This window comes from Nerophis lumbriciformis, linkage group LG35 (genome assembly GCF_033978685.3).
Source record: "Nerophis lumbriciformis linkage group LG35, RoL_Nlum_v2.1, whole genome shotgun sequence".
In the NCBI taxonomy this organism is placed as follows: Eukaryota; Metazoa; Chordata; class Actinopteri; order Syngnathiformes; family Syngnathidae; genus Nerophis; species Nerophis lumbriciformis.
Window position 1 is genome coordinate 24,544,081 of NC_084582.2, and position 126,651 is coordinate 24,670,731.

Here is a 126,651-nt window from a genome sequence, read left to right on the forward strand (position 1 = left end):
TTCACCACTAATTCTCATACTTGCCAAACCTCCCGGGAGACTCTCAAATTTCAGTGCCCCTCCCAAAAATTGTCACGTCTGCTTTTCACCCAGTCCCCGCCCCCCCCAACCCCGTCCACCTCAATCGACGCACGGAGGGGGGGGTTTGGTGGTAGCGGGGGTGGATATTGCAGCCCGGAAGAGTTAGGGCTGCATGGGATTCTGGGTATTTGTTTTGTTGTGTTTATGTTGTGTTACTGTGCGGATGTTCTCCCGAAATGTGTTTGTCATTCTTGTTTGGTGTGGGTTCACAGTGTGGCGCATATTTTTAGCACTGTTAAAGTTATTTATACGGGCTCCGTCAGTGTAATCTGTATCGCTGTTGGCCAAGTATGCATTGCATTTACATGTGTGTGCATGCTGAAGTTGAACATATTTAGTGATCGGGCCGGCACGTTGTTGGAATGGATGAAAAGCAGACGTGACGACAGCCCGTGGAGGACGTTAAACGTAGTGCCTTTAAAGCACGCCCCCAAGACTGTGGTCCGGGTGGACTACGAGGTATAATGACTGATGAACATCTTCGTTCGATAATGAAGGTTGCCTCAGCTCAAAGCCTGAGCCCCAACATTAATGAACTAGCATCCAAGAAAAGATGGTAGGTATCTGGCTTGGGCACATCAGATTAGATCAGTGTGTTGCAAACTGAGCAGTTTAAAGTCCTGAATGGTTGGTTTATTCATTGTTATTTTATTTTCAAATTTATTAGCCTGTGGAAAAAGTTAATGTTGATATTTACCTCAGAAGGCTGCAAATAGAAAAGAGGCATTCAATTTTTATTTAAATTGTATTTGATATGCCATTGATATTTTATTATTATTATTATTAATTTTTGAAACTCGATTTTGCATATCACTATAAAGTTATATAAGCCTTGCTTGTTCAATATTCAATGCAAAACTTGTTTGGGTCCCTATTAAAAGGTTAATTTGTTCAACCTTGGCCCGCGGCTTTGTTCAGTTTTAAATTTTGGCCCACTCTGTATTTGAGTTTGACACCCCTGATTTAGGAGGTCGCCTAGAACCGAGTTGTCCATACTCTGGCTTAACCCTTTTCCCGGTCATACAGCATTTTTTTAGGTTGGTGGTGTTTCCCCAATAAAACATATGCCTTGGCTCAACAAAGGTTAGAAAACGCTGCCCTATGGCAAGCTGACAAGCCAACTGGGAGCGGTGTGAAGCAACAATGTTGTATGAAAGGTCAAGCCTTGCTACTCGTGCTGCATGCAGATGTGTTTGGGCTGCAGTTGCTTTGACTGTACATCTCTGCATGGGAAATATTTGTTCACATAATATGTACCTTGCCTTCAAACATGATGAGGTTTACCTGGTCTTTCATAGAACCAAATAAAACAGGTTACAGACTATACAACCACTCACTGGGCACCAACAACAAATGCTTCATTTTGATTGACACTGTCAGAGATGTGTTTAACAGTATGCTTTTTATCTTGAGTGTAGATTACAATAGTGTAGAACTGCAATACATCATACTGACATGGGTATATGCAATATGATGTAGTGAAGGACTATATTACGTGTGTGTGTATGTGCATGCGTGTGTGTGTGTGTGCAGTGTTTCCATCAATCACACTAAACGTTACAGTACATGAACCTTCACTCAAGGGCTTCAGTGTTCACGTCTTCTGGCAGACATGACCTTACTCAGGTAGCCCAGACTTCTCAGCTACATCTGGTCTTCCAATCTTACATTTATTCAACTCAAATATTGTTTATGAAGAAAATAAAGTCAAAATTCAAACATAAAAACACACAAACACTTGTCTTGAGTGTTTGTTTGTTTTTGCACTTTTCACTTTCCTTTTGGCATATTGTGCGGAGAACACAATTTCTCTAACTGAATTAAAGGGATATGGAAGGTGTTCTGTATTACCAATCTTTTTTTAACTAAGCTTACAAATACATGATGTCATACACAAGCGATTTTGCTACCAAATATGTTAAAATGCCCACAAAAAAGAGCCACACTGAAATACATGACCGGCACTGTCAGGCTTGTCCCTGACAGTTTGGTTAAGTTTTAGTTTTTCCTCTGTGTTTATTTCCTGTCAGCACTCTTATTTTGGTTCAGTTTCCTGTTTGTCTCTCTGAGTGCTGTGTCCCCTCAGCTGTGGCTGATTGCATACCTGCCAACTACTCCGGTTTTCCCGTAATTAGTACGGTTTTCATCAACCTATTCCGGGTTACGGTTGCAGTGATAAAAAATACGGTTTTTCATTAATTAAAAAAACTTTTTTTTTTTTAAGTTTTATTCACGAAATCGCGTACTAACAATGACAATCGACACTGCTTCCCGTAACTTCCTATCGAGCCATTCCGAATGCCATGCGCGAGGCTATTTATAGCACCGCTGCCAAGCACGAGGCACCATGCAGTTGCCATTGTTTCCAAACGAGCGAACGATCATGGAATCAGCCGGAGAAAAATCGCAAACGAGTCTTAAACCGAAAAGAAAACTGCAGTCATTCCGTGAAGAATATTCAAAAGCCTATCCGGGAATAATTATCCGTTCCAAAAAGGGTGAAAACTACGCGAATTGCACCTTGTGTTCGATATTTCGATGACGACATTGGAAAAGTATTGTCAGTACTTCTGTCTTTGAGGGAATGCAATACGGCTTCCACAGGCGAAAACATTTACAAAATACTCGCGGAAGAAATAGACTCAAACGAAATTCCTTGGCAGAATTTGGTTTGCTTTGCTGCCGATAATGCTGCAGTGATGATGGGATCTAAAAAGGGTGTTGCAGCTTCCATTACGGAAATGTCTCCTTCGGTTTACATCGCCGGTAAGTACAGTTCATAGCATAAAAAACTCACAAAACATAAAATTTTAAGTAAATCTTTTATTACATAAACAATAAATCAAATCAAAAATAATTTCTATGTACAGTATATCTTTTTATTTGTGATAACGATAACATGTTCAAAACAAGTAACATATAACTATCATACTATTCTATTACTTCTTAATTCTATGATGCTATTGAATTACATTTTAATGAAGTAAACTTATCATAAAGTTACCATATCATTTTTGCAGTATGATCAATCTGATAGAATAAATTTGGATTTTAGCCACAAAAAGGTAATGACACCCATGTTATCTATTGGAATTGTTTAGTACTGTTATACTGTTAAAAGTGTTTATACTATTTATGCTTTCAAGTCCAAGTTGAAGAAATCTTGTTAAATGTTGACAGCATAACTACCAAAATACAGAAGTATGTCCTTAATATTTTTGCAGTGCTATTTCTGTTGAAAAGTTAAAATGATTACATTAGAGATGTGATGTGCCACTTATCAAGTGTCTGATGGCTTAAATTAATTGTCATTAATTTTTCATATTTTGAATTCTTTTGAAAGGCTTACAAAAAACTACATTTGAATTGTAATTCCATGCTATTGACAGGACTATTAATTTTAATGAAGTTAGCTTACCATGTTTACAGTATGATAATTGTGATAGAAATGTGAATTTTAGGCACAGAATATTTTTTACAATTGAACAAGGCAGTAGATTATACAAGCTTGGACAGAAAGGTAATAATGACACCAATTTTTTTTAAATGGAATTGTTTAGTGCTGTTTTACCATTTGTTTACTGTAAAAAGTGTTTATACTGTTTATACTTTCAATGAACAAATTGAAGTCTTGTGAAAGGTTGACAGGATAACTGGCATTAACTGTCAAAATAATTTCAAACTATTGAAGTTAGCTTACAGAATAAACATGTCAATCAACCCATATGATTTTTGCTGTAATATTTTTGTTTTGAAAAGTCACTGTGACTGATAGAAAAGTGATGGTTTTAGCAACATTTTAACCTGTCTGAATGCTAATAATCATTTTGCGTCGGACCCTGGCTACTAGGCTTTTCTGATTTCAAAAGTTGGCAGGTATGTGATTGGCACCTGGCCACACCTGGTGTCAATCAGCCAGCTGCTATTTAGACCTGCTTTGCACTCCAGTCAGTGCTGGAGTATTGTCGCTAAGACTTGTCGATGTCAGTGTAGCTGTATGCGATAGCGGTAAGCTGTATTCTGTAGCTGTTTATAGCTTGCTGTCTTTTTGTTCCTGGTCTTCTAGTTCCTGATTTATGTCTCCTGGTTCCTGGTTTGTGTTTTCTTTATTTCATGGACATTAAATCATGTTTTCCTGCACAAAGCCTGCCTTCTCTGCATCTTGGGGGTCATCACCAACAATTTGTGACAGGCACATTTATTATGTCAAAGAAAAACTCTGATTTTTCCATTCATGGTATGTGTCAGTTGATAGCTTTTATTTAACTTGATCCTCTCTTCATGTTGTTTTTACTCCTCAGGCTGTCAATTATACACACCAAACGTTTCATCATGCTATTGACAGAAAATATGTTTTCAAAATGTGTCCAGGTAGAGTATTTGCTGAAATATGTACTTCACACGTAATACAAAAAAAAAAACATGTAATGGTTATGTTGTAAACATTTTGAATTGATTGATTGAATTATACTGTTAAAGGAAAGGCTAAAGTTACCCTAATACCTGTGTGGAAATAACATTTGTAGATGCTTTCTTTCCCTTGCCTGAAATGTTGGTGTCATTTCAACAGATGACAGAATCATGTTCTCATGTGGAAGCATTTGCTATTTATTCTATTACTTGCAACATAGAGAAAAGCAAATGCTAAGGTAATTTTCCTATCTTTCCATCTCATAGTTTGGATTATAAAAAAGGTGGCTTTTGTCACTTTAAAGAAATCTTGTTTTAGTTTTAACTAAGGGTGTCTCGATCCGATAGAAACAATAATAGCCTTGCATCTAAAATCTCTGATATAATCTCCGATACAAGCAGTCCTGCAGCGTGTTTACTTGTGCAGACCTGGACAGCCAGTTAACATCTAAATGTTCTCCAATGAGCACACAAAGTTGGTCTTTTAGAATATAATAGAATAGAAAGTACTTTATTGATCCCTGGGGGAAATTCAGCACCACAGTTCGCTCACAATCGACAATGAATACTATACAGCATTATCCACACATTTTATTGTATTTTAGTCAAGTCATTTACAAAAGATAAACATTATGGGCCATAGGCTACTAGGAGCTAGCAGCTACACAACAGCTTAGCACATAAACTAGACATACGTAATTGAACAATATTGCAGTCTAAAACATTTGCCAATATAAACAAGTATCAGATAATTATAGTTGCATATTATTTACAGACTCAAAACCTTCAAGGCAGACGCTTTTTAGAAAGTATCCAGTATCAAACATGACTGCATCATTGGATTTACTGGGTCATGGTCTTAATTTAATGTATTTTTGTGACCACTAGGTGTCGTCAAAAAAAAAAATACCACTCCACTTCAATTTTTAAAAGCAGCATAAGGTTGGTGTTTTTCATACCTACCATTGTTCTCTGAGCAATTTTACTAGATCAATGCATTTTTACATTCCACGCCAAAAATAAACAAAAGTATGGTGCGGTATTATGATTTGTGCTGATATCGTATCGGGTTAGAATCAGAATCAGCTTTATTGTCATTACGCAGGGTAACAAGATTGAGGCCATTCCATACAGTGCGATGTGTGCATGCAAGAAAACAATGTGTAAATATATAAAAATATAAAAAATATAGAAGTACAAAGAAAGGTGTGGAAGAGAACAGTGTACACTCTATACTCTCTGTACAATGTACACTCTATACACTCTGCGCAAATGTGACCCTATACACTCCAAGTTCCACGTTCTACTTAATATTGGTATCTGCCAATATCCAATGGCTCCAATATCGGTATCGCATCTGAAGTGTTTTACCCAAATTCGTGTGGCTCCTATGTTCAAACTATATTTTTTTTTAATCGGTAAAGATGAAAAAGAGAAGGCTGGAAGACGCTATTTGTGGCATAACTTGGCTAGAATGAACGTCGAACAGAGTTGGCAGAGGTCGGCGTGCCATCTCCAGGTTGGGGAGTAGCGCCTGCCCCAAGTGGAGGAGTTCAAGTACTTCGGGGTTTTGTTCATGAGTGAGGGAAGAGTGGCTCGTGAGATGGACAGGCAAATTGGTGCGGCGTCTGCAGTGATGCAGGCTTTGCATCGGTCCGTCGTGGTGAAAAAGGAGCTGAGCCGGAAGGCTGAGCTCTCAATTTACCGGTCGATCTACGTCCCTATCTACACCTATAGTTAAGAGATTTGTGTTATGACCGAAAGGACAAGGTCATGGTACAAGCGGCTAAAATTTGTTTTCTCCATCAAGTGGCAGCGCTCTCCCTTAGAGATAGGGTGAGAAGCTCTGTTATTCGAGAGGAGCTCAGAGTAAAGCCGCAGCTCCTCACATCAAGAGGAGCCAGATGAGGTGGTTCGGGCATCTGGTCAGTGAGCCCCCCCAAACACCTCCCTGGGGCGCGTCCAACCAGTACGGGACCACGGGGAAGACCCAGGACATGGAGAGACTATGTCTCCCAGCTGGCCTGGGAATGCCTCGGGAAGAGCTGGACAAAGTAGCTCGGGAGAGGGAAGGCTTTTTTGCTTAGGCTGCTGCCCCCGGGACCCGACTTTGGAGAAGCGGAAGAAGATGGATGGATGGAGCATGGTATTTACAAAACAATATTGGATAGTATACATAATATGGTATATTTACTGAATACTTTAAAAACTTTTATTTAGTATTGCATTTTGTAAATACCACTAGCTAGCTTAATCTGTTCTTCAGAAACAACTTTTTTTTTAATTTATTTATCAATTTAAATGCAAAAGTTGGGTGTAAAAGTGTTGCAATATTAAGATACAATATGTTGTTGCAATGGATGTATTAATTACTTCAATAATACTATTTGGAGAGGTTTTCTTGATGGTAAACATCGCATGCAAAACACAAACCCTCGCCATGTTGGAGTTTCCTAAAAAAAACTGCTCATATGTAAGAAGAATTAAAAAAAGAAGATACATAAATAATCAGGCTTTAACAGTTTATTTAAAGTTCTCACAGACCTATGACAAAGTGGTCACTAGAAACTCGAGCATTTTTAGACACTGCTTCATTTGAAGACAGTGACAAGTTCAGCAGCAGCCTAACCAATCTGGCGCCCTAGGCAAGATTTTAGGTGGCGCCCCCCCACATCGGCAGTGAAGTGTATATACTCACAAGAAACCGAATAGCTTTGTCTTTGACCTTTTTTTTTACTTACAACTATACCTAATATATAAAGGGGTGGAAAAGTGACTATTACCTGCAGGGCAAACATTAGCTAACCAGAAGGCAATAACAATGTAAACAAAAAACACCTGCTTAAAAGATCTAATACAAATGTCCTTGAGGAATGTAAGGTGGGAGTACTGTAATTACCTAACGTTACATTATTATTTTCCATAACAATTTAGCCCCCTCCACAATATTAACCCGACTTTAAAACAGAACTAGCTATTTATTGATTAGCAATTGCCGAATCATGTAACATTAGCTTAATGCTAAAAAGCCAGCTACTATCACATTCTGTAACAGACAAATAATTTCATGTAGGCTAACGTTACCTACCTGCTACCTCTGTCTTTTCTCATTTCTCCTTCTCTTCTTTTCTCTTTTTTCTTCCCTGGGCACCTGACAGTTTTGGCCGTTTTGACATCTTGTGTTGATTTTTTGATGTGGTGACGTCCAAAAAGAGTCATGATACGGGAAGGGAGGGGGCGCACCGTGCGGGGGGAGGGGGGGGTGGGGGGGTGGAATGTTGTAACAAATAATATTTCTATTAAATAGGCTTTACTTTGCATTTTAATTAACGTGGGATTATTTTTTTGTATTTAGAAATAATAGTACCAACTTTTTTTCTTTTTCTTTTTTTTTTCTCCAACATTTGTGGCACTGGCGTGGCGCCCCTTGATGGACGGCGCCCTTAGCATTTGCCTATACGGCCTATGCCACGGGCCGGCCCTGTTCAGCAGCCACCCTTTTCTGTATTTTCTGTTTTTTTTTCCTTAACGATGGATTATGAAGGATTTGAACATTTTAATGCTAACTACACATATTGCTAGCATACACCTACACCGATTTAAATGAGTATATTGATCTTACCATCGTATTTCTGCATGCTTACTATGTAGTTACTATAGTAAATCATTAGGTATTACTGTAAATCAGGGGTGTCAAACTCAAATACAGAGTGGGCCAAAATTTAAAACTGAACAAAGCCGCGGGCCAAGGTTGAACAAATTAACCTTTTAATAGGGACCCAAACAAGTTTTGCATTAAATATTGAACAAGCAAGGCTTATATAACTTTATAGTGACATGCTAAATCGAGTTTCAAATACTAATAATAATAATTAAAAAATATCAATGGCATATCAAATACAATTTAAATAAAAATGTAATGCCTCTTTTCTATTTGCAGCCATCTGAGGTAAATATCAACATGAACTTTTTCCACAGGCTAATAAATTTGAAAACAAAATAACAATGAACAACCATTCAGGACTTTAAACTGCTCAGTTAGCAACACACTGATCTAATCTGATGTGCCCAAGCCAGATACCTGCCATCTTTTCTTGGATGCTAGTTCATTAATGTCGGGGCTCAGGCTTTGAGCTGAGGCAACCTTCATTATCGAACAAAGGTGTTCATCAGTCATTATATCTCGTCCACCCGGACCACAGTCTTGGGGGTGTGCCTTAAATGCACTGCCTTTAACGTACTCTACGAGCTATCGTCACGTCCGATTTTCATCCATTCTAACATCGTTCAGACCCAGTCACAAGATATGTGCGGCTTCTGTACGCACACACGAGTGAATGCAACGCATACTTCATCAACAGCGATACAGTTTACACTTAGGAAAAAAAGTTCTCTTCACTTCAATGATTTTAGGAACTTTTTGCAAATTCCCTATTGGAACGATTTCCACATGAGAGAACAGTGCATGTTTGTGGCATTTTCACTCTGTGCTCACTTGACTTCCAGCTACAAATGTGTTGGATTGGCCCCCGTTTGAATGAGACAGAAACCGGAAGTGGTGTCTTCTAATTTTGTTTATTGGTGGTTGGCAAAGCAGCTTCTGGTGTGCATTAATGCGACTTTTTGAACTGGAGTGTGGATCGAGATGCTAATATATATATATCTGTGTCGGCCCTGCGATGAGGTGGCGACTTGTCCAGGGTGTACCCCGCCTTCCGCCCGATTGTAGCTGAGATAGGCTCCAGCGCCCCCCGCGACCCCAAAAGGGAATAAGCGGTAGGAAATGGATGGATATATATATATATATATATATTAATATATTTCAGGGCAAGAAAAAACTCAACCCAATGGGATGACAATGAGAAACCTTGGAGGTGACCGCAGATGTGGGGACCCCCCGGGGCGACCGGTGCAATGGACGTCGATTGGATCTAGCATAATATTGTAAGAGTCCAGTCCATAGTGGATCTAGCACAATAGTGTGCGAGTCCAGTCCATAGTGGGGCCAGCAGGAGATCATCTTGAGTGGAGACAAGTCAGCAGCGCAGAGACGTCCCCAACTGATGCACAGATGAGTGGTCCACCCCGGGTCCCAACTTTGGACAGCTAGCGCCTCATCTGTGGTCACCGAATCTGTGCCTCCCCTCTCCACGAAGGAGAGGGGGGCAGAGCAGAAAAGAAATGGCAGATCAACTGGTCTAAAAGGGGGGTCTATTTAAAGGCTAGAGTATACAAATGAGTTTTAAGATGGGACTTAAAGGTTTCTACTGAGGTAGCATCTCTAACTGTTACCGGGAGGGCATTCCAGAGTACTGGAGCCCGAATTAAAAAACGCTCTGTAGCCCGCAGACTTTTTTTGGGCTCTGGGAATCACGAATAAGCCGTAGTTCTTTGAACGCAGATTTTTATATATATATATATATATATATATATATATATATATATATATATATATATATATATATACACAAAATATGTATGTATATATATATATATATATATATATATATATATATATATATATATGGATAATATATATTTAAGGAAGACAAGGTAGTTAACACTCAGTCACAACCATGCTAAGCGACCTACCTACACGTTGGCCATCTTGGTGGGGTCTAAATTCCCCAAAAAGGGAACTGATGCATGGATATTGATTGAAATTAGGTAATACCTTTCTCAAACGATGTTCATGCACTTTATTTCATCCCACAAATTGTTTTACAATTACAAAATACGACGGATCCTTGTTTTAACCGTACGGCGTAAAATTGCCCCCACTAGCTAAGGCTTGTCGTCGGCACGCAGCTTAAAGCTGCATGTACCATTAATGTATTCATATCTCGGCTCCAAACGCATCCCCCGCCCTTCTCTGTTGTCATTGTCGCTGTTTGATGACGTACGCCACACGGATTGTACCATGGCGACCGACTCTACAAATTGACAAACAAAATGGCATTTTTATAGCTGTAAAGACGTCTGCAAAATTTGGAAAATAACATTTTACCGAGAATGACCAACAGAACGTCTTATTTCTATGACCCGGACGTGGGCAACTTTCATTACGGTGAGTAGCGATGGTTGTCTTAGTTAGGCGGGCCTACAAAAGCAAACGGATGCTAAGCTTGTCTCGGAATATATTTTTAATTTCCTTTGGGATTTTCCTCTGTAACATTGATGTGTACATTTTATTTTATTTATTGCTTTTATTTTTTCTTTTGTCTGCCAAGCGGCTTATTTTACTTGCGTTTGCATTGTCAAGTTAGAGTTACGATAGACGCCTTTTTGCATTAATGTGGAATCATGTCACGAATTAAATTATGTTTTTATTTTACAAATGAAAATGTTATATCTTTTTCGCCATTATTGCTCTAAATAAAGGTGCTGGTCATCCTATGAAGCCTCACCGGTTATCCCTGACTCACAGTCTGGTGCTGCACTATGGACTCTACAAAAAAATGATGGTGAGCACAACACACAAATGCACTAAGTACGGTAGTCACAGCATTAGGTACACCTTATATTAAGAGCCATCCATCCAGGCTGGAGCCTATCCCAGCTGCACTCGGGCGAAAGGCAGGGTACACCCCGGACAAGTCGCCATCTCATCGCAGGGCCAACACAGTCACAATAACAACAACAATAACATACATGGACACGACTAGGATTGACAAATGGGAGAGTTAGACCAGGATTGTCCAAAGTGTACGTCATCTTTTTATTGGCCCGCGATATATACAGACAAATGTCCCGGATTGGACCATTGCGCAAAACAACTAAGACAAATTGGAACTGGCCCAAATCCTAGCAAAAAGTGGGCAGAAAAAACAAAATGGCCAACAACTTGTGCACCTTGGTCTTGATTATTTCAATGGGTCCTGTTATGATGAACATACTTTTCAAGTGTTTGAGTTAGCTAAAGCCCTCAAAAAGGTTTTAGTTGGTGGAATAATCATAATCTTAGTAAAGAATAATAACTAGAGCTGTCAAATGATTAAAATCATTAACAGCGATTAATCGCAGGTATACTTTTTCGGCTTTGATAAGTGAACCCTAGACAGACAATTTTCAAGTGTTTAATATCATGACTGGACAATTACCGTATTTTCCGCACCATAAGGCGCCCTGGGTTATAAGCCGCGCCTTCAATGAACGGCATATTTCAAAACTTTGTCCACCTATAAGACGCCCCGTGTTATAAGCCGCATCTAACTGCGCTAAAGGAATGTCAAAAAAACAGTCAGATAGGTCAGTCAAACTTTAATAATATATTAAAAACCAGCGTGATGTGGGCGCGCACGGAGTCGTATATCAACATGGACGGAGCTGCGTGAAAAAAGCCACCCGGCCTCTTCGCGTAAACTTACCTTAACCACTCGCTCATCTTTTCTTCATCCATCCCTTCGAGTTAGCTTTTATGATGACGCCGGCTGGAAAGGTCTCTTTTGGCAAGGTCTTCCTTTTGAATATCACCATGGGTGGAAGTTTCTGGCCATTAGCATGGCAAGCTAGAACCACAGTGAAGGATGACTTCTCATTCCCTGTGGTGCGAATATTCACCGTACGTGCTCCCGTTGTATCCACAGTGCGGTTCACAGGAATATCAAAAGTCAGTGGAACCTCGTCCATGTTGATAATGTTCTCTGGCCGGATCTTTTTTTCAGCTATCTTGTTTTTACAATATGCACGGAAAGTAGCCAGCTTTTCTTGAAAGTCTTTAGGCAGTTGCTGTAAAATAGTAATCCGTGTGCGGATGGAGAGATTGCGTCTTTTCATGAACCGGATCCCTGTCGCTTAGTAGGAGCCATTTTGTGGTCTTTACAGATGTAAACACACAAAGGAAATGAAACGTACGGTAATATCCGCGCGCTTCTTCTTCTTCTACGCGGGCGGGTGGTTGCTTACAGTAGAAGAAGAAGCGCTTCCTGTTCTATGGGGGCGGGTGCTTACCTTGGCGGTTGCTTGCGTAGAAGAAGAAGCACTTCCTCTTCTACGGGGAAAAAAGATGGCGGCTGTTTACCGTAGTTGCGAGACCGAAACTTTATGAAAATGAATCTTAATATTAATCCATATATAAAGCGCACCGGGTTATAAGGCGCACTGTCAGCTTTTGAGAAAATTTGTGGTTTTTAGGTGCGCCTTATAGTGCGGAAAATACGGTAGTTTGCGTTAATGAAAGGTTGTTTGAACATTGTTTTTTTTAAACAGCTCAACACAAAAAGGACGTAAACACGCTTTTAATGACAATTAAAAAAATACATGCAATGCTTTGGTGTCTTGCCAGATTTTTTATATTGTAGGAATACACAATTTGTACTTCTGCTGTAGGAGCACTTGCATTCAGAAGAGCAGCTACGCCATGTTTAGGTACCAGTTTCACACATTAATAACATACAATGTGGATTGTTAGGATCATGATGCGACTGTCAAAAAATATTATTGGTAATATAAAATGGGACATTTTATCTAAATAAATGCATGACAATGTTTTAACCTTTATTCATTATTAAAATGTAATAATTAGCCTGCTCAGTATTCTATGATTGCAGACTATCAATCATAACAGATTATAAAATAATATACACTTTATTTCAATCTGCCAGAAAACATTTATTTAGGTAGAAAAATCACAGATTACTTTACAAAACATCTTTGGTCGTAATGTAAGACATATTAATTTTGTTTGTGTTGTTAGACCCGATGTAAAGTGTAGCCCCTTTATTGTGAAGTCAAAAGTATATGATTGATTTGAGAAGGTGTCTTGACATTATTTTGATGACGTAAAATTATCCGTTAAAAAATTACTCCAAACTTCCTCTCTACTGTATTTTTTTCTGCTGAGCTTTTATTCCATCTTTTAAAGCAGTTAGTGTAACAATAAAAATGTTATGCAATTACTGCATTCAACTGTAAAAGCTCCATTCTGCAGGCAGCAAAGGCGCCCGCAGGCAGTTGCTGCACTGATGTCGTCTCACGGCGATGGTCTGTTCTTGTTGGGAGAACGAATTGCCATGGCTTTTGACATGAGATTTTCCCTAATGTCCCCTTTTCTTTGTGCATTTCTGGTCCCTATTTTCGAGCTTGTGCCTCAACAGCAACGGAACACTATTACATTTACCACGTTACGAAATAACCCAAGGGTAAAAAAGGAGTCGGGAAGCATGTGCGTTAATCATGCTTTAAAAAAGTTAGTGCCGATAAAGTAACTAGCGCATTAACTTTGACAGCTCTAATAATAACAAAAGAGTAATATCTCAATGGGTCACATTTTATTTTATTACTATGTACTAATGTTAGGCTTTTAGAGATACTTTTGGAACCCTTTCCAGCTTTATGCAAGTTAACAATTATTGATCGTAGATCTTCTCTGAGCTCTTTTGGGCGAGGCACGGTTCACATCAGACAATGCTTTTTGAGAACAGCACACTTACCACAGGTGTGTGTTTTTTATAAGGCAGGGCAGCTTTAACCAACACATATAATCTTGTCAAATTGATTAGACTCCATGTTGTCTGAGTCCTGGCTCTAATCAGCTCTTGGAGAAGTCCTTAGCCTAGGGGTTCACATACTTTTTCCACCCTGCACTGTGAAAATGTACATGTTGTGTTCAATAAAAAGAAAAAAAACTAAGCAGACTTTGTTTGTCTATTGTCGTGGCTTCGATGAAGATCAAAACACATTTATGCAGAAATCCAAGTAATCCCAAAAGGTTCACATACTTTTTCTTGCAACTAGGTAGGTGAATTACCCGATTTTGATGACTTGCATTGATTGGAATCAAACAGGATTGACATAATGCCATGTGTACGTTGGTAAACCTCACTCCCTGTCACCTTAAGAGGCTTGCAATGTTGACCGCTCTGGCTTTTAGCTTGGTGCCTTGCACACTTAGCTCTCATTCGGAGGACCGAGGTTCAAGCCCCGAACAGAACATAAGCAGGCAGGTTACACAATTACATGAACATATCTTTAACATCAGCGCACATTTATGCAGAGCCCAGGAAATAACATGTTTTTTTGTTTTTTTTATCGTCCGTTTGTGTTGTAAGGTGCTCACATGCTTTAGACTGCCGCTGCACAAAATGACACTAACACATTCAAGTCAATACTTTTATGTTATGTTGGTAAATAAGGTTTAAAAAATCTTATGAAACAAATCAGTCTAAGAATGTAAATTGGAAGGAACATAAATGATCAATTATTCACAGCACCAACATATGGCTTCATTAATGGAGTCATCATTTGTAAAGCATTTATGAGGATATTCTCTGAAAGACTTCCTGGCTTTTCTCTCTTAAGTCTCCAACATAACTTATGTTTATTACAAAATAACAAAAACGTGTGAACTAAGTCTATAAAATGCCACTAGTTGCTTTAAAAAAAACAAAACGAGAGGAGTCCGAATACTAAATACACTGATCCATGTCTTCCTATTCTCTAGCAGACCAAGTGCATATAAGTGTTAGGAAGCAGATTTCCACTATCTACTGGACAGAGTTTTAACAACAAGAAGCATTAAAAGACTTTTAAATAATGTGTTAATGAGCAATGGCCTCACAGGTATCGCCAAAACAAATTGTGGATGTCCAAATGTATTTGTGGTGGGCCACCACAAATAAATGAATGCATGGGAAAACACTGTGGCTAAATGACCCAATGTGTGCAAACGACATCAAATCATGCTTTGATTTTTGCAGGTGTTTAAGCCATATAAAGCGTCACAGCACGACATGTGTCGCTTCCATTCGGAAGACTACATAGACTTCTTGCAGAAGGTCAGCCCCAACAACATGCAGGGCTTCACCAAGAGCCTCAACACATTTAATGTTGGAGATGACTGGTGAGTTTTCACTGCTACTTTTTAAATTATAACACTCAGAAATAGGGATATGCCGATCGATTGGCCGCTGATCAGTGTCGGCCGATTTTCGTACATGATCGCCATTGCCGATTAATGCCTTTTAATGGCGATCAAAAACACAGATCCCTCAGGCTGACATTGTATTTATTTTTAGTCCCCCGGCTGACGAGTGGCTTGCAGCTAAATGATGTGTCTCCATTAGGGTTGCACAATGACGACGTTTTACGACATAAATTATATAAAGTTAGCCGACGATGGAGCTTTTGAAACTATCGTTATATTGTGATAATGCTTGTTGATGACACATAGCTGTGTGCCACAAATTTGACAGCGAGAAGCAGACAAACGCTTCCTCATTACACTGTTACATTCTTGCTAGGGCCTAATGTCCATCCACAGTCCAAAGCCACTTCTAAGTCCCCAATCCTTACCTACATGGTGGAAAATAATCTGTTTCTTACAAGGATCATCACTGGAGGAATAGCTAAACACACACCGTAGGAGAATATGCTAACCACTAGCTGGAGCTTTTGAATGTAAAAAAAGGTGGGCGGCTGAACAAATATCGACAGGAACGATACCAAGAATTGCATCAGTATATGGTAGATACTACAGTGGTTAAACTGATGTTTTGTATTATGAAAAATATTTTGTAGTTTACAAACTCAGGAAATAAGTCACTGGACACAAGAGGGATTTAAAGGCAAAAACCAAATGATTTAAATTAGAGCCAGTAGTAGGAAAATCTTTTTTTTCGTTACATCGCCATCCTGTGTTTTTATCTGATTATAATTATAATCAAAAATGTAATCATTCTACAATCTTGGACATTTTTAAATGTGGCAGCCAATATTGACCCTGTAACTACCGGTACTTGGTAGTGGATGGATACCCAAATTTGCAGTATCACCCAAAACTAAATATAATACAAGAACAACAGAAGAATAAGTGCTTATTACATTTTTAACACAAGTGTTGATATAAACATGTTGCAAAAATTGTAAATTGTGAATTAGCAAGTACACAATATATTTGAGCGAATACTGTAATATAACTGGAAAATATGCAATGTTACCGCTTATGTCAGCAGTTAAATTAGGAGCCTTTTTAACTCATGAAATGGTTATATTATTTACATACCAAACTAAATACTGTGATATATATTTATTGTTATTTGAGAAGACTGCAATATATATTGCGTTATAGAATTTGGGCCATATCGCCTATCACTACTTGCATGTATACATCTCTCGAGGCCGAATATAAGACAGAAACTCTTGCGTTTATATATGTGGATACTCGGACATCCACTAGTTCAAATTACTGTTTTAATGTCATAATACAAGTGTTTTTTTTTGCAGTAACTTTACTTGTCAGTGTGGCTGTGAGACTTGCTGTGTTCACTTTGATCTATTGGTTTTTGTCATATCATTTACCTTTGAGCATCATAATTTATTTCACTGTTTTGAATTAAGTTATTTAGCATCACTAATTGGCTCAGAGCAGCTAACAAATTACAATTCAAATGTTTGTCTATAAATGTTGTCATTCATCCAGGTTATTGTATTCATTGTTATTTATCTTCAGCTTGAACTGATGAAGTTTGCTCAAACTCAGGACAAACTAAACAGTCCGGTTGGGATCGATTGAATGCTTTGAAAAGTCAAAAGTTGATCTTTTTGGAACACTAATGAACTTCTTGTATGTCTCAGTCCTGTCTTTCCAGGTCTTTTTGAGTTCTGCTCCAGATACACAGGAGCCTCATTGCAGGGTGCTACACAACTCAACCATAAGGTAAATACTGTAACACACACACAACTTGGAGAAGTATAACACAACCTTCTGTGTCCTACCAGAACTCATAAGTTCACCTGATTTACTGGACATTGTTTTATTTTGCCATCTTGACACTCGCTGTGTCTCTTGACGGTCTTTGACTTAATTTGCCAGATCTGTGACATCGCCATCAACTGGGCAGGAGGACTGCATCATGCCAAGAAGTTTGAGGTCAAAACACAACACTCACCAGCCACAACATTAGAAGTTTCAGTTTTAAAAAGTACTTTTACCAAGATAATATTGCTAATTTTAACTTGTTATTGTCATAAAGGTATCAATTAATCTCAATGCTGATTATTGTATCAACTTAACTTTGTTTGCCTCAATAAGATAACCAGAAATAGCTGTCCATATGCAATCCAGGCAGAAAATGTTTCTGTTATGTTTGCAGGCGTCTGGATTTTGTTACGTCAACGACATTGTCATTAGTATACTGGAGCTTCTCAAGTAAGACTTCACTAAATAGTGTGACGACAGTGTGCCTGTTTCCTTCTACACAAATGTGTGTGTGTTCCAGATACCACCCTAGGGTCCTGTACATCGACATAGACATTCATCATGGTGACGGTGTGCAGGAAGCCTTCTATTTGACGGATCGGGTCATGACTGTGTCCTTCCACAAATACGGGAACTACTTTTTTCCAGGGACAGGTGAGCGCTCCTTCAGGCAAATAATTCCATACACCTTCATGAAAGTTCACATTTTCTATTAACATGTGCAAGCACACGGGCCCTGAAAACATACACAAATGTTGCACAGGCGGTCCTCCTTGTATTTAAACACACTCCCATAAATGATTTAAACTGTCCAAAAAAGAAAAGACAACTACCTTTTTTTACGGACTGTAGAGTGCACTGGTATCTAAGCCGCATGTACTAAACTTCAGAAAAAAATTATATGTTTCCATATATTAGCCGCACCATATGTTGTGAAATTAGTTATTTTAAATGTTTATTTACATACGGTACCTTAATTGTTTCCAAACAGTGCCTGTAACACGGCTGAACAAAACAAACGTCATCGTCATGGACGGAATAACTGCGGAAGCTAGCTCTCCAATCAGCCAAACAGACCCAATAACTCCACGGTGACGTTTTGGTGATTTCACTGAGGAAACTGAAACGATACAAAAATAATGCCGTTGTAAGTTGATAATACTTATACAGACACTCGTAAACGTGTTTGCGTATTAACTGATGTTAACGATAACAATGCTAGCTTTATTACATTACGATAGCACATACAAATATGCATAAACACTCCTACAGACATCACACATGTGACGGTTTAGTAAGTATGAATAGTTTTAGTTTTACTGTGAATCTTACAAATGTTGCTTGGAGTGATGAATGAAGAATCCTTTTGAGCTGAAACTCTATGGACGGTTTTCAACCTGCAACACATACAGTGAGCAAACTCGTCCAAACAATAACACACAATTTCAGTGTCTATGTGTTTAATGAAAACTATTGAACACAGAACATTATGGCCGTAAGCAAAGATACTGTAAATCTATATATTAGCCGCACCTTTTTATAAGCCGCAGGGTTCAAAGCATAGGAAAAAAGTAGCGGCTTAATTGCTTGGATTCAAGATAACGTCATGTCCGGCTCATTGAATACACTTGGTGGTCAAGCCAGCATCTGTTCTCAATGGGTACCAGGCGCCATTTAGCCTTTCTCGAAGAAAAATGCCCTATAATTGCGTTGTTTTTCAGCTGTACGAACCGCTTCAATCACGAAAAGGATAAAAGTTTCTTCAGAGTTCCTCGAGAGGTACCGTAATCAAAAATGGCGAAAGAGTGCAAAATTTTATGAATAAAAAACGACAAATGTACCACGCTTTCCAGTACAAGCGAACAGAGACAAAAAATGTATGAGTTTGCAGTGACCACTCCGTTAAAGGTTTGTTTGATGTACTTTTAATGTTTAGTGTTTCCCATTTAAGTATTATCTTGATATGTTTTGTATTTATTAAGACACATTTTTGCTACGAGTGTTCTGTAAAGCACCAACTTGGCAAGTCTAAATAAAATAAATCAAATGTTAGTTAAACCTAAAATAGTTAAGTTTTTACCAAAGGCAACGATAATAAATTAAGCTTTCAGCACATACACAACCTACCTACTCAGTGGCCTAGTGGTTAGAGTGTCCGCCCTGAGATCGGTAGGTTGTGAGTTCAAACCCCGGCCGAGTCATACCAAAGACTATAAAAATGGGACCCATTACCTCCCTGCTTGGCACTCAGCATCAAGGGTTGGAATTGGGGGTTAAATCACCAAAATGATTCCCGGGCGCGGCCACTGCTGCTGCCCACTGCTCCCCTCACCTCCCAGGGGGTGATCAAGGGTGATGGGTCAAATGCAGAGAATAATTTCGCTACACCTAGTGTGTGTGTGACAATCATTGGTACTTTAACTTTAACTTTAATGTTGACATCTATAGTTATTATTTGATAAAGACAGGGAAACGCGCGTACTCGTAAACGGCGCGTGTAACAGCAAGGGCAGGCAACAAACATGGTTGTGCACACAAAGTTAAATCACAATGACAGCAGTTCAGCCACATTTATGTCAATTTCCATGATAGTCTGCATTTAACAGCGGATTTCGTTATATAGCCGGTGTTAATTTTGTTGACTAAAAATGTTTTGCTTAGTTATTGTCAACGACCTATTTTCCCCTGACTAAAGCAGGTCTTGTTGTGAATTTAGTTTTTGAGATGCTCTGCAATAACCCTAATAAAAGTGGATTTAAGACAACTTCAAATATTTCTTATCCTTTATACTTTATATTAGGGCTGCAACTGACGATTAATTTGATAATCGATTAATCTGTCGATTATTACTTTGATTAATCGATTAATAATCGAATATAAGAGACAAACTACATTTCTATCGTTTCCAGTATTTTATTGAAAAAAACCAGCATACTGGCACCATACTTATTGTTTCTCAGCTGTTTGTACAGGTTGCAGTTTATAAATAAAGGTTTATAAAAAAATAAAAAATAAAAATTGCCTCTGCGCATAGCATAGATCCAACGAATCGATGACTAAATTAATTGCCAACTATTTTTATAATCGATTTTAATCGATTTAATCGATTAGTTGTTGCAGCCCTACTTTATATTTTAGCCAACGAAATTTACTGCAATTTTAGTCGACTAAAATGTTAAAAGAATTTAGCTGGGATTTAATAGACTAGAACAAAAACTACACTAGAATAAACTACACTAATGCAACTTAGATGACTAAGAGACACATTTTAGTCAACAAATTGAACACTGTTATTAGCCAATTCTGTGACTTCGTCCGCTGTTACTTGAACGTGGAAAACATATGGCCTTATTTTTGTTGTTGAGTTTAGTGATTTTTAGGCATAGTAGCTTTGTGTCAAATAAAAAGTAGCAACCATGGTGGCAACTCAACTTCTAGTAGACGTGGTTTTTTTTCACTCAATCGCTCTGTTCCGCCGTTTCAAGCTCTGGAATTTGCATGCACGTTGCACGGCCCATTAATCGTTTTTTTTCTTTTCTGATTACCACAGTTTCATGATCGTGAGAAGCCATAATCGAAATCAAAATTGTATTAATTGTCCGGCCTTAATAAAGATACACATTTTGATTGGAGAGGAGAAGACTGTGGAATACAATAACACTGCGTTGTCCTTATCTAAGCACAGCAACAGGCTAAGCTAGCCAGCATGTGAGGAATTTTTTCACCAGTATTGTGTTGGCTCTGCATGCTTAGAACTCCGGCTGAAGCACTTGAAATAGTGCCTTGTTGAACCTACAATGCATTTTGTTTCTACTGAGATGAATGAGGCCACATTTAAAAAAACACGACATCATGTACTAAATCACCACAGACTATGTTTAAGTGTGTTTGTTTCATTTTGCAAGTGTGTAATAATGCACTGTTTGTGTGTGTGTGTTGTTGAAGGTGACATGTACGAGGTCGGAGCAGAGAGTGGCCGCTACTACTGCCTCAATGTTCCTCTCAGGGACGGCATTGATGACCAGAGTGAGTTATTCCCTCCCCCTTCCCTGACTGCCTCACATTCTTACAGTCATTGTTAACTGTGTGTGTGTGTGTGTGTGTTGTGTTGTGTTTTTTAGGCTATAGGCAGCTGTTCCAGCCAGTCATTAAACAAGTAGTGGATTTCTACCAGCCTACTTGCATCGTTCTACAGGTCAGCCTGACACACATTACAATTATGACACACACACACACACACACACACACACACACACACACACACACACACACACACACACACACACACACAGATTGTATGGACAAAAGTATTGAGACAATTGGCCCCATTCCACCAACAAGACCTAAAAAGGAATGAATAAAAAAGTGCAGGTAGTCTCCCATTTGTAGCAATAACAATTTCACTCTGTGGGAAGACTTTTAAGGGTCTATAGCAGTGATTTTCAAACTGTGGTACACCAAAGAAGCCTGTAAATATATGTACCGGTAATGCTTATGTAGTATCATTGTTGATAATGATTATGCATTGCGTGTAATGTTACAATGGCCAAAAATATTAAATGAACCATATTTTCCAGACTATAAATCGCAATGGGATATTGCTTGTATTCCGACATGTGATTTCCTTTCGGAAGTGAAAACCAGTGGTGGTCAACCAAGCTAAGATGGCTGTTGTGCAGCGCACGCACTATCTGAGTCCGCAAGGGGCCTATACCTTCCTGCAGAAAGCAGTAAAACAGCTGATCAATCAAAACAGAAGTCATCGTAATGGACCCACGAGCTGTGAAAGCCAGCTCTCCAATCAGCTAAACAGACTCAATAACTCCACGGTGTTGTTTTGTTGAATTTAAAAAACTGAAACAATACAAAAAGAATGCCATTGTAAGTTCATAATACTAACACATCCATCCATCCATTTTCTACCGCTTGTCCCTTTCGGGGTCGTGGGGGGTGCTGGAGCCTATCTCAGCTGCATTCGGGTAGAAGGCAAGGCACACCCTGGACAAGTCGCCACCAAATCACAGGGCCAACACAGACAGGCAACATTCACACTCACACACTAGGGCCAATTTAGTGTTGCCAATCAATACATCCAGAACATCCAGAAGCTGCAATACATACAGAATAGTGCTGCTAGGATCCTGATGAGAGTGCGGAAATATGACCATATCACACCAATTGTCAAATCCCTTGGCTTCCTGTTCCACTCAGGATTGAATACAACATTTCCCTACTAACCCACCAGTGCCTCCATGGAAATCCCCCCCTCTCCCTCAAAGAACTACTCACCCCCAAATCCTCCAAACGACACCTCCGCTCCGGACAGGCTAACCTCCTCCAACCTCCGAGGACAAAGCTACGAACAATGGGAGACCGGGCTTTCTGCTCCGCCTCTCCCAGTCTGTGGAACTCTCTCCCTGACCACCTTAGGGCACCACAGACTGTGGATGCTTTTAAAAAAGGCTTAAAAACCCTTCTTTTTAAAAAAGCCTTTTTTTTTTAGATATATGCATACTAGTTCTAGCTATTAGGCTGTTCTAGTTTTTATTTATTTTTAATTTTTATAATCGTTTTAAAAAAAATGTTTTTATTTTTTAATACACTGTAGCACTTTGAGGTTGTTTATTCAATGTAAAGTGCTTTTTTACAAATACAATCTATTATTATTATTACCGGTACTAACACACACACTCGTACACGTGTTAGCACTGTAGCTAATGCTAACGACGCTAGCTTCATTACATTACCATACAAATATGCATAGAAACAGTCCCACAGATATCACACATGGGACAGTTTAGTAAGTAAAAATTGTTGTTATAGTGTAAAACTTATAAACGTTGCTTGGAGTGATAAATGAAGAATCCATACAAGTAGAAACGCTATGGACGGCTAGAAGATCGAACAGCAACTGTACTTCAGTAGGTTTAAAAAAAAAAAAAAAGTCTAAACCAAATGGCAATGCAGCACCTGCAGTGAGCGAAATCTTACAAGAGATGGCACGATAGCACAAACACACATGTTCAGTATGTTTACTTGTTGTTTTTTTACTATTTACTTTATAGCTAGTAATCAGTGAATAAAAATCCATAAATTATCCGCACTGTTTCATAAGCAACAGGCTTCAAAGCCTCGGGAATTTACAATACTTGTTAAATAATATCTCAACTGTATTTTAATGTTGGTCATTATGGTCATTATTAGAGAGCCAAATGTTTTCTGATGTGGTAGTTGGTTTGTTGTCTATTAAAATACAGTAGTGACATCAGAAGTCACTGATGTTATGTTGTCCTACATTTGTTTGTGAACAATATGAGGAATATCCACAGTAACTGCAAAGTGACACGTGTGGTGTCTTTCAGTGCGGAGCAGATTCTCTGGGCTGTGACAGGCTGGGCTGCTTCAACCTCAGCATACGTGGACACGGGTGTGTGTTGCAATGACATCGTCCTTCACCTGCATGTTTTCTCTTTTATGAATGACCGTGTCGTCTGTTGTGCAGCGAGTGTGTGGAGTTTGTGAAGAGCTTCAAGATTCCTCTGCTGGTTCTGGGAGGAGGTGGCTACACAGTCAGGAATGTGGCCCGATGCTGGTAATGACTTGTGTGAATGCTGACACGTGCATTCACATGAATACTTTTGTACTTCAGCAAAATTGTGCTTTATTGCATCATAGGACGTTTGAGACTTCCCTTTTACTGGATGAGTCCATCAGCGATGAGCTGCCTTATAGTGGTAAAATACTGCACAGCAAAACACTTTTTTTCAGCTTTTGACCCCATATGGTGGACAATCATAGTAATTGTTTTGTAACTAAAATTTCACCTGTGTTTTTTCCAGAGTACTTTGAGTACTTTGCTCCTGACTTTACGCTGCATCCTGACGTCAGCACCAGGATAGAAAACCAGAACTCTCGACAGGTGAGTGCTGTGTGTGCCTCAGGATTTGTTAATTGATTAAAGGCCCAAATGCAGCTGAGCTGATATAGGCTCCAGCACAATCTGCGACTCCAAAAGGGACAAGCGGTAGAAAATGGATGGATGGATAACGGCTTATTTACAGGCATGTGATTTTTCCGTCTAAAGTCGGAATTCCGTCTTTTTTAATCTCGGGGGGAAAAAAAATTATCTCCCGTTTTTCGTTTTTTTTTCCCGACCCTAAATCAAGATTCGAGACGTAGTTTACATTACGCCGTAGTTGATTGGTCGATATGTTCCTTGTGACCAATCAGGACATCTGTTATGAATGATGACGTTAATAACGTCATCATTCATAATGGTTATTACCACCATTTTCCATATGTAAACGATGTCGGTTCTCGAGAGAAAGGACTCTTTACGAGTAAAAGAAATTGATAAACATGTCAAAAATAAGTTTCGATGGGACTGGATGGAAAGGGAAATCACTGATACTGTTTGGAAGAAGGAAGTTACGACTTTGTTCGGTGATTTTATTCGGAAAATCGATCGTCCCGGAAAGGTTTTGTGCACGTGGTGTCATGATAATATTGACTATGGATCACAAGGGTTCAAGGCTTTGGAAGTACATGCGAAACGCCAAAAACATATGAAACAACTTGAAGCAAGGAAAACGAACTTTTCACTAGCTGGTACTTTTGGATGTCAACCGAAAGTGAGCAAACCTTACGGACTTCATCCTTTGTTTACATCGACAACTGCCGTAGACATCGAGAGGAAAGATCCACCCAAACAACCCACTTCAGTTGCAGACAGGGTTGTTAATAATGAGGTAAGCTAAAAAATATTTGCTTGCGAAATACGCATGTTTGTTTTAAATATTAACCAATTATTGCTTTGCGAAATATAAATGGGTTTTTCTAAAAAATAAAAAGCCACGTGAAAATATATTATGAAATTACAGAAATTCAAAGAGTCGCATTATTGATTCCAGTTAACAATTTATTTGAAATAAATTTGCATATAATACTATTTTGTAATATTAAGTTCTTATGTAGTCTCTTGAAACAATATTGTCAGTGGTGTAACAATCTTGAGGGTAAATATTTTCACACTTGTTTCATGCAATATGTCAGTGTCCTCACATTGTTATTATTTCCTATTTTCAAATATGAGTAAACAATACTAAACATGTTTAATTATTTTCATAAATTTATATCCTATATCCTATTTTCCTGTAGATAATAACACTGATCATTGTGACACCTGTGGATGTGAAATGAACACAAGATGTAAATATTAGTGACTAAATACTGTTGGGACTGAACCATATACAGTGATTCATTAGGATAATTGGGTTATGTATGTTCTATTAAGGATGTTTTCATGTCTTTAAACACTAAAATATTTTCTTCAAATGGTGCTGTCTTTGTTAATTTTAGGATGTTAAATTGGTGAAAAACCAGGAGCTTCGGGGGGCGTCGCCCCCCTTCTCCCCCCACTTGGACCTGGCTGGGGGCCTTCGTGCCCCAGACCCCCGGAATTTTTTTCAGTCTTTTTCATTGTGGTCAAATCACATGCCTGTATTTAATAACTGTCACCTCATGGCTGCGTGTGGCTGCTGCTAACACGCTGTTTAAACATGTGTAAAGTAATGACTTCAATGTGTTTGCAGTATTTGGAGCAGATCCGTCAGACGGTGTTTGAGAACTTGAAGATGCTAAACCACGCACCCAGTGTTCAGATCCACGACGTCCCCTCGGACATTCTGAGCTACGAACGCACAGATGAGCCCGACCCCGATGAGAGAGGCGGCGAGGAAAACTACACAAGGTCAGATCACTCAAATAACAAAGAACGCCAAATAATAGTGTTTCCCATTCATCTATGTATTTGTGGCACCAATACTTTTTAAGCGGCAGTTTGTATAATAACTCAGCTTTTTAACACGGCTCATACGCGCCTGGTCTGCCAGAAAATAAGAAGATGTAGGAGAAAGGATCAGTGTTGCTAACTTAGCAACTTTGTCGCTATATTTAGTGAGTGTTTAGACCCCTCTAGATATTACTTGGGCTTTAACAGTGAATGTATTGAGTTTTTTTTTTGTTACAAAGCCTCAGGTTTGGTTTAGAGAAGACCTGCGGGCCACCTCCACAAGCCTGGGGGTGAGCATTACCGCCACCGTGGAATGCAAGGTGTGGAAAGGTGCAGAACACCTACACAAGTGTGCAGCCCAGCCTTTGATTCGCGGGAGTCATGGCTAGCGATATTGCTAATAAGGCTGGACACACTCTTCCATCATTTGGTAACATTTTACCTTCTAGGTGAAATATGTAAACCAGGGGTTAAGTGCATCCCAGGGCCATTTGGGGTCCATGGCTAGTAGGGGTGCATAAAAAAATCTATTCACATCCAAATTGCGATACGTATTCATCCCGATTCTATATATATATACACCGTATTTTCCGCACTATAAGGCGCACCGGATTATTAGCCGCACCTTCAATGAATTACATATTTCATAACTTTGTCCACCAATAAGCCGCCCCGGATTATAAGCCGCGCCTACGCTGCGCTAAAGGGAATGTCAAAAAAACAGTCAGATAGTTCAGTCAAACTTTAATAATATATTGAAAACCAGCGTTCTAACAACTCTGTCCCAAAATGTACGCAAATGTGCAATCACAAACATAGTAAAATTCAAAATGGTGTAGAGCAATAGCAACATAATGTTGCTCGAACGTTAATGTCACAACACACAAAATAAACATAGCGCTCACCTTCTGAAGTTATTCTTCATTCGTAAATCCTTCGAATTCTTCGTCTTCGGTGTCCGAATTGAAAAGTTGCGCAAGCGTGGGATCCAAAATGGCCGGTTCCGTCTCGTCGAAGTCATCGGAGTCAGTGTCGCTGTTGTTGTCCAGTAGTTCTGTGAATCCTGCCTTCCGGAAAGCTCGGACCACAGTTGTGACCGAAATATCTGCCCAGGCATTTACGATCCACTGGCAAATGTTGGCGTATGTCGTCCGGCGCTGTCTGCCCGTCTTAGTGAAGGTGTGTTCGCCTTCGGAGCTGTGTGAAAAAAGCCACCCGGCCTCTTCGCGTAAACTTCCCTTAACCACTCGCTCATCTTTTCTTCATCCATCCATCCCTTCGAGTTAGCTTTTATGATGACGCCGGCTGGAAAGGTCTCTTTTGGCAAGGTCTTCCTTTTGAATATCACCATGGGTGGAAGTTAGCATGGCAAGCTAGAACCACAGTGAAGGATGACTTCTCATTCCCTGTGGTGCGAATATTCACCGTACGTGCTCCCGTTCCACAGTGCGGTTCACAGGAATATCAGTTGCTGTGAAATACGGTAGTAATCCGTGTGCGGATGGAGAGATTGCGTCTTTTTATGAACCGGATCCTTGTCGCTTAGTAGGAGCCATTTTGTGGTCTTTACAGATGTAAACAGGAAATGAAACGTACGGTGATATCCGCGCGTTTTTTCTTCTTCTTCCGGGGGCGGGTGGTTGCTTACAGTAGAAGAAGAAGCGCTTCCTGTTCTATGGGGGCGGGTGCTTTCCTTGGCGGTTGCTTGCGTAGAAGAAGAAGCGCTTCCTGTTCTACCGGGAAAAAAGATGGCGGCTGTTTACCGAAGTTGCGAGATCGAAACTTTATGAAAATGAATCGTAATAAAGCGCACCGGGTTATAAGGCGCACTGTCAGCTTTTGAGAAAATTTGTGGTTTTTAGGTGCGCCTTATAGTGCGGAAAATACGGTATATATATATATATATATATATATATGTGTATATATATACATATATATATATATATATATATATATACACACACCGTATTTTTCGGAGTATAAGTCGCTCCGGAGTATAAGTCGCACCGGCTGAAAATGCATAAGGAAGGAAAAAAACATATATAAGTCGCACTGGAGTATAAGTCAAATTCTATGGGGAAATTTATTTGATAAAAGCCAACACCAAGAATAGACATTTGAAAGGCAATTTAAAATAAATAAAGAATAGTGAACAACAGGCTGAATAAGTGTACGTTATATGAGGCATAAATAACCAACTGAGAACGTGCCTGGTATGTTAACGTAACATATTATAGTAAGAGTCATTCAAATAACTATAACATATAGAACATGCTATACGTTTACCAAACAATCTGTCACTCCTAATCGCTAAATCCCATGAAATCTTATACGTCTAGTCTCTTACGTAAATGAGCTAAATAATATTATTTGATATTTTACGGTAATGTGTTAATAATTTCACACATAAGTCGCTCCTGAGTATAAGTCGCACCCCCGGCCAAACTATGAAAAAAAACTGCGATTTATAGTCCGAAAAATACGGTAGTCCGAAAAATACGGTATACACATATATATATATATATATATATAAATATATATATGTGTATATATATATATATATATATATATATATATATATATATATATATATATATATATATACTGAACAAAAATATGAACGCAAAACTTTTGTTTTTGCGCCCATTTACTATACATTACACTGTAAGATCTAAAACTTTTACTATCTACACAAAATACCTATTCCTCTCAAATATTGTTCACAAATCTGTGTAAATTTCTGTTAGTGAGCACTTCTTTTTTGCCAAGATAATACATCCCATCTGACAGATGTGGCATATCAAAATGCTGATGAAACAGCATGATTATTGCACAGGTGTGCCTTAGGCTGCCCACAATAAAGGCCACTCTTAAATGTGCAGTTTTGCATTATTGAGGGTCTGGGGGGGTCAGAAAGGGTATCTGGTGTAACCACCATTTGCCTCACACAGTGCAACACATCTCATTCGCATAGAGTTGACCAGGTTGTTGATTGTGGCCTGTGGAATGTTGGTCCACTCCTCTTCAATAGCTGAGCAAAGTTGCTGGATATTGGCAGGAACGGGAACACGCTGTCGTATACGCCGATCCACAGCATCCCAAACATGCTTAATGGGTGACATGTCCGGTGAGTATGCTGGCCATGCAAGAACTGGGATGTTTTCAGCTTCTAGAAACTATACAAATCCTTTGCAACATGAGGTGATGGTCTCTGATGAATGGCACAACAATGGGACTGAGGATGTCGTCACGGCATCTCTGTGCATTTAAAATGCCATAAATAAGATGCACTTGGGGCAGCACGGTGGTAGAGGGGTTAGGGCATCTGCCTCACAATACGAAGGTCCTGAGTAGTCTTGGGTTCAATCCCGGGCTCGGGATCTTTCTGTGTGGAGTTTGCATGTTCTCCCCGTGACTGCGTGGGTTCCCTACGGGTACTCCGGCTTCCTCCCACTTCCAAAGACATGCACCTGGGGATAGGTTGATTGGCAACACTAAATTGACCCTAGTGTGTGAATGTCTGTGTTGGCCCTGTGATGAGGTGGCGACTTGTCCAGGGTGTACACCGCCTTCCGCCCGATTGTAGCTGAGATAGGCTCCAGCGCCCCCCGCGACCCCAAAGGGAATAAGCGGTAGAAAATGGATGGATGGAAGATGCACTTGCGTTCATATCCATAACATACGCCTGCCCATACCATAACCCCACCCCCACCATGGGCCACTCGGTTCACAACGTTGACATCAGCAAACTGCTCTCCCAGACGACACCACACACACTGTGTGCCCCCTGCCCTGAACAGTGAAAATTGGGATTCATCCGTGAAGAGAACACCTCTCTAATGTGCCAGACGCCATCGAATGTGAACATTTGTCCACTCAAGTCGGTTACGATGCAGATGAGCTTCCCTGGGACGGTGTGTCACAGTTTGTGCAGACATCCTTTGGTTATGCAAACCAATTGTTGCAGCAGCTGTCCGGGTGGCTGGTCTCAGACGATCATTGAGGTGCACCTGCTGGATGTTGAGGTCCTAGGCTGGTGTGGTTACACGTGGTCTTGCGGTTGTTAGGCTGGTTGGCTGTACTGCCAAATTCTCTGAAAAGCTTTTCAATTCACGGCCAACAGCTCTGGTGGACATTCCTGCAGTCAGCATGCCAACTGCACGCTCCCTCAAAACTTGCGACATCTGTGGCATTGTGCTGTGTGATAAAACTGCACATTTCAGAGTGGACTTTTATTTTGAACAGCCTAAGGCACACCTGTGCAATAATCATGCTGTTTAATCAGCATCTTGATATGCCACACCTGTGAGGTGGGATGGATTATCTTGGCAGAGAAGTGCTCACTAACACAGATTTGTGAACAATATTTGAGAGAACCTTTTGTGTATATAGGAAACGTTTTAGATCTTTCAGTTGAATTCATTAAAAATGGGAGCAACAAAAAAAAGTGTTTATATTTTTGTTCAGTGTATATATATATATATATATATATATATATATATATATGATTTTTAAGAATATATCCGTATTTTCCGCACTATAAGGCGCACCGGATTATTAGCCGCACCTTCAATGAATTACATATTTCATAACTTTGTCCACCAATAAGCCGCCCCGGATTATAAGCCGCGCCTACGCTGCGCTAAAGGGAATGTCAAAAAAACAGTCAGATAGTTCAGTCAAACTTTAATAATATATTGAAAACCAGCGTTCTAACAACTCTGTCCTAAAATGTACGCAAATGTGCAATCACAAACATAGTAAAATTCAAAATGGTGTAGAGCAATAGCAACGTAATGTTGCTCGAACGTTAATGTCACAACACACAAAATAAACATAGCGCTCACCTTCTGAAGTTATTCTTCATTCGTAAATCCTTCGAATTCTTCGTCTTCGGTGTCCGAATTGAAAAGTTGCGCAAGCGTGGGATCCAAAAATGGCCGGCTCCGTCTCGTCGAAGTCATCGGATTCAGTGTCGCTGTTGTTGTGCAGCAGTTCTGTGAATCCTGCCTTCCGGAAAGCTCGGACCACAGTTGTGACCGAAATATCTGCCCAGGCATTTACGATCCACTGGCAAATGTTGGCGTATGTCGTCCGGCGCTGTCTGCCCGTCTTAGTGAAGGTGTGTTCGCCTTCGGAGCTGTGTGAAAAAAGCCACCCGGCCTCTTCGCGTAAACTTCCCTTAACCACTCGCTCATCTTTTCTTCATCCATCCATCCCTTCGAGTTAGCTTTTATGATGACGCCGGCTGGAAAGGTCTCTTTTGGCAAGGTCTTCCTTTTGAATATCACCATGGGTGGAAGTTAGCATGGCAAGCTAGAACCACAGTGAAGGATGACTTCTCATTCCCTGTGGTGCGAATATTCACCGTACGTGCTCCCGTTCCACAGTGCGGTTCACAGGAATATCAGTTGCTGTGAAATACGGTAGTAATCCGTGTGCGGATGGAGAGATTGCGTCTTTTTATGAACCGGATCCTTGTCGCTTAGTAGGAGCCATTTTGTGGTCTTTACAGATGTAAACAGGAAATGAAACGTACGGTGATATCCGCGTGTTTTTTCTTCTTCTTCCGGGGGCGGGTGGTTGCTTACAGTAGAAGAAGAAGCGCTTCCTGTTCTATGGGGGCGGGTGCTTTCCTTGGCGGTTGCTTGCGTAGAAGAAGAAGCGCTTCCTGTTCTACCGGGAAAAAAGATGGCGGCTGTTTACCGAAGTTGCGAGATCGAAACTTTATGAAAATGAATCGTAATAAAGCGCACCGGGTTATAAGGCGCACTGTCAGCTTTTGAGAAAAATTGTGGTTTTTAGGTGCGCCTTATAGTGCGGAAAATACGGTACATGTTATAGGCCATATCTATGCATCCAAATGCTTTTCTGTTTTGAAAACGTTTAATTATAATTATACCAAATACATTGCGAGAATCTTTTTTACTGAGAATCAAATTGTCACCCCAGGAACCGGGTTGAATCGTTAGGTCCCCAAAGATTAACACACCTAATGTTTAGTTTGTTTATTGGCCCATGAGGAATTGTAGAAACAAACAAATAAAACAGTAAAAATAGACAAAAAGATAAAAAAAACATGATGTAACGAGCAAAGGTTGATATGTTAATAAACTTTATACTTTTGTCTTTAAATATATGTAAAATGTTTATTTCTTGCACATGCGTCATGGCCAATATACAAATTCAGTGACGTCAGTCCTGTGGTAAACACTGTAATTAAAAGAACTACTGTACACGTGCAAAATGACACATTCAAATGAACATTGTAACCTTTAAAGTTTACTTGCTGTATGTAACATACGATGATGTCACTCCCACAGGCCAGAAGCAGCAAACGAGTTCTACGACGGTGACCATGACAACGATAAAGAAAGTGATGTGGAAATATGACCATGAACTTGTTTCCCTGACTGAGGATTACAATGGACACACGAAACGTCACATTAAATGTCCAACAAGGTTTTGGACATTTAAAACTGTCATTGTTTCCATTTTTGTGTACATGTAAAATAACTTGTCAAAATTTTGATATTAGTAGTTTTTAAAATATCTTTGTCCTGTTTCTGTTAGTAAGATACGTCACCTGACACACCATTTGTTGACATTCAGCCTTACTTTGGGGTTGTTGGACACAAAAAACTGCATTCATTGTACATTACAAACCCGTCTTGAAGAAACATTTCTCATGTGCCTTTGTTCTCATTTGAATTTTTACAACACTTTGTATTTAGTGCACATGTGAATTAAGCGGGCACTGTGTGTGTGTGTGTGTGTGTGTGTGTGTGTGTGTTGCAGCTGATGCCATACTTGTTGACTTGAGTGCGGCCGTTTAAAGAAGTCCGCGATGCATCCACAATGCAACTCTTACCCAAACTCATCTGCCAGATTGTATTGTGTTTTCAGGAGAATTATTTTTTTCTAATAAAATGAACAGATCAGTACAATCAGAATGTTTAGTAACTACCAACAAAGCATGCGGTGAAACCAAGTTGTTACTTTATTCCTCATTCATCCCCAACAATTTACACAACAAAACACACTTCTACCCGCACTTGATATTAGAACTACTTTGGCACTCTGAGCAAACCAGATGCTTTAAACACTTGTAGGATTACAGGGTCTGATCGTCACTTTTAAATTATAGGCAACTTGATGCCTCAACGGATACTCCTAACTTCCAATAAATATATTTATTCACATAAAACACTTTATAATGGCACGAATTAACTTTAAAAACAAACATTATGCTGAATACAATTCACAAGGATTGTTAGGGCCTTCATGTTCTATTAGATTTGAGGTAAAATGTAATAAAAGTTACTTACAGTTCCAGTGACTGCAAATGAATAATGGTGGCGGGAGTAAAATGCAGTAGTTCTTACATTACCTCCAAACAAGTTATGGATATCTGCCTCTTGGGTGACATTTCAGTATAAACTTAAAATCCATAATAACCTTTGCAGGTAAACCTAAATCATTTTAATGCAGTTTTCAACATTTCAGTACTTTCTGCACAACTTGCTGTTCTCTAACAAAAAATGTCACAGGAAGTGTGATTGATGAATCAACCAATACATTTTCATGCTCTTTCAGTCTCTGTAGCAACCTGCTGGTGACCCACACTGGCCCTCAAAGCTCAGGGGCCACTTTCCTGTCAACACCCTGTCTGCTCATCAATTGTCGTGGTCTTGGTTTCATGTCAAAATGTGAAATGAAGCGGATTGAAAATACAAATTCTAATTGAACCATAGCTTAAAATCTTACATTTTTGGGGAATTTGGCATTCAGTTTTTTGCTAGAAAAATAAGTTGTGCAAAAAGTAGTAAAGCATTTACCAATTGACCAATTCATCCTAAAATTTCCCAATACTTTTTGAGTAGACCAGTAATTGTCAAGCTGTAGGGTATGCTGGCTCCATCTAGCGGTACACCAAATAATTACCGTTACTCTTCAAACTAACGTTATGGTGGCCAAATGATTAAACATAGTTAAATAAAACTTGTCTTGTTTTTAATTATTACTTAGGCCTACTACCCTGCCGTATTTTAATGTTGGTCATTACAGTGGTACTTAGATAGCCAAGAGTTTTCTAAGGTGGTACTTAGTGTAATAATAAAAAAATAAAAAAAGAACCACTGGAAAGAAAGTTCACAATCCAGATTTCTAATGCCGCCATCAAACATTCTAAAATGTGGATGAATTGTGATGAATCCTTGTTAATCTAAACCAGTGGCTCTCCAAGTACCACCTTAGTGACCAACATTCAAATGCAGTAGCGTAGTAGGCCTAAGTATTCATAAAAAAACAAGGCAGAGGTTTTATTTAACAAGCTAATTCAACATTTTTGGCCACCGTAACATTACACACAGTTTGAACAGTAACACTGTGTTTGAATATAGGAAAATAAAACGCTGTACTTTAATAAATGATTCTTTGGCGTACACGTACCAAAGTTTGACGACCACTGATCCAAACAATGACGCTGATTGATGAGGAAACTTTTCCTGGACTGCAGCTGGTTATTTTTAGTAAGCTGTGAGCTCGCCTGTCACTGAACATCTATTAATAAATGCAAATGACCATAGGGCCGGGAGATGCCATGAGTATCCAACAAGAGCTGCAGTCAGAGGTGACCAACAGCAACAGATGGACGACATGATGCATGAGTGCGATTCAAAAACAGAAAGAGTAATAATGTGCTGATACTCTAGATCACTGCATGTGTGCTTTGGCGGTCACATGATCCGGTCTGGCCCACTTTGACACTTCCAAGCCGAGTTCAGATCTACAGCTCCTCGCTCTCGTACAGCGGTGCAGTGTGCTTCGCTGTCACGGCGGGCACCAGGCTCACGGACGACAGCAGCTTCAGCGACTTGGAGCCAGGGGGGGCGGTTTTCATGGGCGTGCTTGCGCGGCCTGGTAGGGGTACGAGGACGGGTTAGATACTTGGGACTGTCTAAAAAAAAAGCCACCACTTGAAAATGATGAGGAATTAGACAATTCTGCATGCAGGTGACTGAAGAGAACACACACAATAAGGCTCCATGCAGCAGTACATCAATGCTTCCTGTATTTAAAGTTAAAGTACCAATGATTGTCACACACACACACTAGGTGTGGCGAAATTATTCTCTGCATTTGACCCATCACCCTTGAGGTGAGGGGAGCAGTGAGCAGCAGCAATGGCCGCGCCCAGGATTCATTTTTGGTGATTTAACCCCCAATTCCAACCCTTGATGCTGAGTGCCAAGCAGGGAGGTAATGGGTCCCATTTTTATAGTCTTTGGTATGACTCGGCCGGGGATTGAAGTCACGACCTACCGATCTCAGGGCGGACACTCTTTTAGCACACATGTGTGTACACAATAGCTCTTCTTGATGAACACAACTTTGCAATCATAGCTCAACACATGAAAGTGTGTTTTCTGTGCATGCACATATCCACTGTGAGAAATGCTGCAGACAACACACACAACAAGACACAAACTGAACAAACTTGCTTGAAGCTGGTCTAAAGTCACTTCCAGAGACACTCCCCTTCCTCACACCCCTCAAATAATTTGCCACCTTCCGATATTTAAAATGTTATTTCTAGAAATGTCCCTTGTTTTAAAAGTTATTTCCTTATTTTTAACCATTGACTACCGTATTTTCCGCACTATAAGGCGCACCGGATAATTAGGCACACCTTCAATGAATGGCCTATTTTAAAACGTTGTTCATATATAAGGCGCACCGCATTATAAGGCGCATAGAATAGACGCTACAGTAGAGGCTGGGGCTACGTTATGCATCCATTAGATGGAGCTGCTCTAAAGGGAATGTCAACAAAACAAATAGTGATTGTACTGACACTTCTACTTGCTGCTCTCTGTTCAACAACCCACTGTTCCAGTTTGTCCTCCAACTGTAGCCATCTCGCTTTGTTCCCTCGGAAACTGTTTAGTCTTCTTTACTTGGCGCAGGTCATCATGTTGCTTCCTCCACTTCCGCATCATTGATTCGTTAATGTTAAATTCTCTCGCTGCTGCTCTATTGCCGTGTTCTACTGCGTGACTGATCGCCTTGAGTTTAAACTCTGCTTCGTAAGCGTGTCTCTTAATAGGAGCCATTTTTGGGTCTTTACATAAAGTTTAGGTCTCACAACTACAGGACTTCATTTTCCCCCGTAGAGCGCTTCTTCTACGGTAAGCAGCCGTAGAAGGGGGAAAATGAAGTCGGCGTAGTTACCGTAGTTGCGAGACCTGTTGTGGCTCAATATTGGTCCATGTATAAGGCGCACTGGATTATAAGGCGCACTGTCAGCTATTGATGAAATTGGAGGTTTTTAGGTGCGCCTTATAATGCGGAAAATACGGTAATCTTAATTTGAGCATTTTTTTTCTATTCTGCTTTAAAAAGGGAAAAAGACAATAATTCAAAAGAGAAATTTAGTTTTTCCCCACATAGTATATCTTGTTTAAAAATTCTGCAACATTTGGAGGATGCTTAATTTAAGATTTGCAAATTGAACAATACTTGTTTTCAGAATACTTATTTCTAGCTTAAAAATCATGCTAGTTTCTCCATATAAATATAAAGTCCCAACAACAGTCACACACACACACACACTGCAAAAAGTCAGTGTTCAAAAACAAGAAAAAAAAATAAATACAAAAATTAGGGGCATTTTATTTGAACTAAGCAAAATTATCTGCCAATAGAACAAGAAAATTCGGCTTGTCAAGACTTTCCAAAACAAGTAAAATTAGCTAACCTCAATGAACACCAAAATACCTTAAAATAAGTACCGTATTTTTTAGACTATAATCGCAGTTTTTTTCATAGTTTGGCCGGTGGTGCGACTTATACTCAGGAGCGACTTATGTGTGAAATTATTAACACATTACCGTAAAATATCAAATAATATTATTTAGCTCATTCACGTAAGAGACTAGATGTATAAGATTTCATGGGATTTAGCGATCAGGAGTGACAGATTGTTTGGTAAACGTATAGCATGTTCTATATGTTATAGTTATTTGAATGACTTTTACCATAATATGTTATGTTAACATACCAGGCACGTTCTCAGTTGGTCATTTATGCCTCATATAACGTACACTTACCGACTTATTTATTTTAAATTGCCTTTCAAATGTCTATTCTTGGTGTTGGGCTTTATCAAATAAATTTCACCAAAAAATGCGACTTATACTCCAGTGCGACTTATATATGTTTTTTTTCCTTCTTTATTATGCATTTTAGGCCGGTGCGACTTATACGAAAAATACGGTATATTCTCACTAATAACAAGTGCACTTTTCTTGGTAGAAAAAAAACCGAGACCTTTTTGCTCAATATGTTGAAAAATATTCTTAAATTAAGTAAATGCTAGTGCCATTATCTTGACATAATGATATGCGCTCGGCATCATGATTTTTTTGTTCATGCTTAAAGTAAGAAATTATTACTTTAAAAAAAGTACTTTTATACTTGTGAGTGTTGATGACACAGCTTTGCATCAGTTGATATTCTAGTTTCAAGCATATTTAACTCAATATAGGTCATCAAATCTCAGCAACAAGCTGTAATATCTTACCGAGATAATTTAGGACCAAAAGCCTTAAAGCAAGTAAAACACTCTGACATAAAATCTACTCAGTGAGAAGAATTATCTTATCAGACAGAAAATAAGCAAATATCACCCTTATTTGAGATACTTAATCTTACTTAGATTTCAGTTTTTGCAGTGCACACACTAAATGTGCTGAAATTACCCTCTGCAATTGACCCATCCCCTTGTTCACCCCCTGGGAGGTGAGGGGAGCAGTGAGCGGCAGCGGTGGCCGCGCTCGGGAATCATTTTGGTGATTTAACCAAACCCTCCAATTCCAACCCTTGATGCTGAGTGCCAAGCAGGGAGGTAATGGGTCCCATTTTTATAGTCTTTGGTATGACTCGGCCGGGGTTTGGACACTCTAACCACAAGGCCACTGAGCAGGTCAATATAGTTAATAGTGATATAGTTAATTTCACTCCTTTTTAGTATTTTTTCTTAAAACCGAGTCTTAGCAGGTCTCACACATAAGATTGTCATGATCAAGCAGGTTTTTGCTCGCGTGGTTTGTCTTTCACCAACGTTGGGACACATGGAACCATCTCTGGTCCGGCTCTCAATGAACACGTCAGAAATAAAATGTTTACACACGAGGTATCACACGTCAGAAATAAAATAATGTTTTGAGATTTTGGGGGCGATACGGATTTCCCAAAAGCAGTGATTCTTAAACTACTACCACGAATGGTACGCGGTCTCCAATTCAGTGGTACGTCAAAGAATCACTTGGTTAAAGTACAGTGTTTTATTTTCCTATATTCAAACACAGTGTTACTGTTCAAACTGTGTGTAATGTTACGGTGGCCAAAAATGTTGAATTAGCTTGTTAAATAAAACCTAAGGTGGTCCTTGGGGCGGCATAGCTCGGCTGGTAGAGTGGCCGTGCCAGCAACTTGAGGGTTCCAGGTTCGATCCCGGCTTCCGCCATCCTAGTCACTGCCGTTGTGTCCTTGGGCAAGACACTTTACCCACCTGCTCCCAGTGCCACCCACACTGGTTTAAATGTAACTTAGACATTGGGTTTCACTATGTAAAAGCGCTTTGAGTCACTAGAGAAAAGCACTATATAAATATAATTCACTTCACTTCCTTGGAGAGACACTGGTTTAGATTAAGAAGGATTCATCACAATTCATCCACATTTTAGAATGTTTGATGGCGGCATCGGAAATTACAGTGTTTTATTTTCCTCAAACACAGTGTTACTGTTCAAACTGTGTGTAAAAATATCAAATATACTTGTTAAAAAAAATGAATACTTAGCCCTACTAAACTACTATATTTCAATGTTTTGTCATTATGGTGGTGCTTGGAGAGCCAAGTTTTTTCTGAGGTGGTACTTGGTGAAAAAGGATTCTTTACTATTTGGAGGTCTGTGCTCTCAGAGTTTTTTTTTAGTGTACTACCGTATTTTTTGGAGTATAAGTCGCACCGGAGTATAAGTCGCACCGGTCGAAAATGCATAATAAAGAAGGAAAAAAAACATATATAAGTCGCACTGGAGTATAAGTCGCATTTTTGGGGAAATGTATTTGATAAAAGCCAACACCAAGAATAGACATTTGAAAGGCAATTTAAAATAAATAAAGAATTTAAAATAAATAAAGAATAGTGAACAACAGGCTGAATAAGTGTACGTTATATGACGCATAATTAACCAACTGGTATGTTAACGTAACATATTATGGTAAGAGTCATTCAAATAACTATAACATATAGAACATGCTATACGTTTACCAAACAATCTGTCACTCCTAATCGCTAAATCCCATGAAATCTTATACGTCTAGTCTCGTACGTGAATGAGCTAAATAATATTATTTGATATTTTACGGTAATGTGTTAATAATTTCACACATAAGTCGCTCCTGAGTATAAGTCGCACCCCCCGGCCAAACTATGAAAAAAAACTGCGACTTATAGTCCGAAAAATACGGTAATCTCATTTTGCCCACACACAAAGAGAAAGGAGGGTCATCAACTCGAACCACTTTCTCACCCACTGTGCGAGCCACACAAACACAATGCATGCTGGGAGGACAATACGCACACTTCCTCAAAATACTGCAATAAAAGTTATTTCACTGCAAAAATGTGCAAATCAGGCGATAGATAAAAGCATAAAGCAATGCCTTCACTTTGTGTATGTGACATGTAGTTGAATGATAATACCAATAACTCACAGCTTATATCCAGCCTGGCGTTGCATGTGGACATGCCCGCATCATTGATGGCAGACAGTGTGTACCAGCCAGCATCAGACTTGGTCACTCGGTCTATCAACAAGCACTGTCGGCCCGATCCATCCTGGTATAGACTGCACAAGAGACAAGGTTGCACGATCCAAAGAGCGAATATGCATGCAAAAAGACATTTTAAAAAACAGATTTATTAGAGTGCAACACTGTGGCTCACCTCATTCTATTTGGGTCAATGCGCAGCATGTCTTTATCCTTCTTCCAGAAGAGTTGTGGAGGGGGAGAAGCGTCTACTTTACATTCTAATCTCACAGTGTCGCCCTCAAGAGCTCTGGAGTTGGACATCTTTTGAACAAAGGTGGGAGGACGCAGAGCCTCCTGGGCTGCAAAAGAGGCGAAGAAATAGCTACATTTCACATCTTTATAGACATTTCTTCAAGTTTTTTAACTTTTATTTGCGAAGGTTCTACATGGACATCTGAAAAAATGGACATTTTGGAATATTTTGTCATTTCAGAAAGTGAAACTTATGATATATGCATTGTACAGAGAAATATTGCAATTCTTGCAATTTTAATTGAATTTATATATACCAAAAAATGCGTGTCTATATATAAAATTAGATAGACAAAACTAGGATAGTCTAAAATGCTTGTGAAAAGTATGTCCATGTATGTGCGATCAATACTTGGTTGGGCCTCCTTTTGCACAAATTATTGCATCAATACAATTGTTGGGTGTGGCGTTCATCGTCTTCCTCTTGACCATACCGTATGGCAGGTGTGTCCAAATGTTTTGCCTACAAGGGCCAAAGTGAAAATGTTCAAATTGGCCAAACAGCGATTTTAAGGGTAAAATAAACACCGTATTTTTCGGACTTTTAGTTGAAACTTTTTCCCCAAGCTTTGAACCCTGCGGCTTATGCAAAGGTGTGGCTAAAATATGGATTTTTCCCTCACTAAAGGCTAAATTATGGAATGTATTAAGCAACGAAATCAAACCATGTACTGAAATGATCCACTTTAGGAAACTGTTCAAACTCAAAGTGTTCACAAAGTACAAGGAAGAAGAATCCTGATAAACATCTTGAACCTTAATAAAAAGGAGAAAATCTTATTCATCCCATAACCGATTAATAAAGACATCAATGACTTTTCGGTTTTGCTAGAATAGCTGTTGTACTGCCTAATTTACAATAAAGTATGCAAATACACATTTACAAACTCTATTCATGTCAATATCTCAATTCACAACATACCAGTATATACACTATATTGCCAAAAGTATTTGGCCACCTGCCTTGACTCACATATGAACTTGAAGTGCCATCCCATTCCTAACCCATAGGGTTCAATATGATATCGGTCCACCTTTTGCAGCTATTACAGCTTCAACTCTTCTGGGAAGGCTGTCCACAAGGTTGCGGAGTGTGTTTATAGGAATTTTCGAACATTCTTCCAAAAGCGCATTGGTGAGGTCACACACTGATGTTGGTCGAGAAGGCCTGGCTCTCAGTCTCCGTTCTAATTCATCCCAAAGGTGTTTTAGGCCAGTCAAGTTCATCCACACCAGACTCTGTCATCCATGTTTTTATGGACCTTGCTTTGTGCACTGGTGCACAGTCATGTTGGAAGAGGAAGGGCCCCGCTCCAAACTGTTCCCACAAGTTTGGGAGCATGGAATTGTCCAAAATGTTTTGGTATCCTGGAGCATTCAAAGTTCTTTTCACTGGAACAAAGGGGCCAAGCCCAACTCCTGAAAAACAACCCCACACCAGAATTCTTTGTCCACCAAATTTCACACTCGGCACAATGCAGTCCGAAATGTAGCGTTCTCCTGGCAACCTCCTAACCCAGACTGGTCAATCAGATTGCCAGATGGAAAAGCGTGATTCATCACTCCAGAGAACTCGCCTCCACTGCTCTAGAGTCCAGTGGCGACATGCTTTACACCACTGCATCCGACGCTTTGCATTGGACTTGATGATATATGGCTAAGATGCAGCTGCTCGGCCATGGAAACCCATTCCATGAAGCTCTCTGCGTACTGTACGTGGGCTAATTGGAAGGTCACATGAAGTTTGGAGCTCTGTAGCAACAGAAAGCAGAAAGTCTTTGCACTATGCGCTTCAGCATCCGCTGACCACTCTCAGTTTACGTGGCCTACCACTTTGTGGCTGAGTTGCTGTTGTTCCCAAACTCTTCCATTTTCTTATAATAAAGCAGACAGTTGACTTTGGAATATTTAAGAGCGAGGACATTTTACGACTGGATTTGTTGCACAGGTGGCATCCTATGACAGTTCCACGCTGTAAATCACTGAGAGCGGCCCATTCTTTCACACGTTTGTAGAAAGTCTCCATGCCTAAGTGCTTGATTTTATACACCTGTGGCCGGGCCAAGTGATTAGGACACCTGATTCTCATCATTTGCATGGGTGGCCAAATACTTTTGGCAATAAAGTGCATCTGTGGCGTATGTTCCGGTGCAGCTTATATATGATAAAAATACTTTTCTTTCAAAATTTAGTGGGTGCGGCTTATATACTAGAAACTACGGTAGTCTGAATGTAAATAAACTCCCTTTAACCGGCTACTTATTAGTCATCAATGATTCTGAGCTTGAAAGAAGTCAGTATCAATATTAAATTTTGCGGGCCAAACAAAATGCTCTTTGGGTCAAATACTTCAATCTTTATCAATCAATCTTTATTTATATAGCCCTAAATCACAAGTGTCTCAAAGGGCTGCACAAACCACAACGACATCCTCGGCACAAAGCCCACACACGGGCAAGGAAAAACTCACCCCAGTGGGACGTCGATGTGAATGACTATGAGAAACCTTGGAGAGGACCGCATATGTGGGTAACCCCCCCCCCCTCTAGGGGAGACCGAAAGCAATGGATGTCGAGTGGGTCTGACATAATATTGTGAGAGTCCAGTCCATAGTGGATCCAACATAATAGTAAGAGTCCAGTCCATAGTGGGGCCAGCAGGACACCATCCCGAGCGGAGACGGGTCAGCAGCGCAGAGATGTTCCCAGCCGATGCACAGGCGAGCGGTCCACCCCGGGTCCCGACTCTGGACAGCCAGCACTTCATCCATGGCCACCGGACCTGTGCCCCCCCCCCCCCCCCCCCTCAAGGAAAAGGGGAGCAGAGGAGAAAAGAAAAGAAACGGCAGATCAACTGGTCTAACAGGGGGGCTATTTAAAGGCTAGAGTATACAAATGAGTTTTAAGATGGGACTTAAATGCTTCTACTGAGGTAGCATCTCTAATTGTTACCGGGAGGGCATTCCATAGTACTGGAGCCCGAATAGAAAACGCTCTATAGCCCGCAGACTTGTTTTGGGCTCTGGGAATCACTAATAAGCCGGAGTTCTTTGAACGCAGATTTCTTGCCGGGACATATGGTACAATGCAATCGACAAGATAGGACGGAGCTAGACCGTGTAGTATTTTATACGTAAGTAGTAAAACCTTAAAGTCACATCTTAAGTGCACAGGAAGCCAGTGCAGGTGAGCCAGTATAGGCGTAATATGATCAAACTTTCTTGTTCTTGTCAAAAGTCTAGCAGCCGCATTTTGTACCAACTGTAATTTTTTAATGCTAGACATAGGGAGACCCGAAAATAATACGTTACAGTAGTCGAGACGAGACGTAACGAACGCATGAATAATGATCTCAGCGTCGCTAGTGGATAAAATAGAACGAATTTTAGCGATATTACGGAGATGAAAGAAGGCCGTTTTAGTAACACTCTTAATGTGTGATTCAAACGAGAGAGTTGGGTCGAAGATAATACCCAGATTCTTTACTGATTCGCCTTGTGTAATTGTTTGGTTGTCAAATGTTAAGGTGGTATTATTAAATAAATGTCGGTGTTTAGCAACACCGATAATCAGCATTTCCGTTTTCTTGGCGTTGAGTTGCAAGAAGTTAGCGGACATCCATTGTTTAATTTCATTAAGACACGCCTCCAGCTGACTACAATCCGGCGTGTTGGTCAGCTTTAGGGGCATGTAGAGTTGGGTGTCATCAGCATAACAATGAAAGCTAACACCGTATTTGCGTATGATGTCGCCTAGCGGCAACATGTAAGTACTAAAGAGTGCAGGGCCAAGAACCGAACCCTGAGGAACTCCGCACGTTACCTTAACATAGTCCGAGGTCACATTGTTATGGGAGACGCATTGCATCCTGTCAGTAAGATAAGAGTTAAACCACGACAAAGCTAAGTCTGACATACCAATACGTGTTTTGATACGCTCTAATAAAATATTATGATCGACGGTATCGAAAGCAGCGCTAAGATCAAGAAGCAGCAACATAGATGACGCATCAGAATCCATCGTTAGCAGTAGATCATTAGTCATTTTTGCGAGGGCTGTCTCCGTAGAGTGATTTGCCCTGAAACCGGATTGAAAAGGTTCACAGAGATTGTTAGACACTAAGTGTTCATTTAGCTGCTGTGCGACAATTTTTTCGAGGATTTTCGAAATAAAGGGAAGGTGGGACACCGGTCGGTAGTTTACCATGAGGTCAGGATCAAGGTTAGGTCTTTTGAGCAGAGGATGAATAACCGCTTTCTTGAATGCTAGGGGAACAGTGCCAGAGGAAAGTGATAAGTTTATAATATTTAGCACTGATGGACCTAATAATACAAAAAGCTCCTTGATAAGTTTCCCAGGAAGTGGGTCAAGTAAACATGTTGTTTGTTTTATCCCACTTACACGCTGTAATAGTTCCTCTAATGTTATTTCATCAAAAAGAGAGAGACTATTTTGTATTGCAGTATCTGTCGTAGATACAGTTGTATCTGTGTTCATAGAACCCAGTTGTAGCTGGGATGCGTTGTCTTTAATCTCCTTTCTAATGAGTTCAATTTTCTTATTAAAGAAATTCATAAAGTCATCTGCCGAGTGGGTGGAGCTATTGGGAGGAGTCCCTTGTTGGGTTAGCGATGCTACTGTACTAAACAAAAATTTAGGGTCGTTTTTGTTGAGGCGGATGAGATTTGAGTAATATTTAGCTTTAGCTAAGGTAAGCATGCGTTTATACGATATTAAACTATCACTCCATGCTTGATGGAAAACCTCAAGCTTGGTCGCGCGCCATTTGCGTTCCAACTTTCTACATGATAATTTATGAGCTCTGGTTTCCTCTGTAAACCATGGGGTGCGCCTTTTAGGGGCCCTTTTTTGTTTTAGCGGTGCTATACTATCAATGGTTTTGCGCAGGGCATTGTCAAAGTTGTTAGTGAGGTTATCAATAGAGCCGACATAATTTGGGAATGGTGCCATTACCGAAGGCAGTAGGTCAGCAAGAGTCATCGTTGTGGCGGTATTAATGTTGCGGCTGCTATAGCAGTTATTATTATTATTAGTTTGTTGACAATGAGTCAGAACTTCGAATTTTATAAGGTAATGATCGGACATTACTTTAGTATACTTCGGGCTCCCCTGCCTTATAGATTCTTTATTGGGGTAAATTCAGGCTGGAACAATCAAGCAGTAAGAACATTGTCGTTGAACCAGGGGCAGGTGTGACGCTGACAAATGAAAAATAAAGCTTGTCAGCAGAAAGCATGAAGCTGTAAAATGTGTCGGTAGCTTTGTAGACTTGAGAAACACGGTGAAGCAACACCAGTAGATGACATGGCAGCCCAAATCATCTTCACACTGCACTTCAAGAATCATGGATTGTGCGCTTCTCTACTCTTCCTTCAGACTCTGAGACCTTAGGTTTCCAAATGATATTAAACATTTACTTTATTCCGAAAGGGGCATTGAACCACTGAGCAACAGTCTAGTTCTTTTTCCTCTAAGACGCTTCAGACGTTGTGGCTTGACATGAGAAATGTGACAGTTGTAGCATAAAAGGAGGATATTTGTGTGCAGTGCTTCTTGATGCTCGGACTCCAGCCTCAGTCCACTTCTTGTGAAGCTCCAACACATTCTTGAATGAATTCTGCTTGACAATCCTCAAGGCTGCTGTTATCCTTTTTTTTGCTGCTGAGCCTTTTCCTTCCACTTAACCTTCACTGAATATGCTTGAATAGAACACATTCTTCAGTAATTACCTTTTGTGGCTTATCCTTAGGAAGTTGTCAATGACAGTCTTCTAGATATCTGTCAAGTCAGCAATCTTTCCAAGGATTGTGTAACCTATTGACCCACACTCAGAGACCACTGAAAAGCTCAATAAACATTTGCAAGGTTTTGAGTTACTTACCTGAATACACCAGACTTTCAAAAATGTAACCTTTTTTTTTACTATTCCTTTTCATGATCTCCAAGATAGTCATCAACCGTTGGAATATTTCACAATATCTATATATGTTTCACTTTCTGAAATGAATGACAAAGATACAGCTTCACCTTTTCCATATTTTGTCATATTACAGCCTTACCTAAAACATTCTACACACAATACCCCATAATGACAATGTAAGCGTTTTTAAAGTTTGTAGAAAATGTATTAAAAATACAAAATAAAAATAAAATATTTAGAGCCTTTGCAATGAAGCTCAAAAGTGAGCTCAGGGTCAGCCTGCTTCAACTGATCATCCTTGAGATGTTCCTGCAGCCGGTAAATTCAGTTGGTTGGACGTGGTTAGGAAAGGCAAACACCTCCATATAAGAACACAAACCAAGGCTGAAGTTAAAAGGAATTGTCTGTAGACCTCCAGGACAGGATTGTATCGAGGCACACATCTGGAGAAGTGTACAGAAAAATATTTGCTGCCTTGAAGGTCTCAATGAACACAGTGGCCTCAATCATCCCGAAATGGAAGACATTTGGAACCACCAGGACTCTTCTTAGAACTGAGCGATTAGGACAGAAGGGCCATAGTCATGGAGGTAACCAAGAACCCGATAGTCACTCTGTAAGAGCTAGAGCATTCCTCTGTGGAGAGAGCAATCTACCGATAAGGCCTGTATGGTAGAGTGGCCAGACGGAAGCCATTCATACGCAAGTTTGCCAAAATTCACTTAAAATACTTAAACCATGAGAAACATAATTCTCTGGTCTGATGAGACAACGATTGAAGTCTTTGGTGTGAATGCCAGGTGTCATGTTTGGAGGAAACCAGGCACCGCTCATCACCAGGTCAATACAATCCCTACAGTGAAGCATGGTGGTGGCAGCATCATGCTGTGGGGATGTTTTTCAGCGGCAGTAACTGGGAGACCAGTCTAGAGGGAAAGATGAATGCAGCAATGTACAGGAACATCCTGGTAGAAAACCTGCTCCAGGGAGGTCTTGAACTCAGACTGGGGCAACGGCTCATCCTCCAGCAGGACAACGACCCTAAGCTCACAGCTAAGATATCACAGGGACTCTGTGAATGTCCTTAAATGGCCCAACCAGAGCCCAGACTTGAATCGGATTGAATATCTCTCGAGATATGAAAATGGCTGAACATAGACGCATCCCATCCAACCTGATGGAGCTTGAGAGGTGCTGCAAATAGGAATGGGTGAAACAACCCAAAGATAGGTGTGCCAAGCTTGTGGCATCTTATTCAAAAAGACTTGAGACTGTAAATGCTGCCAAAGGCGCATCAACAAAGTATTGAGCAAAGCCTGTGAATATTTTTGTACATGTGATCTTAGGTTTTTATTTTTAATACATTTCTTTAAAAAGCAACATTTCACATTGTCATTATGGAGTATTGAGTATTTGAAGACAAAAATGAATTGATTCCATTTTGGAATAAGTCTAACAACAAAATGTTGAAAAAAGTGAAGCCCTGTGAATACTTTCCGGATGCAATGTATGAACTTGTTTATGATATTCAAATTTTTTTACACATACTTGTATTTGACAATATATTATTAATGTTGACAATATGATAGCACTGATAGTTATCAGTTTGTATGATGATGCTTATATTGCAACAAGGTGACCCAGAAAACAGAACCCATTAAAATGTTATTAAATCCTAAAAAAGGTCCAGCAAATTTCAAGAAAATCTTTGTACGATCATTCCCCAAAGTTCCAGTTATCTTGGTCACTTTGCTTAAAAGTCATGTCTGTTCCCAAAGATGCTCTAAATGGGCACTGCGGCATTGGAGGAAAACGTGCATTTCGCAAAAATTGTCAGCTACTTGGTCCAGGGTCTCTGGAGGTTTCAACAAGTCAAATTTAAGACTTTTTAAGACCATAGTGAATATAATTTAAGACCATTTCATATACATATAGACAAAAAAGTACAAAGACAAAGGATAATCAGAGGGGCCAGAATGAAGTGTAAGTATACGAATTAATTCACTGCTCTTTCACATTGGAAAACAAAATGGTAAATTAACTATACACTAGAAGACTTTCTAATGTAAACTAGTTGAAAAAAATATTAGCAAACATAGCCAATTTTCAGATTTGCCATAGACGTGTTTTCTTGCAAAAAGTGCAGTGTGCTTCATATCAAGTGTTTTCATGTAACAACCAGCATGTCAGCAATGGTAGAGGAAAGCACAACAATATAAGTCTGTGAAAGATGTTAGCATCTCTGCTAAAGCTAAATGGTTAACTTTTGCAGTATTTTTGCAGCTGTCAGAATTGAGCAGATACAACTACTGTATCTGCACAAAGTTGTGAAAAACAAAAGAGCGATTGTCTAAAAGAGAAAAAGGCGATTATAACAGCTTGTGAATAATGTGGATAAACAAATGTCTATGCTCATTTTGTATCTGGTATGTATGAATACATTTTTACGTGTTTTTTGTGACTTTTTGGAAAACATATTGCTAATAAACAAGGACTATGTTCGTTTTAAGCATGACCATCGCAAATCTTCCTTGCTTTCCTGACCCCACAATAAACTAAGTGTAAACACTAAACAGACAACCTTTATAGTTTTTAATGTCAGTTGCTGTATACAGTTGGGAGAAAAGATTAGGCATTAAAAGCTGACCTGGAATTATTGGAATACATAATATAAATAATAATTATGTTTTAAATAGATTTACTGCTATGAATACAGTATTACTACAGAGAAATTAGCGTGTGCTTACGATACGTTAGTATGATTTCACTAGTAAACATCTCATATTAATCTCCTTTGGCAATTGGCACCACTTTACCGACATAACACTCCTTAAACCTGGCGTATCCCCTTCCGTCACGTAGCTGGCGTCCCTTCTGATGGCGTCTTGTTTGACTTATGGTTCTTCCGTGAGGGATTGCGCCAAAATTGTAATTCTCTTCCATAAAAGTAGGGGGCAGTGTCCTCAGAAGGAGCAACTGCAGTTGTTGTTGACTAGATACTATATTTCCTTCTTGTGAAGAGTGACGACAACCAGAACATCGCCATCTTTGTCTACACTGGAACTAATCATTCAGAATCATTAGTTTACTTTTAATGGATGTTTTACTTATAAACCAGAGGACAATACCTTCGTGAAGATGGATTGTGCAACTTCTAAACGAGTCGCGGCAGAGGACGCTATTATTTGCAACGCTATTCGGCTGTTTAGGACACGGGACGAGAGTTATGTAAATAATGCTGTTATAACTATTGAAAATTAACAACATGCTGGTGCTATTGTGTATGTTCGTGTTCAGGTTAAGTTAATCCTTTTATAGTTGTGCAAGTGTTTGTGGTGTTTCAGCAGCTATTAAGATTTATCCCAGATTTTTGACTTTTACATTATCAATCCATTCACTCTCACCACAATGTTTACAAACACTTCCCTCCTCGATGGCTCCACATCCGGGTCCTAAACACTTTAGACATTTCCATCCACCGGCTGTAAGCATGCATTAAATTGATCGTTCTGGAGCCATAAATCGTTAAACTTGCACTTACCCATCTTATGCATATAATGCGGCTTTGCCGTGGGCTTTTGTTTAGTTTTTTCCACTGCTATGCTAAGCTGCAGCACAGCAAACTAGGTGGTGAGTGACTAATTCTGACCGGGCAGCACAGGTAGCCTACTTTAGTTCCATTTTATACATGTTATAGCATCCTCAAGAATCAAAACATTTAAAAGCAAGTTTAATGCGTGTTTTAAATGAAAGTACTGTAAATAGATTTTTAAAAACATTTCGAAATCATATTTGAGACCTTTTATATTTTAGGAGTAGTTTAGACACTTTAAAGCCTTAAATTCAAATTTTTGGACTTAAGACCCCACGGATACCCTGTCAGACTCTACTTTGGGATTTTACAATGGAGACTTTGAACAGTCCCATAGTCTCTGGACTTTACAACCCTGTCAAAAAAAAAAATCTGCTTTTTGATGAAGAACCATCTGAAAATTTGCTTGCACTATAAAGTAGGATTTGTTGGGGGAATAGGCCTCTTTTGGTTGACCAAGACATTTTGGGTAAGATTATTATTCCAATATTTATTGCACAATATCAACTGAAAAAGAAAATATAAATTTATATAACAGATTTATTCAAATATTTGTGGGTTATGTGTTTTTGGTCACCCTGTATTTGTATAAACTTTCCATCACATTAAAGTTAGAGTTTAGAAGACAATTAAATTGATTCCAACTTGAGAATACTGTAGACACCAATGCTATGTAATGATTAGTTGTTTCTAATATACACTGTTGCTATTTCCTGAGCATTGAATAATGCTGAGTGTTATTGGGTAGTATTTCTTCTCAAGGTTTGAAGTTATCAATTTAACCTGTAAAAAGTTAAAGTGTGAAATAAAACTCAGTAAAATCTTCAGGAGTTGAGTTGATCTTCTCAGCTTTTATAAGTTCAGGCAGGCTAAAACACAAAATGACTTCATATGAAAAAATTATTTGGGCTGCAATAAGACATTGTAATAATTTTATAGAGAGCAAAGTTAACTTCAGTAAAAATGGTTAAAGCCAATTAATGTCAGGATAAATGTAAATCATATAATTTAATGCGAGAAAGAAAGTTAAAAAACAGAAATAATTAGTGTGCACTTTGAGGATGTTGTGTTCAAGGTTTACTCTGAATACACCCATAATACAGTTGAGCTGATCTGGTAGAATATCCCTTGACAAAAACTTTGCTAAAAGGATCAACAGAGGCATGACTGTAACAGGTGTGAGTTACAAACCATTGCTAAGGTGCAGGATATACAATTATTAGTTGTATTTTCAGTATATTTCCCACAACAAATCTGAAGAAGTCCTGAAATCATGGTGTCTTTTCTATAGAAAAAAAATACATTTTATAAAGTTGTCTCAACATTTTCATACACGTATTAGAGAAAGTAATTACATGTTACCTATAACATCAAGCCTCAAGGTGAATCTGCTTTCTCCAGCACGGTTCCTGGCCACACATTCGTACACGCCAGCATGGTGCACTGTGACGATCTCAATGATGAATGAATGCATTCCTTTCTCACACACCAGCATCTTATGGTAGTCATCTGGACGGATGGCTTTACCATCCAGGTACCAGCAGACGTCCGGGGTTGGGAGTCCACCAACCTATTGTACAGAAAAACTTTTGACTCTTCTTTTACTAAGACAATCTCCTAAACACAAATGAACATATTTGAAAAGTGATGATTCCAGTGTGTCTCACCTTGAAGTCAATCCTGCAGAAGCGTCCCTCCTCCACAGTGAGGTCTTGAGGGACCTGCATGAAGCGAGGGGCGTAGCATTTTTCCTGGATAGCTGATCCCTCATTGCCCCGCTCATCTGTCCCAGAGTGGTGCTTCCCCCTGCAGGAGACCAATCATTGACTAATGATTCATTGCCGGACAACTCTTCAGTGCAACTGTCACTATAATATGTTTGGATATCATTTATTGACTAAGTTGGCTAAAAACTGCTGTTCCTGCGTTGTTGAAACAGGCAACAAAAATAACACAAAAATTGTCTCGCAAGAATATGCACGATTTCACCGCAACGACTTCACTTCAGCTGTCTGGCAGAGCCAACGCTGCTCTGCATGCAGCTGGTGATTGTAGGATTAACACGGAGCAAACACGCAGCACAGCCGCAACGCAACACAAATTTAGGGGTAAAACTCAATCAACATTATGCATCATTGCAAAACATTTTATTGTTTAATATATTGTATTTATGTATTATTAGTGGCCGCTAGAGGGAGGAAGAAAAATATACCGGAATAAAAAATAAGTGGCCAGAATAGACAAGGTTTATAACACATTTAAACAGACAGCAGAAACCTAAAAAGATCTACCTCATGACATGGGCCAAAAACGGATCGCAATAATGCCAAGGAACTTAATTTCAACCCCAGTTCCCAAAGTCCAAACACAATTAGGTTAATAACCATATACTTGTGCTCACCATAGACCACCAGTGTGTCTTCCTTCTGGTGAATCTGGCTGCAACAGAAAACCACTTGGTTAATTGCTGGTTTTCACATTGAATTTGTGTGTTTGTCAGAAACAATAGGCTTGTTGTCGACAATACCATAGTGTCATTCTCAGAAAGCGGATAAAAAACAGGCCCAAGAGGCCCTGACAGGGAAACTGGCTCTTACTTAGCCTCTTATTAACATAATGAATGCTGAAAGCTGATGGGTACTGGGCAAAAGCAATATACATGCCAAACGCTGCAACAAACCATTCCACTGTCTTTAGACAATTTATCAGCACCTGGTCAAGTTGTGAGTCTGAAAAACTGTCTTGGTCAACCATGTAGTTTGCGTTGTCTGGACCTAGCAGCCTTCGAGCCATACGCTCCTCATAGGAAAGTTTCTGTCAAATGTAAAACAAACCTTATGTTGATACATGATGTTTTCTTTTAGCATGTTTGAAAGACAAAATCACAAACTTGGCTGTTTCTCCTCCTGGCCTCTTTTGAGCGTAGCTTCTTTTCCAGATCCTGGATGAGAGCATCTTTCGAACCCTGAATGTCTTCATCTGTTGAGCGAGAAGAAGATGGCCGAGAAGCTACAGTCTTCTTGAGAATGGGCTTAGGAAGACTGGGATAAAAAGAAAAAAACGAGGTAAAAAGATATAATTGTGTATGTTAATTCAGTCATTGGAAGAGAGTATCCCACTTTGGGGTTTACATCCTACGGTCTCAGTGCATCGCAGATATTAAATTACAATTGAGATTTGAGTCCCATTATAGGGTTCAAGTTAAAAATTACAAAAAGTATATGAAGTGTTTAAAGCAGTGGTTCTTAACCTTGTTGAAGGTACCGAACCCCACCAGTTTCATATGTGCATTCACCGAACCCTTCTTTAGTGAAAAATCATTTTTTATTTATTTTTTTCAAATCCAAAACAAATTTATGTTTTTTTTACTGGTGCAGAAAATTAACCGTGCATGAACATCACCTTGTTCAAATAACAAAACCAACACAGTGCATGAACTCAGAACAAATTACACACCTGCAAATCAGTATGACTTCTGCTGTTGCCTTTGAGAGACCAGTATAGATATGCGTGGCTTCACCCAAGGCAAGAGCCACTCTCATGTCCTTTTCACAGCAAGGTCTGTTCCTTTTCTTCGTTTTTATGTCCAGCACCCTCGAAAAGGATTGCTCGCAAAGACTGGGGGTATCCATAATTTGCTGATAGGGAGAAGTTTTTTTTTTACACGATGAGTCCGGTGTGTCTTGACCTCCGCCGCGGCGGTCAAGACAACCCCTGAGACCGCCTCACCGAACCCCCAGGGTTCGATAGAACCCAGGTTAAGAACCACTGGTTTAAAGAGCATATAAAGTGTAAGTGTGTGTGAAAGGTGTGTGGAAGGCTTGTAAAGACTTTAAAAGCAATTAATATTCATATACACTCTAAGATTAAAAAAAGCATCCCTACTTTACAGAAATTAATTTACTACAGGGATTCTGGAACGTAACCCCTCTGCGATAATCGAGGAAACACAAGAGTCTTTAACTGGTGTTTAAATGTATGTTCCTACTGAGAGAAGAGTAACAGAATTGCTTCTTACAAAACATTTTGTGAGCCAACAAGCTTGACATTCAGAGCCATTAGGTGTTTGTACAGGGACATGGAGACAGTCATTTTTAGACTGGTTTGGACCATGGAAAGGCATGATCTATTATGGATTTTTGAACAACCATTGCGTAGCAGGTGTATAATAATGAACATGAATGTGAATCTGATGTTTACTCACGTGTTAGACGTCCCCTTGTAGATGGTTGGCAGGGAGACCACAGCAGGAGGAACACTGTTATGATTATCAGAGGTGTTGGGTAGTGGGAGCGAAGAGGAGGTGGGAGAAAGGTTGGAGTGTGGGAAGGAAGGGGACAATGGAGAAGGCTGTTGTGGGAGGGAGGATGAAGAGGGGGCAGCCTTCATAGGGAGACAAGGGCTAGAAGGAGCTAGTGGAGACCTGGATGGGGAGGTGGAAGAAGGGGTAAAGTTGGCGTTAGGGGACAGTTTGGAAGAGTAGGTTGAGAAGGAGGACTGTGAGGATTGGGAGGGCAGAACGGAGCAGAGAAAAGCAGCGGGAGCTGACATGGTGTCCTGATTGGCTGGTAGGGTAGCGCTGCCAAAGCCGCAAGCACTCGGGACACTGGGGGTGAGGGTTATGGAAGAGCGCATGGTCCTGCGTGAATTAGGGGACGAGGATGAGGCAGCAAAGGAGTTGAGATGAGCGGCAGAGGAAGCCAAAGTGGGGGAACTCAGACCGGATGAGGAGGGGGAAGACTTGTTTGTCCCATTTGGTGTTTGATTATGACTGAGGCTCATTGACTGAAACTGTGACTGAGGCTGAGACAAGGACCTTGACACGGAGTTACTTTGTGAAGACATTCTAGATTGACCTTGCACTTCAGCAACATTTGAACTATGCTTGGAACTCATTTGGGTCTCCTGGGAATTATTCTGGTTTTCCTGAGCCTCTCTCATTACACTGTCATAACTGGGCGCCTGGAAGGCTGACTGCGACTGAATAAAATGTCTTGGCCGCTCATAGTTGAAAGCACTGGGAGGGAAGGTACTCGGAGTGAAGGTAGGTAGGTCTGACAGGTTCATACTGTTGCCTCCTGGTTGGGAGGGCTGGACAGAAGAAGAGCATGAACAGCAAGTAAACAAAATGGAACTATAAGGAGTGGGTCTGATGACAGATTTATAATAATTTCTTACATTGAAGCTGAGCTTGCTTGGACTAAATAGCTTGGGTGTTGGGAATTTTTCTTTGATTTGTGGAGGTTGTTGTGGAGAAGATGGAGGCAAAGGGCTGGGTGTGTGGATGGTGAACCCTGGTGAATGATGGCCCTCAAAGCTCAGAGCAAACTCTTCCTCCTGACTGTGGACCAAGTGATCCTCAGAAGAGTGGTTGAGGAGCTTGGGATCTGTGAACCTGACAGAAAAAGGCAAACAGTTTAAAATACATCGTTACCTTTGTTTTCCTACGCCCCGCATTTCGTAGGATTCGGTTTTCGATGAAAATGTTCACACAATAGGTTTGCCCAGCTTTTCATATGCCGTCTAGGTTATTGTACAAACAAAGGCCTACAGTCAATTTGCCCGAGTATCTTTACGCAGAATCAAGTGCCCAAATAAAGAATTACACCAGCTGGTGACCCAGTCTTGTCGTGGTATTAAAACACTGAGTTCAACTGTGTTTGTAACGGATTTTTTACAAAACATGGCCGTGAGCCTGTTCTGCCCCCTTTTCTTCCCACATGGAAGTCATTCTCCCCGAGCTTTGTTGCCATGGTTGACTCGGTAGTTCTTTTGTTAAGTTCTTCTTAAATTAAGTGGGGTACACAAAGATTTTCTAAATCTGAGATGGTTTATTATCTCTTCCAGACTCTACACATAAGAAACAAATCTGTAATTTAACAGTTTTGAACGTCATGTGTCACTGTGCGCAAATAGCACAACATACATAACGATTAAGGCTGCAGCTAACGATTATTTTTCTATCGATTAATCTATAGATTATTTTTTTCGATTAATCGGTTAATCTATAGATTATTTTTTTCGATTAATCTATAGATTATTTTTCCTTTTAACGATTATTTTTTTTTATTTAAAATGAAGACGAAAAAATAAATGTAGGCCAGTTTTTTCAAAAGGCATGGCTTTTATTTACAAAAAAAAAGTATGGCCACTCAGTCAACATTGACAACAACATCACAAAATATTCTGTAAACATTTAAAACTTTTAACATTTAACAAAATTAAAAGTAGCTTATTTGCTTTTTAATGTGCAAATATAAAAGTAAACATCCAGTGCAAATCTTAATATTCTGCAATAGTATAAGCATTTCAAAAGTAAAAGTATTGCTTATTTTGCTTTAAAATGTGCAAAAATAAAGATAAACATCCAATACAAAAAAGTGCAAAACGAAATATTCTGTAACAACAGTGTAAACATTTCAACAAAAGTAAAAGTATTGCTTATTTTGCTTAATAACACAACAATGATAGTATGATTAAAGTGAAAGTTAATTGTTCGTTTGTACATAGTATATGTAACTGTTAATGTTGTAAAAGGTATTTGCACAACTAATTAACGTTAGCGTTAAAGAGGAGCGCGTCTTTGTAAACACTGAACAGGCAGGCCAAACGCTCCTCTCAGAGCGAAACAGTGTTTTAGTTTATGAATTTACAACGCAGATACAAATGACACATTCATGTTTTTGTGTAATGATGACAACGTATACTCACGCGGACGATTGACTAGTTGATGGTGATGTTAAGAACGCTGTCGGGTGTTTTCTTTTCAAATGTTCGTTTATAGCCGTTGTGCATACAACAACATTATTAGCAGAGGTGGGTAGAGTAGCCAGAAATTGTACTCAAGTAAGAGTACTGTTACTTTAGAGATTTATTACTCAAGTAAAAGTAAGGAGTAGTCACCCAAATATTTACTTGAGTAAAAGTAAAAAGTATGTTGTGAAAAAACTACTCAAGTACTGAGTAACTGATGAGTAACATACACACACATATATCATATATATATATATATATATATATATATATATATATATATATATATGTATGTGTGGGAAAAAAAATCACAAAACTATTTCATCTCTACAGGCCTGTTTCATGAGGGGGGTTCCCTCAATCATCAGGAGATTTTATATATATATATATATATATATATACATATATATACATACATATACATATATAAATACACACACACACACATATATATATACATATATATATATATATATATATATATATATATATATATATATATATATATACACATATATACACACATATATATATATACATGTATATATACACACACACATATATATATATATATACACACACACATATATATATATATATACACATATATATACATACATTGATATATACAGTATATAATTTATATTTATTTATTTTGCCATTTTTGTTTACATGTTAAAGGTGTTTTAATGAATATACATGCATGTTTAACACATATAGATTCCTTTCTTTCATGAAGACAAGAATATAAGTTGGTGTATTACCTGATTCTGATGACTTGCATTGATTGTAAACAGACAGTATTGCTTATAACGTCCACGTTTTCAAATGGAGGAGAAAAAAAGTTCCTCCTTTCTGTCTAATACCACATGAAAGTGGTTGGTTTTTGGCATCTTATTTGTCCATCTTCCATATTCGTTTTTATACACTTTACAAGAAATAAATAGGCGGCAAACTCCGTAGCTTGCTAGCTTGTTTGCGCTGGCTTTCGGAGACTCTTATTTTGAAAGCGCGGCGCGATGGAGCGGCACTTTTATTGTGAAGACAGGAACTGTGCAGTCAGTCTTTAGGCTTTTGACGGGATATACGGTTGAAATAAAAAATAGTCTTTTTTCCTTCACACTTTTGATTGATTGATTGAAACTTTTATTAGTAGATTGCACAATACAGTACACATTCCGTACAATTGACCACTAAATGGCAACACCCCAATAAGTTTTTCAACTTGTTTAAGTCAGGTCATGTGACCACCTGGCTCTGTTTGATTGGTCCAACGTCACCAGTGACTGCATCTGATTGGTGGAACGGAGTGAAACGTCACCAGTAAGGCAGGCACTTTGAAGGTCTGTCTGACAGACCAAAACAAAGTGTGCATTAACAGATCGATAAAAATTAGTAGCGAGTAGCGAGCTGAATGTAGATAAAAGTAGCGGAGTAAAAGTAGCGTTTCTTCTTAGGCCGTTTATTGAAATACTCCCACACTTTTGACGACTTTTGGCGTGCTTTTTTCCCCTCGCTCCACCGCTCGCATCGTCTGCTTTGCGCTCCGCCATGATGGTAGTGTGACGTAAATATGCGACGCGTCGAAGCACAAAAACGGCGTCGACGTATTTACGTAACCGATGGCGTCGACGCGTCGTTTCAACCCTAATAACGATTATATCCACCACCGATTAGTCACTTTATTCCTACCACTCAGACCTTCAGAGAGGCACTGCCTAGCTCCTGCTATGCCGTAGAAAGTGGTCCTCCAAGCCAAAAACCTCACATAATTAAATGTGATCACAAAAACAAAGAAACATAGTACGGTAATAAGGATTGCAACAACCATAATACACAATACGCAACATGGAAGAGGACATACAGGCAGGGAATGACGGTGACATTGGGAATATTTTTGACAGAAAAATTCAAAACTGAAATACAAAGAAAAGACTAGACAAAGTCAAAGTCAATCATTTGTATTATATTGAGACTCAAGCGACTAAGGGGTCGTCAACTTTTGGTTGTAAATATTGAACAAGTAAATTTTTTTATGAATGTCAACCCCAACCTGTTTTGGAAATTCGCTTTTAACACACTCAAGACCACAGGACAATCGTATAAGATAATCTTCTAAGAAAATGTGTTCAGGGGAGTTTAGGCGAAAATTGATACAAAAACAGCTTAATTATCTTTTTTTCTATTTATTTTATCTTCATCTTTATTTACCCCATTCATGGATAAACAACAAGGTTGTGCATTTTTTTATTGAATAAGACTGCAAAATAAGCTGCCATGGGACCAAAAAAGTTGCAAGTGCCAGCACTTTGACAAAGGTGAGAAACATTAAGTTCAAGAAAGAACTTGTAGCAAATTTCAAAGGTAATGTTTATTTAGCTCTCCCGTCCAAATCTTCCTTCTCCAAGTAAAACTATAACAATTCCTAATACAATTGTTTTTTGTGTTAATATCTTTTTATTATATACGTTTTTGGGGAAAATTTATTTGGTTTTCCAATGCTTTGGGAAACGAGGTACCAATGTATAGAAAAAAACAATAGCTCCAGGATAGGACAATGCTATAAACATGGTCATTGCTAACAGTTGATTTAGATATACAGTAAATTACTTATATTAACACCAGTTGGTTCTTATCAAGCTTTAGTAAAGAAAAAACATCCATTGTCTGTTTTGCCCCAGAGTTACTTATTTCTTTAAACAGTATTTGTTAAGTGTGGTTACAGTAAACTTACGAAGCAGAGAAGCAACACAGCTGTAAATGACACCAGGAGAGGCACTCAACAAAGTTTTTTAATAGATGACTATTTTGGTACAAACATTTAACTGGCAGTAGGGGAGAATGACAAGTAAAAAAAACAAAAAAACTTGAGCACATACCATACCCTACACTTAAATGTTTTAACAAATTCATAAAAGTCCAACAACTGAAACCAGGCTTTGGAATGTGCTATTCGACATGTATTGATAAAAGGATGCTTTTCAGCCCATTTAGACATACGGTTGACATCTTGTATTTTGCAAAAGTTGGAATATTGGTAGGTACTTTATGAAATTCCCTCACCTTGTAACTTAAATGATTGTTTGAAGGTTTTTTTTTACAATCTCATTGTTAAAGGTTGGAAAGTAAGCTTCACATACGGTCTGTCAAATTATTGGGGTAGAATACAGATGTGGCCAGGTCCATTTAAATAGACTAGATAAAAAAAGAAATCAAAAAAGACATTGATTATGAAAAAAACTGTTTACAGATATTGTCAGCTTAATCACTAAGACTGTATCTGGTTCCTATTTTTGGAATTTACAGACTATTTTACATATCAGTGTTTCAGGTACATGTTTTTATTTGTTGTATTCTGCCATTAATACCTTTTGGCCCTCGCTCATAAACACATTACAGGTGCTGCTGAATAAATTAGAATCTGACCAAAAAGTGTATTTATTTCATTCAAATAGTGAAACGTGTATATTGTATACTATAGGGCTTTGAATCTTTGGGCACCACATGATTCGATTCGATTCTACGGCATAGCGATTCGATTCTATCCAAACATTTTATAATGTCAACTACAAAAATAAGGCAACAGAAGTATCCAACACTACTCTTTTCTAAAGTAAATGTGTACAGCAGATATGGGCATCTCCATCAACATGATTTTCCTGAGTGGGTGGATAGGACAGATTAAAAAAAATATATATTATTTTTTAATCAATTTTGATTTTGCTGAATCGATTGATAATCGAAGTAAGAATCTCAATTCATTCAAAAATCTATTTTTATTTGACACCCTAACTTTATACATTCAGTAAACACAGACTAATCACATATATATATTTAAAATGTTATTTGGTGATGATTATAACTGAAAACTAATGAAAATCCCAAATTCAGTGTGTCAGAAAATTTGAATATTACTTGTGACCAATAAAAAAAATTTTTTTTTTTAGAAATGTTGGCCAACAGAAAAGTTTGAACACAAAGTATGAACATGTCCAACACTGAAGACTTGATGAGGACTCCTTTTGCCTGAATTACTGCAGCGATACGGTGTGGAATGGAGTCGATTTACAGTTAGTTTCCATAGTCAGTGATGTTTTGGGGGTGCCACATCATCTGCTGGTGTTGGTCCACTGTTTTCTGTGGCCCAAGGTCACTGTAGATGTCTACTAGGAAGTTTTAGAGCACTTCAAGCTTCCCGCTGCTAAACAACAGGACTTGGCCCCAGCACACAGTGTAGTGGCTTAGTTGGCCAGCAAATTCGCCTGACCTCAACCACATAAAACGTCTATGGGGTATTGTCAAGAGGAAAATGCGATACGCCAGACCCAGCAATGCAAAAGAGCTGAAATGGTAAATGGTCTGTATTTTTACAGTGCTTTACTATACCTGGAATGATACCCAAAGTGTTTTACATTATACGTCACATTCACCCACACACCATGATGTGGCGGCTGAGGGCGACTATCAGAGCAACCTGGGCTCTCATAACACCTCAGGAGTGTCACAGACTGATCGGCTGCGTGCCACGCCGTATTGCTGCAGTAGTTCCGGCCAAAGGAGCCCTGACCAAGTATTGAGTGCTCTACATGTTCATACTTTAATTAAAGTTCATACTTTCAAGTAGGCCAACATTTCTAAAAAGCTTTTTTTAATTGGTCATAAATAACATTCACATTTTCTGGGAGACTGAATTTGGCATTTTTATTAGTTGTCAGTTATATTTATCAAAATTAAAAGAAAAATACAAAAAATATAGTTTGTGAGTAATGAATGTATATAATATAAAAGTTTCAGTTTTTGAATACAATTACTGGAATTAATCAACTTTAGCAGTAGCTAGCGATATGCATCGTAACTCCACTTCTGAACACCCTTCACACCTGGGGCTTTATGTATTAAGAGTTGTGTGGATTACTTTCTAAAAAAAAGAAGGTATATCCACAGTTTCAGATGTATTAAGGTGTGCGCACGCACTAATCCAGTCTATGGCAACGTGGAACAGAGCACATTTTGGAGTGGCTGGCCCCCCAGGCCACACACTGACCACGTCCACATTTAAATACACAAATCACATCTAAATTAGCCATGTGCCTGATGTCCCGCACTCTGCAGTCAGAAAACACAACGATAATGATCACGATGACAAAAGAGAATAATTTCACCGACAATAACTTGGAGGTGCTTCTTGTTGGTGTGTAAAAATGTACTCTATTCCACTACTGTTGCAAGTTAGTGCAGCAGTGCATGCGCCGGGGAAAAGGCCTCGTTTAGTATTTAACACTTCACGCACGACTTTTTAACAGGAGTACCGATATTCTTGGCACACTGAGACAATCATTGGCTTGTTTGAAAGATCTTAAAAGGGCTGTACGCTTCGCTTTTTCCACTAGTAGCACTGTGCTACTAAATTTAAAAAAATAGCACAGAAAAAAAATTAGGAGCACTATGAAATGTCTTAAATATCACAATTTTATTAACACTTCGTGCATTCATACATATGAACAACCATGATAAGACCTACTGCAATCCTCAATTAAACAGAGAACATCCCTTAACTATGCTAGCACACCATACTGCCCATTATTTGGTGTTTTGTGTCGCAAAATTATACAAAACCAACTTTTAACTTCTGGTACTTGCTGATGTGTATTTGGGATCTGCTTAAGACCTGAAAGTGTGCGCGCGTCCGCTATTCTAGTCCGTGCAGACGGCGTAGTCGATAAGCTTCTACTTTTTCTCTTTATTTGTGTTATGGGTCATTCATCCGCCACTGTTGCCTTTCTAATACAAAGTAGCGTAACGTTCTAACATATATCTCTCTATGGACGCACTAAAAACTACCGGTGTAGTGGATTTACATAGTTCAACCACAGAACTTTAGTTATTAGAGAGTTCTGGTCGTATGGTTTTTCACCGGACACATTTCTGGCGTAAGACACAGATGAGGAGATTCTGCTCCCTTATTCATTTAAGTAAAGTCTGAATGTCATTAAAACAGTTAGCTCCATCTTTTGACACTTTGACTCCCGTCTTCGCACGCTACAACAACAAAAGACGTTGTCAAAGTGGAGCCACGAAAATAACACCGCCCACAAAATGGCGCATCCTGAAACGACCGTCAGAAGACGACTTGAAAATGGTCTGTAAAACATAATCTATGCAACACTTTGACCAAATAACCACTATTACAGGTTATGTAGACCACAAGGAAGTGTTTTCAATTTGGAAAAAAATCATACCATGACCCCTTTAATGCGCCTTATAATCCGGTGCATCTTTTGTTTGAAAATTGACCTGACTAGACCCGCTTCTCGGCAGTGCGCCTTATAATCCAATGCGCCCTATGGTCCGAAAAATACGGTAATATAATACGTTATTACATTAGCGATGTAGCTTGTAACGTATTGTTTACAAGGGGTCAAAGCAAGCAGTGCAGTGGAGTATTAACCTGATATAGAATGGAAAAGCCTTTTATTGTCAATATACAATGTATACGTCCAGGATCTAGCATTGGAGAGATATAGACTCGGTACAGGTTAAGCCAGACCTGCAGCCTTGCTTCTCCTTTTTCTCTCTTCTCCGCCTGCCTACATTGTCTCCTTGTGCCGACAAACCACAGTGAGGCCGCTGGTCTCGCTAAATCATCTGGGATGTTGTGCGTGTGATGAGAGTCACTCAAAACAAATGGCTAGTGGCGTTCAACGATGTCCATAAGGTCCTGACGGGTGTAGCTGGTGTCCGTAAAAAGGCACAAAAGTATCTTGCCAGTAAGTTTAGTTAAACACACATTTTACAAAAGTATTATTTTAGCAAGCATTTTTATGTTCCAAAATTGAGTAAAATATACTGAACAAAAATATAAGCGCAACACTTTTGTTTTTGCTCCCATTTCTCATGGGTTGAACTTTAAGATGTAAGACCTATTCATCTCAAATATTGCTGACAAACCTGCCCAAATTTGCATTCTTTGCCAAGATAATCCATACCACCTCACAGACGTGGCATATGAAGATGCTGATTAAACAGCACGATTATTGCACAGGTGTGCCTTAGTCTGCCCACAATAAAAGGCCACTCTGAAATGTGCAGATTTGCCTTACTGGATGTCTGGGGGCATCAGAAAAGCAGTCAGTATCTGGTGTAACCACCATTTACCTTTACGCAGAGCAACACATTTCCTTCGCATAGAGTTGGAGTTGATCACGTTGTTTGTGGCCTGTGGAATGTTGGTCCACTCTTCACTGGCTGTGCAATGTTGCTGGATATTGGCAGGAACTGAGACACACTGTCATATACGCCGATCCACAGCATCCCAAACATGCTCAATGAGTGACATGCCCGGTGAGTATGCTGGCCATGCAAGAACTGGGATGTTTTCAGCTTCCAGGAATTGTGTACAGATCCTTGCAAAGGTGGGGCCGTTCATTGTTATGCTGCAACATGAGGTGATGGTCTTGGGTGAATGGCACAGGATCTAGCCATGATATCTCTGTGCATTCAAAATGCCATCGATAAAATGCACTTGTGCTCATGTCCATAACATACGCCTGCCCATACAATAACCCCACCGCGGGCCATTAGATTCACAACGTTGACATTAGCAAACCGCTGTCTCACATGACGCCACACACGCTGTATGCCAACTGCCCTAAACAGTGAAAACCGAGATTCATCCGTGAAGAGAGAACACCTCTCCAACATGCCAGACGCCATCGAATATGAGTATTTGTCTTCTCAAGTCGGTTACGACGACAAACTGCAGTCAGGTCGCGACTCCGATGAGGACGAGCATGCAGGTGTGCTTTCCTGAGACGGTTTCTCACAGTCTGTGCAGAAATCATTTGGTTATGCAAACCAATTGTTGCAGCAGCTGTACGGGTGACTGGCCTCAGTTGATCATGGAGGTGCACCTGCTGGATGTGGAGGTCCCATGCTGGTGTGGTTACACGTGGTCTGGGGTTGTGAGGACGGTTAGATGTACTGCCAAATTCTCTGAAACGCCCTTAAAGATGGCTTATGTTATACAAATGAACATTCAATTCACGGGCAACAACTCTGGTGGACATCCCTGCAGTCAGCATGGCAACTGCATGCTCCCTCAAAACTTGCGACATCTGTGGCATTGTGCTGTGTGATAAAACTGCACATTTCTGGCATTGTATTATGGGCAGCCTAAGGCACACCTGTGCAATAATCATGCTGTTTAATCAGCATCTTGATATGCCACACCTGTGAGGTGGGATTGATTATCATTTAATTTGTTCAAAATTTTGATGAAAGACATTTCAGTACCTTGCGGGAAGCTTATCTCTAAAACTACAAAACATGGCTGCCGGGGCGAGGACGAAGGTTCAGTCAGCGTGAAGTGGGGTTCATTTACAACTCTGCCTCTCAAAACAGCTTGTTTCCAGAAGGCCTGAGCCGATATTCGCCAAGTCAAATAACTGAAAATATATACAAATTAAAGTTGGTGAGTTTTTCAGCGTCGATAACTGTGCATGCTTCAAGAGCATTCACGATTTTATCACTTTTTGCCGCATTTAGCAGCTACACGCGTTTGTACCATAATGAAATAAAAAGGGGGTGAATTATCTTGTCCTCATTAAGCGTCTTTGACTCTTTGTATAGTGACTCGACTGGCCTGCTTGCATCACACAGTTACACATCACAACTAGTTAGCACAAATGATAATTAGTTTTCATTTGTCCATGTTAGCAGCAAACATGGACAAAGGACCAAAGAACCAAATGGCAGCGCACCAATGTGGGAATATTTCAGTTCAAACCATTGGAACAAGATGATCCTATCAACACAGATAAGCCTGTTTGCCAAATGTGCGCGACTACAATAACGCCCACTTGAAACACAACCACTCGACAGTCCAAACTCACTTTGAAATAATTCGCGTTTGGTGAAGAAGCCAGGTGACAGGTCAGTGTAAACAAAACAGTGCAAAAAATTATGTGCGCTCATAGAAAGTGGTTAAATACATCACCAAAACTTGCTGGCATTTAATACTGTTAAAAAACTAACATTTTAAAAGTGCTGTTTTGTTGTCATGTCGGTGTTTCTCACTCTGAATCTTAATTTTGTTTTGCATACGACCTGTTAATACATCTGTTTAAACTGTAGTATTTTTATATTGTTACTTTGCACTTTTGTTTAAGAAGGTCCTAACTTGATTGTCAGTTAAGTAATGTACAACTCAAACTACATGTTCAATATTGAAGTGCAACTTTATTTTTTCAATACTTTATTTAACCATTTTATTTATTTTTATGGTTAAACATTTAAGTCAATCATTCCCCTCCTTAAGATTTTGTATTGCTTTTGTTTGTAATTTTTATTCAAGGGCAATAATTATAATTATAATAATTACATTTCTAATTAAAATGTTAAAATACAAAATAAATACACGTTGCATTTGAAAGGATATGCATGTATCATTATGCATTATCATTGCATCAATGGTTGATTGGGTCTCATAAAAATAATGGCAATGTCATTTATCGGCAATAATTTGTAGATCAAGCAAAATGTGTTAATCAACCCAGGCTTAGTTTTCAGAGGGAGCCAAAAAGTGGCTTGAAAATAGTTCTGTAAAACAAAATCTAGCCCAAAATTTCAACAAAGAACAATCATTACATGATATATAGTCCACAAGGAAGTGTTTTAAATGAAGAAAAAAATATATGTATTTGACCCCTTTAAGATGTAGTTTAACCAAAAAAAACCCAGCAATGCACTAACATTAACCACTGACTTGTTATGATGCTGTAAAGACGGGATATACAAATTGAGTGGCACATAATGTGCATCACGCGAATGAGTATTAGGACAATTACATCAATAAATGGTCGCCGTCACGTACAATACCAGCTTGCAGTCTTTTCCCAACCATGCTGTTACTTAAATGTGCAGAATCATGTTTCAGACCAGGCCACATCTCTACAATGTTGGTTAATTGCATTTGCGCATCACATACAGTATAATCTATACATTGATCAAAATGAAAAAAAAGTTTCCCGTTACATATTCGTCATGTGATGGTGCATTTAAAGTGTGTGCTGTCGATAGCTTCTATGACATTAGGAAAACCGGCGATCGCTGCAAATTCTGTTTTTATGTTGGCCTGTTCCGCTGCCTTGTTTGGTAAATTAATACACCTAGCTAACATGCCAAAGATTTCGTCCCACACGGCTGGCATTGCACGCCTCAGTGTAGACTGGCACAGTCCCAATCGGTGGGCCAGCTCCATCTGGAAGGCCCAGATTGCATGGAACCCCAGTGTAGGGATGTCCCGATCCGATATTTGGATCGGATCGGCTGCCGATATTTGCCAAAAATTGCGTATCGGCAAGGCATGGGAAAATGCCGATCCAGATCCAGTTTAAAAAAAACCTCCGGTCCGTGTTTTCCAACGCACCGATTTAAATAATGCATTCCACTTTTCTGCTGCTCCGTAATTTCCGTTCCGCATTTTCCAGCACACCTTCAACACATCCACAATTCTCACGCAGTTGCTTTTAGCTGCTGGCAATACACGACAGGTTCTTCTCACACTTTCCTGTCTCCCTCTCACAGACAAGCGCACCTTCTTACACACGTCACATACTGTCACGACATACGTCACATACTGTCACGTCATACGTCACATACGTATACGTCCTCTCCCAGCAGAGAGGTAGCAGCATGGCTAACGTTAGCTGTGATGCTAGCGCAGCCGTGCGAGCAACGCTCCCTCTAAGGTGCTCGCATATCAAACTCTTTTGGCTGTCTTTTTGACACTTACATCCGGCGCCCCCCTCCACACCCTGGATTATAAATAATGTAAATAATTCAATGTGATTATCTTGTGTGATGACTGTATTATGATGATAGTATATATCTGATAGTATATATCTGCATCATGAATCAATTTAAGTGGACCCCGACTTAAACAAGTTGAAAAACTTATTGGGGTGTTACCATTTAGTGGTCAATTGTACGGAATATGTACTTCACTGTGCAACCTACTAATAAAAGTCTCAATCAATCAATCAAAACACATAGAATCCTCATACTGCTGTGATTATATGCATCAAGTATTCATTCAAGGCTGAGGCAAAATATCGAGATATATATCGTGTATCGCAATATGGCCTTAAAATATCGCAATATTAAAAAAAGGCCATATCGCCCTGCCCTAGTTCAATGATGCCATTTCTGTTTGTCATATATAATTGTCTATTTTGTGTTTATCCTTGAATAAACAGGTCAGTTTCTTGTTACCAACCATTGTGTATTATTCAAACTCCCCTAATTCAGCTGGCTAGTTGTTATCAAGAGTACTAAAACCCTTTTCAACATGATTCTGACAACAAAGTAGGCTAAATAACTTTAAACTTTAATACATGCTCGGATAGGCCAGTATCGGTCAGTATCGGTATCGGTCAGTATCGGTATCGGATCGGAAATGCAAAAACAATATCGGTATCGGATCGGAAGTGCAAAAACCTGGATCGGGACATCCCTACCCCAGTGTGTTCAGCACCTGTGTGGGCACAGGCAAGCAAAAAGCGGCCTATGCTCTGCGCACAGTTCCAGGAGGAGAGCTCCAGGGAACCTGGAGCGGCTCCTGAGCCAGGTGTCATTGTTTGTCAATAATTCCTTTCAGTCTCATAAAACATGCGTAGTCTTTGCAGTGCACTATTAACAATATTTTCTAATACTGCAAAAGCAGCCGTTGTTTTAATGTGCACCACTTTGCCTATCCTTTTATAGCCATCAGTGTTATTGCACACACAGGTGGGATATTAATTGTTCAAATGTCCCTGATGTGCATATCATACAGCCTGAGGAATAGTAGTTTGCAGTTTTTATTTCAACAGTTACCAAGCATCACCTCCGTGTGTCTTGTTTTATCGGAGATTTGTGGATACTCTTGATATGAAAGCACATATTGCTCTTCTCAAAGAGCAGAATGTGCTGCTAATTACCTCTGCCCTATCTAAAAGCACTCAGAAAAGCTGTCAGTATCTGGTGTAACCACCATTTGCCTAACACAGTGGAACACATCTTCTTCGCATAAAGTTGATCAGGTTGTTGATTGTGGCCTGTGGAATGTTGGTCCACTCCTCTTCAATGGCTGTGCGAAGTTGACGGGAACACGCTGTCGTATACACCGATCTACAGCACCCCAAATATCCTAAATAAAATGTCTGGCGAGTATGCTGGCCATGCAATAAATGGGTTGTTTTCAGCTTCCAGGAATTATGAACAGATTCTTGCAACATGGGGCTGTGCATTGTCATGCTGCAAAATGAGGTGATGGTTTCGGGGGAATGGCACAACAATGGGCCTCAGGATCTCGTCACGGAATCTCTGTGCATTCAAAATACCATGAATAAAATGCACTTGCGTTTGTTGTCCATAACATACGCCTGCCCATAACATGACGCCACCTCCACCATGGGCGACTCGGTTTACAACGTTGATATCAGCAAACCGCTCTCCCACGGGACGCCACACACAGTCTGCCAACTGAGAGAGACCTCTTCAACGTGCGAGACGCCATCGAATGTGAGCATTTGCCCACTGAAGTCGGTTACAACAAACTGCAGTCAGGTCGAGACCCTGATGAAGATGCAGATAAACTTTCCTGACACGGTTTCTCAGTGTGTGCAGAAATTCTTTGGTTATGCAAACCAATTGTTGCAGCAGCTGTCCGGATGGCTGGTCTCAGACGATCATGGAGGTGCACCTGCTGGATGCGGAGGTCCTGAGCTGGTGTGGTTACACGTGGTGTGCGGTTGTGAGACCGGTTGGATATACTGCCAAATTCTCTGAAAGGCCTTCGGAGATGGCTTACGGTAGAGAAATGAACATTCAATTCACGGCCAACAGCTCTGGTGGACATTCCTGCAGTCAGCATGGCAACTGCACGCTCCCTCAAAGCTTGCGACATTTGTAGCATTGTGCTGTGTGTTAAAACTGAATGAGTGGTCTTTTATTGTGGGCAGCCTAAGGCTTACCTGTGCAATAATCATGTTGTTTAATCAGCATCTTGATATGCCACTCCTGTGAGGTGGGATTGATTATCCTTGGCAAAGTGCTCACTAACACAGATTTAGACAGATTTATGAACAATATTTGAGAGGAATAGGTATTTTGTGTATATACTAAACTTTAGATATTTGAGTTCAACTCATAAAAAAGTAGGAGCAAAAACAAAAGTGTTGCGTTTATATTTTTGTTCAGTGTAGATTCCCCGGTCACAACATTAGATCACCCTGCCCACTCTCTGATCAATACAGAGCTGTATAGAAGCTGCTTATATCAGCATTTATGTTGCACGTCTGTGTTATTGTGCACATGCCAAGATTAGTTGAAAAATAATCGGCAAAATGTTGTAGACAAAAACACGGAAGTATATATTTTATAGACAGAGCAGGTCGAGAAGAAATGACACCGGAAAAGGCAGCAGTCTCAGTCGAGTCAGTTCAGCAAGGGGGGAGGAGGCCGCCATGTCCGACATAGCATGTACGAGGATAACCACATGAGTATGTGTCAATCTGTCATCACAAATGGCCCACAGGTAAAACAAAACAAACAAAATAAAAAAATAAAAAAACACTACAAAACACAGCATTCAGAGGCATCCAAAACTGTGTGTAGGCTCAATCCCAAATTAACAGACCTTATGATTTGACACTCTGGCATTGTATAACACGTATAACATATATATTGTCCAACAAATTATAGATAAACTATCATTGTCAGCATTATTTTGAGATTAAATCAAGCATTTATGTAATCATAATATATGATAATAATGCAAGTAATCCTTTCAAATGAAAACATCTTTGATATGTCATTTTTTTTAACTATTATAACTGGAAGGTCAAGAACGTTTAATTACTCTAAATAAATAAATAAAATAACATTTACTCTCAATCTCAAATATTGAACATTTTGAGTTGGAAAAATTGGTTTGGGTGGTATTTGTTTTTTGTTGCTGTCACTTTCTAACAAATTAGGTATATTGGCTTGTTTGTCCGAGTTGATGGACTCATTGTACTCACAATGAGCCAATGAATTCCCATAAGGACATTTGGCTTTGCAATCAAATTTTTTACCTTTTAATTTTTATTACTTTCCGATGTTTTTTTTCGCCAGCAAGTTGCGACTAGCAAGGCTCTGCATGTGCACCCTGTGTAGTATTTAAGTTATCTGTCCCACTTCTGCCCACCAAGACAAAGATTGTGGATGACTGAAGAAAATTCACTGCATCCATCCCATTCAGCTATATCAGGTGCTGAGAGTGATGCACAGTGAACCTTCTTGTACCGTTTGAAAGCGAAAGACGAAGAAAAAAACACATGGATGTGGCAATTTATTAATGACAATATCGTCAAGGACCATTTTCATTTATCATTTGATTAATTTAATTATTAACTATTGGCCCAGACCTACTCCATTTGGGTAAGCAATCCATTTATGTCGAAATAACATGGCTTCAAATTCCACATTATGCAGCTTCAAGTCACTTTCGCCTCCCTCTTTTGGCTTCCGTCTGCTCCAATGTATTACTTTTCCTGTGTGCTGGCTTCTATAAGCAGTAGTTCATCCTCAGTATATTCATCTTCAAAAAGATATGGCTTTGAATCCTATTGTTTTCCAAAAATAGGCGTCTTCGTTGTTTGCTACCGAATCTGCCATGATTAGAATACACACGCCTTTGTTTCCGAAAGTAGTACACACACTTGTTGCAAGAAGTCGGAAGTGCAAAGCTATGGAAAAGGAAATCAATGTGCTGAAAAAAATCAGTCCCGGCATTGAGTAAATAGGTCAATTATTTGCTGATTGATTGGCCACGCCCCGACCAAGATGGCGCCAGTATGTGCTTTGGCCTGCCGTCTCTCGCTGTCAGCTCTGTTCGTTTTTGTGTTTTTTGCGTCTATTTTCGTCTCTGTCAGCTCACTGCTTGTGTATGACTGCCAAACACTGTTGGATCTTTGCCCCTCTCCCACTGATATGATCAACTTCGACGTTGGTTTTTCGACGTCCCAGTCAGCTTTTTCACCTGGCCGGATTCCTGCCTTCTTTTCCCGCCCCCTGGCTCCTCTCCCCCGGCGGAAGCGTCTCCGGCGCCGCGGTAAACGTGGCGGCCAGCTGGTGAGGGTTAGGGCACTCCTGGCCCGGCTTCCCGTGGCTTCCCGAATGAGGAATGGTGCGGTATCCGGTCTCCTCCTGCACCCACGCTCGCTCGATCCCATCGGCTCCTGGCTGGTTCCTATCGTTGGTTTGGAGGAGGAGGCTTGCCGTCGTCGCTCCTGCTGTCCCCGCCCCCGGAGGCGCGGGGTGGATTCCCGCCACCTGCGGGCTGTGTGTCGGGCCCCACCCGGATTAATTGCGGCCTTGGACGTGCTGGCCCCCGCCAGGTTCGGTCTTGTGAACGCAAGATCTTTGACAAACAAAACTTTTATCCTGAAGGATTTCTTCACTTCCCGCGGACTGGACTTCCTCTGTGTGACGGAGACATGGCTGAGAGCCGGTGAGTCCGCCCCTCTTAATGAACTTCTGCCTCCGGAGTGTTCCTACTTTAATTCCCCACGGCCGTGCGGTCGAAAAGGAGGAGGATTAGCAGTCGTTTTTAAAAATGACTTTAAATGACGTCCGATCCGCCTACAATCCACCTTTTCAAGCTTCGAACTGTGCATGTTTGAACTGGGTCTTTCTGATGTCGTCCTGTGTGCCGTCATCTATCGACCACCCAAGTACCACAAAGACTTTATAACTGACTTTTCTGAATTTCTGGCTGAAATCCTGCCCAAATATGATCGTGTCCTTATTGTGGGTGATTTTAATATTCACACCTGCTGTCCAGACGAGCCGCTTTCCAGGAGCTTCCTGAATATAATCGACTCATTTAACTTTGTACAGTCTGTGTGTGGTTCTACACATGAACGCGGGCATACACTCGATTTAGTGCTCTCGTATGGTTTGTGTGTTTTTAATTTGGACATTTGCGACGCTGTGTTCTCTGATCACATGCCGATCTTGTTTGATATTCCCACGCAGTGTCCAGTTAAATTGTGCGCTCCGCCCCAACGCTCTCGCATGTTTAATTCTTCGTCTCCTGCTCGGTTCTCCTCTATTTTTTCGACTCTTTGTGATGATAATTCTGCAGCCTCTGTATGTCTGAATACTGAAGAGTAGGTTTCTGGGTTCAACTCTATTTGTTTACAAACACTGGACACGATCGCGCCTTTCAAATTCCGCCGCTCTAAAGCCACACCTCAGCCCTGGTTGAATGACGTCACTCGGGCTGCCAGGCGCGTATGTAGAAGAGCAGAGAGAAAATGGAAAAAAGACAGGCTGCATGTGTCCTTTGCCATTTTTAAAGAAAGCCTGTTTTCCTTTCAGATGACTGTAAAAGCAGAAATTGTCATGTCTGTGTAATCATGTTTTGTTTTAAGTCATGTTTTGTTTAGTTTCTGGCTTTTCACTCCCTTGTCTTGTTTGCATGATTACCCATTAGTTTCACCTGTTCCACGTTTGGACTCATTGTGCACTCTTGTTTGTCACCATAGCAACCATTAGTTTTCACCTGTCACGTCACGCACCTGTTTCACGTTTTGAGTCACGCACCTGCTTTCACTAATCATATCCATAGTATTTAAGTTCATTCATTTTCTGTTGTTCGTCCTGACGACATCCCCGCATTTATGCCCCCTGTCACACTCTGTCCATCTCTGCGCACTTCATGTCCATGTCAAGTAAGTTTTGTTTTGATTCATGCCACAGTTAGTGTTTTGTTTAATTGTTCATAGTTTCTGCCAATGTGCAAGTTTTGTGTTTATAGTCTAGTTTTGTACCTCCGCCCCTGTGCGCGCTTTTCGTTTATTCTTTTTTTGATAGTTTAAATAAATCATGTATTTACCTTCACGCCATGACCAGTCCAGTTCATTTGCACCACGGGAGAACAAACCACGCCATAGTCCAAGTCATGACAGAAATGAATATATATCTATCTCAGATTATATCTTCTAACTGTAACAACCCCAGAGTTCTGTTTAAAACTATTAACACTGTCATTGATGCTCCCAAATCTGTTGGTTTTGATGCTTCTTTTGAATTCTGTGAAAATTGTCTCCATTTTTTCACTGACAAAATTGTGTCAACTAGAGCCAGTCTATCTCAGCCTTCATATGACCCTTCTGTTCCTCTGCATTTCTCTTCTGTTTTCCATCAGTTTGAGCCGGTGTCCTTTTCTTTTTTAAGTGACAGTTAGTCATATGAAGCCCTCTGGTTCTCCTGCAGATGCCCTCCCACCTCGCCTGTTTAAGGAGGTACTTGCTACTATTGGATCAAGTGTCCTTAACATTATCAATAGTAGCCTCTCTTCTGGAATAGTTCCAGTAGAGTTTAAACATGCAGTGGTACGACCTCTACTTAAAAAACCCAGCCTCGACCCCTCTCTCCTCTCTAACCTCAGACCTATCTCTAATCTTCCATACATTTCCAAAATATTAGAGAAGGTTGTCTACAGTCAGTTGTTGCCCTTCTTAGAGGATAATGGTATCACTGAGCTGTTCCAGTCCGGTTTTAAAGCCCTCCACAGCACAGAGTCAGCGCTTCTAAAAGTTTTTAACGATATCCTCCTGTCCCCTGATTCTGGTAAATATGTTGTCCTGGTGCTTTTAGATCTGTCTGCTGCGTTCGACACCGTCGACCACGCCACCTTAATCACTCGTCTTGAGAACTGTGTGGGCATTAAGGGCGCCGCCCTCAACTGGTTCCGGTCGTACCTAACCGACAGGAGTTTTTGTGTAAAAGTAGACAGTTTTATGTCGTCCACAGCTCCTTTACCACATGGGGTCCCCCAGGGCTCAATCCTTGCCCCAATTTTATTTGCGCTTTACCTTCTCCCCCTTGGTTCTATTTTTAGGAAGTACAGTATTGCATTTCATTTTTACGCCGATGATTGCCAGATTTATTTTCCCATGGCAAAAAATAACACGGTTCAACGTCTTATTGACTGCCTGCACGACATCAAAGTCTGGCTTTCAGCTAACTCCCTGAGCCTGAATGAAGATAAAACAGAAGTTATGTTGTTCGGTCCAAGTCGCTCTCCCTTCCCCAACGTTGACCTCGGCACTCTGACCCCGTATCTCAGCGACTGTGTCACAAACCTGGGGGTAAAGTTTGACTCAGATTTTAAATTCGAAAAATAAATCAGCAGCGTCGTTCAAAAAAGCTTTTATCAATTACGCCAAATAGCGAAAGTGAAACCGCTTCTATCAAGACATGATCTTGAGAAATTAATCCACGCCTTTATCTCGTCTTGATTACTGTAATGCCCTGTATGTAGGCATTAGCCAGGCCTCTCTCGCCCGCCTGCAGCTCGTGCAGAACTCTGCTGCTCGTCTGCTAACACAGACCCGCAGACGTGAGCACATCACCCCTATTTTAGCGTCCCTTCACTGGCTCCCTGTGCGTTACCGAATCAATTTTAAACTCCTTTTATTTGTTTTTAAATGTCTAAACAACCTCGCGCCAACCTATCTCTCCGACCTCCTTCAGCCTTACTGCCCCACCCGATCCTTAAGATCAGCCGATCGGCTGCTGTTGACGGTCCCTGACACAAGGCTGAAGCTTAGAGGTGACAGAGCTTTCGCCGTTGCTGCTCCCAAGCTCTGGAACGACCTACCCCTGAGTGTTAGACTAGCCTCCTCTCTTCCTGTTTTTAAATCTCTCTTAAAAACATACTTTTATTCCATGGCTTTTAACACTGAGTGATATCCATCCTGCAATGGCGCCCCATAATACACCTGCTGTGAACCTGTTTTTATGTTTTCATTTATTCTATTTTAATTATTTATTTATCGTGTTGTTTGTGTTGTGTTGTGTTTGCTCGGTACTCGTTTTATCTTTTAACCTGTTCATTGTACAGCACTTTGGCTACCCCTGTGGTAAATTAAATGTGCTTTATAAATAAAGTTGATTTGATTTGATTTGATTAAAATTATCAAAATACCGTATATATTGTTCATATTACATATTGTTATGACCGTGTCTGTTACTACATTATATATAGACTTGCAGTGTATATAACATGACAAAGGAGGGTTTTTAAGTTGTTTTAGAGGGCTTTGAAAGCTACAACGTCTTCTTGCCTCTCATAATGATCGTGAACGATAGGCAGAATTCCAAATAAAAGTGCAGTTTCCCTTTAAATAAACATATCAAGACCTACAAAGTATTAGGTTTCACAATCAGAATTGACTGTTTAGAACTACAAAAGACAATTACTAACTGAGGAAACCCATTTGCAATACTCACACTTCGACACCATCCATTTATTTTTTTATACTGCCTATATGCTCTTCAGGGGTGCAGAGAAGCTGGATCCTCTCCTTGCTAACTTGAATGAATGACAGCTTGTTGGGAACTATGTACTGTATGAGAGCAAAGTTGAACAAAGGAGAGAGTGTTTTACTGCACACATGAAAATTACATTATACAAATGTAGTAATAGTAAATAGTCTTTTGAGTCATCTGATTGACTTTTATTATTTAGTGAAAGTGAACATATTTTATGGTGAATCAACTCACTCTTTTGAAAAGCAGTGATTCAACAATTATACCACAACATGCCTGCAAAGTTGTTATGCTAACAATGATGCTTTATTGATAGTTTCTATTCTCTTATTACCGTGTCAGGCCTTATATATATATATATATATATATATATATATATATATATATATATATATATATATATATACACACACACACACACAAGCAGATGATAGATTTTCATTCCATTATTGTATGTGTGTATATATATATATATATATATATATATATATATATATATAAAATAATGGAATGAAAATCTATCATCTGCTTGTGTGTATACACACACACACACACACACACACACACACACACACACACACACACACACACACACACACACACACACACACACGCGCACACGCGCACACACACACACACACACACACAAGCAGATGAAAATCTATCATCTGCTTGTGTGTGTAGATGATAGATTTTCATTCCATTATTGTTTACATCATGTTTACAAGAAGTACTTATACTGAAATCATTTAACCAAGTTTTATTTAAAAAAAACAACACATTCAAAATGATATACTTTGTAGAAGAAACATTTTTGTAGATAACTGTTACATGTACCTCAAGTATAAATTAAATGTGCATATGAAAGCAACATAAGCATTATTAACTGAGTAATATGGCAGAAACTAAATAACAAATAAATACAAATACATGTAAACATGTAGAAGGTAGCACATGATGGCCATGAGATGTAACTGTACTTTTTGTCTTAGTATACAACAATAATGATATATGAGAGGTCTAGTCTTATACATATCAGAGAACACCTTTCAACTATTTGAAAGTTTGGCAATGAAATATGACAGCGCTGCAGTGAGGTCTTTTGCCATTTTTCACAAAGGAGCATAAGCAGCTGCTTCTGGAAGACATCAGGTATTGTGTGTGTGATGTTGGTAGATGATGATGTACTGTAGCTGTGGCATCCAACTTGCCTGCTGAATGCCCACTGTGTAGATAAGGGAAAAGCAAATGTATTATTTTTATTAGATTCTAATTATTATTATAATCATCTGACTGACACAAACACAGTGACACACAAACCCTAATGCTAGTTGTAAAAAGAAGACAGTGTTTCTGCAAGGATTTGCTTTTATCACTAAGTTTTAAAAGTAACAAAGTAGCAGCGGTCATTAACAGCACAAAACACAAACAGAAGTACATTTTGCTTTGTGTGCACACACTCCTCACGCTCACCGATAGCGCCCAATAACAAGTAACTTTATGTAACACATAAATGTAACTAATAGAACGTTTGACAAACCAACGATGACAAGTTCATTTTCAAACACTTTTCCATCATGCATTCATCTACAAGTTGACATACCTTGTACTCGATGCGTAGCTGTGACTGCTGGTTCCGGAGTTGGCTCAACATGTTGAAGTGTTACCTCCCTTCGCAGGGACTTTTTTCTCCTGCATTTTCTGGTGATGGACTGACTGTCCTCAATTATTTTACCTTCAGCATTCTTTACCAATCCAAAATACGTCCAATCTTCACATGTCTGTTTACTAGGAGGGCAACATCTCAAGATCGAGGCCCATGTGTTGTTTTCCGCCATTTCAAACAGCGCTCGGGCGCATGCGCCATCTTCGGAGGCGCGGCTGCTGGTGCATTTTCAGGAAGTTAGCATTGTCGCTTAGAATGCATTAATAAATTACGTTTTTTCGATAATTAAATAATTAAACGGTATTACTAACCATCCGGGATTTTACCGCAGTTGATCATTATATCGTTTACCGTTAAATCCCAAGTTCATTAACATGTAAAAAGTCAAGGGCGGTCACGGCATGTTCTTGCCGTTAAAGCTGGTAATTTTTTTAGGGCATTACAGCAAATGACAAGGGCGTTCGCGGCAGTTGCTACGGTTGCCGTGGTTAAATTCGAGCCTTGGAATGTTTAACAGTTTTAAAATGTTTTTAACTGAATGCACGTATTAATTTCCTCGAAAGTTTGTAACAGTTTTATCTAAAGTTCCATTAGGGTGTATTTTGAAGCAAAAATTGCTAGCGAGAACGTCAGTTGGACTCTTCTCACTAGTCTTTGCAGTGACGTATTTATTGACCTGATCACTGATCGTAAACAACCTGCACCGCCTTCCAGGTAAGTTTTCAGTTATATGCAGACAACACAAATCGTGTCATGTATAGAATTATTGTAATTTTTCTGTGATTAATCCCATGAGTTAAAAGGAAAACTGCATTGTTTTTGGATTTCTTCTCCTTCATCCACAATCCTTATGAGACAAGAGTACACATGTACAGTATTTCCCTTTTATGTATGTTCTACATAGTGGTTCTCAAACATTTTTTTGCCAAGTACCACCTCAGAAAACACTTCCCTCTTTTCTACCGCTTGTCCCTTTTGAGGTCGCGGGGGGTGCTGGAGCCTATCTCAGCTGCATTCGGGCGGAAGGCGGGGTACACCCTGGACAAGTCGCCACCTCATCGCAGGGCCAACACAGATAGACAGACAACATTCACTCACATTCACACACGAGGGACAATTTAGTGTTGCCAATCAACCTATCCCCAGGTGCATGTTTTTGGAGGTGGGAGGAAGCCACAGTACCCGCAGGGAACCTGCGCAGTCACTAGTAGGACTAAATATTCAATAAAAACAAGGCAGAGGTTTTATTTAACAAGGTGATTTAATATTTTTGGCCACCGTAGCATTACACACCGAACAGTAACACTGTGTTTTGATATTAAATTAAGTGAATATTTGGCGTACCACTAGATGGAGCCCGCCCGTGTACAACAGTTTTAAAATCACTGTTCTAAATAGTTCAAAAACAGCTAGTATGAGCCGGGTAACAATGCATATAATGGGATTAAATGATTCTGCCTATGAATTGCTTTAAAAACATCAAAAAATCGGCAAGAATGCTCCATTCACATGTTGTGACCTTTATTAATGAAGCTAAAGCTATTATTGTAAAGGCTAACACCCAATAACTGCTTTTTTGGTGTCGTGACACATTGGCATTGCCTTGCTCAGACAGCTCCTACGGCCACTAGCAAGTGATATTCTACCTAACTAAGCTTCTTGTGCTGCTGTAGTATCATCTTTCAGTTAGCAAAAGTTAATGCTAGATTATAAATCATGCTTCAAGCCTGGATAGTAGAAGGTTGGGGCAACATTGAAAACCCACAATCCGGATCAAATTAAGCAGTGGATAATTGCTCTCACCTTGGCTATCAGCGTCATAAAATACGACAATATTGCAAGAAAGACTCAGCAAATTGCACAATTCCTCCCAGAATTTTCATCTGAGGAGTGAGTATTATGCTGAATTGACCAACTTAAGGTGCTGAAAGATACAACCATCGCATGCGTCGGCATCCCACTGAGAACGAGCATTGTAACTGTTTTGTGTTCTTGTATTGTGCATGAAACGTTTAGCAATAGTGCTACACGATTACGCTCCAAGGCTCTCACAAACTCTGCCATGACTAGTGGTAGCAAACACAAAATGCACTCTCTATATTGTTGTTGTTGACATAAGTGACGCTCGTTGGGATGATCTCTGTGAAATGCACCATGGAAAGAAGTTAAAGTAATACTTAAAACGACCAAAATACTAGGGGTGTAACGGTATGTGTATTTGTATTGAACCATTTCGGTACGGGGGTTTCGGTTCGGAGGTGTATCGAACGAGTTTCCACATGGACATATTAAAAGTACGTTGTGTAAACAATGCACACCGAGGCACAACACACGGCATGCTAGCTGCTAAAATATGAGGAAAGTAATAGTACCGCATTGGTTACTTTTAGACTTGAACAATAAATTCCCAGGAACTAACAATCCAAATTCCAAACTTGATGTGTAGATGAGGCTTTGGATCAGTGCAGACAGAGAGGGAGAAGGAGATTAAGTGGGCAAAGCTATATCCGTCAAGGAATTCGGACATCAGCTGGCAGGTGCGCACGCACGCACACACACCACGCATGCATACTAACATACGTTTGCGTGGCGTGGGTAAGCACATACTATCCTTTTAGTCCTCTGACAAACAAAGTGAACAATACATTTGCTCACTGTGTTCTGGCATCCCCTGTCATCATGACCTCCAAAATAGAAGCAAAGCAACTAGATCATGTCACCTTCACCTCTGCCACTACATTCCTGTACTCGTATGTCAATAATATTCAAGCATATGTAAAGGATAGCAGTCAGCATCATTGAATCGCTTATTTTTGATGAATGCACATGTTTTTTCTTTATTCATAAAAAAACAAAACCATCACAAGCATCCACTTCTTTGAAAATAACTCAAATCGGAAAATCCATAAACGGAGAACCTCAACATGACCTTATAAGCCAGACTGTTGCCAACAAATATGAACAACTGTTGAACCACACCGAGGGCTGTGAAGGACAAAGTCACCATGTCTGCACTTCACATTACAGATGAGATTATATCTCATAAGACACTAATATAGATAGGATACATCGTCCTCAGGGGAAAGCCAAATAATTTGTGGTGAGATAAAAACGGGGGGTATTGACAATAACACTGCTGTTCAGACATTTGAAACACTGTTTCCACAACACATACCATAAATATCAATATGTTGAAGAAAAACATGTTTGAATAGTTGGCCAAAGAGAAACAAGTATGCATGCAGAGACATAATACCCGCCTCAGATGAGCTCATAATTTATTCTAAGACACCACTTGGCTACAATATGAGTCGTCTGGCATGCAGTTTTGCACACAGCACAATAAAGATATGTATGGCGATTTTACAAGTAGACCCCCCCTATTAGAACAGGGAGTACAAGGTTATTCAAAATATTAGAGTCAAGAAGGGCTTAATGTATGAGAAGTTCACCATTTCAGTGAGTATACATGACGTCCATTCCGATTAAGTCAGTGTCCAAACTTTGTCAAAGGATGCTGGGCACATATTTGACATTCTTAAGCTTTGTTTTACAGGTGACAAAGTGTATCATTATCAATAGTATTATTCCATATCTGTAGAATAAACATTTACACTTTTTTCCAGATTGTTGCCGTTTTAAAAAAGCTGATTTTAATCTTTTATAATGTACCCATTAAAAATGAGCTGTGCACCACAAACAAAATGGCATCGAACATGTTTACTCTGCAAGCTTAACTGTGCTATTAGTGAGAAAGCATACTACTAATATTGCTGTTTTTCATAGTTTTGTTTAATGGTATTTAAAAATGTTTTAAGAATATGCCAAAATAAACAAATGAGCTGTGTGACACACTTTGGCCACCCCTGATCTTAAATGACCCTAACATCCAAAATGTGGTAATGAGCACTGATTCTTTTACTGTGCAAGTTCAGTCTTAACAATTTACAAAATGCATCATTATTAGGGGTAATGTCAACAATATGAACATTTTAGTTTTCAATCTTGTTTTATGTGGTAGTATTCTTGTTTAATTGTATTTTGAAGTATGTGACCACTTAAAAAGGCCAAAAATGGCCCTCAGACCACACTTAGGACACCCCTGAATTAAGTTATTTACTTTATGTGTAACAGGTGTGTCCATTTTTAAACTTTATTGTGCTCCCCAGCCAGATGACAACCCCCTTATAACGACTTAAAACAATTTACACTTCCTTAAAACGTTGTTAATTTTGGTTCTTAGACTACAAACGTTGTATTTAAAATGGGTTAAAACACGTTAACGTGATTAAAAAAAAATGGAAAGAGTGGAACGTTCCTTGAAGAACGAAAAAGGCTGTGTGTACACGCGTAAGAGAATACTTCTTACCTTGGACAACGCCTCTTTTCAACTTTGCGTTTAAATCGGTGTTTTTTTTAGGGAAGAAAGTAGAATAAGTTAGCCTGGAGGGAGGAGGAGGACACGCAGGTGACACAAGCAGAAGCACACTGAGGACGAGAACCGAGCCTGTAAAACAAGCGACGCACTGATTGGTCCTTTTCTCCTCAGTGTGTGAGCGACAGCCCCCCCTTGTGGTCACATCCTGGTTGCACGTTCCAACACACGATACAGCACAGACGTCATTGGAACAAATATGTCGTTTTCAACTAAACCTTGCTACAAACCTTTGACTTGAGTTATTGACCAACACATCAGTCTGTGGTATTACGTAATAGAGGATAATACATTTATTAGTGATAAACAAGGTAATAGGTCTGTGAGACAGGCGCAATCTGGGGAAACAGCGACCTTCTGTGGAGTTATAGGGTAACTACAACCCTTTTGATTGAGACTTTTATTAGTAGGTTGCACAGTGAAGTACATGTTCCACCACTAAATGGTAACACCCGAATAAGTTTTTCAACTTGTTTAAGTCGGGGTCCACTTAAATTGATTCATGATACAGATATATACTATCATATATACTATCATCATAATACAGTCAAAACACAAGATAATCATCAGGGTGTATACATTAAATAATTGACATTATTTAAAATTCGGGGTGTGGAGGGGGGGGTTAGGTTTGGTTGTTATCATCAGTCATCAACAATTGAGAACAGAGAAATGGATATTGAAACAGTGTAGGTCTGACTTGGTAGGATATGTACAGCAAGTAGATCAGAAGGCATAAGAAAAAGTATCTGCATTTAATTGTTTACATTTGATTATTAACAATCCGGCGAGGGTGTTAGTTTAGGGTTGAAGTTGCCTGGAGGTGTACTTGAAGGAGGATAGAGATGCCTTTTCTTTTATACCTGTTGGGAGCACATTCCACATTGATGTGGCATAGAAGGAGAATGAGTTAAGACCTTTGTTAGATCGGAATCTGGGTTTAACGTGGTTAGTAGAGCTCCCTCTGGGGTTGTGGTTATGGCGGTCATCTACGTTAAGGAAGTAGTTTGACATGTACTTCGGTATCAGGGAGGTGTTGCGGATTTTATAGACTAGGCTCAGTGCAAGTTGTTTTACTCTGTCCTCCACCCTGAGCCAGCCCACCTTGGAGAAGTGGGTAGGAGTGAGGTGGGATCCGGGGTGGAGGTCTAGAAGTAATCTGACAAGCCAAACCCAAACCCTAACACCTAACCCAAACAGTGTTCAGTTTAGGTAGGCGATAAAGCATTATTTTATTTTTTTTAAAGGTGCCATATGTAACAATTTCATGTCAAGTCATTATTAAATGGCCCTGATATGTCAAAAGGAATTAATAAATCATGTTCTTTTTGAATACATTTATAACTGATAAACGGTAGTTCAGTCGGGATATGATCATTTCAAAATTAGATTTACAGCCCAGAATTTCTTTTTATTGTTTTCATTTTGATGCCCCGCCCTCCACCATTTGACCAGTTAGAAAGTCAGTGTGTGTCACATCCAGGTTTGTCTAGCTCCTGCCACTGCCACTAAAACTATTGTTATTGGTACTCCCAACAGGTGTAAAAGAAAGGGCATCTCTATCCTCCTTCAAAACCGCACTAAAAGAACACCTCCAGACAACTTCAACCCTAAACTAACACCCTCCATTCCATAACATACCTCTTCGATTGTAAATAATCAAATGTAAATAATCAATTGTAGACACTTTTTCTTATACTTTCTGATCTCTCTCTCTGTCCACTACTTGCTGTACATATCCTACCAAGTCAGTCCTACACTGTTCCAATGTCCATTTCTCTGATGATGCAATTGTTGATGACTGAAGTGTTGATACCAACCAAACCTAAACCCCCATGCCCCTCCATATCCCAAACCCGGGATTGTAAATAATGTAAATAATTCAATGTATATACTCTGATGATTATCTTGTGTGATGACTGTATTATGATGATAGTATATATCTGTATCATGAATGACCCCGACTTAAACAAGTTCAAAAACGTATTCGGGTGTTACCATTTAGTGGTCAATTGTACGGAATATGTACTTCACTGTGCAATCTACTAATAAAAGTTTCAATCAATCAATCAAATTGATACATTCACTGTTTGGATGGATTTGTCTATATATAATCTGATAGGTGTACTCTGATCTAAAACTTAGTGGACAATTTTGTGGTAAGCAATCACTTTGGCTCTTATAATCTCATACAGTAATTTTGAAGTATAATTCTCTCGGTAAATATATTAAGTCTGACTCCCTGAAAAACATATTTTCTGGACATTACATCAGTTCCTCGTTGTAAGACACAACAATTGGTTAATATTTCCTTTGACACAACTGATGTTGGCTGAGCAGATATGGAAATAGTTAAATTTATTTTTCTCAAGATGCCACACTTCCCTTTCTGATGCCCTGACCATTACTTTATACAGTAATAACCAATATTAATCTAGGCTGAATCTTTGCATTCTTTTACTTAAATTTCATATTTTAGGCGGTTGGTTGTTTTGCAAATTTTTTGTGCAAATTAGTGACATTCAGGAGTAATTGAATTCAATAAGTTCATTCAAATTAACTTTTTCAACAAACCTACATTCATATGAATGAATAAACAGTGTGCATGTCATCTGCAGTGAAACTGACTGATGTTATTTAATTACCAAGCTAAAAGACTCAGTTTGTGCTTTTTTTTATCAAGTATAAAAATAATCCACCATGGGGCTAAATAAAGTTGCAAGTGTCCCCTTCCATTTAACACAATGGACTATTCCAAGCTGCACATATGCATACTTGATTCTGAAATACAGACCAAAAAAAAGCCTGTTGGCACAGTTATGTGAGATTTTTAAACATTTAAGCAGTTACACAAGTGGAGCAGACAAGAGCAGAAGGCGAGAAACCAAAAATTGTTTTAATTAAAACTATCAACCGTTTGTATTTGTATTGTATGTGATCAACACAAGAGGTTTTGTCTGCAGGATGCAAGTGGAAACTAACACATGTCAGTACTAAAGCGCTCCAAATGGTAATCTATTATACTATAACTTTATATACCATAAACAGAGGGTCTGGTAATATGTAGTTTAAGCTCGGCACGTAGGAACTTGAGAGGCCCTTTTTTAAAGTACAGTCTTGTCTTCAGACACGAACACTCTCAAAGAGCTCTCTTTTTCTCACAAGTCACACACTTTGGACCTTCACAATAATAGCGCTCCATGTCACATTCAGTCGAGAAAATGGCTTACACTGCCTGTATATTAAAACACTTCCCTCTTTAAGTACCATAATGACCAACATAAAAATACAGTATCGTCCATCCATCCATCCATTTTCTACCGCTTGTCCCTTTTGGGGTTGCGGGGGGTGCAGGAGCCTATCTCAGCTGCACACGGGCGGAAGGCGGCGTACACTCTGGACAAGTCGCCACCTCATTGCAGGGTCAACACTGATAGACAGACAACGTTCACACACACATTCATTCATTAGGGCCAGTTTAGTGGTGCCAATCAACCTATACCCAGGTGGATGTCTTTGGAGGTGGGAGGAAGACGGAGTACCAGGAGGGAACCCACGCGGTCACGGGGAGAACATGCAAACTCCACACACATAAAAATCCCGAGCCCAGGATAGAACCCAGGACATTAATTAATATTCAGCGTTACAATCAGTTATACTCATTGCGTAACTTGCATGGTAGTTTGTCATAAAATGAAAATCATCATCATAATCATCATCATCATCATCTAATAACTAGATATGTCCCTGCTAACAAGAGTCTTTAATAGAGGTAAAAGTGATTTAATTATTTTTTTATTATTTAATTATCCACCTCATAATCATTTATATGTATAGTATTTTGCATTGTTTTCTACAGTCACACTATTCTGCCTCCTACTTGTGTCAATTTACAGAGACTGACAATGTGACACATTTCAGTGTGGTTTGAAATTAGTCGTTTTTAGCTTCATCTCATGGTCATGTTAATTGTCTCCAGTGGACAAATAAAGTTATGAACTTTGAATTGGCCATTTTGATGACAACTCTGCACGGTGAAGATAGCTAAATTCAAGTATTTGAATGTAAGGGATGTGGAGGTATGAACGTGTCTGCTACCAAAATGTCTGTCAAAATGCTTGGGAGTACACACTTTGAGTATTTCTCAAGTTGGACATCTCTCTTACGAGCTGTGGCACGGCTGTCCCACATCGCCCACTCTTTCGCACAAGCGTCTGAGGACAATATATGCAGTGGCTGCCATGTCTGCAATAAACCTACCAAAGCCCAACTCGACCAAGCCAAGGTGAAAGGCATCCTTGATGTGCTAAAGAATGTCTACGATGAAAAGATTTAATGCATTTCGGCTGGAAAGTCCATTCCCAAGCAAAGCCTTCTCAGCAAACTTTGCCCTTCATGGGCGCACATGGGCTCCTCAGAGTTGGAGATATTATTGCCAAGGCAGAAAATACTTCTGACGTAGCCCATCCCATTCTGGTTCCATGCAGGCAACATATTGCAACATTGCGGATCAGACACTTTCCCAGGCTGGTTCATCACCAAGAGTGGCACTTCACAGAAGGCACCAAAGGGTTGAAGGCTTTTGGATAGGAGGAGGAAATGGAGCTGTGAACAGCGTAATCCAGGTCTGTGTAACATGTCGTAATTTACGGGGTAAAAGTGAGGAGCAAAAAAATGGCAGATACTTGCTGATCGTCTAAGTACTGATCTGCCCTTTACCTATGTAAGCTTAGATGTATTTGGCGCTTGGTCTGTGACTTTCAGAAGAACAAGAGGAGGCCAAGCAAACAGCAACCGATGGGCAGTCATCTTCGTGTGCATGAGTTCAAGGGCAACACACCTTGGAAGCTTTATAGTCAATGGACACTTCTTGCTTCATCAATGCCTGCTTTCAGATGTTTTTTCACAATTAAGGGTCCAGTGAAACTGTTCAGGTCAATTTCGTAGAGGCTTGTAAGAACTCCAAATAAACTCTGAAGGCCGCAAAAACAATAAAGTGGAGACCTACCTGCAAAGAACACAGGTCCACATGGCAGTTCAACCCTCCGCATGCCTCACATATGGCCGGCAGATGGGAGCGTATGATGGGGTGACTCGCCACATCTTGGATACAATGTTACTAAAACATGTAATCGCCAAACTCACGCATAAGGTGCTCATAACATTTATGGCTGAAGTCATAGTCATGTGAAGTCATACCAGAATTGATCACTTTGGGGGAGTTTAAGTCCATTTTAAAAGAACAAGAAACCAGTTCTCTTGGGCAATGTACTTGCTTTTAAATTGAATTATTACTTAATTGTTTTAAAATATTTTTGACCTGTTCTGTTGTATTGTCTTGTTGTAATTATTATTGTAACTTTGTTTGTGCTGCCCTCTTTGTCAGGTCGCTCTTGAAAAAGAGATTTTAATCTCAATGAGTCTTTTACCTGGTTAAATAAAAGAAATTTAATTAATTGATAGCAATTGTCAACGCAAGGCCTTTGACTTCAGTGCCTACAGATTAACTACAACTACAACTACAATTATTCTCACTCCAGCAACTCTACTTACTCAAAAGGAAAGGTCTTGTTTACCTCCAGGCCTATTTGATGACAGCAACCTTTTTCAACGCCAATGGAGACAAGTGCAGTCTAGTGAACACCTTCTGGGGGCATTAGAAACGGGAATATGTGAGTAATCTGCAAGAACGCCGCATATGAATAACCGAAAGACGAAACCTGCAGAAAGGAGATGTTCTTCCGCGGGACAATCAGGCTAAGAGAAACTGCTAGCCTGTTAGTCATGGTTACCTTTCCAAGCGACGATGGGAGAGTAAGGAAGATACAAGTGAAGATTGTTAAGAATGGCACAGCCAGGTCAGTCCTACAACCTGTCACAGAAGTCATACTTCTTCTATCCACATGTACTTTACTTATTCTTGATATGTTGTAGGTTTTCATTTGTTTGACATCTAACAGATGCTGGGTAGGAAGTATTCTGCCTCTCCTACTTGTGTCAATTCACCTAGACTGACAGTGTGACACATTTCAGTGTGGCTTGTAAATAGTCTTTATTAGCACCATCTAATGGTCATGGTAATTGTTGTAAACATTGAACTGGCCAATTTGATGACTGCTGCGAAAAATGCAATCTTTCTCCATCATTAGGAAGCACAATCTGTAAATTTAAGTGTCTATATCAGTGGTTCTTAACCTTGTTGGAGGTACCGAACCCCACCAGTTTCATATGCCATTCACTGAACCCTTTAGAGAAAAAAAAAAAAAAACATTTTTCAAATTCAATACAAAGTTATATGTTTTTGGTAACACTTTAGTATGGGGAACATATTCTAAGTAACAAAGACTTATTCTAATTTAGAGTTATTTGGTTAGGGTTAGGGTTAGAGGGTTAGGGTTACAATAAGGCCACGTCGAATAAGGCATTAATAAGTACTTAATAATGACTAGTTAAGAGCCAGTATGTTACTAATTTGCATGTTAATAAGCAATTAATTAATGGTGAATATGTTCCCCATACTAAAGTGTTACCATGTTTTATTACTGGTGCACAAAATGAACCGTGCATGAACATCACCTTGTTCAAACAACAAAACCAACACAGTGCATAAACTCACAACAAATTACACACCTGCAAATCAGTCTGACTTCTGCTGTTGCCATATTCGTAATACGCCGATAGGGAGAAGTTTTTATTTACACGATGAGTCGGGTGTGTCTTGACCTCCGCCGAACCCCTGAGCTCGACTCACCGAACCCCTAGGGTTCGATCGAACCCAGGTTAAGAACCACTGGTCTATATATTGTATATGTTTAAGATTTTAGTCTTATTAACACTGTTTGATTAGTGTTTAGTTCTATACATATTTGTCAAACTCATGTATGATATATATAGAGTTAAACTTTGTTTGTAAACATGCAGCTAAGAGTATGTTTGTATTGCTTTACAGTTTTACACATTGTTTGCATAGCTGTGTATATGAATGCACAGTGAGAGCAGAAGACTTACCTTTTTCTAAAGTAGTGGTTCTTAACCTGGGTTCGATCGAACCCTAGGGGTGAGGTGAGTCGGTCTCAGGGGTTCGGCGGAGCCTCCGCCGCGGAGGTCAAGACACAACCGACTCATCGTGTAAATAAAATGTTATTATGGATACCCCCAAACAATGTTCCCTCTAATTTTCCGTCTGATTTGCAGTTGTGTAATTTGTTGTGAGTTTATGCACTGTGTTGGTTTTGTTCTTTGAACACGATGATGTTCATGCACGGTTCATTTTGTGCATAAGTGAAAAAATATATAACTTTGTCTTGAATTTGAGAAAAAAACATTTTATTTTTCACCAAATAATGGTTTGGTGATTGCGCATATGAAACTGGTAGGGTTCAGTACCTCCAACAAGGTTAAGAACCATTGTTATAAAGCATACTGTATTACAACATTTTTGCCCTAAATTAAGAATTTTCTAACATAAAAATGGCTAAACAGCCTAAAATTAGCAATACTACAGTGATATCGGTCACTAGAGGAGACCAGACTAAGCAGAGCATGCTGTTGAGTGTCATGGCCACTGATTGGCTCCGCTCCCATTAGCATTACTATATCGGATTAAATGAAATTAAAGGTGAATAAAGGGTATTATTTCATGTCTCGAGAGCTCTCATAATGTTGAAAAAATCTATTGTGATGGTTTTGACAGTTTTTTTATGTTATAGCTATAAAAATATTTGATTTATAATTAATGAATCCTACTTCGCGGAACTTTGTTTATCGTGGTTACCAATTGGTCGTGATAATTGAGGGACATGCACAGTCCTTGTCAAACTATAATTACTTTCTATGAAATATGTTAATTTTTTTTGGTGTCTCCAACGGATTCATTTGGATTTATGTACTTTTTCATAGGAAAAATTGCTTCACTTTGTCTACGATTGAGTTTGCATCACACCTTTTGGAAGACATGACAGAGGGCACCGAGGCACCACTGTGTATCGTGTAAACTTAACTTCATCTGAGTTTACTTTGCCAGTGTTTTAATAGCACTCACCCTGCTGCACTGGTGAAGGTTTCATCAAACGAGCTGCTGGGCTGATCAGGCGGCTGAAGATTCATCGAGTCGGGCAGTAAAGTGGGAAAGTCGTCACAAGTGTGAAGAGGTGCATTCTCTTTCTCAAACTCTCCTGCTTCCTTTGCCTCCATGAGACACTCTGCTTCCTGCTGGCGAATGGCCTCCACCTCAAGCTGCTCCTCCAGGTCTATAAGTGGGTTTTATAGGTGGGGTTTCTTAGTACACTCATTGTATCATAGAATGCGTGGGTGCGTTACAATGACAAGACTATTGATAGTATTCAATTTATGATGCACTGAGAGAATGATACTGTAAAACAAAAACACACCGTTGTAAACTTCCAGCAAGGCGGAGCAAGAGACGGCGCCTGAGGAGTTATGAGCCGTGCATTTAAATATGCCTGAGTCTTCTGGAAAGGCTTCAGTTATCACCAGCGTACAAAGCTCCTCTGCAAAAAGCAGTACAAACAACATCCATACTCTTTGTTTTTTTTTACATAAATATTCCCATAACCATATAAACATAAAAATGATAAAATAATAAACATTTCCTTCACATTAATCTGATTGCAAATGAAATTAATACAATTTAAAGATGAATTTAAACTACCTTTAACACTGGAAAAATAGTGTTAGTTGCCTGGTTGTGCTTTCTGAAATGTAACTCTACCATGCAAAATAATAATTCAAAATCTTTCAAAAATGCTATATATCTTTTACATATTTGTGTTACCGTATTTTTCGGACTATAAGGCACGCTTAGAATTATTTCATTTTCTCAAAAATTGACAGTACGCCTTATAACACGATGTATGTATTATTTCTAGTTGTGCTTAATGACCTCAAACCAATTTAATTTAGTACATGGTGTAATGATAAGTGACCAGTAGATGGCAGTCACACCTAAGAGATACGCGTGTACTGCTGGTTGACGCCTGTTCAATAAATGATGCTTGCAAGTACGGGTAAGTAAGCAAGAGCAAAACTTTGATGTTTCATTGAGAATATAGAACATTACACACGGCGCTCAAAATCTGCCAAAATGTTTCAGCACGTTTTTGGTAAGCTATGAAGTCGCACCGCTTGATGGAGTGTCACAGAATTACGGCAACCGTAGTCAGACGTACTGTGCTTTGACATACGGGTTATTATGGTGTGTGTATAAGAACCCAAAAATGGCACCTATTATATTGTCTGCCGTTTTGTTGTGCTCTATAATGCAAAACCAACTTTTCTTACCTATTGTTACCTGCTGACGTGTATCTGGGATCTGCATAAGTCCCAAAATGTTGCGCGCGTCCGCCTTTGTAGTTTGCGCCGTAGTCTATAGTCTTTTTCTATGTCCTCTTGTGGGGCATTCATCCTCCGCTTGTTGCCATTTTTAATACAAAGTAGCATACTGTTCTAACTCATATCTGTCAGTAGACTCACTATGGAAGCGTTAAAAACTACTGGTACAACAGGGATGATGGGGAGAAGACGCTGTCGAAGTGGAGCCACGTAAATAAGACCACACACAATATGAGGTCAGAAAGCGGCTTGAAAATATGGCAATCATTTTAATCCGAAACAGAATCCTATAAAAACCGGGCCGTACCAGTTGCAGCATTACATTAAAGTAAGTTTACTTGTGTATTTTTTTCTATTTGTTTTCATGCTTCTAATTTCAATACCGATTGTCCATAAGTGAGATCGATAAATACAGACCGCATTTATTAAGTGTATTTTTAATTTGTTTTTTGTATGATGATGAGTGGTATTGACAGTGTAACAATAACAACAACAATAAACTACTCCCTTATTTTTTACATACAACTGTTTGAGCAAAACAAAGTCAATAGCACATGATAACTAAACAAAAGCAAAAACTAGTATCGACTACTCATTTAAATATTTAGTTTTTTTCCTTTTAAAGTCTTCCTGTCTGCAGAAAATTATTCCCTAAATGTGTAAATTAAACAAAACAACCCAAAACATTGTGTGAAATTAAAAATATTGATCTAATCACACTTTGGTATCAATTATATATCGCTAATACCGGCTCGGTATCGACACTTCTGATATATGGACTGATCAGCTCTTCTTTTTTGTTATATCATTCTCTGTCTACTGTCTTATTAACCAAATTGTTATTTTCCTATTAATAACTGCTTACTTACTGCGTCAATATGGTTCTATCTACACATTTTAACTTTACTTAGCATGTATTTCTTCTGTTGTTTCAAGCTATCTTAATGACTACTTTAGCGATTAGCATGCCTTTTTGTATGCTTATGTTTAACTTTGTCCTGTCCTACAACGATATTGATTTGTAAGAAATGCAATGTATTTGCTGCAATTGATGTCGGTGATTATTAACTTATGTGAGTGGCTCCACACTGTTTATGGAGACACATGCTAGCCACTTGTCACCCGGGGAACTAAAAATCAAGTATCTGCCACAGGGAATCGGCATTTGTGATCGGCATTGAAAGGCATAAATCAGCTATACATACTTTTTCATGGAAATTGGCTGATACTGATCAGTGGCCGATCTATTGGCGTGTCTCTATTTTTTAAACTATGGGTAGGGAATTTATAATCTCAGCAGAGTCCTATTACCTCAATCATTTTTAGGATGTTTTTTTTCCCGTATTCTTTCTTGAAACACTTAAGTGCTCAATCCTGGTATTTTCAGTCCTGTTACCTTCTGAGTCAAATGAGTGTATTATCATATTTAGAGTTTGAAAAAAATACAAGGTTTTGAGAAAGTTACAAGAAACAAATGGTATGTGTTATGTACCCTTTTTAAATGTTGTTGTTAATCAACATTTACTCACCTGGCACGGATGCAGTACAGGCCTCTGGAAAAAAGTAAACAGGCCAAGAGTTACGTGTTTTAGTGCAGCAGTGTAAATAATTGTTCTTAAATGCTATATCAATGCACTTTTATAAATCAGAGTTTTTCCTCATTAAAATTGGTGACTGATTTTGGGCTGAGCATAACATTACAACAATAAAAGCCAACACACTTTTACGTAGTATCCTGAAATCGTCAGAGTCCAGTATCTGCTCGTCCTCCCTGTGCCACATGACCTGCATGGGAGGAGTCCCCCTTAGTCTGCACTCCAACACCACCAACTGGCCCTTCAGTGCACACACGTCATGGAGGCACTGGAAAATGACGAAAACCACAGAGAGGAAAGCGAGGGCATTAACAATAAATGCGTTGCAGCATTTTTTATATTTTATTTTTTTTAGAACAACTTTTTTATAAGCACTGACATCCATCACAAGTGAGCATGTGGGGCAGGGTGCATGTTTTTTCTTTCTATTATCCAGGCATATTATATTCAGTACAGTACGCCAATTATATGACACAAATGTGTATGTATAAAATAGGGTCACAAATATGGATGGGTACCAAATTCAGTACTTTTATATGCACCAACCAAATTCTGTATCTATATAGATTCATGTAAAAACGTGATGAAAAGGTGATATTTAGGAAAATTATGTTTTCTTTATTTTGGTTGTAGATTGTGACATGTAAAGATGGTCTTGTAGTCTTCTAAGTTGAACAACAAATGCTTTAGTTGTTGGATTAGGGGGCTTATGTTGTAAGTTTATACTTCTTTCTGCTCCTTTACATTCAAACAATTTTTACCGCTTGTTCCTCTCGGGGGTGGATGAAGCCTATCCCAGCTGCACTTGGGCAGAAGAAGGCAAGGTACGCCCTGGATATGTCGCTATCTCATCACGGCCAACACAGATAGACAACATTCACACTCACATTCACACACTAGAGTCAATTTAGTGTTGCCAATCAACCTATCCCCAGGTGCTTGTCCTTGGAGGTGGGAAGAAGCCGGAGTACCTGGAGAGAACCCATGTAGTCCCGGGGAGAACATGCAACTCCATAAAGAAAAAAACCCAAATTTGAACCCAGGACATTCTCGCTGTGAGGCACAAGCACCCCCTTTAATCTTTAAAATAAAAAAAATAAAACATTAGATGAAAATCAAATGGTGCCATATTTCAATACACTTGTTCAAGTGTCGTCCCGTCCGGCTGCAGACTCAGCCAGCTCAGACACTTGGCAGTCAAACAATCAGTGAAGCAGCACTCGGTTTTAACCAAACTGCCTCTATGTAATGTTGCAAGTTTATATGCCAACAAAGCAGGTATGCTCATTTACTTTAGATTTGCCATAGACATGCTTTGAATTAGCATTAGCACTTTTACATGGCAAATCCATCGTCTTCCTCCTATCCAGGAGATGGCAAAAAGCCGCTGCCTGACCAGGGCTCAGAAAATCTGCAAAGACTCCTCCCACCCCCACCAAGGACTGTTTTCACTGCTGGACTCTAGAAAGAGGTTCCGCAGCCTCCGAAGCAGAACCTCAAGGTTCTGTAACAGCTTCTTCCCTCAGGCCGTAAGACTCTTGAACGCATTATAATTAAATTATCCCCTCAACTCCCCCCAAAATGGATTAACTTGCTGGAATAAAAAAGACAATATAACATACATCCATAAACGTGGACGCATGTGAAAAAGTGCAATATATTTATCTGTACAGTAATCTATTTATTTATTTATATATATTTATATACAGTATAATAATTTATTTTATATATATATATATATTTATATATATTTATTATTCATACATGCACCTTATTGCTTTTTTATCCTGCACTACCATGAGCTTATGTCACGAAATTTCGTTCTTATCTGTGCTGTAAAGTTCAAATTTGAATGACAATAAAAAGGAAGTCTAAGTCTAAGTCTAAGTCTATCTCCAAATTTGATAATGAAAACTACAACTCAGATGCACAGCTGGTGTGTAATAAATACAATACTTGTATAACTCAACAGAAGACTATTGATTCAGCTTAATGACAAAGACTACTCTCTGAAAAGGCAAAGTCTATTATACAATTCTTGCAAATGAGACTTAGAAGTGTAAGAAAACAAGAACAATTGCACAATTTCCCTTGTGGATCATTAAAGTTTGTCTCAGTCTAAACTCAAAGTTCTATATAACGCAGTCTTTGAGGTCGCGTTATTCCCATGATTGCTTTATAGCGTAATCCTTATATTTTACCCATTTCAAAAAAATTATGCACTGCAGCTCGGCTGCCTACACCTGCTTGGTGGATAGTGCCCCCTATGTGATGTGACGTGACTGGCACTATGCACCAATAGGTTTGGACATCACTGGATCAATATATATATATATATATATATATATATATATATATATATATATATATATATATATATATATATATTGTTTTTCTTTTTTTTTAATTCCTTCTGCTTGGAGACTTTCATAAGGATTTACTGTGTAAGTGTTGCGATCTGGTCGCATGTCTGTGAATGTCGTGTCTCCAAGATTGTAAAGGTCGGCAGGAAAGAGTCTTCTGGTAAAAATGCTTGTGTACTTCCAGTACGAGGCACAACAACAATCAGGGCTTTAGCCTAGCGTGAAGCTAAGCGAAAGGGTCGCCAACGTCGAACAACAAGAAAGTCTGAGTCTGCAATGAAGACACCTAACTAAACCAACACAGGACATGACCAGTCCCACCTGGTCATGTCAGTACATTTGTAAATAAATTATAATTTGGTGAAAAACAATGCAATTGATTATGGTGGGAAAAAAGACTGGAACATTTTGGGGTCCATGGCACGAGTACGTTATATAGAACACTGCATTATATTGGACCGTGTATAACAATTAGACCGCACATAATCATTGTGTTGAATGAATACAAAATAATGTGTTTTTATTGTTAAAATTTTTTACATTTATTACCACATGAACACTCACAAAAGGATCAAAAGTTGTTTCATTGCGTACCTGGAATCGATTCCCATGCACACACTAAAAAACAAAACATTTAACCCAACTGCTGGTTCAGAAAAGGACAAAACCCTTATTTGAGTTATTTTAACTCAACATTTTGGGTTAACTTTTTCAACCCAACTTTTGCGTTGAATTATTTAACCCAAAAGTTGAGTTATGCTAACTCAATGTAGGTTGATTCATAACCCAAATATTGGGTTGAATTTATTTAACACAAGCTGAGTTATGCTCACTACAATGTTGGGTTATTCCAAACCCAACTATTGGGTTGCGCAATTTAGCGCTACTTGACCCAATAGTTGGTTAAAAATTATAACTTTTACTGCTGGTTTGCCCTACTCCTTCCCAACTACTGATCAAAATTATTTTTATTCCATTAAAATATACTCAAAAGCAAGATATGAGTGAACATTTTTTTTTTTTACAAGAATTGCCGCGTATGGTCTCCCAGGATGCAGATGGGACTCCGAAGGCAAGGTGCAGGTAAGGAAATTATTTATTGTCCATAAATCATGCGGGTTACAAACAAAGGAGCACCAGTGTGCCGATAGCACGGGAAGCTAACGAAATAGCGAACAAGAAAGCTTAGCATGTAAACAGGCAAACAAAAAGGCGAAGCTTAGCTCAGGAATCAAATTAGTAGCTGTCGTAACAGTTGCGTGGAAGCAAATAAGAAAGCCAGACTGAGTGTGACGAAAAACGGGGAATAAGTAGCTCTCTGATTAGTGCCCAGGAGCAGGTGAGTGTCCCGAACACTAATCAGAGGCAGGTGAAAACTATCTGCAGTCATGGCAACTAAAACACAAACCCAGTGGTGCTCTAAACAGGAACTGAGGGAGTCAAAAACTAAACAAACATAATCCGGGCAGCGGATCATGACAATAGTAGTTTTATCCAGCATGCTCAAATATTTTCATGTACATAAGATGTGTGATTGTAAATAATGTTAATGAGAATAATCCTTAAAAAAATTCCCTTCAAGAAAAAAGTACCTTTTTCATACACAAAAGCCTTTTACCCAAAAATGCGTTACTCATTAAAAAACAACCCAAAAATGGTTCATAGCTTTGAAAACCCAGAAATTGAGTTAAAATAGTACCCTTATAACCCAAAAAATTGATTGCTCTTCATAAAAATAACTCCAAAATTTAACCCAACACTCGCAACTCATAAATTGGGTTATCAAAATAACCCAGCATTTTTTAGTGTGCAGGTACTGGATACAAATGTGACAGGCACCTATCCCTAGGCACAAGACAGTAGGCCTGCCTTGCATGCCATTTATTTCAATGGTTATGATTTAGACCTATAAACTCTACCTAGCAACAAGTAATCAGACAAATGTGTCACAAGTCAAGAGAACTTAAGAAAAAATTCTCAACATTTTATCAATCACACTGTTGTTTGATTTGAAACAGGAATAAAAGAAACAACAGCAACAGTACTATAGTTGTTGGTTGTTTTGTCACAGTGGGCTAGTGGTTAGAGTGTCCGTCCTGAGATCGGTATGTCGTGAGTTCAAACCCCGACCGAGTCATTACAAAGACTATAACAATGGGACTCATTACCTCCCTGCTTGGCACTCAGCATCAAGGGTTGGAATTGGGGGTTAAATCACCAAAATTATTCCCGAGCGTGGCCACCGTTGTTGCTCACTGCTCCCCTCACCTCTCAGGGGGTGGAACAAGGGGATGGGTCAAATGCAGAGGGTAATTTCACCACACCTAGTGTGTGTGTGTGACTATCAGTGGTACTTTAACTTTGACTTTTTGTGTATGTGTAGCAAATAGTTGGTATACCTTTACAAAAGTTGCTGGCACTCCACTTCCAGAATGTTGATTGTAGACCGGACTCTCAGTCTGGGCAACAACATCATACAGTATATATATATTTGCTTTGAATCAAGGTGTTATGCAAATGAGTGGATGTGTTGTAGTTGCTCTTAATGACCGTCTGAGGGCTGACACATGACGACTGCACCAGGTCGCAGTGTCCCTGAGTGAGGATGGTGGATGATGAAGACGAGGACAGCTCCCGGGTGGACGGTGCAGAGGAAGAGGAGGCGATGGTCAAAGACACGGAGCTTGTCTTCTTCTGCACCCTCTGGACGCTACACCGTGACACACAATAAGTACACACGATCGCCGATAAGCAAGAATACAGTTTTTGAACACAACACAGAGATTGGTACTTACTGGGCCATGTTACAGGCGTTCCAGGCGGCCGTAAGAGGGCTTGATTTGTACTCTGCAAACTAAAAAAAAGGGGAAAGTTTTGTGTTTGCCTGCACTATTACTGTCGTTACACCGAATGCATGTAACAATGTCAATAAATAGTTATGCTGACTGTATATTGATGTTAAATATGGATTAAATAGTCATGTGTCACATCCTGCTCATTTCAAGGGCTTTTGAAATGATCTCAGTTCCCAGTGGGGCGCTTTTTCAAGAAAAGGGTACATCTGCATTCTTCCCCTTTTGGTTGATATACATCTAAACATATATGTAAACGTACGATTAGCAAAGTGTCCCTCCCAATATGAATTATTTAGCTTGCCATGACAATTGTACCGAATTTTTCGGAGTATAAGTCGCTCCGGAGTATAAGTCGCACCGGCCGAAAATGCATAGTAAAGAAGGAAAAAACATATATAAGTCACACTGTCGCATTTTTGCGGGAAATTTATTTGATAAAACCCAACACCAAGACTAGACATTTGAAAGGCAATTTAAAATAAATAAAGAATAGTGAACAACAGGCTGAATAAGTGTATGTTATATGACGCATAAATAACCAACTGAGAACGTGCCTGGTATGTTAACGTAACATATTATGGTAAGAGTCATTCAAATAACTATAACATATAGAACAGGGGTGTCAAACTCAAATACAGAGTGGGCCAAAATGTAAAACTGAACAAATCCGCGGGCCAAGGTTGAACAAATCAACCTTTTAATAGGGACCCAAACAAGTTTTGAATTAAATATTGAACAAGCAAGGCTTATATAACTTTATAGTGACATGCAAAATCCAGTTTCCAATAATAATAATGATGAAAAAATATCAATGGCATATCAAATAAAATTTAAATAAAAATGTAATGCCTCTTTTCTATTTGCAGCCTTCTGAGGTAAATATCAACATTAACTTTTTCCACAGGCTAATAATACATTTGAAAATAAAATAACAATAATGAATGAATCAGACATTCAAGCCTTGAAGAAGCAAAAGAAAGTGCATGAATAAAACGTTAATTATTGCTCAGTTTGCTACACTGATTTGCTTTAACACTGAATATGGAACAAGCAACGCTTATATAACTTAACAGTGCAAAATCAACTTTCAAAAAACAAACGAAAAAACATCAATGGTATATTAAATAAAATAAAAATAAAAATGTAATGCCTCTTTTCTATTTGCAGCCTTCTGAGGTAAATATCAACATTAACTTGGTGGGCGGAGGCGGGGTTGGGGGGGCGGGGCTTGGTGGCAGCGAGGGGGTGTATATCGTAGCGTCCCGGAAGAGTTAGTGCTGCAAGGGGTTCTGGGTATTTGTTCTGTTGTGTCTATGTTGTGTTACGGTGCGGATGTTCTCCCGAAATGTGTCTGTCATTCTTGTTTGGTGTGGGTTCACAGTGTGGCGCATATTTGTAACAGTGTTAAAGTTGTTTATGCGGCCACCCTCAGTGGGACCTGTATGGCTGTTGACCAAGTATGCTTGGCATTCACTTGTGTGTGTGTAAAAGCCGCATATATTATGTGACTGGGCCGGCACGCTGTTTGTATGGAGGAAAAGCAGACATGACAACATGTTGTAGAGGACGTTGAAGGCAGTGCCTTTAAGGCACGCCCCCAATATTGTTGTCCGGGTGGAAATCGGGAGAAATTCGGGAGAATGGTTGCCCTGGGAGATTTTCAGGAGGGGCACTGAAATTCAAAAGTCTCCCGGGAAAATCAGGAGGGTTGGCAAGTATGAGTATTAGCGGTGAATGCGGTGTATAATACCGGTGGGCCAGCTCTATTGTTAATTTGATATTGCCTCAAGGGCCAAATGAAATTACACGGCGGGCCAGAGTTTGACACCCATGATATAGAACATGCTATACGTTTACCAAACAATCTGTCACTCCTAATCCCTAAATCCCATGAAATCTTATACGTCTAGTCTCTTACGTGAATGAGCTAAATAATATTATTTGATATTTTACGGTAATGTGTTAATAATTTCACACATAAGTCGCTCCTGAGTATAAGTCGCACCCCCGGCCAAACTATGAAAAAAACTGCGATTTATAGTCCGAAAAATACGGTACCTGCATCCGTCTAACTTTGTCAAGAAGCCTCTTTTGTGTTCAAACAAGGGACGTAAAGGCATGCTTAGCTGGGTTTGGTGTGGACGAATTTGCACAGAATCCTGGTGAGCCCCTTATGTCCAATATTTGTTACTAAGCACTGGACAGGTGTCTTAGAAGCTTTCATTGTTTTAATTAGTACTGTCAGTTTTAATTAGATTAATCAGACTTTTTAATTTATATGAATCGTGATTAGTCACAGTAAATTACAGTGGCACTTCTAATTGGCATAACGAATATCACAGTGAACCATGTAAGATCTGACCATAACCTCCAGTCTTACTCGCCAGCTTGCGATAGCGATTTCAACCATTGCAACAGAGAAAGAGAAAGAAGGACAATACTGAGAAAAAGAAATTAATTAAAGATATAAATCATTGAAAACATGACTGAGCATGTAGGCGACTTGGTGAAGCATTCAGTGCATATGTAAATGGTAAATGGGTTATACTTGTGTAGCGTTTTTCTACGTTCAAGGTACTCAAAGAGCTTTATGACACTATTTCTACATTCACCCATTCATACACACATTCACTCACTGATGGCGGGAGCTGCCATGCAAGGCCCTAACCACGACCCATCAGGAGCAAGGGTGAAGTGTCTTGCCCAAAGGACACAACAGACGTGACTCGGATGGTGGAAGCTGGGGATCGAACCAGGAACCCCCCAAGTTGCTGCCAGGGCCGCTCTACCACCCAAGCCACGCCATCCCCGTAATCCCCATATCGCTGCGAGTCTGCACCATACTGATGCAGAATGAGTCCAACACCGGCCAAGGTCGTTAAAACAATTATCTTAACGGCGGACATTTATCCATGAAAATATGCTGAAGCTGCTGATATTGCGTTTGACGGAGAAGCAATTTGGAGGAGATACCAGATCTTTGTGGCAACTGTAGTCTTAGTACTGTAGTATATTTTTTTCATAGTATTGTCACATGGGGATGGAGTCACATGGTGGGGGTTGTCTTACGTCAGCGCCGCAAGTAGTAAAACCCGCTGTTTGTTTTGTATTCACAATAAATCAACATGAATCAGTAGTTTTTGGACCAGTGTTCACAAACTTGTTCAATCAATCAACCAATCAATGTTTACTCTATATAGCCCTAAATCACGAGTGTCTCAAAGGGCTGCACAAGCCACAACGTTAGCTTTCCGTTGAGAGCGAGCAATGGTGGTGGTGGTTGAGAGGAGAGTTGCTGTATGGTGAATACTGGAAAATGTTCGATGCGTTGAAACAGTCAGCCTTGATGTATTGCAAAAGGTGACAACATTGACGTCGTAATACATTAATTTTACCTAATTATAGTTTTTTCAAGGTACAAGCTGCATCACAGAACCAAGTACTCTTATATCCCGAGGTACAACTATACTTGCTTACATGATTTCAGTAAAATTTAAAAAAGACCCCGAGATTTTAAAACAAATGCAGTTGTATTCTGTAGTAGTTGAGTAGTAAAAAAAGATCAAAGATTTTGTAGATTTAACGACATGTTTTTATCTAATCGGTGCTTAATTTCAATGAATTCAGTCAATGAACGTGAATGTCCTGCTTTTGATTTTGACGTGAATGTCCTGCTTTTGATTTTATGATGCAACATTGACACCCATTGAACATTCTGAATTTCAAATTAACCAAACATGCATGTTTTGCAATGTGGGAGGAAAAGCCACGGAAAATCAACAAAGAACCTGCAAACCCGCTGTAAGCAAACACACAAATCATCACAAAAAAAACCCCAAATCAGATCAAACTAAATAGGACAATAAAACAATTAATAAAACATTTTTTAAACATGTATGAAACACACATAAAAAAATATTTGAAACAAAATAACATTACAATAAGACAATCCACCGGCCCACAGTCCACTTTGCTACATTTCAAGAAGCCAAAAATGATTAATGATGAACTCATTAGATTTTCCCAGATGATATCTCATTGCAATTATGAATGCAGACAAAGGAGGGCTGTTGTTGTTTTTTTTAGTAACAAATCATAAATCTATGTCAGTGCTAACGTCATTATATTTGTCATAACTTTCACCCGGTGTCAAGTTACACACCTGAACACACACATCAAATTCAGGGTTTGCACATTGTAGACGTGCAGCATGAATGATAAATCAGTATCACCATCCTGCTACCCGGAGATAAAATATGCATATTGGTGTGTGCGGCAGGGACGAGCCATTATCTTCCATTCAAAGCAATCATTCCTGCTATTGAGGCCAAACATGAGCTCATGAGGTCTTTTACACCAAAGACAAGAGTTTGTGTCGCCAGCCGGCTACTGTCCTGATCCCAGAGAAGGAGTTGACAGACAACACTGAGGTTCAAATGACCAAGCTAAATTAAACTGCGACCTCCTGAGCACAGCAGAGCCTCTCTGACCTTAGACAAATCCTCACACAAACACACCAAACAACTTCACTGCGGACCTTGTCATCGTTATAAGTTGTCATGGTTTAAATACTCCATCAGTTGCAATAAAGGATTGCACTGCGATAAGATAAAAAGAAGCTGCAGCACTAACAAGAACAAGTAACATTCTGGTTTGCTGAATAGTGTTTTAAAGTGCAGTAAGAGTACAAATGGAATAGTATCTTATTTTTTGTTATCACAACTTCATAATTCAGCGAGCCTCATCTGACACTAAATTGGCTTTTCCAATAAGGCAACTCAATTTTCTTTGTTTTTGTTTTCCTGACCAGTCATACAAATATTAGAAAGTATATTAAACGTGTATCCTGCTGTGAAAGATGAATACAATAATATTTAAAATGATAGATGTGTCCTTTTTTGTGTACTTTTTATTCTTGTCACATATATCGTACATTGTATATTTCAGGTAACAAGAAATCATAATGACTTTATGATACTCTTAACATTATAAATGCAGTATTATTACAATCCAATATTTATGTTTGGTAACACTTTAGCATGGGGAACACATTCACCATTAATTAGTAGCTTATTAACATGCAAATTAGTAACATATTGGCTCTTAATTAGTTATTGTTAAGTACTTATTCTGCATGGCCTTACTATGCAACAACCCTAACCCTAACCCTCTAACCCTCTAACCCTAACCCTAACCCTAACCCTACCCAAATAACTCTAAATTAGGTCTTTATTACTTACAATATGTTCCCCTAGTGTCCAAATAACTCTTAATTAAGTATTTGTTACTTAGAATATGTTCCCCATACAAAAGTGTTACCTTGCGTTTTAGTGTAATTCAAGTACATGGAATTGAGGCTTGTCCCGATACGTTGTTTTCACTTACGATACAATACCGATATTGGAGCCTTGAGTGTTGGTCGGTACCAATATTAATCCAATAAGGTTGTCCGCAGTTCTTATTTTGTAGGGTGGATTGTCAAAAACCGGGGAGTCAGATGGAATTACAATGGTTGATATGGAAACACTAACTTTATGATGTAGATGCTTTTGAAGTGAAGTGGTCATTTGTAATATGGTGACATCTAGTCAGAGGTGGGTAGTAACGCGCTACATTTACTCCGTTACATCTACTTGAGTAACTTTTGGGATAAATTGTACTTCTAAGAGTAGTTTTAATGCAACATACTTTTACTTTTACTTGAGTATATTTATAGAGAAGAAACGCTACTTTTACTCCGCTACTTTTATCTACATTCAGCTCGCTACTCGCTACAAATTTTTATCGATCTGTTAATGCACGCTTTGTTTGTTTTGGTCTGTCAGACAGACCTTTATAGTGCCTGCGTTTCAACAAATACAGTCACTGGTGACGTTCACTTCGTTCCACCAATCAGATGCAGTCACTGGTGACGTTGGACCAATCAAACAGAGCCAGGGGTCACATGACCTGACTTAAACAACTTGAAAAACGTATTCGGGTGTTACCATTTAGTGGTCAATTGTACGGAATATGTACTGTACTGTGCAATCTACTAATAAAAGTTCCAATCAATCAATCAATCAAAAGTGTGAAGGAAAAAAGACCCTTTTTTATTTCAACCGTACATCCTGTCAAAAGCCTAAAGACTGACTTCACAGTTCCTGTCTTCACAATAAAAGTGCCGCTCCATCGCGCCTGCGCTTTCAAAATAAGAGTCTCCGAAAGCCAGCACAAACAAGCTAGCAAGCTACGGAGTTTGCCGCCAATGTATTTCTTGTAAAGTCTATAAAAACAAATATGGAAGCTGTACAAATAAGAAGCCAAAAACCAACCACTTTCATGTGGTATTAGACAGAAAGGAGGAACTTTTTTTCTCCTCCATTTGAAAACGTGGACGTTATCATCACTACTGTCTGATTCCAATCAATGCAAGTCATCAGAATCAGGTAATACACCAACTTATATTCTTGTCTTCATGAAAGAAAGGAATCTATATGTGTTAAACATGCATGTATATTCATTAAAACACCTTTAACATGTAAACAAAAACGGCAAAATAAATAAATATAAATTACATACTGTATATATCAATGTATGTATATATATATATATATATATATATATATAAAAAAAATAAAAAAAAAATATATATATATATATATATATATATATATATATATATATATATATGTATATATATATATATATATATATATATATATATATATATATATATATATATATACATATATATATACATATATATATATATATATATATATATATATGTGTGTGTGTGTATATATGTTACTCATCAGTTACTCAGTACTTGAGTAGTTTTTTCACAACATACTTTTTACTTTTACTCAAGTAAATATTTGGGTGACTACTCCTTACTTTTACTTGAGTAATAAATCTCTAAAGTAACAGTACTCTTACTTGAGTACAATTTCTGGCTACTCTACCCACCTCTGCATCTAGTGTTCACAATAAGTCATTACATGAAGGGCATAAAAGTTGAGTTGAAAAGGGCATATAGAACTTAAACCTCACAAAAGTGCATATCCTGGGGTGTGTTTAGCCAAGCAGGGTGGCCGTTGAAGTGTTAAAATAAGTCACTGCACCAACCCGCAGTCCACTTTGCAACATTTCAAGAAGCACCCTCAGTGTAATTCCAGCCGTGCATCCAACACCAGCAGAACTGAGCTGTGGACACATTTAGAAGCACTGCGGCACACCTCGTAATTACATAAGTGTCATGGCCGTCACTGCATCATTAATAACGCCCACTGACTTTGGCCTGCGCCCCAAATCGCTTGAACAATTTAAACACGTGCAGAGTGGGAAACACCACTCATGCACAACAGAGTTCAACCAATTAGAATACAAGTGTGACAAAATGAACAATATCATCGAAAAGTTTTTTTTTCATTGATTAAATAATCTAAAATTACATACAATTGGATTAGTCATCAGTCAGTCACAATTGAGTTATATTATAATATCTACTATATTCATTCATTCTCTATGCCTCTTATTCTACTGTCAAGGCTGAGCTGGGGCCTATCCCAGCTGACTTCTGGCGAGAGGCAGAGTACACCCATAACTGGTCACTGTCATGTCGAGGGGTTTTTCGCAGCTTACTGCGAGGATTGTTCTCCCAGGACGCAAACTGACTTTTCCGGACAACGGTAGAAGGTAGGAACATATTTATTCTCCTCTCAAATAGGCATACTTGCCAACCCTCCCGGATTTTCCGGGAGACTCCCGAAATTCAGCGCCTCGCCCGAAAACCTTCCGGGACAAATTTTCTCCCGAAAATCTCCCGAAATTCAGGCAGACCATAACGTCCTCCCAACGCGGTAACAACACACAACAACAGCAGTCACGTTTTTGTCTACCGTAAAGCAGTTCGTCTGCCATAAACAGCAATGTTGTGACACTCTTAAACAGGACAATACTGCATCTGCTGTACATGCATATGTGACAATAACATCTACGGCTTTTAGAGAGTGCAGTGCACAACTGCGCACACAACAAGGAAACGAAGCAGAATGCATCATCAGAGAGGGTGTTCAGCATGGTTAGAAAAATAGTGACAGAGAATAGAACAAGGATGGACAATTCAACCCTTAACTCAACAATGAGTAGATGAGTGTTATGTGTGTGTAAATAAATGAACACTGAAATTTAAGTATTTCTCTTATTTATATATATATATATATATATATATATATATATATATATATATATATATATATATATATATATATATATATATATATATATACTGTATATATATATAATAATATATATATATATATATACTGTATATATATATATATATATATATATATATATATATATATATATATATATATATATAGCTAGAATTCACTGAAAGTCAAGTATTTCTTATATATACTTGGTGAATTCTAGCTGTAAATATACTCCTCCCCTCTTAACCACACCCTCAACCACGCCCCCCCGACCACACATCCCCCCCACACCTCCCGGAATTGGAGGTCTCAAGGTTGGCAAGTATGCAAATAGGTGAAAACAAAAGGCGCACAAGGCGAAGGCACAACTGACGCAGAAAACAAAACCTAAGACTTAGCATAAAATATGGACAGGGCAAAACAAAAACTCGCTAACTGTGGCATGAATAACCAAAACTTGCTTGACAAGGCATGAAGCAATCGCATGAATACGAGCATGAAACGAGCATGAAACGAGCATGAAACGAGCATTAAACAATCAGCATGAACACTAGCATGAACAGAGCAAGAAAAAACAATGTCGCCAGGCCGGCTCACTGGCAAAGACAGGCTTAAATAATCGTCTCTTAATTAGAGCAGGTGCGTGGTCCCGAACACATGAGGCAGGTGAAACTAATAAGTCGTCATGGAAACTAAAACAAACAAGGGTGCACAAAAAACAGGAACTATGGAGTCTTAAACAAACAGAAAATAACAAAAAACTTGATCCAGACAACAGATCATGACAGTCACCAGTCAATCACAGGGCACATATAAACAAACAAACATTCACACTCACATTCACTTATACCAGGGGTCGGCAACCCAAAACGTTGAAAGAGCCATATTGGACCAAAAATACTAAGAACGAATCTGTCTGGAGCCGCAAAAAATAAAAGGCCTTATATAATTGTTATAATGCAGACAACACATGATGTAAGTGTCTATATTAGCTATAATAGCCTACTATCAAAATGACTATGTGTCGCAGGCTGAAGCAAAACTTCGTTGACAGAAATGTTGAAATGTAATATTTGTTCTACACATTTTTACAACATTAGAAACCATTAGTAAATCAGAGGTTACTCAGACGGTGAGACAACTCCTGGAAATGACTGGCTTTTAATGGTCAAAGGTATAGATGTGTGTGTCTATGTTAAAGGAAACGGCAAGCTGTCTTCTTTTAATAGATTTATTACAATCTTTGGCAAGCTAGGTAATGTTTGCTGTGGTCTGGAACAAACTGGCACATAAACAACTATCTGAAATGCAGCTAATATTACATACGGATAATGTGTCATGAGACATGTAGACATGCAAAACTAAATTATATACAAAGAAGATAAAAGTAAAGGATATTAAATTAGCTCAAATATACCTACAAATGAGGCATAATGATGCAATATCTACATACAGCTAGCCTAAATAGCACGTTAGCATTGATTAGCATGCAGTCATGCACTAACCAAATATGCCTGATTAGCACTCCAACAAGTCAATATCATCAACAAAGCGCACCTTTGTGCATTCACGCACAGTATAAAACGTTTGGTGGACAAAATGAGACAAAGAAGGAGTGGAAGGTTTTACATGGAAACAAACTGTTGAGTCACAGTCCACACTATGGTGAGTTCAAGAAACGCCGAAATTAGTAGGACAAAACGATGTTCACCAAATACTGTCATCAGTGAAGCATACACACAAACATATTAAACAGTGGGCTTTCTAACAATTGGGAAGGTTTGTGTCATGTTTGTCCTCAAACAAAAAACATACTAAAATAAAAAAAATATTTTTCCCCCATCTTTTTCCATTTTTAATCCTTTTTTAAAAAATGCTCCATGGAGCCACTAGGTCGGCGCTAAAGAGCCACATGCGACTCATACGCACAATACGCACAATTTAGGTCTCCAATTAACCGAACATGCAGTTTTTGGACTATGGGAGGAAACAGGAGGAAAAAATACAATCACAGGGAGAACAGGCAACTATTACACAACGTAATGCAGGTTACATTTTAACTACTACTACTTTTTTGTTTATTACGTTGAACAAAAAAAGAACGCTACCAAGGCAAATTCCTTGTGTGTTAAACATACTTGGCCAATAGAGGGTTTCAAATATTTCTCCATTTCCCTCAATACTGGAAGGCTTCGTTTATAAACACGCTCGTTGTTGCTGATCATTCATACAGTGGCAGTCATAATGCCGACGACGTGTGCGAATGTCAACCACCACAATCGCCACAATCAAATTGGGATTGATATTACTAGCTTTGATTGTGTCAGCCTGGACAGACAGAAGCAGCTAAAAAAAGTGAACAGCAAGGGTGAGCATGGATTGTTGCAATCAACCGATCAGAGGTGAAGTGCTAAGGACAACTTTGTGTTTGTTCAGATCATTTGATTTCAGGTAATTAAGAACATTTTGTATGTAGATATTAATGTAAAGTACATGACAGCCCCACTTTAATTAACTTGATGTGCTCGATCGAAGAACTAATAGTATAGTTGTAATGATCTCTCATCCGGACTGTAGAAGTAGATAGATAGATAGTACTTTATTGATTCCTTCAGGAAAATTAAAATTCCAACAGCAGTGTACAGAATTGAGAGTAAATAATGGGGGTATAAATGGAAACAAAATAGAAAAATATTACAATAGAATAAAAATAAAAAGCAACAATGAGAATACAAATATAACAGTAAAATACGAATATAACAAGAGAAACTAGGCAGTAGTGACCATGTTATGAAAAATGACTGCACTGTTATTGTTTTGCATCCCCTGTCATCCTAGTACCCCCCTCCCTCCCAGAGAGGAGTTGTACAGTCTAATGGCATGTGGGACAAAGGAGTTTTTGAGTCTATTAGTCCTGCACTTGGGATGAAGTAGTCTAGCACTGAACAGGCTCCTCTGGCTACTGACAACGGTATGCAGAGGGTGACTGGCATCATCCTGGATATTCACGAGTTTTTCCACAGTCCTCTTCTCTGCCATTGTCACCAGTGAGTCCAGTTTTATTCTGATCGTAGAACCGGCCTGCCTGATCAGTTTCTCCAGTCTGGAGCTGGGTTAGGGTTCCCAATCCTGCCTTAGTCACAGTGTGCTGAGATGACATTAGATTAGTTATCCTTGACCATCCAGGGTGTCAAACTTCGATCAGATCATTTCTGAGAGTGCGTGACTCTAGCCTTGATGACACGATGTCCACTGGGTTTTTACAGATAAACACAAACGTCATGAACCCATCCACAAACAAAGCGGTCATAGCTTTCTAGACTCTTATAATTTTGGAAGTCCTTCAAGGTGTAAAATGGGGTGAATTGAAGATTAAGTAATTCATCTGGAAAGATGTTGTGGTCTCTTCTCCACTCAGACTTGTCCATCTTGTACGGATCCTTGCATCCAATTACGGCTGTTTTTCTCCTTATAACGACAAAGGGACTTCCTATCTAATGACTCACAGTATTTATCCATCGTATCACAGCTGGTGCAATGTTATTTTCCACGGAATAGTTCAGAAATATTACGTGTACCGCTATCATGAACAATGACTCTCACCTTCCAATATGGCTTCTGACAATGCATTGTGGGATACTTTAGCCAAAAATACAAAGCCCTCGATAGAGATGATTCTGATTTTGGCATAAAATGATGATCACGCTGCAGAAATGCAATTATGCAAAGAAAAAACTGCTTCTTGAAGTAGCCTTTATAATATTACTGAAAAAGTATTACTTGCCGAAAAATGCGAAATCCAAGAAAAGTTCAAGTTCAAGCGACATTAAAGAAATAATAATTGTGTTTTACATTGTAAATAATTTCTGTTTTCCTTACTCAAAATGTCTTGCTCTTCTCATCAAAACAGTAGAAGACAATGCACGGAAGAATGTTAATTATTATTGTCCATTGCAAAGGACTTTGCAAAACAACTGACATATTATTTTCACCCAAGATATCTATTTATTGCGAAAAATAACCACATTTTATTGTCCTTCCTCTCAGAAGTAAAACATAACTTCCAAATAATTATGTTCATGTTGCCATTACTACTTTAGCCTATATTATTTGCAAATTTCGGCAAACATAAACCTAAACCAGGGGTCTGCAACCCACGGCTCGGGGGCCCCATGTGGCTCGATTCCCTCCCAGGATTTTACTAACCTTCGAGTGAGAAAAGTTTGCGTTTTAAGAAGAGTTAGGACTGTCTGTGAGGCCGTCAATTTCCACAAGCTGAGTCCTGAGGCACAAGGAAGGCAAGTAAAATAGACTGGCAGCATGTGTGTTCAGTTCAGCTTCTCGACTGTGGAACCCCTTGGGTAAACTAACCATGAACACTTGCCAAAAATGAAAATAGAAAGAAGTTTAATTTCACATGGACAGATTGGTTTTCATGTAAAATAACATATATAAAAAAGATCAACACTTTTAATAGTTACGTTTTGCAGCTCTATACTATTTTTCTTCAATAGAAGAGGTGGCAAAATGTCTTCATTACAGTAAAGGTTACAGGAACCCTGATCTTGACCAAGAATCCAACACAGTGTGAGGCCACAGTGGTATCAATATGATGCATTGCATTAACCATTCTTACTAAGGGTGTCAGATTGTCAGCAAAAGTAGCGATTATTTAATTGCACGTAACTAAAAGTGACACCACTTTAACTATTCAGCCCTGTCTGTACAAAATAACGCAATAAAAATGCATGATAACTGTATCGACAACAAGGCATGCTGAGAAGTGCCAATGTTAGCCTCTCAAAGTTAAAGTTGATCAACAATCACTTTCAAATCCAGCCCAAGTATTACGCCATACGCCAAAACTTGTGAGACAAACATTTTTGCAGCAAATTCCTAAAAACGCTTGAGTGCTCTTGACCAGTGTAAACACATTAGAAGATCCATGCATTGACATTTTGCCCTTGCCCGCAAACATAGAAACTTGTGATTTACATAACTGAGGTGTTCCTCAAAGCACCCCTTTAAGTCCTCTCTTTTTTGGCAGTATACCTTTTTTCCATAATGCGATTTATGTAACTAAGGTGTTGCTGTAGCTTGTTTACTTCAAATGCAGTCAATAGTCATTTGTTTAACTTATTTGGTTCCATTTTAGGTCCTGTCTGTTACGGCTCAAGCCCCTGCCGCCACGTAGTCTGTTGTGTGCTCCTCTGAGCGCGCCTCGGGACACGCCCACGGGCGTTCCTCCCCTGCTGCGGCTGCGCGGAGCTGCACACAATCAGCAATCTACACCCCTGCCGCTGGTGAAAGCTCCACGTCCTTCATAAGCCAGTGGATCCTGTGTTCCAGTGCCAGAACGTTGCTACTTGTCTCGTACAGTAAGCCCTACACGTCTCTAGCTCTCCTCGCCTATGTGCTTCCTTGCTCTCTGTGTTTCCCCTTCGTGTTCATCGTCTTGTGTCCTGTGTCGTCACCCTGCAGTTCCTCTTTGTTCCCTGGATTCGAGCTGTGTGTCTTGTCTCCCCAGATTCCCTCCTGTCTTCTTGCTGCCTTCCTGGATCTCGACCCCTCGCCTGGACACGGACTATGACGCCTCGCCCCTGCCCTTGACCTCTTGCTTTCCCACGAACCTCAGAACCTGCCTTGCTCCTTCTGGACTTCCCCACCTTCCTCAACACACACCTTCAACAACCCCTGGTAACACTCAGCTGACCCAACACATAGTCACACCATACGTATTTGGATTACTTGCACACGTCATTCTATTATTTTAAGAATCACACCTAAGGCTAAGAGACATCCCTGTCTCAGTGCCGCCTCCTTCTCCACCGCCTGTAACACTCTCTTTTTCATCATTTAGGCTATTCAAGCAGTGGCGAGCGAGTTAAGTTAAAAAAAACTTGTGAGAGACTCATATTTCTACAGCATGTTCTTAAAAACACTTGAATGCTGTCATAGAGATGATCTCTGACCAGCTTTTTTTGCAGAACGTCCTTAAAAAACATCAGAGTACACCTAAAACTCTGACAAAAAAAATAGGTCAAAATCACATGTCTATTGTAGAGGACGTTGGTTTTCCGGTCCTTAGCTTCCGGGAAATGTGGTAACAAGGTAATTGAATAAATGCTTTTGTTGGAATAATTGTTTGTAAGTTATCACAAAAGAAATGTTGTATTATGAATGCTGTATTTCGAGGCCTAACAAAAGGATGAAGGCTCGTGAAACGCCACTGTGATTTCAGCACGGACAGATGGCAGGATGTGCTCAACTCCTGGAGGAACTCTCTTTGAAGTGTTAAACGAACTCTCTTTGAAGTAATTCACAAACTCTCTTCCAACTATTTGGTCAACGCTATTTACGACACGCTGCCCTCTTGAAGTCACTGTGGACAGGAGACGGGAGGGGTTGTCCATTGTCCTCCAACACCTGCCCCAGCTGGATCCAGGAAGAGCCAAGCCCGAGAAGTCCTCTTCTTGGACTTCAAAGCGACTGAAAACAATGACTGTTTTACATACCTCCCTATTCCTATTGTGACATATGTTGGTGCGTGAACATGGAACATCTGAATTAAAAGAGGAGACGAGAACCTTCTTCGTCAGAGCGTGCTAAGACACTGTAAGAGGTTACAGGTTGAAGCCGTCTCTCCTCAATTGAGTCCAAATTGAATTCTGTCTCTGTTTGATTCCTTGCCTTTTGTCTTGTGTAACAGATGTCCTGTGTTTGAACCTGACATCTAATTGGTCCTTCGAGCCGGATTCCAACACGTCTGACGATTCCAGCATGAGTGAGTGAAACCAGAGGGCCATGGCAACCAAATCCTGATTGAGGAACTGCTTTTTCTTCATTTCGGGCTGGAATTGAAAGACTGACGGAAATCCAAGGACAAGAGGAAGGAACGCAGAGAGCAGTGAGTACGTTTTAAATTGACGAAGAAAGAAACGACTAAGAAGAAGCGTGTGACTGAGGGTTACGACGCATAGACAAACCCTGTAAATCCTAGGCTCTAACAGGTAAAAAGGCCAAATTAGAGGGACGTCGGAGTCCAACGTCCGTGAGTATTAAAATTTTAAATAAAAACTGAATTAAGATAAAAACTGAAGAGGTCAATATACTGCAGGTAAACGGAACCGCGAAAACTGGAATCCGTAATATCCATAAACAAACATACTAGGGGGTGTCGGAGCCCACAATAATTTGAAATATCCGTGAACCATTATCCTGGGGACGTCGGAGTCCAACAGACCTAAAATGGTCTATTCAGAATAAAAAACTGAATTTTGTCCGTGAAAAAACAATAACCTGGAGGGCGACGGAGTCCACATGTAATATACATTGAAATTTCCGTAGATCAATATACTGAAAGGTGTGAATGTGAGAGTGTGTGGGAGTAATCGCCATTAGGCTATCACTCCATATGAAAGTTGTGAGAAGTAAATAGTGGGTTATTGTGGATGCTCTAGGCAAGACACCTCCACTGGGGAACCATCTCCAGTAGAAGCGACGTGTACCACAATAATAAATTAAACCACTATCTTACAACAAAAACAAAAGTAATCCTTATAAGTTTCGGTTCTGTAGGGGGCGACGGATTACTCCAAATTCTCAAAATGGAAAGAGGGACACAAGGAAACGCAGATCTAATATGGTCTATTACAATCTATTTAAACCAAAATAGAAGACAACAACCACAACGTCAGCGGTTACATGTTGGCGTTGTAGCAGAGAAGGGCATTTTGCAAAAAACTGTCCTGAAAAAAAAAAAAAAAAAAAAAATAAAAAAATTTACAATCAAAGTAACTCAGCATGACTGTTAAAAGACGACACCAATTAGTCATGTTGTCAGCGTATGCCATTGGTGGTAAGATCGCTGCAAATGTGTTTGTTTGTTTGTTTGTTAGTGTGTGTGTGTGTGTGCGTGGCGCAGTGGGGGAGGTGTGGAAGTGAATTTATTACATGTAAATTTAAAGTAGGTTTAACTTTGAAGTGTAGTATAACATTCTTAAGTTAGATTATGTTTTAGACATTTGCAACACCATACATCTGAGTGTTGAGCTAAGATAAGATAAGGACATAACATAAAATAAATAAGGAGGTATGGCAATCAGGAAAACTATCAGCTAGCGATAGACAACTGTTTGTTTTAAATATTGTTGAATAATAATTGCAAATAAAAAATATAAACAATGGGAAGAATGTAAATTCAGAGTTTAAAAGTATAGATTAAGTGGCATATAGACAGTTAAGTGAGTTTAAAACATTACTTAAAAAATACATAAAGTAATATGTATAACATTTGAATTAGGAGAAAAATAACATTAGCGTTATTAAATCATCTACATAATGAAAGACACAAAATAAGCAAAATAAAAGTACAATTATGCAAAAGAGAAGTAAAGAATCTAGGACGTTCTCTAAACAAAAATGGACGTACTATTGTGGAAAATAGAAAAACAAAGTACGACAAGTACAAAAACCACAAATAAAGAAGCAAATGAAGTAATTTCTAGGATTAACTAATTATTGTAGAAGTTGAATACCAAATTATGCTGAAATAGTAGCTCCTTTAAGTAAATTAATGAAAAAATGTAATCATCTGTAGAGTGGAATTCAGAAGCTAAAGCAGCATTCTGTGAAATAAAAATAGAACAGAATGTGCGATTGTTACAGTAACGGAAATTTTCAAAGCTATCAAATGACCATCAAATTGCTCAATGCAAGCGGCAGAACTAGAAGCACTAATAGAAGCATGTAAATTAATGAAAGATCAAAAAGTCACAATATATATAAAGATAGCCAAAATATAGGAATGATAAAGTCAACAAGAAAATCTGTAACACATTGGAGAACTGATAAAAAAAATTTAAAAAAAGAGAGAAAAAAGAATTAGTAGAAGCAGTACAGCTACCAACTAAAATAGCAATATGCAAATGTGCGACACACACCAAAGGAACAGACACAGTATCAATAGGAAATGTGTTTGCTGACAAAACAGCAAAACAAGCAACAGAAAAGGAAATACATATTTCAAACTACAAACTAGCGCATGATATACTAAAAGATATGCAACAACAAAGTACTCCAAAAGAGAAAGATAAATGGATACACATTTGATTTTGATAATGAAGTGCATCCAAAGACTCATATATTTAAGCATATCAAGGATTCTTCAAATATTATACTGAGGAACAACTTGATGATGTAAGCATAGAAAATACATTTTCTTTGATTCATTTTAATTGTAGAAGTCTACCAAAATACTTTTCTAAAATCAAAAATGTTTTGGAGTCGCTTAAAGGTAGATTTAAGGTAATTGCTTTATCTGAAACATGGATAAAGAAAGACAAGGAGGTTGATCTGAAATTAAAGGACTATGATCTGTATGTCACTAGCAGAGACAATAGGACTGGAGGAGGGGTGGCCCTCTATGTATATAATGAACTAAATGCAGACCAGTTAAATGTATGATAATGGCCATACATGTGTTAATGGGGTGTGTAGCTGTTGAGATAGAATTAGAACAAAACAGAAACATTGTTGTTACATGTGTATATAGAAAACCAGGATCAAAAGTGGAAATCTTTATGGATAAATTAGAGGAAATGATTAATGGTCTAAATAAAAATAGGACTATCGTAATTTGTGGAGATTATAATATTGATCTTCTAAAGGTAGATTCACATAAACAAACATCAGATTTTGTAGAGATATTATATGAAAAAGGGCTGTACCCATTAATTACAAAGCCTAGTAGAATAACCACAACTAGTGCAACCTTAATAGAAAAAATCTTTACAAATGTTTTAGGGATTCACATCACTACTGGGTTAGTGATAAATGACATAAGTGATCATCTGCCTATATTTGCAATATTTGACTATCAATTCCCTAAAAGAGCATATCATCAAATACTTAAGAGGAAAAGAAGTGTCAATCATATTAACAACTTCAGGTATGACCTATTAAAACAAGAGTGGGAAGAGGTGTATACAGACGATATAAACACGGTCTATGATTCTTTTCGTAAACATTATATTACTCTGTATAACAAGCATTGTCCTGAGGTTCCATGCAGATCTAAACAAAGGCAAAATAATGCACCTTGGATGATAAACAGTTTGAAAAATGCATGTAAAAAGAAAAATAGACTTTGTAAGGCGTTTATCAAATCAAGAACAGAGAATGCTGAAAAACGCTGTATGAACTACAAAAACAAGTTGACCAATATATTGAGACAAGCAATGAAAGGAATACAAAGAAATTATGAGGATGATGTTGAACAAAAAAGACATCTATGTATGTCCAGACAATAAACCAATCTTACAAAGAAAAATCGGTATAAGTGAGCAGCAATATTGAGCCAAGGTTGAACTCATGGCTCAACAGGAGGGATATGAATGCCCTTATACAGAAGTACTATACTTCCTATAGTTTAATTCTTATTAAAAAAAATTGTATAAAACATCTATGCAATTAACTAAATAATAGTGAAGGAAAACATTATTGTCTGGTCATAGTAGATGCATTTTCAAAGTAGGTAGAAATATTTCCTAAAGGAAAAGCAGATGTGCTGACAGTAGCAAAAGCATTATGCAAATATTTAGTAAAAATGTACATTAACATTACAAGTACAACAGGACTAACACCATTTGAAAGATAGTGGAAAGACCAACCTGGCTACACTTAGTACATTGTAAAAAGGTCATTTCTGTTGAATCATCCAATAAGGAAAGGGAAGCAAAGTCTGGTAATCGTGTGGACGCACACGATGACTAGAGTTGAGCCAAACCACTGACCTTGGTAGAGGAGTGAATCAGCAGAAATGACACCCCAATGGCTCAGACGGTCCATAAACATATGGGTTAACGATATTGGTACTGGTCGGCCCTGCCCCCCTAATATGGTTCACTTGGGAATCTGAGGAAAATGTAGAACTCAGGAAACAAAATGATACTGCACCCATAGTAAACCCAAACCACTGGCAGAATCAAGAAGTAAAATACACTCACAGGGGAGGTCGTATTAGAAGACGGGCAATGGGAGGATTCGGAGTAACCCCATTAGTGGAAAAAATGCCAGAAAACCCATGCCAGAAAAACAGTAATGGGAAAAAGTATTTGGGATTGTATTTAAAAAGGTCATATAATGAAAAAAAAAAAAGTATTTGGAATTGTATTTGTGTTATCAAAGGGACATGTTAACTAGCACACTACAAATTCCACTGTGACAAAGTTGTAAGCATACCATTTGATGGTGTGTCAAAGTTTGATAATAATTGGTTCCTGTTTTGGTAATTAATTTGTTCCTTATGGCGGAGCAAGTGGGAAAGGCTACAAAAACTGATTGTGTTGTATGTATAAGCCCAGACAATTACTCAAGATGAGTCAAAAAAAGTTGAATTGAAGTAATGAGCAAAACAAAATTGACCCTGTAGCTAAAGAGACAAAACAGAAACCAATATTTGATAAATATGTGAAAAAAGCTAATTATACCTGCATTAACATGCAAGGCTCTGTACAACAGTTAGGAAACGTATCATCAGATAACTGCATACACATAGTAAAAGTATCAATATTTGTACAAGAATTGTTAACACGCCTGAACAGTTTGATATCTGAACATTGGAAAATAATTAGACATGATGTAAACTGACAAAGTGTTGTAGATCCAACTTATATTGATGGGTGTCCAAGAGGTGTATCTGACGACTATAAATTGGTAAATCAAGTTGCAGCTGAATTTGAATCATCCGTCTACTGGTGGTGTACGATTAACAAGAATGTTGACAGAATAAACTATGTCCACTACAACGTACAGAGATTGGGAAATTGGACACAGGCCGGACTTGAAGCAGTCGCTGATCAACGCCGCCACCTCCCTTATGGCCTTTCAAAACCGTATGGCGCTGGACATGTTGTTAGCGGAAAGAGGGGGTGTGTGCGCAATATTTGGTGAACAGTGTTGCACGTTCATACCAAACAACACCGACGCAGAAGGTAGCCTGACCAAAGCACTGGAAGGCCTTCGCACCCTCAACGGTAAAATGAAAGAGCACTCAGGCATAGATACATCTATGTGGGATGGGTGGATGGACGGTTTCGGCAAATACAAGTCTTTGGTATCATCAATTCTAGTATCTATGGCCGTGTTTGTAGCAATACTGACGTTGTGTGGATGTTGTTGTATTCCCTGTCTGCGTTCTCTGCTTAACCGTCTGATTACCACAGCGATTAGCCCAGCAGATGATAAAGCTGTTCAGATGCACCTCCTGGCGGACGATAAGGAAGATGAATCTGATGATGGGGATACCTACCTGGATGGTGTTCCTGATCTGTTTCCAGACCCGAGTAACGATGAGAAAAATTGATGTTGAACTCTGAGTGTAAACATAACTTTGTCGTAAGGAAATTAACCATTAACTGAAAATTGCAAGAAGAAGTTATTAGGGATAAGGAGATTATGGGAACGTTTTTGCGATAAACAGGGGGGAAATGTTGGAATAATTGTTTGTAAGTTATCACAAAAGAAATGTTGTATTATGAATGCTGTATTTCGAGGCCTAACAAAAGGATGAACGCTCGTGAAACGCCACTGTGATTTCAGCACGGACAGATGGCAGGATGTGCTCAACTCCTGGAGGAACTCTCTATGAAGTGTTAAACGAACTCTCTTTGAAGTAATTCACAAACTCTCTTCCAACTATTTGGTCAACGCTATTTACGACACGCTGCCCTCTTGAAGTCACTGTGGACAGGAGACGGGAGGGGTTGTCCATTGTCCTCCAACACCTGCCCCAGCTGGATCCAGGAAGAGCCAAGCCCGAGAAGTCCTCTTCTTGGACTTCAAAGCGACTGAAAACAATGACTGTTTTACATACCTCCCCATTCCTATTGTGACATATGTTGGTGCGTGAACATGGAACATCTGAATTAAAAGAGGAGACGAGAACCTTCTTCGTCAGAGCGTGCTAAGACACTGTAAGAGGTTACAGGTTGAAGCCGTCTCTCCTCAATTGAGTCCAAATTGAATTCTGTCTCTGTTTGATTCCTTGCCTTTTGTCTTGTGTAACAGATGTCCTGTGTTTGAACCTGACAGCTTTATTAAAACGAGCTAACGGCATCAGTGCGCACACAAAGGCTCTCTCATAATATCTCTCTCCCTGCGCTCACTAGTCGCGATGCATTCCAAAGACTTTGCAACTGTCGGAAAATAGAACTCTTCAAGCAGGAATGAACCAACAAGAACGCAGACATTTTTGAAAATACACTTTTCCATTACACCAGTGTTAAAAACAATCCAAAACACATGCACATAAAACGTTCACTGCCTGCCAAATGAATGAATGAATGAATGAAATAAGTTTATTTCGGTCATATAATCAACCATCAACCATTAACCATTTTGTGTGACCAGTTTAAGAGTACAGACTATACATATTTAACAATCATACACATTTACACACAAAAGGAAAAGAAAAGAAAAGAAAAAGCATGACTGAAAAAGGAATAGGCTGAAGCCAAAGCTTATATTTGCCTATCCTAAACCTTCACTGAAAATAAGATTACCTGGAACATCAACGTTAAAAAAAAAAATCTAAATCAATGGGATGAAAGTAATTGTTACTATATTTTATAATTTTCAATTATTTCACCTTTCAATGTTTTCTTAAACCTTAACAAAGAAGTACATGTCTTCAGCTCATCACTGAGCTTGTTCCACCATTTAACTCCTAAAACTGAAATACATTTGTATTTAATATTAGTTCTTGCTTTACCTATTTCAAAAATCAATATTCCCCGTAAATTATAGTTTTCTCCTCTTAATTGAAATAACCTAAGAATACAAGCTGGAAGGCTGTTGTTCTTTACTCGAAACATCATTTCCATTGTTTTTAAAAACACAATATCTGAAAATTTTAACACATTAGAAATTATAAATAATGGATTGGTATGTTCATAGTAGCAGGCATTGTGTATTATTCTAATGACCCTTTTTTGGAGTTTAATTATTGGGTCTATGTTTGTTCTATAAACATTTCCCTAAACTTCAACACAATATGTTAAATATGGAAAAATAAAGGAATAATATAACATATGCAGACATGTCTTATCCAGCATGTGTCTTACTTTATAAAGAATGGCAATGGATTTGGATATTTTTCCCTTTAAATAATCCAAATCATTAAAAACTTTTCTTTAAAACCAGCGCACACTTAACAATATTTTTTTTTTATCTAGCACATGGACGAGCATGAGTGGAAGGTGGCGTGAGGGGGGTCAATTAATCCGGTTCGGCCTGCGATGTTTGGTGTGCTCTGAATATTGGCCTCCTATGTGACTGAGTTTGACACTCCTGGTCTAAACTCGGCTAAAATGTTCTGTAATGAAACATATATATTAAATATCAGTGATGGGCAATAACAAGCTACATGTAGCAAAGCAATATTCAGCACAAGCCTGTGCTCCTGGAGAGGGGGTCCAGACTAAGGCCAAGTAAAAAAAAAAAACTCATAGCCATAGCACACATAAACATGTGTGTAAGAGGGAAACATCAAAGAACACAAAGGACATTAAAGACATTAAAAGAGCAGAGCTGATGCATTCAGCCACTTCTACATACAGCCACAAAAGTAAAACAACAACAACAAAAAAAACATATACACTGTGGTGGCCTCTGTAGTGTTCCACACCATCTTCCGCTGGGGTGGGGTGAGCATGGCCAGAGACAGGAGCAGACCCAACAAAGCAACCAAGCGAGCCGACTCCACCCTCGGCCTCCCACTAACTCCCGGCCAGTGTCCAGTCCGCATGGATGAGCGAGGATGCGTCTAAGGAGACCGAGGTGTCCGATACCTGCTCATTCAGCCAAGACACTGTGAAGCTTGACCGTTACCGGCGCTCAGCGCCAGCTCCGCGGCCCTGTCTCTTCATCAAATGAGTCACAATTGGCTAAGGTTAGGGCGAAACATTACGAACTGGCCAATCAGAGGAAAGATAAGGCGGGATATTGAAACCAGGAAGTAAAATCATAACAGACACGTACTCATGTCACATGACAACGAGGGAGTCGGAGACAGAGGGACGCTTCAAACTGACAACTCAAAAAAAAAAAGAAACATACTTGAAAATGTCAGAAGAATTCTATCCTGCAGATTAGATTTTTCCTTTAGTGATAAAGATGACGTCCAGGAAACCCAAAATAATGCGTCTCCTTGGCCATATTTAGACAAATGTATGCGTTTAGAGAAAACAATGCCCAAAACCATTGTTTTTTTGTTGTTTACACTGTAAACCAAAATCACCAACTGTTCTTTTCATACCGGTACCGGTCCGTGGATCGATTTGTACCGGGCCGCACAAGAAATACAAAAATAAATAAATAAACAAAAAGCATTTTTATTTTTTTTATTTTTATTAAATCAACATAAAAAACACGAGATACACTTACAATTAGTGCACCAACCCAAAAAACCTCCCTCCCCCAATTACAATCATTCACACAAAAGGGTTGTTTCTTTCTGTTATTAATATTCTGGTTCCTACATTATATATCAATATATATCAATACAGTCTGCAAGGGATACAGTCCGTAAGCGCACATGATTGTATTTTTTTATGCCAAAATAAATAAATAAATAAATTTAAAAAAATACCCCCCCCCCCGGTCCGTGGGACACATTTTCAAGCGTTGACCGGTCCGCAGTTACAAAAAGGTTGGGGACCACTGATCTACGACGTTCGACACATATTAAGAAACCAGGTGAGTTGATTTCATGAAAAGTTTTACTGCACATGACCATTACCAATTGTTTCCAAACAACACACATACCATTGTTTTGATGTTTGATCATGATATAGATCGATGCTGTGCTTTTACTGTAGACAGAAAAATTAATGACATTTTAGGGGTGGGCCACAGAAAAGGCAAACTAAAATAAACACACACAGTGGGGTGCAGGGACCCCTAGAGGTAGTTGTAGGGTGTCCCCAGCTAAATGACAGATAGTTAATATTAATTGACCCTTACTGAGTCCATTTGTACACTCTCAGTTACATTAACATTGATATTAAATGGGGGTCTTCAGCTTAATGCATGTCATATTGGGGGTCATAATATATGTAGCTTTGATATAGAAAGCTACTTTTGCCGTGTAGCTTGAAGTGTAGCTTGCGACAATTCTCCGGGGATAGCTACTGACGGAGGCAGATAATTAGATATATCCATATTTGTGTGTTACTTCTTTATTTTCATAGTCATATTACAAAACAGCTAGTGTTCTTTATTTGTTATCTTTTGGTTGTCTGCAAGTACTGTGTGCCAACTTTTAAGAATGTGAAGGGGGTGATCTTCTCTGCTTCTCGTCTAAAACCGACTTTAGATAATAAACAAAAGGGACCTGGAGTGAGCTGAGAGAGAGGGGGAGTAGCAATAAATCCTTTTTCTTATCTTTCCCTTTGCCCAGCTGTGGAGTAAGAAGCACAAGGAGGGTGGGGGCAAGAGAGACGTTATTGAAAATAAGTTCTCCGTATGTGGGGATTAGACCATTTTAGCTGTGCTGGTGAGCACTTCTGTACGGGATTTGGTCTCAAGTTTATTTCCAAAGGCTTTGGAAATAAAATTACAAAATACCTATTCTGTCTCTGGTGGTTCTTCTACTCAGCTTTATGTGTCATCAAAAGAGCTTGGGAGTGACCAGCAACTTGAATTCCCTGGGAGGAACAACTGGTCAAAACGCAACACTACCCCTGTAGCTTAATCTTTAATCGAGAGTAACTTGTAGCTTAGCTTACTACATTTTCCAAGTAACTTGCCCATCACTGTTAAATATATACAACAATATTTTGCATAACCAAAGTCCAAAGCACAAACTCCCCACCCCTGATTTTAGATTTCGCTCCTCAGCCTTGTCAGCTGGCGGGGGACAATTTTAGACTGGACACAGTCACCTGATCCTGGCCTGCCAATCAAATCTGAGAGGCCACTGTTGCATCATGAAGGCACTTGAGTGTTGCTGCACTACATTCCTTGTCTATCTGTGCTAATCAAACATTCCAAAGGTATGTTGAACAAATCACCAAATCAGGTCTTCAACTTCCGGTCTAATCAAACCACGTGACCACTGAACAGTGGCGGTGGCCGATTCTACAGATTTTGGTGTCCATCCGATACCAATTCCGATACTTTTGACTTGGATATTTTTCAAAATCATTGAATATCTTTGGGATTATTGCCCCTCATTTGTTGATTGTGATTATTGATATCAGTATCGATGCATGGTATTGGATTCATTTGATCGATCTGCCCAACTCTACCAAACATGTCAATTATTGCATTTGACATCTAACCACCTGTCTGCCAATCAAAACAACTCACAAATCCTCTGAAGAAGCAGCGTCCTCTGTAGTAGACATTTGTTTTTGGTCTGTTGTCAGAGTTACACTATTTGGCCTGTTATGCAAAGCACAAAAGTCCACTGCAGAAGACGTTTGGATATGAAGCATTATTACATGACTCACTCGCAACACCACGCTTTGCCACTTACCGTCAAGTGGGAAAAAAAAAAAAAAAAAAAAAAAGTGTATTGATCCAACAGGAAGTGCCAATGATCCCAGTTGTGAAGTGTGGTGTGTGAGTGTGCGGTCATGGCCTGCGGGATAAGCTGACTGGGACACACAAACACTCTGTGATGTGTGCGTGCATGAGGGTGGGGGGTTGCGGGGAATCTGAGGCTGCTGTTGCTGACTGGGGGCAGCTGGAGGGGCAAATTTAGAGCACAGCATCGTAACGAGGGACAAACTGGGCCCTGGGTTTTGCTCTCATGAGTGGGCGGCACCAATTACTTTGCTGCCGTTTTCACGGAATCGTCTCAAATGTGATTGCATAAAAATGCCGGGCCGCAGACGCGCCGAACTCATAACAACCACGAGTGTGTGATCCAGGCCAAGGAAGCTGCGACCGGTGCCAGCAATTTTTCACGGGTATTTTTGCTGCCTGCAAAAAGAGAGCGATACATACTTTGAAGTCATGAATGACTTTTGTCATTACAATGCTTTGTGTTGCCACTGAACCACACGACACAAAGCAGCCATTCAGTCCTGCATATTCATCTCAGGTGACTGTCACTAGGAAAAAGTCAATGACATCCTGAGAACTAGCGTCCTCTGCAGTGGACAATTGTTTTTTTCTTTTGTCAGTTGCACATTTAAAAAATAAACAGTTATGCGAAACACAAATGTCCACTGCAGAGGACGCTGACTCCCATGAAGATATAGAAACACTTACATTTTGTGTGGGATTTCCTTCACGTTTTTTTTCTTTTCTTATATAAATACAACTTTAGTCTGGAAAAAAGTGCTGTTTTTTCCTATGAAACTAAAACTATATTCTCGGAAATAATTAATCTTCCCACGTTTTTAACTTTACCGTATGACAATTTCAGTATTTTGCAGACCATTAGGCGCATTGATTTTGTTTTTGTACATTTAAAACACTTCTTTGTGGTCTACATCAGGGGTCCCAAACCTTTTTTATACCAGGGACCGGTTTAACGTATGCATTATTTTCACGGACTGGCTTTCCACGTGTGGCGAATAAAAACAGCAAAAATATTAGCATGAAAAATCAACTTTTAGAATAATTATGTGTAAGTTATCACACAACTCTTATGCTTAAAGGCCGTTGCTATAGTTATTATTAGGGATGTCCGATAATGGCTTTTTGCCGATATCCGATATTCCGATATTGTCCAACTCTTTAATTACCGATACCGATATCAACCGATACCGATATCAACCGATACCGATTTATACAGTCGTGGAATTAACACATTATTATGCCTGATTTGGACAACCAAGTATGGTGAAGATAAGGTCATTTAAAAAAATAAAAAATAAAATAAAATAAGATATATAAACTAAAAACATTTTCTTGAATAAAAAAGAAAGTAAAACCATATAAAAACAGTTACATAGAAACTAGTAATTAATGAAAATGAGTAAAATTAACTGTTAAAGGTTAGTACTATTAGTGGACCAGCAGCACGCACAATCATGTGTGCTTACGGACTGTATCCCTTGCAGACTGTATTGATATATATTGATATATAATGTAGGAACCAGAATATTAATAACAGAAAGAAACAACTCTTTTGTGTGAATGAGTGTGAATGGGGGAGGGAGGTTTTTTGGGTTGGTGCACTAATTGTAAGTGTATCTTGTGTTATTTATGTTAATTTAATTTAAAAAAAACAAAAAAAAACAAAAAAAACCCCAAAAAAACCCGATACCGATAACAAAAAAAACGATACCGATAATTTCCGATATTACATTTTTAAGCATTTATCTGCAGGCCGATATTATCGGACATCTCTAGTTATTATCAATTGTGCTGAAGTTGTACTTTTCTATCTGTGCAAAGGGAAAACTTGCAAATCCAAGATTGCGAGTCGTCTCATATCAGTGTTTGTGTCCAGAACATCGAGTACCGTGACGCAGACAAAGCAGAGACAGGGCGATATCACGAGTGTCAGCACATTTGCATTTCTGAATAATCATATATTGTGTCCAACTGGGGCTGCTGAAATTACCCCCCTTCCTTCAGAAGCAGCCTCAGTGATGTAACCAGGGACCTCCCAAATAAATAGAGGAGCACGTGGGTCTGGACCTTAGAGCGTGGGTTGGATCTGTAACTAAGAGTACAGCCCAAATTGAACTCTGTCTCTACATGATTCCTTGCTTGTCTGTTTAATGCTGAAGTTGTAATATGAAGGAGTTGTAATATACAACACAAGTCGGAGAAAATGGGATAGTTTATAAATTAATTAATGTTTCTGTGTGGCCCGGGAGCAAATGCGTCACGGACCGGTAGCGGTCCCCGGACCGGTGGTTGGGGACCACTGGTCTACATAACATGTAAAGGTGGTTCTTTGGTCAACATTTTGCATAGATTATGTTTTACAAACCATTTTCAAGTCGCTTTCTGACCGTCTCTTCAGGATGCGCTGTTTGGTCGAGGGTCTTCTTTACGTGGCTCCACTTCTACAGCGTCTTCGCTCCGTCATCCCTGTTGTAGTTTTGAGCACTTCCATAGCGAGTCTACTGACAGATATAAAATACAAACCCCGTTTCCATATGAGTTGGGATATTGTGTTAGATGTAAATATAAACAGAATACAATGATTTGCAAATCCTTTTCAACCCATATTCAGTTGAATATGCTACAAAGACAACATATTTGATGTTCAAACTGATAAACATTTTTATTTGTGCAAATAATCATTAACTTTAGAATTTGATGCCAGCAACACGTGACAAAGAAGTTGGGAAAGGTGGCAATAAATACTGATAAAGTTGAGGAATGCTCATCAAACACTTATTTGGAACATCCCACAGGTGTGCAGGCTAATTGGGAACAGGTGGGTGCCA

General features: G+C 39.2%; 2 protein-coding genes across 4 annotated transcripts; one reads left to right on the top strand and one right to left on the bottom strand.

The window, feature by feature from the left end:
* The first annotated feature begins 10,348 nt into the window (after positions 1-10,348).
* On the top strand, positions 10,349-32,932 carry hdac3 (histone deacetylase 3). The gene is made up of 15 exons (XM_061927953.2): positions 10,349-10,558; positions 10,873-10,955; positions 15,189-15,331; positions 17,065-17,146; positions 17,303-17,359; positions 17,583-17,638; positions 17,709-17,842; positions 21,134-21,214; positions 21,310-21,383; positions 23,551-23,615; positions 23,691-23,780; positions 23,864-23,922; positions 24,028-24,107; positions 25,780-25,937; positions 32,303-32,932. Exons 1-15 carry the CDS (start codon positions 10,504-10,506, stop codon positions 32,370-32,372), a joined length of 1,287 nt encoding a protein of 428 aa, XP_061783937.1. The 5' UTR covers positions 10,349-10,503; the 3' UTR covers positions 32,373-32,932.
* A 28-nt stretch (positions 32,933-32,960) lies between these two features.
* On the bottom strand, positions 32,961-103,522 carry myot (myotilin). 3 transcript variants are annotated; one of them, XM_061927950.2, is made up of 18 exons: positions 103,426-103,522; positions 97,971-98,029; positions 97,726-97,885; positions 97,575-97,634; positions 92,939-93,080; positions 92,747-92,770; positions 90,257-90,376; positions 89,908-90,115; positions 54,826-55,042; positions 53,852-54,738; positions 52,538-52,688; positions 52,360-52,461; positions 52,049-52,086; positions 51,315-51,453; positions 51,010-51,217; positions 39,997-40,162; positions 39,765-39,898; positions 32,961-34,898 (listed from the first exon to the last, which is right to left on the bottom strand). In XM_061927950.2, the coding sequence occupies exons 2-18, from the start codon at positions 97,976-97,978 to the stop codon at positions 34,768-34,770; spliced, it is 2,895 nt and encodes a 964-aa protein (XP_061783934.2). In that variant the 5' UTR covers positions 97,979-98,029; positions 103,426-103,522; the 3' UTR covers positions 32,961-34,767. The 3 variants fall into 3 exon arrangements, with proteins under 3 accessions (XP_061783934.2, XP_061783935.2, XP_061783936.2); XM_061927951.2 differs by having other exon boundaries at positions 103,416-103,496; XM_061927952.2 differs by lacking the exons at positions 32,961-34,898; positions 39,765-39,898; positions 39,997-40,162 and adding an exon at positions 50,585-50,932.
* Between the last annotated feature and the right edge of the window lie 23,129 nt (positions 103,523-126,651).

Excerpts from the sequence above, each read along its gene's own strand:
- hdac3 (XM_061927953.2), top strand. The coding sequence starts at position 10,504 with ATGACCAACAGAACGTCTTATTTCTATGACCCGGACGTGGGCAACTTT. Across the intron at positions 23,781-23,863 it reads AGGAATGTGGCCCGATGCTG|GACGTTTGAGACTTCCCTTT; the intron begins GTAATGACTTGT and ends ATTGCATCATAG. Across the intron at positions 25,938-32,302 it reads GGCGAGGAAAACTACACAAG|GCCAGAAGCAGCAAACGAGT; the intron begins GTCAGATCACTC and ends TCACTCCCACAG.
- myot (XM_061927950.2), bottom strand. Across the intron at positions 90,377-92,746 it reads CTGTACTGCATCCGTGCCAG|AGGAGCTTTGTACGCTGGTG; the intron begins GTGAGTAAATGT and ends TGCTTTTTGCAG. Across the intron at positions 34,899-39,764 it reads CGCCAGGCTGGATATAAGCT|GCCGCGCAAGCACGCCCATG; the intron begins GTGAGTTATTGG and ends TACCCCTACCAG.